This window comes from Strix uralensis, chromosome 5 (genome assembly GCF_047716275.1).
Source record: "Strix uralensis isolate ZFMK-TIS-50842 chromosome 5, bStrUra1, whole genome shotgun sequence".
NCBI lineage: Eukaryota > Metazoa > Chordata > Aves > Strigiformes > Strigidae > Strix > Strix uralensis.
The window spans coordinates 17,511,532-17,655,710 of record NC_133976.1 but is presented as its reverse complement, the minus strand read 5'-3'; the positions used below and the strand labels follow the sequence as shown (position 1 = coordinate 17,655,710).

Genomic DNA, 144,179 nt, shown 5'->3' with positions numbered 1-144,179 from the left:
ACAGAGAGCCTGCAATCTGTGACCGCTTTGACCAGGCTCTACCTGACGGATATGTGTCTCTGGCCTTGCTTTCTGTCTGGGTCTCACTGCAGCTTGAATATGGCATTCTTCAAAAACAAAACCAACAGAAGCATAACCACCAGGTATTTTAAGTTATCAGATTCACCAGAACTACGTGGCAGGATAAGACACGGGAATGTGTTTATATTCCCATAGAGTTTGCAGTGCTGGACTTTCCTGCAGGATTAGATCATCTCCCCCACCTGCCTAGGGCATGCAGGGAGCTGGGGCACGGTCACAAACACAACGATGTGTATAGGCAGGATCTGTAGGTGATGGTGTATATTGGCTTTAATGGTGAAAGTTATTTTGGGGGGAAAATAAGAAGAAAAGAGGAGAGAGAGAAAAAAATGGAAAAGTGAAAGGAAGAGTGCATAGGCACTTTGCAGTCCAGTAACAAATGACTTGGAGCCAATGATGGGTAAAATGTCTTGGGAAAAAAGAATTGGAGGAGGAAGACCAGGGTCTAGGAAAGTGCAAGGGTGGGAAAGGAACAGGCTGCAAGGGAAAAGGTAAGTGAACAGATCTGAAGATGAGTGGTCTGTGGCTGAGAAACCCATCCTGTCCTGGCTCAGTGCCTGTGAAAATTCTTGCAAGATGGACTAATACATTCACAAGCAAGAGAAGGGATAAAAGAAAAAGAAGGAAACTGGATTTTATAAATCTGGTCTTCCAAACCTACTCTAAGGAGAGCTTGATGAGACAGTGAGCAGATCCCCTGGAAGTAACACTTCCTTAGGTCTTCCACTGCTAAAACAGCATCTGTGCTTCCTGTCCCAGTGAGCTGTGCTGCAAAATAACTGGGCACAAACGCAGCTTCTCCCAGCTGCAGCTACGAGTAGGAATTTATGGTTTAGCACTTGTGTTTGTGTGTGTAGCAGGGTTTTGGTAGCAGGGGAGGGGGCTACAGCAGTGGCCCCTGTGAGAAGCTTCTTGAAGCTCCCCTGGCTCCAAGTTGGACCCGCCTCTGCACCAAGGCAGGGCCAATTAACAATGGTGGCCGTGCCTCTGTCATAGCATATTTAAGAAGGAGAACCTGGGAGGAGGAGTAGGAATTGTGAGGACGAGTTGTGAGGGAGACACCTCTGCAAACACTGAGGTCAGTGGAAGAAAGGAAGAGGAGGGGTGGAGGTGTCAAGCAGGACCTGCCTTTCATAAACCCATGCTGACTGGGCCTGATCATCTGGTTGTCCCACATGTGTTGTATGATGGTACTCAGGATGAGCTGCTCCATCAGCTTCCCGGGCACCAAAGTCAAGCTGACAGGCCTGTAATTTCCCAGATCATCCTTCCAACCCTTCTTATATATGGGCGTCACATTGGCCAATTTCCAATCTGTTGGGACCTCCCCGGTCAGCCAGGACTGCTGGTAAATGATGGAAAGCGGCTTGGTGAGCACCCCAGCCAGCTCCTTCAGCACCCTCGGGTGTATCCCATCCGGTCCCATAGACTTGTGTATGTCTATGTGATGCAGTAGGTCACTACCTCCTCCTGTATTGTGGGGGGGTCATTCTCCCAGTCTCTGTCTTCTGGCTGAGGAGGCTGGATTCCCTCAGTACAACTAGTGTTGCTATTAAATACTGAGGCAAAGAAGGCATTAAGCACCTTAACCTTTTCCTCATCACTTGTTGCCATGTTTCCTCCTACGTCTAGCAAGGGATGGAGGCTCTCTCTGGTCTTTCTTTTGCTGCTCACATACTTATATAAACATTTCTTGTTGTCCTTGATTGCTGAAGCCAGATTAATTTCTAGCTGGGCTTTAGACCTCCTGATATCCACCCTGCATAGCCTCACAGCATCTTTGTAATCATTGTGAGTGGCTAGCCCCTTCTTCCAACAGGCATAAACTCTCCTTTTCTCCCTGAGTTGCAGCCAAAGCTCCCTGTTCAGCCAGGGTGGTCTTCTCTGTCACCAGCTTCTCTTACAGCACCTGGGGACAGCCTGCTCCTGAGCCATTAACACTTCCTTCTTAAAGAGTGTCCAGCCTTCCTGGACCCCTATACCCTTCAGGACCGTCTCCCAAGGGATCCTGTCAAGCAGGTGCCTAAACAAGTCAAAGTCAGCCCTTTGGAAGTCCAGGATGGCAGTTCTGCTGCCCCCTCTCCTGGCCTTTCTCAGAATAGAGAACTCTAGTATTTCATGATCACTGTGCCCTAGTCAGCCTCCAACCACCACATCATCCAGCAGTCCTTCTCTGTTCACAAAGAGGAAGTCCAGCAGGGCACTTTCTCTGCTCAGTTCACTCACCAGCTGTGTCAGGAAGTTATCTCCCACACATTCCAGGAATCTCCAGGACTGATCCCACTCTGCTGTGTTGTATTTCCAGCAGATGCCTGGGAAGTTAAAGTCTCCCACAAGAACAAGAGCAAGCGATTGTGAGATTTCTCCTAAATGCCTATAGAATATTTCATCCACCTCTCTGTCCTGGTTGGGTGGCTCCTGAGGGGGAAGGAGCAAGTGGGTGGCTGCACAGTGCTCAGTTGCCCTGTGGGCTCAAACCACAACAGCACTCTAAAATCTGACTCCTTTGGACAGACTTTCTGCTCAGCATGGTACAAAATTCCCGTTGTTCACCTCTCCTGTACCTCACTCTCTGTAGAGTATTTAGACTGCAGATCAGGATCTGCTTCTCAGAAGGGTGTGTACAACATGTATGATACCAAGGGCTCTCAGTATTATTAGGATCCTCTGTGTAATAGTGTAGTTATATCAAGGAAGAATAATGGTATCACACTTAGACACTCCCAATCCTTTAACTTAACAAAACCAGTGACTCTCAGTTGGGCAAAAGAGCAGTATCAAATTGATGTTGCTCACTGAGGCAGACTGGCAGTGCATTCCCTCCTTTGGTGCTCCCGAGAGCCCAAAGGTTACAGAGAAGTTTCAAAGATCTGCCTGCATTCTCCACCTGCAATCAGCAATTTTATCTCAAAAACAGGTCTTGTCTCTGTGCCATTTCCTAGAGCTGTCAGGTAATCACAACTGTTTGTGCTCTCCCAACAGATTTCATGGCTACAAGGTTTCAAAATGAAACAGCCAGGCAATGAGGCGTTTCTCTGGAGAAGACATGTGTTGACTAAACAGTTTAAGATTTTTACTCACAGTAGAAGTAAAATGGATTGTGTGTACCTGCCCAGTCCAAAACCTGCTCCAGTTCAACAGAACTACAAAATCACTACCCTGTACAAAAAGGAAAGGAGACAAATCTCACAGAGTGCATGAGAGGTAAAAGGTCAGACCCACCAAAACTTTAGGGCAACAAAGATGCTGTGAAATCCTGTAGAAGATAGATTCCTACAGTGCAACCTGGAGAAAAGATTTCCCTGGTTCTTCTGTCAGAGCAAGTGGAAAATGCAGAATAGATCCTTTCAATGCCTGGTAGGGTGGATCTGGCCCTGCCTGGAAGTTGGGCGTGCTGCTCAGTAGCTGTGTGATAACAAGAAGCATGAGATGAGGTCAACCAGCAGCAATGGTTCCTGAAATCTTCTCTTAAGTCTCTAAGCGGGTCTAGGTCTTTCCTAACTGCCCTGGCAGGCCAAGCCCTGACCTGGGTCACCTGACTTGGGAAAATAAGGAGGTCTTCCCTGCCCGTTCAAGCCAGAATGTATTGGCTGAAACTATCGATCAGATAAGCAGCCAACATCATTTGATGAACTTCTGTCTAAGGTGCCACACCTTAGACATGACAGAATCTGGTTTTCAGCTTTGAGGTCATTAAAAGAAAACAATTTCCTGCATGAAGATAAATGGTAATAATGACAATCTGAGAAAAGTGAAGATGGGAAAGTCATTCATTGGACTGGAGATGCCTGCAGGGTAGAGGGCTGCATGCAAGCTAGTCACACCAAGGCTCCCTTTATATCGACTGGGAGAAAGAGGCAGGTTTAGGGCAGGGTGGCATTTGGATCTTTCCAGATCTGCCTTATATTTCTGGCCATCCAAGTGTCTGTGTGGTCAGATGATTCGTGTCTGGCATGTCTAAAGCTTTAAGCAGTGGTCTGATTTCCTGCTTTCTCCTAGGGCTGTAAATCAGGAGTTTCTCCAATGGTCTCCTGGGACTCCCTTGGCACGGTCAGAGAGGTTAATTAGACCCTGTAGACAGGATCTTACTAAATTCAGAGCAAGGTGCAAGGAAGTACAAAATCAGAGCTGTGCTCATATTTGTCTAGGCAATATTTGTCTTGACAGGGAAAAACAGGTTTAAAATACAGTAGAAACAGACCAAGTGAAAAACATTTAGGAAAAAAACCCTGATGCATTACTTGCACTTGATGTATTTTAAATGTCTGAGAGTAATGAACTGGCACCTTGCTCAAATGGAAACAAAAGAGGAAAAGGTCTCTTGGGGCGAGGGGGTGGCAGGCAGGGAGGGAGTAATCCTGATGCACATATTGTTCCCTGAATGTAAACCTACTTCACACTCCTCTAGGTTAACACAGTCTCCATGCAAACATCATTACTCTGAAAGGGTTTTATTTATGTTCATATAAAAGGAAAACTTCTGTTGCCCAGAAAAGATGAAGGAAAATTAAACCAGATCTGACACAGCCTGCTGGAAATAACAAGAATAGAAAACATAAGGCAGTCTCAGTGATAATTTTACATTTTCATTACAAGCAGTTATCCCCACATTCCCGGGATGCATGTGCTGCATACATGTCATGTTTTCTGGGAATGGCTGGGCCTGGCCATGGGTTTGAGGTTAGGATCCTAAAAGTTGGAAGAAACATTGGATAACCAATTAAAAAAAACCCAAAGCACTTGTTCATCAAAACCCTCAGCTCACTGTTTAGTAATTTTATCAGCAAAAAGAGTATGCACAGCTCATCCTTACAGTGTCTCTGTAATTTAACAGCAGTGGTAGACATTAGCAAAAAAAAAAGACTAATCTGCTAGATAAATGTTTACTGCCTTTTCTCTCTCCTAACCCCTGTGGCCCCAGGCAGCAGGGAGCCCATGCCGATGGGTAATGTAAATTGGGCGGGCTCGGCTGGCTTCTCGCTCCCTCGCCCCAGCAGCTCGGTGAGGTTCAGCGCTATCTGCTTGTGCAGGTAGCAGCCTGTTTGATATAACTGCTCCCCACTGCACAAAGTGGCCAGGTGCTGCGACAGCTCGTTAGAGCTCTCCAAGTCACTCCGGCAGGGTTTTTCTACCATTATCCTCCCACAGACCCCAGGGATATGATTAATTCATGGAGCATCACTGAAGGCATCTTTCTGTGGCATATGGAGTTAAAGTGTCCTCTTCACAGAGCTGCCTGGGGACAACTGTGGAATTTGTACAGACAATCCCACTAGGTAGTCAATCTTGTAAAAGCACTGATATTACAAAGTAAATACAAGTGATCTATTTGTTTAAGGTTATTACTGTGACCGACAGGGTATTAAAACAATCTTTCTACTGACAAAAGATATCAGGCCTGCACTCCCATTTGATGTTCCTAGGCATGCTTTTTCTTCTCTCTTTCTCAGCCACTGAGCTTTGGGGTGTTCATGAAATTTGACTGATATGGAGATTGGAGTACACTGTACAACCAGCCCATTGAAATTCAATTCAGATATGGGCTTAAATTATAAAAAGAAACCTTAGTTAGTAATAACACTTTGATGTGAAGATGCATAAAAGTTTTAACTTTTACTTTCTTGTGAAACAAATCAGCTTCCAGTCATGCTATTTGATTCATATTTTATCTTTTAATACATCCAAAGCACGAATATTAAACATTGCCCTCTGTGGTCAGGAAAATTACAGTGGGTGACATATGAAGGCTTCCATTTCATCCTTTTATCAAGGCTGTATACGGACGCTTCCCCGCAACACGAATATACTGCCCAATGTTCAGAGAAAAAAGGTCAGTCCCTTTATATCTGGCCCCTTTTCAAAAGCACACCATTTCTTTTGGAACTGGAAATTTCAACTAGAAAAGGACATCACTTTCCTAGTAGCATTTTATATTCTGGCAGCAGACAGTCCTAAGGAAGAAGTCAGTCCTGGACACAGAGAGTGCCCAGACAGGCTCCCCTCCGCTCTACACTGTGCAGCCCATGCCTTGCTGTCCTGTCTGCCTTCTATTTTGAAGCATGCTGTCCTATGCAACACCCTGCTTTGCTTATTTATCTATTTTTTCTTTTATTTATGTTCAGGCTACAGTGGGAGATCTTGCAAAGTCTAATAATGCTCTAACATCTCTGGTCTGCTGTATAAAACCCAAATCCTCAACCACCCCAGGAAGAGGCACAACCATTCATTCACCCATACCCATGCCAGCCTCATTTTCTTCCTTGGGAACTGTGAGGATCCAACAGCAGGTGCATAACTCTTGCTCTCACAATCCCCAAGCCTAGCACCAACCCTAAATTTATCAGAACAATAATTAATTATCACTTAACTATAATCCACATGTCCATGTGAGAATCAAGCTTCATTCTAACATCATGGCTCTTACAGGATCCTGTAAGTAGCATGTCAAGACTGCACTTCGCTACCTCTAGCCCTCAACCCCAGTTCTAGCTTTAAAGCCAGCCCAGCAATACCTCTGTGCCCCCAAGGATTAAACACAAGGGATTCCTTCATACTGGCACTGACCTTGTTCCTAGCATGATGACTCTTACAGGATTCAGAAATAAACACTAACCAGAAGACATTTGCCCAGGTTTCATCTCTCATTTTAGTATTTCATGTTTCCCCCCATGATGCTAACCCAACCTATGTCTTTAATCCTAAAGGTCTTGGGTTTGGTCAGAATGAATATGCCAGCATAAAGAAAGGACTGAAGAGCTAGATGTATGTTTCATGTCTTCAAGGGCTGGAGTAAAAACTTGTGCCAACAGGAGTGCTGTTTTCCTGCTTAGTAATACCATTTGCACCAGAAATAAATACACAATGGTCCATGCCAGCCCATGGGAGCCTCTTAGGGATGCCAGTGCACAAACCTCCTCAGGCCCTTAATTCCTGGCTTTTAAACTGACCTCAGCTTTAAGTCAGACACACAACCTGTGAGAAGGTGCATCCCAAGGGTACCACCCCTCACTTTGTCCCATCAGGACCTCTAGCTGTTACCCCCAGCTCTTTGGTGCTGTGCCCCAAACTGTGTGCAGGCAGTGTCTGAGACAGCTGACTCAATCTGATGCCCAGTCAAGGACTGTGCTAACAATTAAACAACATGGCCAATTACATATACTGGCTCTGGTTAGTTTACTAGTATAGATACAGCCAGAGATACGGTAATAAAGATGGCCCTGCAGGCTCCAAGATCCTAAACCACATTCTTCATCCCACTCCATCTCTGTCTTAAATGCAATGCCATAAACAATAACTTTGCTAGATAAAATACAAGTCATTCAACCCTCAGGCACCAATCTTGATTCTAGTATGGAGCATTTGGCAGAGTACAATGCAGATAAACAATAAATGATTCATTTCCCAGGTCCCTGTTGTAAATATTGCTGGGAATTAAGTTCTAGGACTAAAAAAGTAAAACCAGATAATTACAGAACAGTTTAGGTGAAAAAGGATGTCTGACCGAAGTCCTCTGGTGCTACCTCCTTCTCAGAGCAGGGCCAGTTTCAAAGCAGAGTGCATTGTCCTGAGCCTTGCCCAAGATGAGACTACAACTGATTTGGTGACCCTGTTACAGTACATAACCACCCTCTTTCAAAAATGTTCTTATGTCAAGTTGGTATTTTCCTTGCTGCAGCCTGTGAGTATCTCTTCTCATCCTTTTATTCTGTATCTTTGAGATGCAGTTGGATTTGTCACCTCTGTGACCACCCCACCCCCAGAGGCAGCAATTACATCCCCCTTAGACTTCTCTTCTCAAGGGTAAACAAACTCAGTCTCCTCAAGCTCTTCCTTGCATATCATGTGTTTGAACTTCTTAACTATCTTAGTGGCTTTTCACAGGACTCCCTTCATCTCTGTTGAAGCAGATAGGCCCAAAAGTGGATGCAGAATCCAGAAGTGGCCTCACAAAGGCTGGTACAGCCTGGGATGCCACTGATGTCCCCAGATGCAAGGGTGCAGTACTTGCTTGGGCACAACCCGTTATCCACCAACATCCCCAGGTTCTTTTCTGCCCACTCTGTTGCATGCCTGCAAGGTTTCATGGAGTTATTTTGTTCCGGGTGCAGGACTTTACACTTGTCCATGCTAAACTTGACATGAGTTTCTTGTTGGTCCACTCTTCCATCTTTTCAAGGATCCTCTGAATGACAGTCCTGCCCTCCAGTCATGAACTACACCTCCCAGTCTAGTGTCACTCATGTCTGTAGCCACCTTGGTAATGAGCCCTGAGGAATGCCAATTTTATTTAATTATCAATTAGGCTTTGAACTATTAACTGTACCTCGAGCCAGACAGGCCAGGGAGATTTTCACCCACCTTGTAGTCGATGCCTTCAATGATCAAAAAAGCCAGATGCCTGCCTGGAACTGGCCTGCTGCCTGCTGCCTTTGAAGTGTTGTGTGCATGGGCCTCTGAGGTTTGCTCTGGGCATAGCTTTAGAGCAAGAGCTAATGTTCCAGCTAAATCTAGGGCTGAGGGTCCCAGGAGATGGACAAATAGGATTCCTGGTGGCTTCTGGAGAGGCCATCAAGGCTAAGGGGAAGACTGCTATGCTCTGGAATTGATATATACTGGATTTTTTAAGGAGAAAATTACCTGACTTATTGTAATACGTATTTGAGTTAGAATTAGGATTCAGGGTTGTGGAGTTATGTGTTGGTGGACTATGCTTTAGTGTTAGCTTGTAGACTAGAATGAAGGCTAGGCTTTCAGTTCAGGCTGTGAGTGGGGACCTCGTGAGTCGGTGAATTTAGGTTTTCTCCCCTATCTCCCACGACACTTGCTGGATTTGGGCTGGGATAGGCTCCAGTGGACAATTCATTGTTTTATTTACTTATGGCCTTCACTACACCAAATGGTTAAACTTTGTGTTAGATTTTTGACAGAGGAAAAGTCTCCTCTGTAGGCAGAAGAAAACAACTAAACATGTCAGACTGACGTGGGAGCTAACAATGGTGGGACAGATGGACTCTGTTTAAAGATAAGGGAGAAGTGGTTCGCTTAGCCTGATGGAAAGCCTGCAGTGATTGAAGGCAGGACTGAAGTCTGGTATAAAATGAGGCCAATAGATGAGAGCTATTTCTAAGCTTGGTAGTAGTGCAGCATGTTGTCCAGTGATCATTAAAAAAAAATATATTATTTTTCAGTCCCTGATTTCTAAACCCTACTCCATACCTATCTATCTATCTATCTCATCCTCTAACAAATGAAGAAATGCAACCAGCCCTAAAGCAAATCAGTCACCCCAGTGAACACTGCTCCTCATCTCAGCAAACAGCCTTACAGGACACAGCAGTGGCACAGGTATTTCGCTCACATTTGTTACATGACTCACTATAATGTGCATGATGACAGTCACACCAAACTTAACCAAAGCTGCCATATTTTGCAGGACTCATTACAGTACTAGTTTTCCAGTTCTGGATTTCCCAGGCCCTAATGCAAACCTATCTGTGAACCTGGTAGCAGCATCTCTGGTTCAATAAACTGTAAGACAGAGCCTGTTGGCACCAATCCTCCTCAGACACTCTGGTGGTAGAAAGAATCCCTAATTTTTCAACACCTGGTTACCCATGCCTCACTGAACCATGTAGCTAGGTGAACTATGTGGTATATGATATGTACCTCAGGCTATGACCTTGAGCAATGTAATCTAGCTTTGAAATTGAAGTTAACTTCGCAGTTGGCCCTACTTTGATTGTAGGGTTGAGGTAGATGCCCCCAGACAACCTTACCAGCCTTAACTCTGTGAGACTGCACATGAACTCAGCTGGCACAACCCTCTCACCTGAGTTTTGTAATATCAGCCAAGAAATCAGTTTATGCAGCCTTTTCTCTACCTGACCATAATGCCGATGCTAGCCTTAGTGAGTGCTGTCTGATCAAAACCTGAAGTAGAATTAACTCATACTATTTTCCCAGGCTGATATTTGAATCCTGTGGGATTCAAAAGATGCTCAGTAGATTTCTATATCCACATGAAGAAGGAAAGACAAGTCATCTTTTGCCTTCATGTCATAACCCTCTCATTAACATTTTCTAGAGTTTTCTGAAATCCTCACCTGCATGCTTCTGGCTTCATATGGATCCTTTGGCTCTCTCTGTTCAACCTTTCCATCTGGACTCAGTCCATACTCTATATACTTTTCCACTACTCCCAGAGGCAGAGGTGCTGATCACTCTCCTTGCGTTGCCCAGCCTTGCGTTTGATGGCTCCCTGTCCCCTGCCACTGCAGATGCTGCATTCCTGAGCCACACTGCTGCTCTCTGCCTCTTCCTCATTCAAGATACAGACGCATATACTGCTGGCTTTACCCTTGTGCTTATCCTTTTTGAGAAGATCGAGGCTTTAATTTTTTTCCCAAAGTCCTCATCTTTTCTTGAGAGTGAGAGTAAGGTGAACTTTCATGGCTTTCTAAAAAAAAATATCAATTATAACATTGAGATGGCATTTGAAGAACCAGGTGAAATACTTGTAAATTAGAGGTCACCTCTAATTTAATAACCAAGTGAAACTGGGAAGCCTCTGATTTAATTTGCTCTCTTGGTTGCACCTTTTAATGGAAGAAGAGTTTCCCCTTCAGAGCTAAAACAAGCTTCTGCCTCTGCTTCTGCCTCTGCCAAAATTCAACCTGACACAGAGCTGGGTCACAACACCCTGCTGAGCTCCTGGGAACAAGGACTTGCTCAGTGCCCTTTTTGAGGACCCAGGGACATGGCATGTGGAAAAGCCCAGGAAGGGTTTGGGTCTCTCCTGCAGCCCCGGGGTGTCCTCGGGCACAGCCCATTGAAAAGCAGCAAGTGGGACAGGGAATCCCAAATGCGTCTTGGTCACAGCAGTTCACCTTCTGCAGTGTCATCCCTCATTTACATCTGAATGTACAAAATCTAGGTTGTCCAGGTGGATGGTCAGTTACAGGTACCTAACCCACCAGCCACTTGTTCCAAGTTGCAGCTGTGGCTCAGGTTAATTTTCCTGCCAAGTTTTAACTGTAATTTAAATTTCCTACACTATTTAAGCTGAGCAATCTGTACTTCAGATCTCTTGAGCATTAATAAAACTGTTATGAGAAGTTTCAGGATAAAAGGTTAAGACCATAAAAATATGCAACTCATTTATAAAAATAACTCCATCAGGTTTTTCACAGACTATAAAGACAAAGGTGTTAATTTCTGCATTTGTAATAACCTTGGAACTGCCAGTAGTAGAAGTCACAGGAGTAGCCACTCTTTGAGAATCAGCTGCCCCAAAGTTTTCAAAATCTGTAGCTAGCCCATGGGCTTCACAGCACAGTGTCAGTGTGGCATTCTCTACTTCACAGCCAGGGAAGCAGCTTGGGAGACCAAGAGACATCCTTGGCCACCTATTGGAGCCACCCCCTCCTACGAGGCTCAGCACATGACCCTCTCCCCCAACATGACCACAGAGCCCAAATCTCCCAACAAGATTGTCCCTCTTAGCAGGATGGGCCATTTCAAAAAAGTCATGTTCTCCACCACCTGGAGATGCTCTTTGCAGGGTCACAGAGACAATCTCCTCATTTCTCCTGACTGTGGCAGTGCCAGCTGTGGGAGATGCTTCAGGGCACATCAGACGTCTGAAGCACCTTCGATGTCTTCTGTTATCTGGGATGAGTCAGTTTGTGTCCCCTGTGACTGGGGGAACCACTGGGGCTAGCTTTGATCCAGCCACTTGTCACTGCAGACAGCCTCAGTAGAATTGGAGGAACCTGTTCTTGTCTCTCTCCCCTCTTCATGGGGAGAACCAAGGCTTCCAGTGTTATCAAGTAAATGCAATTGAACACAGTTAAAATATTCCACAGTCATTTATTTTAAGAGTAACTTTGTTATTAGCTGCTCCCATTTGGGGGTGAGATTGTAAAAAAGCAGAGGTATATTAGCTGCCCAGCAGATACACAAAACCAGTGGGTCTGGAGACAACTTTCAAGCTCTATTAAAAACCCATATCTTTCGCTATTGCTGTAAAATACTATGAAAAATGTTTATGAGTTCCTCAGGAGCTCAGAAATTATTTTAAAATAAATCAGCTTAAAATAAACCCAGTAATTCCTTGTTATACGTGATACCATATTCATCCTCATATAAGCAGCTTTTCTCACTAAGCATTAGCTTGTATTTGCCTATCAATTTTAGAAAGCCTGGTTTCTCTCCATCTAGCAGCCTTTAAAGCCTTTTCCTCTGCAGTGTTTGCTGGACAGTCAGGTAAATGCAAGGCAAGCATCCTCCTGGCTCGTTACTGCTGATTACCCAGCTCTGGCCTGTTTTTCTCCCTTGCTTGTGCTGCAGGCCTGGCCTTTTCTGGGAACTGCCATCATTCCACATGACAGCACAGCACAGGGAAGCTGTTTAAAAATGCTTCCTTTTGGGGAACGAAAGGATGCTGTGCTGATGTTACTTGCAGTACGTGACATTACTCCAGAAGCAGCACGCGGCAGCCCTGGGGCGGGCCTCAAACGTGCAGTCCAGGCTCTTTATTAAAAAGTATACAAATTCACATCAAAATGCAAATCTATGTTGCTATGAGCAGTGACAACCACTGCAACAAAACCCAGCATTGTATGTTTCTTGCCTGTTTGATATCTTCGTCACACACTACAACCCCACTAAGCTCCAAGCTATTTATTTAGCTTTACTCTGATACGACTAACATCTATGGCTAGTCCCATGTCTTATTCAGTCTTACTCATCACAAACTATACTTTAATAGAAAACCCCTCTCAAACCAGTAGCCTAGTGAAAGGGAAAAGCACTAGCTCCTCCCCAGTCTGCCCAGGGCTCTCCCGGTGGGGGCAGGCACCCACTGCCTGCAGCCCCATGGCTGCTGCCCTGGGGATGCAAGTGAGGAGTCTTCAGATGGGACCAAACTGTGGCTGATGCCAGTGGGAGTTTGAGCACGTCCCAGGAAAATATCGCCTTGTTCAAACAACCATAATTTCATATAACATAGCTCACCATAGGCTGGCCATCCTCTTAGATGTTTTTTTTTTCTTCCTATTTGTGTTAAAAATGAGAGCAGAAGCAGGAGAGTGCTTCAAGCATATACTGTGTGAATAGAAGTAGCAATAATAGTTCTTATCCTTTATGTACTGGCTTTTCATCTGTAGATTTCAAAGCACTTCCACAAAAGGACATTACTGTCATTCTCTGTGTTCTCCTGAAAGGCGAAGGGACATGACCAAGCTCACCAGCACATCCTACCAGCCTCCCACGGCTGCCAGCTCTCACGCTGGCCTCCCCACCACTTGTCCTGGTGTGCCTGACCTGCATGGGGTTTCTTCTCACCACCTCCCTTCCCCAGGTGCCTGCTGGGACAGGAATAAACGCTAAGTGGGTAGTACCTGCCTCCAGGTGGGAGCCGCTGCTAGGGACCTGGTGCTTGGTGGATGTTGTGGTTTAAACCTGGCCAGCAGCCAAGCACCATGCAGCCACTCACTCACACCCCCCGCCCTGGGGGATGGGCAGGAGAATTGGAGGGGTAAAGGTGAGGAGACTCGTAGGTTGAGATAAAAACAGTGCAGGGAAAGGGCTCTCTACAGGCAAAGGCATCTTCCCAGCTTCTCGAGATGGGCTGCCTGAAGAGCTGTTTCTCTACCTCCTGATTGTAAAAAAGGAAACAGTCAGTTAGCACCGTGTTGATAAAAGAGACCTCCAGGTTTGTTTGCCTTTTTTTTTTTTTTTTATAAATGCACAGTATACATACATTAAAAAAAGATCTGTACACAGGGGAAAAAGAGTAACCCAACTGCTCTTTTCTATGTGGGGAGCAATGGATGCTCTCAGAGCCCTCCTTCATTCAGCCCTTCAGCAACCGCATACACTTGCGGGGTGTGCAACACTGCCGGGAGAGGGGCAGTCATGTTGCAGTGAGTTTTGTACCTGCCTGCAGGTCTTTCACACGGACCTAGAATCTGCTGCAAAGTGTTTTGAGACAGCAAAAGGCTGGAGAGCTGACGTTTAGAAACATTTTAAGCAGAGCTGCAGTTCTGAATGAGCAAACAGCAGCGGGGAGCCCCTGGCAGCTGTAGGAGAATCTGGTCCTGTTCTATACAGGGGAAAAATGCATCTTCTGTGTTTTGTCCTCATGTGTTGCAGACGCTGTACAACACCAGGATTTCCATGGAGATGGAGGCATTGCATATTGTTGAGGCAAGGATGTGAATTTAAAACAGAAATATGATTGATCCCAAAATGCTGCTCAAGGGGCAAGGCACTGTTATGTTAAAAAGTGTGTTTTCCAGCCCTCTGCCACAGCTATGAGGAACTGCCACTGTTAACTCCTTCAGTACGAAACCCAATAGGCACCCTGACAATGAACAGCCTGCCATAGCTTAAAACCTATTCAGAGGTAGCAAGGTACTTGTCTGCCTGATCACTCAGCTCCAACTTTTCTGTGAGACATCATTTCCATGCCAGTGTGGCAGTAAGTGCTCCCCTTGCAAGGTACTGGGAAGCTTCAGTTCCCCCAAGGGAGTGAGAGTAGGGTCTCAGCATCCTGAAGTATAAAACCATCAGATTTTGGATTTGCAGAAGAGTTTAACATGCAGAGTTAACAAAAATTAGGTGGTTTTTTTATATGTCAGTCTTCTATTAACTGTCAGAAAATGCAAGGAAAACATATTATTCAAGGCAAATAAGTATCTGGTGCCAAAATTTTCTCCTTTTACATCCCCTGACTGAAACTCAACACTTAAACTGAACTTGAAACAAGGAGGAAGCAGAGAGAGAGACACACTAAGGTGACTTGGCAGGTGGTTTCAGCTACTTCTAGCTGACGGAGCTCTCTCCTCAGATGAAGGTCAGCAGCCACTGCTCCTTGCCCTGGGAAGATTGGGTCTCTGCTTTCATGGAGGGATGGCTGGGAAAAGCCCCCTCTGCTGCCAGCATCCTCCAGCCCCACAGCCCTGCCCGCCACCTGGGACAGGGTCCCTGAGCCCAGGGTTCCACCAAGGCACTGGCACTGCCATGAACAGGCTGCTGTCAGGACCAGGAAAGGCTACAGAGTCTTTCATTTATTTATAAAAAGCTGAGTACCTTGTGAATGTCATTATGAAATTATTTTATTTTATTTAGGACCAGAGGTGGAGGAAATGCAAGGGGGAATTAGCAACATACCCCCATATGCTGCATTTCTATATACACAAGTAAAGAAACTCTAGCCCGGAGATCTTTGGAGCTCAGCATCCTTTGATCCTCTCAGAGTGGCATGTCTGAAGCTCTACCAGCCTTTCCTGACCCTCAGATCACAGCGGCTTTCTCAAGCCACTGCCCCCTGCTCCCCAGGTTCCCCCGGTTACACCGGTCTGTCCCCATTTCCCCTGTCCAGTTGCAGATGTAAGATGTCACACTGTTAATTGCGTGGTGGCAGAAAAAACGCTTGTCTTTCACTGCTCTTCAGACCCCACAGAAAATGAAGCATTTTACATATTCTTGATTAGACAAATGGCCCACCAAAGGCAATCTTCATTAAAATTCCATATACATAAATATCATTAAAACACAGAGCTGCTTGTCCACACATACAAATTTCCCAGTGTTAAATCATGGAATTTTAACACTTAATGATGTTAGAAACAAAGAAGTTTAGTCTGGCAACAAACCATCAGACAAGTACTGCAGGCCTGAAATTCACTGTAAAACTATTGCTTGGTTGCTGGTTTGGTTTTTTTTTCACTCTACCCACAATGTCTGGAAACCACAGACTGAAGATTTCTTATCATCATTGTGAATAAACACAGTGTGTGGGAGGGAGAGAACGGAAAAGCACTAGGGCTGCCATTTGGCACAAGACTTTTGGGAAGGCAGGGATCAATCCAGACATGCGTCATGCCAGCAAGAAACATGAGACTGCAGGGGGCCCTCTGCTCATGGAGTTCAGCCTTTGCTGTCTCAGCAGTCAGGTAGTATGACCTTCATAAACTAATCTAGGTTCACCTTAAAATTATTTAGATAAATATATTTCCTCCTCTAGGACACTATTTCCAGATCTTATTCTTCTAATAGGTTGGGATACTTCTGATAATATCCAGCCTATGTTTATTCAAGACCGGTTTATATCCCATGCCTAAATTGTCCTTCAGATCAAATCTCCCTAAGGACCTTTCCCTGAATATTGTATTTGCAGTGAGCATATCCTCTCTCAGTCCATGTTTTACCAGGCTAAACACAGACCCTTTGCTGTCTTCTTGAATGGCAGCTTCTCCTTTCCACAGACAGCCACAGTAACAGCTGAGGTTTGCAGGCATCTCTTCTGGACACTGGTGATCAGACCTACACGTTTTCAGTCCATAGGATGGGTAAGGATTTGAAGGTGGTCTAGAAGGTCAATGCTGTCAGTGTAAAAGCAGCCTTACTGGCTTGAGGCCATCCCATTCTTTTTGGAAAAAATAGTAAAATTCTCTGGTGATATCTTCAAATACAACCAAGAGAATGCTTAAATAAGATAATGACCTTTGTGAGTGTGGAACAGTGTGGGCTGAAAGCACGAGTCCCGTCACACAGAGCTCTACCACCATCCATGGCTGTGGGCTCTTCCATTTCACACCTCCCAGACTGCTGACTAAGTTGGTCTTCATGTGAGCAAAGTCTAGGTCCATCCTTATATTCTATTTGGATGTGACAAAAAGGATTCAACATAAAACAAGTTTCAGAGCAAGTGACAGGGGGATTAAAATCCAAGCAGAGCATAAACATACAAGGTTAGCATCATCAAAATGAAATTACTTTCTCCTTATTGTTCTTTATAGACTGCATATTGACCATGAAAGTGAACTGTTTTCTGTAGCATGTTCAATTGAGTTCGGGAAACTTCCTTAAATCAAATTGGAAATGTTTTGAGATTTCTCAGGAGAATAAATGAGAAATAAATAGCAAAACAGCATTTTGCTGAAGTGTCTAGTCACCAGTCATCATTAGATCTGACAGACAGAACAGGTTGTTTAGAAAACTTATTGAATATGGTCTGTTATCTAGCTATGTACCAAGGTTTTATCTGATATATCTGGGGTTTTTTTTATATAAAAGAACTCTTGTTGTATTTGCAACAAAAGTATCTGTTTATCCTAGGGACCTTGTTGTCTACAGTATGCTGTTTCTGAGTACTATACAATTTATTTTATGACAACATAGTTCTCTCTGTTTTAATATTGCTGTGAAAAATTAGGAACATTGCAGTTTGTTTGGTGAAGGGCAGACAAAAATCTGCTCTTATTTATGCTTGAATAAATCTAAAACAACTGTTGACTTAAGTTGCTCATCTAGATACCCACTGCTGTACCAGAGGAGAAACACATCTACAGAATGCTCATTTTTTTCCATCACGGCTGCCCCTGCATGACTGAGCCCAGGGTCCTGATGGATAATGTACAAAGACTTTGAAAAAGTCATTGTCCTCCAGCCTAGATCTTCAGCCTTGTTCTGTCCCTAGCTCCCGCCTTTCTCTGCTGTGCTACAGAGATGCAGAAACATCAGAAACCTTTTCCCTGGGTAGGAACTTGCAGGCCACGATCCAGGCACTTAAGCTTCTTCTGGATAAATTATATAGAGCTCTTGGCATTCTCTAAGCTTTTCCAGACTTCAAATCATTCTTGCAGTACTTTTCTGAATCCTTTCCAATTTATCAGTGTACTCTTTAAACCGGGGATCCAAGAAGTGGTCAGTTTGTTCCAGTAATGCTCTTGCTAATGCCTCACAGAGTGATAATTTCTTTTCCTGCCTCTCATCAATATTTTCTTCCCATGCAGCCAAGGATTGCTTTAGCACTTTAGCCACTTGGCTAGACTGGGAGCCCATCAGCAGTCAGCTATCCACCGTGAAACCATTTCTTGGCCATTGCTTGCTGAAATACAGTCCCGAATCCTATCACTGGTACCTGTATAAAAATATTCCAACTACGCAGTTCTGTCTCCAGCAATTCAGTCCAACATCCAAAGGAAGCCCAGACTCTGTGCCATCAGATAGCTCTGGAGGACTGCCCTTTATCACCTGACACCCTGCCCCCTGCTTCTTACAGCCAGGTCTACTGGGGTGTATTTGCACCCCAGCTGCGGGGGATGTTGATGAGAACAGGACCATGAACAGACACTTTGTGAAATCCCAGTGAGCACACTCCACCGGGAGGCTGGTTTCTCAGATATAATTACTTTCTGAGATCTGTCCATTAGCCAATTTCTGAGACTTTTGATAGGGGTTTGTATTGCCTTGTGTACAGAAATGTGAGGGTTTTTTTAACAGAATGACATGCATTATCAAATTAAATGCCTTACAGTGCCAAGTTTGGCAATGCTGTTACTTTTATCAGTCAAACTGCATCTCAAAGAAAAAGCAATATCAAGTTCGACAGAAATACCACTCAGCACTCATTTGCCTATGCATACAAAAAAGCAATCAATCTGCAAAACCTCAGCAAATAAGAAAATATATTCAGTTATTTAAATTTTCAAAGAAAAATCTTTAGTTCATCCGCTTTGCAATATTCCTGAAAACAGAAAGGTTTTTACTCCTTCTTGATATTCAGCAACTCCCATAACATCTGAAACAGCTAATTTCACTCTCAAGCCATTTAAAGCAGATGGATTGTAGTCATGCACAAAACTCTCTAATGAATAAGTAAAACTACAGTTACTTATTATATTATATAATAGCCATTTGTAAAGAACTGATCACTGAAGCAGTTGAAGTTTTCAGTTTCTCTCTGCCTTGCTTTATTTAATTGCCTTTGTCTGTCTCAGTTTTGTTGTGCATTTACTGCCATCCAGTGTTTCTGTGAGATATGACTCCACCATCCTCTATGAAAAGCTAACCCAAAGCAAGAATATTTGGCTCTTAACAAATTCACTGACCTTATTTGCAGAAGTGCTACAGGTATTTTACAGCAATAAGCCAGCGCATGGCTCCACTGTAGCAGTGTTTTGAAAAGATGCGATATCTGACTGTGTTGACAGCTTCATAATGATGGAACTCCGATTTTCAAACCCTGCGGGAAGGGCTCTGTCTGCCCAGCATTGGAGGGGGCTGATTTGAGCTGCTGTTCTGCAGGTGTTGAAGAGAAGAGCTTTCATGATGAGTACTTTAAATAATGGTTTGCTTTGGTTTTAAGATGTTAATCTTTTCGTTGTGGGTTGTTGTTTTTTTTTTTTTTAAATTCCCTGCACATGCTTTTCTTTTGCATTCTGTAGCCTGCAAGTATTCAGCGAGTGTGCTACTTCTGCTTCCCTGAAAGATAAAGGTCTGTACTTGAAAAGCATCCATCTTACTGGGATGATTTCTTTCTTTTCTTTTTTCTTTTTGGGCAAAAATCACGCTTCATAAGATCTGCACATTTTTATACAGTGTCTAAGAAAGTTAAAGTAGTAAAGATTATCATTTCTAAAAGATCCAGAATTTTCATGTTTTCATGAAATGTCAGGTGGGGTTCATAATGAACAGTCCATGTAACAACAACAAAAAAATGGTACTCCCACATTTTACTAATTTTAATAAGCCTGAATGTTTTAATTCTGTAAGGAATAAACCATCTGGGGCTTTGGAAAGGCCAAAAAGGTTACTACAGATCTCATAAGGAGGTAGGGAGAAGATGGATCAGATAAAATGAGAAGTTAGTGCTGTGAGCTGGGAAGGCAGGCTCAATCCTGATCCTGGCCAAGTCATTCAGACCATGTTTTTTAAGCTCTGTACATACTCCTTGGTTTGGGTGGGTATGAGATACCTACATAGCTTTATGTATCCAGCTTTCAAGGTTTACCAGCTAGTAGCATTTTCCTTATTGCAACCATATAATACAGTGTGGTGAAAATGTATTTTAGGAGACGTGTATATTTGTGTATTTAAACTAATGTTTATTTTGCTTTGTATGGTGATTTAAGGAAGCCAGAACTTGTCGTGTACAGCACTTAACCACATTTTTTTAGTGTGTGGTAGGTCAAATACTGGAACAGGCTGCCCAGAGAAGTTGTAGGCTTTCCATCCGTGGATATATTCAAAGGCTGACTGGACGTGGTCCTGAGCAACATGCTGTGACTGACTCTGCTCTGAGCAGGGGATGGACTAGACAGTCTCCAGAGGTGCTTCAAGCCTCAGTGATTTGTGGTTGCATGGTACGATATATAGGTTTGTCCTGAAGCAAAATTTTGTATAGATGCGGGAAAATAGAGTACACCAATCCTAGTCAAAATCATAGCCAAACAGTTTAATTATGTTCATGAGCTAACAACTTTTCATTTTCTGTTAAGATAATGAACCTCTAATGACACAGCAACTCATAATAGCATTCATAAATATCACATAATTTAACTTCCAATATACTCAAATGTTCAAGTACATGCTTAAGTATCAGAATAACCCTACTGTGACCGATACTCAGATTTAGGCAAAGCACATATCAGATGAACACATAAACTTTAATTCTTTTAACACATTCACTGCTCTGGTATCTGTATTCCAGACCACAGAGCTGGCTAATAAAAGTCAAAATGAAAGTTATATGGATACTAGAAGTTGGTGTGTGTCCAGGTGAGATAGAAGTGAACTGGGAAACTGAGAGCCAAAAGAGGGAAAAACTGGCCCAGAAAACACTTTCTGGTACAACCATAAATTCCCCATGTAAAACTTCAAGCATATGCAGTTCAGCTGCTCCACATATCCCAGGTAAGTTTGGCCTCAGACTGGAAATATAGAGTATTTTCACTTTTACAGCTATGTTTAACCAGGAAGGCTGACATATGTGAAGCCTCTCAGCTATCCTGATCCAGTTTTCCTGATCATCTGGTCCTTGCCCAGCACAGCACCACAGAGGTCACCCCATCTCCAGGAGCACATGTCCTGGCAGGCATAGCGCTCCATGAGCACCAAAGCCTTCATCTCCCCTTACCATGAATCCACCCTACACATATACCTCCCTCAGCCTTCTCTTTCTCCTTGAGTAGAAAAAAAAAAAGCCTCCACAGCTCTCACCTGCATGATAGGACAAGAGGTAATGGTTTTAAATTAAAAGAGAGTAGATTTAGACTAGATATAAGGAAGAAATTTTTTACAATGAGGGTGATGAAACACTGGAACAGGTTGCACACAGAGATAGTAGATGATCCGTCCCTGGAAACATTCAAGGTCAGGCTGGACAGGGCTCTGAGCAGTCTGACCTAGTTGAAGATGTCTCTGCTCCTTGCAAGGGGAGTTGGACTAGATGGCCTTTAAAGTCCCTTCCAATCCAAACCATCCTATGACTCTATGGTTCTGTGATGTGAATACTCAAATCACCACATGCACCTGAGCAGTGGTGCTATACTGCCACTGAATGCTCTTTGCTTAGTTTCTGTCCCACAGCAGCAGGAAGCTAAAAGAAAATGCTGAATGCAATGTTCCAGTGTTTGATTTTGTGTTATATTTGACTTTAAAAATCATGTTAATTAAAAATCTTTGCCTCGATTAGTCTCCATGGCTTAGAGAATTTCAACTGAACCTTTAAAAAAAATTCTTTCCCCCTTTAGCATTGGTTCTAATTTTGCTTTATTTTCAGAGTGGTGATTCAAAGAGGTTTAATCTGATTCACTTTGGTTTTTAATTAGTTCCAAATTCAGATGGTTTTACATCCTTCAAATGCCTCAAACAGTGATGGTAGGGAAATGCAGATCCATTCTAATAACCAAAACCACCTGTCCTGAAGACTTCCACCCTCATCTAAAGCAAAACACCAAAAGCACAAAAATCTCAAACAGGACTTTGCTGAGAACCTGTATAGGAGACTTAAACCCTGAGGAGCAAACTGTAGTTTTTTAATCTTCAGCAGAAAACAAAACTAATTATCTCTCTCTACAGCTTAAAAAATATCACAGACACATAAAAGAAATAGCTTGAGGTTTGCGATTCGCAGGGGTAGGAGGGAGGTTGTTTGTTGGTCTCACTTTTTTTTTTTAAACAAAAGGTAGAGTCTGATCCTATGGATGGACACACCAGCAGCTTTTCCACCCACGTGGGCTCATGTATGTCTAAATGATGCTCTTCATTCTAGCCTGGCCCCAGATTGTCCTGAATGGAAGTACTGAGATCTGAATGAGCTTTTATACTGCACTGCCCACAGCTCTAAATGGAAAACTGATCATTTAAGCCTATTTAAAACTACTAAAAAGAACATGTAACACACTGCATGCTGAAATCACAGAACCACAGAAAATAAGCTTGGTTTTGAAGCAGCAGGAAAAGAATGGGTTTGGTTTTTTCTGCATGTGTCTGTAAAATTGGGCAAAGAGAGACCCCTTTGCCTTTTCTGGTCAGTGATATCTTTACAAGATGGTTTGAAATGCCATTTCTTCCAAAGTTTCATCTGACCTGTTTCCAGATGCCTGCACTATCTGTGTCTCGGCTCCATATTTCACCATGGCCTAGCCTGTTATTCATACTGTTGGATTTGTTACAGTATGTAACCTACCTGTTTTCATGCTTAGTTTCTTCTCCTGAATTCTTGAAGAACTTGACTCTGAATAATTCTTGACCTTATACATCTGCTGACATGGAAGTATTTACAGGCTATGAGGCTATCCCATCAACATTCCTTCCTGTACTGCATCACTCCAAGTTTCTTCAGGAGGTCCTCCTCATGTTACCCAGATTTTAAATTCTCTTTGGTTTGTGCTTTTCCTATTCTTTTAGAAACTCTGTGAACCACATCAATCCCTTTCTCTGCATTTTTAGTTTTCTTTCTGGATCTAAAATGAGCGTTGGCAGCTAAACATGGGATGGACACTCCATAGCCTTGGCAGACCTAGGCATTAAAACAAGAGAAGGAAAGGAAAAAAAAACTTGCTTTGACTTTAGCCATGAAGAACGTTTGCTTGCTTCCTGTGTGATTGTACTCAGAAATCTCTTTAGTCATTTCATGGTGCCTGATTAGACATAAATCCCACTAAACCTAAAAATACTAATTGGGCCCTGTCTTGTGTGAGAGTAATCTGAGAGTCAACACAGCTCCTTGAAGGTAACATAGCACAAGTAAATTCATCACACAGAAATGTGGTAGCTTGCATGAGTCTCCTATCTCAAGTTGGAATTTGGTGCCATTACCAAACAGGTTTATAAAGCTCATCAGGAGCTTTCTCTCAGAAGGATTTTTTTTGTTTTAGCATGACCGTGGGTAAATGATGGGAGATGTAGTTCTACCAAAGAGAGGATACTTGGGGCCTCAGCCCTTCATACATTCTTAGGAGGCTTACAGAGACAAATGAGAGAAAGCAAAGTAGTTTGCTGCCTAATTGGCACTCCTTCCCCGGGATTTTTGGCTATGAGGTAGAAAAGCCCAAAGACTAATGCCACAGGGGAAAATGGGAGCAAAGAGCATGTGAACTCATACCCCCATGGACTGTAGCTTCAGGGACAGGTACGTGCTATAGATCACAGCTTGAAGCAAAAGTGTCTAGATGTTTCCAAATTAGATGATCTTTTTGAACAATTTGTTCAGATTTTTATGTGTGCTCACGTGAATATTCCAGCCTGCATCAGGACAAAACAACAAATGTTGAAGAACTCATTTTTCCCCTGGGACGAAAAACCTAATTTCTACTTGGCTGTAGAAAATAAACAATCCACAGTAGCTTAGAGGCTTAATTAAAAGTAGACTATACCTGTGGTAAGAACTGGCAAACATTGACTTTTTAATGGCTTCTGTGAGCAATCAAAAAAACCAAACAAACCTGCTTAACTTCACAGTGTAAGGAGAAAAGCACTTCTGACAAACAGTTGGGCTTTGGGACCCCGACCTTTGCTGATGGTACCCTTGGAGATAAGCAAGACCAAGACAAGCACTTAAGTGATGCACAGGTTAGAAAATATTACCTTAATGAGATGTATTTTATAGAGCTGTGTGTTTTTACTACCAGGCCATGATTAAGACCTAATGAAAAACAGAAATAGAAGTGCTTTTGAGATGGTGGAAACAAAATTTATTGCCACCACTGGTTGAACAGCAAGGGGATCTAAGCCGGTTTCCCAGCACTTGCTGTGCAGGCAGGGAGCCACTGTGAAACGATGCAGCTGGCCACCTTGTGGAAAATGCAGTGACACTCAGCAGAGATTACATGGGCAGGATTTTAAAGAAATTACAGTAAAACCTGCAGAGTTTATTTTAAAGGATTGTTTATTGTGAACCTTCTAAGAAAGACCCTCACTTGCTCTAAGGACTGGCTCACAAGTAAATAGAAAGCCACCATTGTAGAGCTGAATAGGATTGTGCTGTCCTTAATACACATTCCTGTAAGAAGAAGTAATTAATAGCTTTGAACAGGATATCAGATGAGCAGAAAACAGTTCCTATCAAACTCTCATCCTTGCTGCCGCTCTAAAACACACTCTAAGACTCACTCCATTTGTGTGAATGATTTCTAAATGGCCCATTTGTTTAAAAGTCCCTTTTTGCTGCGCTGAATCTCCCTCCTAGAAAGAGCCACATTTCACATTCATAGTAGTTCTGCAGCTTGTAGACACCCTACAAGCATAGCGCTGGTTCGTGGCTGCTGCATTCACCAGCTTGCAATGAAGTTCATTCCACACTGATTCATTACTAGGGAGAAGATGCAATAGCAAATTCTTTCAGTCTTGCTGACTTGTTCATCTGTTAGTCAAATAAACAGAGGGGTAAGCTGGTTAATTAGGTAACAGGAAGGCTTTCCTCATTGAAACATCACATGCAATAAATAACCATTCAGTGGGTTTTCGTTTGTTCTCTTGATTATTCCGTCTCTGTAACAAAGAGAATTCATCTGGTCTTCTGTTTAAATGAAGAAGAAAAGATATATAGTCATTTGTACCAAAGTCATATGGTGGAAACCTAAGATGTTGAAGAAAGATTATAATGGAAAATAAACCACACACAATTTATAACTGACTTTAATCCTTTTTCTTCTTTCTTTTAGACAAGCTCATTACAGAAGGAGAACTGAATTTCTGCAGTAGCTGCCTTCACTCACAGGCCTCTGATGAGCAATCAGCACTGTGCACTGAAGCATGAAGTTTATATGTGTACAGAAATTCACAGTTCAACAAATTCCCCAGATCAACCTGGAGATGGAATAACAACAGAATTAGATGTGTTATTACAGATAGTGACCCAACACCTTCATTCTTCATCTTTCATTTACTTTTCCCTTTGCCTGCATCCAAAATGACAAGCTGAGTCTGTCTTCACTCAGTCACTTCTGTGATGAAGTGTTTGATAAAATTTCTGCAGGCCAAAAATATTATTGCTTTCTTTTTAATTTTGATGTTGTTTTTTCTTATGTTACTATTCACATAGAAGCCACATATGGATGGAAGAGATAAAGTGTCACATTGTACAGGCTTTCAATTAAAAATTGCATGAAAGATCCTTGCATTTGTTCTGCTTTTCTAAGAGGAATCACTGGGTGATTTTATCTTTGCCAGTGAAAGCAACAACAATTTCAGATGCCAACAGGTGAGATAATTTTAGTATCTCTTGACATCTACAAAGCAAATTTCTCATCCAAATATATCTACTCCCCACAAGCCTCACACTGTGTCCCTGGCCATCATGCTCTCCAAATGGCAGCTCCAGCTCCTCTATGCTGCACAAGCAACAGCGATGGGCACCTCTGTGACACTGACAAGAGGGAGCCAAAATGCTGGTGTCTCTGGGCTGACCCTGGTTTCTGTCAGGGTGATCAGCAGTCTGCTGGGGTAGGCAGATACTAGTATTAAATTACAAGGACTTATTAGGTCCAGGATTTTTAGTGTATCTTGGCTTCCCTTCTTCAAACTAGTCTGTAAGGCTTGCAAAAGCATTAACTTCTTTCTGAGGCACTGGGAGAAGGACATCAGTGCTCTTAGGGTTGTAGAAAGTGAACCTGAAATCCCTAGGAGCCTTTTTGACAAGATCCCTTCATTTAATATATGGCAAAGTATATTATATGTATACATATATTCTGAGGTAAAGTAAGGAAAGGGTATCAGTCTCAGTTTTGGATTCACTGAAAGCACTTCAAGCATCTCTCCTACAGAAGATGGATCCAAGAGCAAGCCTTGCATTAGTGAGGCATTGCTGGGCCACGATGACACTGGAGGGGTTTTCTGGAAGGTGCTGCCTGACTCCCAGCTTTGCAGAACCTCTTTTCTGGAGTGGGACATCCCACAATGCATCACATGCTGCCAACCAGGCTGTCAGAACTACATGTTCATGAATAACTAATACATTTACCCACAGGTAAAGGGAGGAAGGTCAGCAAAAAAACACCATAAAATCAATATCTAGCTTTTTTTTCTTTTTCACACCATTTACTACAGCTGGAACCAGTGGCAGACAGAGCCTAAAGCCAGGTGCTGGGACAAGAGTACTTCCAGTCATGCTTCCTGTCATACAAAGGATGCCACAGCAGCTGTAAGCAGCAGCCTGCTGCCTCTGAAATTAATTTCCTCACTTGTTGGGTGACCCAGGATATAACAAGATCTCCATTTTCAGAAGTAAAAGAGAATTTGGCCTTTTGAATAGCAGGTGATACTTCTATATTTCAGTTCAAACTTCTTTTCTTAACAGGCAAATGACAGTGGCTTTTAGATTTCAGGTGCCTCATAAAAATATTCAGAGTTTCTTTAATAACCCATATCTGTCATATCTGGGACTGCAGATTGCTCTCACCTCTTACAAGTCTTAGGCCAAAGTAATATCAGCAACACCAGTATCACAGAGTCTGCCACTTCACCTTTTTTATTTTATTTTGTTACCTTAACTCTTCCCCTTCTCCCTCCCTCCCCCCAGTTAGTCAATACTTTTAAGATTTTTGGTCACTAAAATCTCTTTTATGTAATACATATTCCATTAAACAAGAGATTTTGGAGACACATCCTTGATGTATGAGCTTAGTAAGGATGAATTTGTAATGGACGCAGTTTGTAGGGAAATGGCACCGCAGGGTGTGCACATTGCTGGGTCAGACCTGTTTTCATGTCCCACATCCCACTGGCCAAGGGGTGATGGCTGTCGCCTGCCTGTGCCAACGATGTCTCACTGGTACGTCATCCAGTATCATCTGTCCCCGTACAAGGCCTGTCAGCTAGGTGGGGGTATCCTTCCAAATGCTGGAGGGCATCACAACTTCTGCTGACATCAATAACTAAAACTGCCCTGTGCAATGATTCTTATGGATAAGAAACACAATTACTTTATTCACTAAAAGAATAAATACATTACCATATTTTGAAATAGTGCCCAAAAGACTAAAAGAAATGCAGGTGTGCCTGGACAGTGCCAGCTTCCCCCACTGGTGTTGCTTGAAGGCTCCTCTCCTGCTTCTCCCTCCCTCAGCCCAGCAGGTCATCCTCCATGCCCTCCTCCATAGCCATCAGCTCTATGGAGCTCACCAGGCACTTCATACTCCAGCATTAGTGAAGCTTTTCATTAATTTAAAGTCCTCTAGCAAAAGCATATGTCCTGACAGGCAGAGAGGTGTCCTATGGTGAGTGCTGGGGTTTTCTCCCTGTCTGCTGCCCTTTCAAGCCCTGCAGTTGAGATCTCCTTCAGGTCCCCTGATTAGCTTCCTAATTCAAAGCTACTGGCCCCCAAGCACAGCATCACCCCTGCAGTTCTTCAGATGAAGTGCTGAGGGTGGTGGCACATGGAGTTCCACCACTCAGCTTTATGGCTGTGAGGACTTGAGGGTCCAAGAAATTTGGGAACCAGGTTAATGTCTTCAGAGGTTTCCCTTCCCTGGTACTGCTGCACTGGGGCCAGATTCCTCAAAGAGCACATGTTTGATGGCACACCAGTGATGGAGGAGACCCTGAAGGTATTTTAATTAGTTCAAGCTGGCTTATTCTACCATAGGGGATCACCAAAGTCCCACAGCTTTATCATCACAGAGCTCTGAACTGATACATCTAATAGCAGTCTGTGTCAGATCTGTTTGCCATTAAATCATTAACCATTAAATCATTAGTGGTCCATAAAAATTGAATATAAACCAGGCTACTATTTACCAGACTTTGGCCATTTCCTAATCTCATGAAACACACAAAAATAGCTATGCTAATGATATTGTTATGAATCTGGTTTTCTTGCTCATGATTATAATTTTAAAGTGGCTTAAATGGACTAGTAATCACCATAGCAACAAAGCAGCAGTCAGGAGGACTACTATCAAGAGAATTTGGTGTCTTAAAAGGGAATGTGGTTTTTTTACATCTTTTCAATAAAGCCTGGGTTTCTTCTGATTTTGAACCTGGTAACACACTAGAAAGAAACAGGAAGAAAATATGAGCATTCTCACGATAAGGCCCTGAATATCCCCAAACCTACACTTCTCATTTATTGATGAAAAGTTTAAAGGGCATAAATAGAAAAATAAGTAGGAATTAGTACATCAGGATTGGGGTAAATAACACATTCCAATAGCAAAAAGGCAATGTTGCCCCTGGGAAAGCAAATAACAGGTCTAGAAGAAGACCACAGTGTCTTGCTGTACCTCAGGCTTCAGGGTTTTTTTTAATAATGACTTTTCCTGCTTCTGCCTCCTCCTCCTCCTTCCATTGGTAAACACTCACTTAAAATGACCTGTCATGGCATACATCACAGTCTAACATCGTTATCTGAGTTGTACCTTAGACATTGGCAACCACAGTTCACCTTAGAGATGAGATATAGAAATTTTTTATAAAGTGTGTTCTACTTCCTGACTTTAAAAGTTTAGATCTGTCTACAAAAAATAATGACATTGACATATCTATCATTGTCTGTTGTCTCTTTCCTACCCTTCCCTGTTTCTGGAAAGCTTGGCAGATCTCAGGAAGAAGCAAACTGAGTCAAAGAGATGTAACAAAACTGTTTACAAACTTTTTTTTTTTTTTTTTTTTTTTTAATATTGAATTATATCTGCACATATGCCTGACAAATGCTCTGGATAAAAACTCTTCCTATGAAAACTGAGCCAGCTGCAGCTGTGGACAGAGTGCTGAGAGGTTCCTCTGCCACAAGCCCTTCACCAGCGCATGGCAGCAGGGCTCGAGGCTCTGGGTCCTGAGCTGAGAAGCAGAGAGGAAGCCAGAGGCCAGTTTCTCATTGGCCAGATCCTACCCCCACTTTACATTATCTTGTCAAGCCACTGACCACAGCAGGGCTCCGGGCTTCCCAAACAGAAAGACAGCTTGTCCTCCCCAAAATGCCTGACAGCAGTTGTTCTATTTAGGCACTAAATAGGCAAAATAGACAGCGGTTACAGGCAAGATGTCTGCCTGCATGCAGACATCGTTTAGCAGCCTTAGAGGACAAGGTTTTGCAGTACACAGTCCCTTCTGACCCTATAAAAATGCAGTGGTGAGTATTTTCTGCTCTGGAGGGGCTGCCCCTTGGCATACCCCAGTGCCATGCAGCACAGGGACCGTGCCCTGACAGTCAAGGCACAAGGCAGGTGTACTCCACAGGGTTTGGAGTCCAGGAGCAAGCCACGGGCAGAGGACAGGCTGGGGGAGAGGTAGACAGCTCCCCCCAGCCATGCCTGGGTTGCTCAAGGTACTGATTAAACACAACAGACATTGCAGCCTTGATGGCAAAGACCTTTTCCCAGATATTTCCAGTCTTCTCACCTTGCTGGAGCCTGGGGAAGCTGCATACATCCTGCTGGAGATGAGGCCTCTTCATCCCTCCCCACCCTGCCTACAGCTGCCAGACTTTTACATTGGGAGGTGTGAGAAATTATATTACTTCACCCTTTAGCCTCCACCTTGGTACAAAAGCATTTCAGTATCGCAGAGCACCTGGATTAACTGCATTGCTTGTCTTCTTGGAATGAGCATAGTTTTCTCCTTATAAGGGGCTTGGCTGCATGTCAAAAACTTGCATCCCAATGGCACTATAATCACTAGGTATGGAGACCTTTTCCAAGACCTGCACGCTGATCTGTAGCCAGATGCTATTTTCACCTCACTGCTGATGATCATGTAGAAACTGCTGATGAGCAGATCCAAAGCAGTACACTTCCTCCGAGTTCCTTTCCTTCCATTATTAAATAACAGCAGATGGACTCAGCTTCAGGTTGTTTCCTGCCATGCCCAGGGCTCGGGGAGATGTGGGTCATCTTTAACCGCAAGCTGAACACAGCAGAACCCACCAGGCAAGAGCTCACAGGAGAACACATTGGTTAAAAAAAACACCCCAGAGGTCTCAGAGGTGCCCAGCTGAGCAATACTCTGGGTGATGAAGAGTTCCAGCTCCAGCACAGTGCAGCAATCCTTGTACCACGTGGGGACGAGCAGCTCTTACCCATCCTTTGCACAGGAGCACATCACCCTCACAGCTCAACAGGCTCCTGCATGTTACTCACTGCAGCAGCCAACAGTCAAGTGATGGTGACAGAGGTGCCTGATGCTCATTAAAAACATATACAATTAGACAGACTACAATGTCGCTCTTCCTAAAGAGAGCATCAAAACCAACATCTGGGAAATGCACTTCAACTTCATCCCTGCAAGGGCTTCCCTTTAAATATTTTAACAGTCTCACTCATCAGCTGTATTTCAGCAACAAATGAACAGAGGAAAAGGGCTTTTAGGTCACCTCAGCCACATCAATAGTAAAGGAAAATTGAGACCAAGAGTCCCCTCAGCCAAGACTGGCCTGGCCCAGCACAGTCTCCCTGGCTCTGCAGACTTAGCCTCCAAAAAGGAGAGACCAGGTAGTTCCTAAACTTCAGGAACTACACAAAAAAAGTATAAACTGTTAAATTAGACAGAAAGTTACCCTAATAAAAGAGTATAAATGATGCAGGACAGCCGAGACTCCCCTCTGTAATGGTGCCCCTCTCTCATCATGGCTGCTCTCACTACCTTGGCACAAAGCACAGTGTGAGCCACACAGTCCTTCCCGCGCAGAGCTGGCTGATTGAAAATATAATGGATACAGTAAAGTGTGGAACAACAGGGTGGAAATGAGGGTAATGGCCTAAAAAAGAACTCTGTTTTGCTAAGAGAAAAGTTCAGGTTTTGACTGAAACCTTTCTGGCTGTTGCCACAGGAGAGAAAAGCAGGTCCACTTCCACTTCTGCCCACCCACCAGCGGCTTGGGGTTGGCACTGGCCCAACATGCCAGTGGCCAGAGGTGCAAAGCCCAGGTGTTTCTGTCACTTGTCCCAGCTGGGACAAGCTCGAGCATGAGGGGGTGATGACTCTCCTGGCCAAGAGCAATGACTTGTGTCAAGTCAGGAGTTGCAGAGGGGCAGCACCTTGCTCTGACTGCCCTCAGTGCTGGGGTTATGTGAGGTGCCCCATCCCACATCCCCGTACAGCTGTGTAGGAGCCTGAAGCTCAGTGTGGGCACCTCCAACCAGTTGCTAAAGCCAGCAGAGCAGCACAAGCTGGGCTTGGAGGAGCCATCAAGCTTGCGGGCACTGTGAGGGTCCTCCAGGCCGAAAAACTTCGGCAGCTCTGTCCATCTGGACAACTGTCCACCACAGGAGCTATAAAACACCTATGTTTGGAATTTAATCACTCTTGGAGATCCAGCTTTGCCAGAAATCAGAAGTCTGGGTGAGTTTGTCACCACTGTGCCCTCCTCAACACAGCATGTGGCATCTCCCACCAGGCACTCAGATCTTCTCTCCCCAGCTGATCTGTTTCTGAGCAATCTGATGCGATTGATGAAATGACACTGCTGAAAGCAATGGAAAAGTGTCTTTCATCAGGCCTTTCTTAACAGTAATAAAAAAGATCTAATTCCTAGAAACAAGAACTTAGAACTAACTGAAACCTGGCACCTATATTTTGATTTTATATTCTCCAGCAAAAACGTTAGCAGCAAGGAGGACTATAACACAGTGTCATAAAGTATCTCAGCCATAGAGTAACATGAACAGCTTATAAAGCACTTTGTGTGATGTCTTTTCACATGGAGCTTACAGATCAGCTTCCCAGAGCAGTCACAGGAAACTCACAGCATCAGCAGTGCCTCAGGCCACAGGTAGTGCCAAGGGACAAGCCACAATCAAACAGTCCCCACTCCAGTCTGGTGCCGGTCAGCTCCATGACTTGAAGAGCTGATGTTTTTGAAAAGCAAAGGAGCGAAATCATAAAGACCAAGGTAAATACAGCAAATGTTGAAATTGCTGGAACCAGTGCAAGGACACAGATCTGGGTGTGTTTAACAGCAAGATAGTATTTTCTTCACAGAGTAATGGTATGGGGGCATAAGAGGAGCAGGACACACCCCATCTGAGAATGCGAGTTACTGTATCAAGTGTTAGAAACTGTGTATGCCTGAGAAAAATTCTCATGCAGGTGTTTGTCAACAGGGATCTGGGAAGCCTAAGCTTCCCCTGGTAGCTGCCGCTGCTGGGTCTGCATGCAGCTTACAAGTCAAGGATGAGATTTTTTGCAAAGATTCAAGACACCAGCACCACCAGCAACTTCCTTTTCACACAGTCTCACAACCCGATCCTGTATCTACCTGCATTTTATGCCAATCCATGTCTGAAACTCTGAAGCTAGGTCAAGTATAGGTCTACCCAAACTGCACTTTAAAGCAATGATGAGCACTGGGCACAGGGGAAAAAGGGAGAGCACTGTGTTTCTTTGGGGGAGCTGCAAGGAATGAGATAAAACCATTTCTGCCAGTTATTCTCCTCACCCCCTTTTGCTAAAGGAGGCACTGCAGCTTCCTTCTGGCAAAAACTCAGTCCAGGCTGAACTCTCTAGAAGTCAAATTTCCCAGCAGATTTAACTAAAAAGTGATTACTGAGTACCATCATACAACCCGTGCGGGACAACCAGATGATCAGGCCCAGCCAGCATGGGTTTATGAAAGGCAGGTCCTGCTTGAAAACCTGATCTCCTACAACAGGGCGACCTGCTTATTGGATAAGGGAAAGGCTGTGGATGTTGTCTGCCTTGACTTCAGTGAGGCCTTTGACACCATTTCCCACAGCATTCTCCTGGCAAAACCAGCTGCTCGTGGTTTGGATGGGCACACGCTTTGCTGGGTATAAAACTGGCTGGATGGTCAGGCCCAAAGAGTTGTGGTGAATGGAGTTAAATCCAGTTGGCGGCCGGTCACGAGTGGTGTCCCCCAGGGCTCAGTTTTGGGGCCACTCCTGTTCAACATCTTTATTGATGACCTAGACGAGGGGATCAAGTGCACCCTCAGTAAGTTTGCAGATGACACCAAGTTGGGTGGGAGTGTTGGTCTGCTCGAGGGTAGGGAGGCTCTGCAGAGAGATCTGGACAGGCTGGAGCGATGGGCTAAGGCCAACTGTAGGAGTTTCAATAAGGCCAAATGCCGGGTGGTGCATTTCGGCCAAACAACCCCCAGCAGCGCTACAGGCTTGGGGAGGAGTGGCTGGAGAGCTGCCAGTCAGAGAGGGACCTGGGGGTGTTGATTGACAGCCGGCTGAACATGAGCCAGCAGTGTGCCCAGGTGGCCAAGAAGGCCAATGGCATCCTGGCTTGTATCAGAAACAGCGTGGCCAGCAGGGACAGGGAAGTGATCCTACCCCTGTACTCGGCACTGGTGAGGCTGCACCTCGATTACTGTGTTCAGTTTTGGGCCCCTCACTACAAAAAGGACTTTGAATTACTCGAGCGTGTCCAGAGAAGGGCAAAGAAGCTGGTGAAGGGTCTGGAGCACATGTCGTACGAGGAGCGGCTGAGGGAACTGGGGTTGTTTAGTCTGGAGAAGAGGAGGCTGAGGGGAGACCTCATCGCCCTCTACAACTACCTGAAAGGAGGTTGCAGAGAGCTGGGGATGAGTCTCTTTAACCAAGTAACAAGCGATAGGACAAGAGGTAATGGCCTCAAGTTGCGCCAGGGAAGGTTTAGACTGGATATTAGGAAGCATTTATTTACAGAACAGGTTGTTAGGTGTTGGAATGGGCTGCCCAGGGAGGTGGTGGAGTCCCCATCCTTGGAGGTGTTTAAGAGTCACATTGACATAGCGCTTAGGGATATGGTGTAGTTGGGAACTGCCAGTGTTAGGTTAATGGTTGGACTGGATGATCTTCAAGGTCTTTTCCAACCTAGATGATTCTGTGATTCTGATTAACCAGCTAAAGCAGGCAGGAGCACTCACAGCCTTGCAGTATTACAGATTCCAGGTGATGCGAGAGAAGTCTTGCAGCAACAGGAGCACCCAAGTGGTGTCACCACCTCCCAAGGTGGCCCTTGGCCCTGCGCCAGCATAGGGCGGCTGGAGACAGCTTTGGGAACTGAAGTGGGGTGAGCTGCAGGAGCACCATGGCTGAGCTAACGGCCCAGCCAGGCTATCAGCATGGAAAAAGAAGGCCCTACCTTCATGCAAAGGCATCTGCTGTGGACTGAAAGGTAAGTTTTGGGCCTGTTTGTCAGTGCACACAGCTACATGTCCACAGGCACAGATGCAGAAAGAAGAAGGTAAAGCTGGAGAGTAACATGATCTAAACCAAAACAAACCCTTTGTTATTTAAATTTAACAATATCCAAGATCCTTACTCGTGATTTTTAGGATGAGAACATACTACCCCAGAGATAACAAGTCTTCTGCTTCTTCTGCACAGGGGTTCTGAGGCAGCCACCTTCACTTGCCCCTGGCTTCCAAAAGGGACAAGCCCAACTCAGCACAACCCCTGAGACAATGTTCTCAAACAGAAAGCCCATGACCTCTCCTGGTTGGGCTTCCTGGCTCCCCTCCAACCATCACTGCTCTGATTGCAACAGCCCCAAAAATAGATGAGCAACTGCCCCCCCCCCTCCTCACCTTCTTTTTGCCAGCTCTGGTTGAAGTTTTGAGAGGAGCAGGGTAAAAGTCAGTGCTTGAAAGAATCCGAGTTAGCAGATTAAACGTAGCTCTAACAACAGCATACCGACTATTAAGTATTTGCACAATCAGGTTTTGTGCAGAGTTAACTTGTACACATAGACACTTTTAGGTCAGTTTCTTTGCATTATTCTTTAATATTATAAACTCATGTCCTGGTTTAACCAGGATAGCGTTAAGTTTCCCCAGCAGTGGGGGGGGGAGCTCTAGCCGGGTTATTCAGATACCATGCGGACGTCACATCCTGGCAGGTCACATTTTTTCCTGGCGCGGAACGCGGTGCACTCGTGGTTTTGTACATCGTGCTTCAAACTGCTGTATTTGGTAGCTATTTTGCTCTGTTCATTGCTATCACTATTACTGTTATTGTTGTTGTTGGTTGTGTTGCTATTGCACTGTTGTATTAAACCTTTCCTTATTTCAGTCTTGGGGCTTTGTATTTCACTCCCTTTGTGGGGGAGGGGCAGCGGCCGCGTGGTCTCAGACCCCGGCAGGGGCTAAACCACCACACTCAGGACCACCCTTTAATGTTTATCCAATTTATATTCAGAAGTTACCTCTGAAATCTGAAGGACATAGCAAAATGGGAAAGGGGAACATAGAGGCAATTGTATGTATCAGCTCCATTACGGACACCAAAAACACACCTGCAGATGCAGATCCAAGGGCAGCTAAGCCAGCCTGTAACAGCTTGCTGTGCTGGAAAGGGAGACTGCTCCTCTCATTGCTCTCCAGTCCTCTGCTGGGCTCCTGCCATTTTAAGGAAGGTTTGGTGAGCCCTAGTGCTGGCATAAGGTAGGTGGCAGGAGGCAAGGAGCTCTTAGTTTGGCATGAAAACATTGTCAGCTTAAAATGTTTGCTTGAGCAGAGGCCAGAGTTTGGGCTTTTCAAGAAGGTGTTTACCCAGTTGGACCTGGAGCCTGGCACACCTGTAGAAGTAGGTGTTAAAGGGCTCCTGTCATCTACAAGTAAGAAGCAAGCTGTATGGTGCACAGCAAGTCTTCACTAAGCAGTCCAGCTTGTCATAAATATAAAATGATAAACCTACTCAAATAGTATGAATAAATTTTAAGCATGAGTTAGTAGAGCAGTAAGTCCAGGTTGTTTGCTGAGGCCCTATATATGATTTTTTTGTGTGTGCTTATTTTCCCTAAAAGTCACATAATACAACTGATACTTGCTATACTATGACCTTGCATGAAGACCATGGTGGTCATATTTGAAAATGGCTGTTAGGGCAATATAATAAATCCACATTCATCACATAAACATTTTTTTATACAGTATTTTTTGGTATATTTAAAAGCAGAGTCTCAACATATTTACATGTCTTGAAGACATCATCTCCCCTCCTTTTCCAAAAGTCCTTCTGAACTCTGCTCAGCCACAGATGGTGGGGGGAGCACCCACAGCCATCACAAGTCCAGTTTTGGACTCAAAGCTGCCTGTCCCCCCCATCCCATCTGTCCTCCCTTCCAGCAGACATGATTTCAGTCCTGCATCACCCAGACCAAGTCCAGGGCTTAACTCCCCTCTGCTGTGCTTTGCTTTTCTTGGAAAGTGCCCAGAGCCATTCATCTTGCAGAAGGATTTAAGCGCTGACACAGTCACCACCACTCTATGCACTATGCAGTCAGAGTTGCTTATTTTGGGAAGTTGTAGAGGTGAAGGCACCAAGAGAAACAGTGTGAAGCTCCATCTATGCACAGGAAAATGGCTTTCTGAGGCACCCCCCCTGCCAGGAGAGCACTGTGAGCAACGATGATGCCCTGTGTAGCTTTGGAAACTTTCCTAGAGCATGTCCACTAACCAACACCATTCACACGTTTACTGCAGGCATCCAGAACACAGGGTATTGCAAGGAAAACCTATTTGAATACAGAAAAGCTCTGCATTAATATACTATACCATACCCTCTGAGACTAAAGAAAGGTAAATGCTACTGTTTATATATATATACTCCACACAGAAATGTCTATTTGATCATTTCTTTTTTTTTGCAAAGAGCTTCTTTTGTTCCCAAATGTTTCTCAGACTCATCTCTGCAAATTTATAGACCTGCATGACAGTTTTAGGGATTATTTGGTTTAGAAACAGCTCGTGTGAGTCTTATTCTTTATTCCTGTTGTGTGGCTGGTTAACGTTTCTGGTCAGAGGAGACTTTTCAAAAAGCAAAAATAACACTGAATAGAGTTGTTTGATTTACAGACTTTATACTAGGAGCACTCTTTCCCAAATACTGATCTGACCTAAAAAACTAGGGAGAGGATTTTCAGAAGGTCTTACTGACTTAGCTGTGAGAAGTTAAAAGTTCAACCTTGTGCTCAAGCATAGTATGGAGATGCCTAAGCAAATATTGCCTTAGGTTCAGTTCTTCCCAAACACCATTTTGCAGCAGGCAGCTACTTCTACATTTATTTCTCTACAGATATGTTTTGTTTGATATAGGCCTGCACCAGTAAGAAAACTGGCTTTGTCAAGAAGACATTGTCCACTTTGAAGAGCTTGCTTAACGGTTTCAAGAAGCATCATCTCCCTTCAATTGTGCGGGTCATCAGGAGCAAAGACATGACACATCAGTGTGAGAAAACAGAAGCCACTGAGTAATCTAAACCAGCAGAGATAGTAATTTAGCTCCAATTTACAGACAACAGAAGATGTAACAGGTGCAAGGCAGCTTTAGCGAACTGGTGACACGTCCATCAGGACATGGTCAGTCAGTATTTCTAAATAATCAGGACTGAAAGTATGAGGGTAGTTTTGTCAGAGGAAGAAAACTGGAACAATAAAGCAAAAAAACCCAGGTAAGAGGAAACAGAGGAAAGCTCTCAATTCAAAACTTGAGTAGTCACAGAGACAGCAAACCAGAAATTTGGGCAATTTAAGAATGAAAAAAAGAGCAACTTCTCTTCAGACATAACTCAGCTTGAACTTTCAGCTAGACTGTAAGACAAAAGCCAGCCACAAATTACTAAATTAAGTGAGGATAAAGAGACATTTATGTTCTAGGCATGCAAGTGCTAGCAGGATTTTATCCATTCACATGAGATCATCCAGAGGTGAAATAAAGAGCAGGGGATAAAGAAAAGGGATGCAGTAGGCCAAATGGGCCAAGTGGTTTTGGAAGAGGGTTTGTATATGTACATGAGGAGAAGCAAGAAAAAAAACCAACAGAAAACAAATACAGAGAATTAGGGGAGGGTGAAGTGTAAGGCAGAAGCTATAAACAAATCTGGTATTTAATAGAAAAGCATAGTGAAAAAGCAAGACTGAAGGAAATCATTCTCCAAATGTGACTATTTTCCACAGAAATTGGCAAAGATAGAGCTTTAGTGGAGGATGCAAAAGCAGAGATTTTGCCTAATTCACATTTCAAATAGGCTGTGAAGCTCACAAGGTACAGAAAAGAGACAGCTATTTAAACACAGAAACAGGTATTTACTTTCCCCTCATCTTCTCTCTCTCTGTCTCCCAACCAAATCCAACCTGGCCAAATACAGCATCAGTTCAGGCAAAACACATCAAAGACATGTTCACAACAACTACATCCTTGAGGCACTGCATTAAGCCAACTTAACTTTCAGAACATCCACAGCCCAGTGACGACACTGTTGCTGCAAGGAATTGTTCCCTTTGCAATGACGACTTCCCAACACAGAACAGGAACCCCTCACATCTTTAATACCTTTTACTCATGATGTAGGAAAAATATTTGAAGGTCTGAGATGAGCTAATAATTAATGGGTAAAACATTTAGCTTATCCTAAAACTGTCTAAACAGAAATATAGTGAATCCAGGGATTCAGTAGAACTCAGACTTAAAGATTACACTTAAAAGTAACAGCAAAGAACCCCCTCCACTTCTGCAAGTTGAATGCTGTAACTGTCCTTTACCATTAATCCAGGTATTGCACAAAGCTATGCTTTTATCTGCTCTTCTGCATTAAGCCAGCGTGTGCTGGTGATACCCTGCAGACCGCCACCAGCATGTCTCCTTTCCTTGCACAGGCATTAGGGTTACACGAAGAGCATGTAAACGGCTCGTTCAATTCAATTCTATTATGTTCATGTGATACTAAAGCAAGCTTGAGAAAGCAAGTGGCATTTTCAGGATGACTGTCCCCTCCTCCTAAGTACCATACAGTCTATAGCTGAAATGAGACTCCCAGGCTCCACACTATCCCTTCCATGAGGTTTCAGGTAGGCAGGGTTGAATCCAATCTCTGAGTACTGCTGGAGATGCAACTTTTCTTGTACAAATATTTAATGAAAAATGCATTAAAGTAATAGAAGTGTGAAGTTAGGTATTGTCAGAACACATAAAATATCATCTTAAAAGCACCACTGCATTGCCAGATGCATCACTGCCATCATGAGAAAACTAAATATTGAAATAAATAGAGCAGCACACATTCAGGACCGGAGCATCTGTCACAGACTGATCTATTTCAGCTGAGCAAAACACAGAGAGGAGCATTGTAGAGGCAAACAAATAGGTCTGGATTAGATGACGAGGCAGCTCACTCCTGGTATTACATCCCTAACTGCAGACAAAGGCCTGTGTACCCAGTGAAAGCCAGCGCTGGGCAGCGAGCCTCCCTGGCATACACCACGGATAAAGAAGCCCTGCCATTTATCCCCAGCAGCGTTACAGGTTACACAGAAGCATAACCAAAGGCTCAGCAATTCGGTACATGTTGGTGTGACCAATGAGCTGAAGTGATCGCAGATGCTGCAGAAGAACAGCCATATCTGGATGTGAAACGCTTCTGCTGAGCACACCTGCATACCTCTGGAGTGGTAAAGGGCTTATCCTTACTTCCAGTGCCCACCTGCAGCACAGTCTGCAGCTATTTGTTTCACGGAGGAGCTCTGACAGATATGACTTTTATGCACAGTCTCGTGTCACCCATGCCCTCCTGCAGTAGCAGCATCTTAGAAATCACTGGTTGTTTTTTCATCCCTTAAATTAACTGTATGATTTCAAAGTGACAGATGTACTTACAAAGATCTAACCAAAAATATACATACACTCTCCAACGCATTAACAGGATTAGTTAAAATAAAAACGTTCGTTGGGCTTCAAAAGCAGGGAGAAACAAAATCCACCTACCTCCCCCCCAGTGAAGGCCTTGAGGTGGCTATGAATCTGCTGAAAAGCACCAACTCACCTCACTCCAAGAAATAAGGTGTAGTTTTGACAGCTAAGTTATTAAAGTTTGTAAGAAGCGTTAGCACAAAGCATTTTTAGGTTTATTTAAATAAAAATTATAATTTATACAAGACTTTTTAAACAAACAAGATTTTCTTAAAAAATGTACAGGGCAAATCATTTCATTATTTCAATTCTTCATACAGTATAAGTCTTTTGTCAAACAAAAGTTACACTGATAATGAATTATTTACAACTTCAAAATATAGACTCAAACTTCAGACATAAAAATTTTAACATCCATTATATTTCAATGATTAGTAGAAATTAAACATCTGCGAAAATGTACAGAATTCAATAAAAACTACCAGTGTTTTTAATACAAGTTTAAGTAGCCAAAAAAAAGTACATCCTTTCATCTCTTCACGATTGGCTAAAATCTCTTTTTCTCTTTGTCTGCAGAAACAAGGGTAGGGTTTTGCTGCTGGCGTCCTGTGTGATGTTGCTACTAATAAATAGCTTGTTTCATTCAATCTTGCCTCACAAAAGCTACAGTGCACAGAAAGGCATGATTTCATATTTCAGCTTTTTTTGCCTTTTGAATTTAAATGGTCACCGATAAAGAATTAAAAGCAGTCAGTTTTCATCTCCCTTTTTAATTCTCTTTAAAAGGGACTCAAACTAACTAATGCACTTCTAAAGAAGTTAAATCCAATTACACGTGAATGATCCAGCAATGAACCACAAACATCAACAGAATTGCAAATATAAACAGCAAACAGACAGACAGAATGACAAGAACATCACTTTCTGCTATTAGAAAGTAGCACTTTACATTAAGCGGTACGACTTAGCCTGAAGTACAACAGGCTATACTGCAAAACTATGTAGGAAGATTGGACTTTAAGGTGAGAGCTTCAGCGTAATTATACAAGTACATATTTACTCACTGTCCATTCCCTCCTGCCCTCCAAACTTGGGAGTACGTAGCAGAAGGAAAAGCATGAGTAAACATACTGAGGTTACCTTCTAGCTTCTCTGAAGTCACGTATGCCACAGGAGCAGTTATGTAGCAGGAACCTGGACAACCCAATGTAAAGTGAACTTTGCAAAATATATACACAGATGTTTGTCAGTTATATTACAACTCTATTTTTTAAAAAAAATCCAGTCTGTTTTCTATATATTAGAATGAAACAGTGTTGCATTGCAGTTTGCACTAGGTTTACTGCTTTAAGAATCGCTTTTTAAATTCACACTGTTAAAGTGCGGATTAATTTCAAACATCAACACATTTTACAAGAAGTTTCTAATTTCTTTGTCCAGAAAAAAAATTTAAGAGCATATTGTACACGAGGCATTTCAGTCTGGGAAAAGGATAACAATTTCTCTTCTCCCTCTCCGAAGCCTAGGTATAGTTAATTGCCCTGGCACCATCAGCATAGGACCTATAGCTTCTCCAGAAACCAGAATCTAGGACAACCCTATATACTAGGGTCAACCAGTGAAGGGGGGGAGGGGGAGGAGGTAATAAGTGCAAGTCAACTAATTCCCTACTGAAACTGCTGTTATGATCAGAGTGAAGGTATAAATTACACTTGAAAAATGATACAAAAATAAGAAAAAGAGCATGCTCTCTGTAAAAAATATAGTTTTCTGTTTCTTCAAAAAAAAAGGATAACCTTAAACATACCCAAGGAATTTTTTTAAGACAAAATGAATGAATCTGATTAAGATTTATATAACATTAAGCGATTTTAATGCCTATTTGTTAGCCACACTTACTATTCAAGGAAGCTTCTAGAAAGGAAAGCCAAATGATAATACAACTACAATTGCAATTACAAAAAGAGATTAATTTATTTTAAAGTAGGTTTGATGAGAAAAATTTAAGATCAAGGATTTTTACTTAAACATAAAACCTGCGTGTGTAAAGTGAATAAACCATAAACTGTCAAGCTACATCCATATTAGATGGTGGCAAAATGGATTTCCCACCAGCTTCACTTATATCTTAAGTTTTCAGGCCCTGAGTTACACCATACCTAAAGAGGTGTTAGAAAAGCACCCCTTTTTCAGGTCACATAAAGACATGTTCAAGTGCTACTCTAAAGGGAGAAACTCAAAAATAGCCTTTTAGCCATTACAGGGGATTCTGACGCATTCTTGTTCACATTTCCACTGAGGGCACAGAGTTTTACCCCATCGGTGTTTCACTTTACAATACCCAACCAAATCAGAGTATTCAACAGTATTTCTTCATATGAAGTTCATATTAAGTTCTTCATATCATACCTCTTCATGGCCAGACTGAAATAAGGTTTGTACAGTTTGACTGCCACTTTCTTCATTACTGCTGCATTTGTTGAGAGACCTTAATTAAAAACTGTACTAAGAGTTAAACACCCTTTGGTGTTTGTCTCCCCTCTCCCTTCTTCATTTTACTCCCTTCCCTATACAGAGAGACGAAAAATCCATGAAATTAAGTCCCATTTTAACATAAGAATTTGCATCTGCATTGCTTTTTTTGGAGCATTCGTATAATGTCTGGAGACATCCATACTACTCAACTCAAAAGACACAGCAAAGGAAAAGACATACTGGAAGGCTTGGCATAACTCCTACTGTGCTTTCATGAAAATGCAAATAAAAATCTAAACCTCTCAGATGGGTGCTATTACATAGAGTACAAAAGCTTTCTAATATTAAAGACAAAGGTCAGTATGTGCTTTGCTGCTAGAAAGGCCTGAGAGAGTTTAGAGGAGGAGCACAGCCTTCCTGTTTTACCTGGCAGTTGGGTTTAATTGTTACTAAAAATTAATTTCGCAAGGGGAAAGACAGCCCCTCAAATTATGCTTTGAAAAGGAACTAGTGCTTTCAGCTGCTATATTATAGTGTTATTTTATTATAAGGTAACTCAAGAGAAAAGCCAAATTAATAAAAAAAGTCGTATCTCAGTTTAGTTTAATTATTCCCACCTCCTCCAACACAAAAGCCTGCAAGTCTTTAATGCATTAACATACAAACACCTTGTACATACAACATGTGCAATAGTTGAGCCCTTCTATGACAAGTATCTACAGAAATACAAATATATGATGCCTAACATTTTAGAAACAACATTTTGGTGCCCTCTTTTATAAAAAGTATCTGCCTGCCTTTCTTCCTCTTACTTTGGTTAATTAGGAAAGGCAGATATAGTTACAAACTTTCTCCTTCAATTCACTGTACAAGCAATTTAAATGTCTATGCAGGAAAAATTGAACCTAACCAAACCGTTAAAATATCCTTCTGCAATGCAAGAATTAGCAAGGAGGAGTTAAGTGCAGTTATAAATATTGAAATACTAAGATGATAATACTTCCTTGGTGTTGCTATCAGTTTTAATAAAGAACCCAATTAAAAACTCTGAGCTGAAGAAAGAGACTTCAAGCTGCTGCAGTCATCATTCTCACATCTTGGGAAAAATAACTAAGATAAAGGGACAAATGTATCCCTAGTGATATCAGCAGAGCTAAATGGATCAATCTGTTTCACTTTGTTATTTGGTGAGTTCTCCAAGCATCTTCCCAGCTTTTAATGTCAGTAAATAAACATTAAAAGTGCTTAATGTGCAAGGCTAATAGTGATGATAGCACTTTCACTGTTTTGTTTCATTTTGGTTTTTTTTTTCTTTTTTTTACAAAAACCTTAAAAACAAACATGAAGGCATATATAAAATACACTTGATTTATGTAACAGATAGAATATAAACCACCAGACAAGAAAAATTATTGCAAAATAGATGAGGATGTTCATTTTTTTCACTACCAAGTTGTAAAATAAGAAAATTTCCTTTAGATCTTCTAAGATAAGATACTAGCTCTCGCTGCTTGATGATGCAGAGGTTATTTTTACATATTGGTTGAAAATTGTCTCAAAAGCTTCATCTCTGTGAACCATGGCACCAAACACCAAAGGCTAAATGACAGAAAAAAAGATCATGTCAGTCTGGAAATGAAAAATCCTCCTCTAGGCATAGTTTTGGCCAAATCAATGGGAACAGGAGATGAACTGTACTCAAAGTGCATTAATAAAGCCATAAGAATCTTTCTCTCCACTAAATCCTTGGATCTGTGGTAGAGTTTCTAAGATTTTTTCACTTCTCCATCTCCTTCTTAAAACAACCATGGAATAAAATGCAACTGCACAGAGTATTAGCAATGGAGAACGCTTCAACACTCTTCCCTCTCCGTCCACTCAGTACATGATGATTGCATGATTGATCTCTGCCTCCATTAAAGATTTTTAGAAATCTTTATCAATGCCTTTTCGTTTCATCTTATAGAGTATTTATTTAGGTAAATAAACATCTTCAACCTTGTAATTGAGAAGTACTTCTCATTATCAAACAACAAGTAGAAAGCCTGGTACAACAGTTGTGTGACTTGGAGAAAAGTTATTTATAGGTGATTAGTTTAAAACAAGGTTCAGTCATATGTAAGAAAAGCTTCAGTCACCTAAAGTGTATCTGAGGCTCAGAGAAGCTTAAATCTTTAGCATTGTAAGACTGAAATAGAAAAACCTCATCTGAGGGTCAGGCCCTTCCACCCCAAAGCCTCCTTAACCACAGATACTCTCAAGCCATCAGCTTTCTGTTTCAGACTGCAGAGCACAGCAGCCCCCATGTTCCTGATAAAGGATGCTGGGGAACAGTCAATGGAGGTAGTGAAATAATGAAGCAAATCTTTCTGAAGTGTTATAAAAACAGTCCAGATGCAGTAAAACAAGCTAAATGTTTAAATTAAAATTCTGAAGCCAAATATACTGAATAATAGACAATTGAATTAAAAAAAACCCAAAACCAACCCACTCACATAAGGAAAAAAGAAGTCTTTATGCTGGTGCTAGCCAGAGAAGGAAGACAAGGGCATGAAGTCAAGTAGAGCAATGCAGATACAGCCAGCTACTTACTTTCTGTGTAGATGGTGTTGATACAGCAATACCCATCCCTGATCCCGGGAGAACAGAGAGCACTTTATACTAAAAAGAAAAAAAAAAAACAACAAAACACATAGACCAAAGGTATCTTACATACTGAACAATTGCAAAAGGTGCTGAGAAGATTACACGACTCGTCACTGGTGTATCCTCCCAGCCACAACTATAAGACGTCTATTAAAAACAAGAAGAGGCCAGATGCTGTTCTTTGACCCCGGAGTCAATGGGTACAGCGAGAACCTGCCTCTCCTCTTCCTCCCACGCGTGATGGGGGCACCCAGCCTGCCTGCTGGAACCAGCCCCAAACCAAGCACTCCAGAACTGCTGTGGTGTGCGCGAGCTGGCCCAGCCACAGCGCCAGGGACCACGCTGGCAGCTGGATGGTGCATCCTGGCCCTATGTGTATATATGTACGTGACAGTGTGCTTGTGGGTATCACCTACAGGTTTCTCTAGAAGTAACATTCATCCACTGTTTAAAGGAGCAGCAAGCAGACCAGAAAAAGCTTCTTTTTTAAAATTAAACAGACAAACAGGGTATGTATAGGCTGTTTTGTTTTTGTTGTTTTGTTCTGTTTTTTTAAAGAAAGTCTGTAATGCTAAGAAGGAATACAGTTGGCTGAACTGGGGAATATCCCCAAGGTGGAAGAGACCCCTAGTCTGGCCTGTGTTTCCCACCCCCAAATAAAACCAGGCACAGTACATTTCTATGCTTGGTTGCATGATCCCTGTCTTCTCTTCATTAAAAAAACTACACAGATGCAAAAGGATCTTTATGACAGTGAAGACCTACTAAACAACAAGCCAGCATTAATTCAAGTATGACGTTTAAAATCTATCAACATGAATTATTAATTTGAATGGCAATGTTCAAGTTATGCATAAGTTGTCTGCTTTATAGACATGATATAATAGGAGAAACTTATTTGAAAATCTGGAGGTACTTAAGCAGTAAACACTGGGCTGAGGTGCTTCTTTGCACAGCATGACTGGGTCCGTGGCACTCACAGCCACAGGATGTAGCAGTAAGCAGCAGTGTCTGTGTTTAAGAGTAGGACAAGTTCAGAGAGGGTAACAAAGTAACATTAAACACAATATAGTGATGCAAGGCACCAATAAAGTCATTGGTGACTGCAGGCTAATAATACTCAACCAGAGGAGGGATCCCATCGTACTTGCCATGTTTCCAGCCATCCTCTTCTTGCCTCTGTTAGTGATGGGATTCCCAACTAGATGAAACTCCAGCCTGATCCAATTTGGCTATTCTAATGATCTACCTCTCTCCACTGACAATAATCACTCATACTTCTGAGGCATCTACTTTTAAGTTGGTGCCATCTACTGATATCAACACCCAAACTGAAGTTAGTACTACACAATTCCTGCTAACAATAAATCTTAAAGCCTGCACAGCTCTAGTCAATGCAGGAGTTAAGAAACAACACAACATTAATTTTAAAATAATTCAGGAGCATAAGGGTTTAGTAAACTACTTTGGTTTTATGTTCATATTTGAGTTTGCTTGTGCTGAGTCCAAATGGCTAAACAAGCAGTTCTGGGCAATATTCTTCATGAACGGATTACATTTTACTTATAAAAATTAACAACAGTATGCTTTTTCAAAATAAGAAAAAAAGCAAATTAGGACTATCTGAACAAAAAACCAGCTTTGTTCCCTATTTGAAACACAAATCAGACATACCTTCTGAATATCTGTTATATCCGTTAGCTTTATAACTTTATTTCTTTTAGATGAGCCGGATTTGGAGCTTTCAAAGCACAAGTAACTAAAGACAAGGAAAGAAAATGCTCATTTTGATACAGTATTCTAAAACAAAGCTCTCAATATCCCTCCTTTCACTGCTGAAGTTTGAAATCTCATAGGTTAAAATCAGCTTCAAAAAAAAGAAAGAGGTACACAATATGCAATTCAGTTATTGTTTCTAATTTGGAGCAAACATTCATAAATTCTAGCAACTGGTTAATCTGTCTGAAAGCCTGGAACATACGGTATGCACGCACACACACACACAAACTTGTATTTATATTAGTTCACTGAATGTTTAAAAGTGACAAGCATTTTAAAGACACAGGAAGCACATATATCCTTAAAACAGTTGAAATACCAAATCTCAAAAGGCTTATAAATCTTTTACCAACCTAAAAGAAGATTAATGGAAAACGCTGAGTTTGGTTTCATGTTATTGTGATGCAGACAAAAGCTCAGATTTCTAAACGCTGAAGAGTGCTCTCCATCACTAGGTGACACTGCATACAGATGAGCTTTATTTCCATTCATTACACTCCAAAGGAATTTCAGTGCAAGACCCAAACAGTAGTGACCATAGTTATTCAGCCCTGGAAGGCTGGTGGTAAGTAAGGATTAAAAAAAAAATAATAATCAAGTACTAGTTTTGAAACCAAGGCTTGAATTTCTATTTTCTTTTTGTTGACCATTGTTTCAAGGAAGCTATACATTCAATTTGCTTTAAAAAAAGAAACTAAGAGTATTTGCCAATCGATCATGGATCACAACTCTCCAAATACACTTAGTTTTTAGGTTTCCTTTTTAGTATACAGATAGTTAGTATGTTATCCACATCAAAAACTGCAACTACTAACAACTGACTATATAGAGCTACTCTCCATTCCTATGCAAGCCTTTCCAAGGCAGAATCACATTTGTTAAGCATTACCACACCCCAGATTCAGCTCTCCCTCTCCTATGGCGCTTTCCTGAGGTTTTAAAGCACCATGAAAAGGCATTTTTGTTTCAAAACACCATTAAAGGATTACTTTTAGATTCAAATTTTTTAACGTTTGTTGCATTTCCCTCCTAAGAAATGTGTGGAGTGCAGTTACTCACTTTTCTGTGACATAAAGAACTCCATTCCTGATGTAGTCTGTAGGCATCTTCCTATCTCTGTTAATCAAGCAACAGCGCCAGCCATTTTCACACACTGAAAAAGTCATAACAAGAAGTTTTACTTTAAGAAAGAGAGACACAGGCATCGCACCCAACAATTTCCTTATAAACCAGTGGAAAACACTGAAAATTCCAACTTCAGATACCTAAAACTAGAAGTCTTTACAAAGGAAAGCCTAAATAAGGTGTTTTTAGACATCATAACGTTTGTTTTAACACTGTTTTTAAAAAAATCCCCAAAACCACCTCACCCACACAATTATTCCCTTTAACTTGACTATTCCATTTGCATTAACACAAAAGGCACACTAGGCTGTGCATTCTTTCAAAGAACTGCAAGGATGTGGAATGAAGAGACTGACTTCTGTCCATTCTAATTTAAAGCGAGTCTTTTTAATCAAAAGCTTATACCTGTACATTGCACAGAAAGGGAATTCAACTTTAAAATATCCTTGGCTTTTCAGAAAATACTCTACTAATGCAGCCTTCCTCTTGTGAAATACCTGCCAAAGGACGCTCATTTTCTGACAGGTTAAAAACTTCATGGAAATTCCCCCTCTTGGTGGTATGAAAACGACTTGTGTCTTCATCTTTGCTTATTCCAGTTGGGGCACTTGAGCCCACATAACTTCTGGATGCTGCTGTTTGAAGCTGCAGAAAAATAAACACAATTCCAAAATTTAAACAGCAACATTTAAGCTGTGCTCTTAAAAAGAACTTGGCTAACTACTCTTCCTAAAATAAAATAATGTGTAACACAGTAATTTTTATTAACTACTTCAGTAAAGTTAACTCTGGACTATTGCACTACACTACTGCTAAAACTCTAATGTGCAATCTCAACATAACTTTTCAAAGTGTTGCTCTTTGATGGACACCCTTTGCAAGGGTGAAAGCACATGGTGCTAAACGCATCTATCTTAAAATACGACTTTTCTACAGTAAAGAGTATATCGGATTAGATACAGCTAAATCACTGCACACAGCTCCAATTATACTAGCGGGACTGCTAGCAGTTAATATATTATCAGTACTTGGCTTGTCTTCAAAAGACAGACCAAACACAAAATATTATTGCACAAAATAAGTTTAGAAACAAAAAAGAGCAAACAGAGAAAAAGCCACACAAAACTGCATAAGCTCATTATGAATACAAATGCTGAAATTGAAAGGAAGTTTTGCACACTAGGATCCATACCTTTTCATGCCCTGACAGCTAGCAGGAAAAGAAATAAACAACACAAATGTGACAGTGACAAAAGAAAAAAAGTGAAGTCTATTTAGCAGTATAATACACAGAATAAAACATGAACTGAGTGACACTGCAAGATCTTGTTCACAAACTAAAAGACTACACACAACTGAATGCAATTTAAAAAAGAAGTTATCAGTGGTTAGAGCACACCAATTTATTCAAGTTGTGTTAGAGCCATTGATCTTTGCTTTGAAGTTGCACTAAATTTTGAGAGTGTTGACATGTGAAATAAAATCAGACTGGTTGTCAGCATCCTTGAGAGTGGGAAAAAGGTAGCATGGAGTTCTCAAAACCAAAGTATTTGAGTAAAATCTACTTTTAAACAGAGCTCCTGAACCACTGGAGACTGCCCTAGCAAACAAGCCTTGCTTCTGGAAGGACAGCAGACAGTTTCTTTTGGAACACCTGCATTTTCTTTTTCATCTTGGTGAGGCACCACATGATTCCAAAGGTTGGCTTTTGTCATCAAAGCATTAACAGCTCCATTCTTAGACCTACCATACACATGCAGTTAAACAACTGGCAAACTGACAACATGCAAGCTCAGGACTAAGTCCTTCTGTAAAGGCCCGATGCTGTTGGAGGCCAACCAGCCTTTGCTGCTTTTTTTTTTTTTGCACATAGGTTGGCAGCACTCGACACTTCACAGGATTTAGCGATAACAAAAGAAATCCAAAGCAAATGAAAAAATGTGCACTGCATTTGCTGACTAGAAACCAGACTGACAAAACAGGCACAGCAGAGAGTATTTACCATCCAGCTTTTAGGGTAACTGTAATACAGTGATGCCTCGGGGGAAAAGAATAAAGAAAGTTGACATGGAAAGCAAACGGTTGATAACTGTACTACTGCTTCAGTTATTGCCCTTCTGTGGTGCCCTTAGCAATGACTGAGCCCCTGGAACCAAGGAAAATATTAGCTTCTCCAACATTTTGTGTGCAAGTAAAGATCAGATCAATTTTTTGAAGGCTTTCTTGGACAAGTTATTTGGCTCCATAAGCACGTAACCAGGTGAAGTTCCATGGCCCAAAACAGTAAAGAGGTCAGGGCAAGAGGTCTAATGTTTTTTGCACTGGAATAAGGATTATTCCTGCTCTCTGCCACCCCACTTCCTACCTACCTGTTATATAGAGAGATTAAAAAAAGGTGTTTAAACTTTAGTACCACATCCCATCCAGTAGCTGAAGTTGTGAGAAAGTTCTGCCCTTACTTCTAGTCCTTCCTAACACAAGCAAATGTTTCATCTACCCTTAAAAGCAGCAGCTAATTTATCCATAGCCACCCAGGCTTGAGACAACCTATGGTCGATTACTAAAAGAAAAGCATTGCATCCAATTTTGATAAGCCTTAAATCTAACTGGAAGTGATTGGATTTGGAATGATGGAAGAGTCCTGACTGTCTAAAATTGTCACCAACAACCTAGAGGTAGGAATATCTGGAGGTATTCCTTTTCACTTGATCTGTCATCAGCTTTTGACATACAACCTTTACCCATTAGATACTGTTGTTAGGATTGTTCTCTAAGGACACAGGGTCGGAGTGGTGGTATAGGCAATGAATATTGCATTCTGTCTAGGTTTACAGTGTCTTGTATGCTATTTAATGATAGGAAGACAAAGCAAATGCACATATGCTGGCACTACAAGCTTCTGGGCTCTGCCTTTTCTATGAAAAAAATGAAAAACCTATTTGCTTTTTACCTTTTTGTACAAAAATCTATTTTTTATAATATAAGGTTCCCAGAAATCTCTCAAGGAGTAAGAAAGTTTGTCTAAAATTATTGAGACCAAGTTAATGTTTTCAAAGACATTTGGAAGCAGACAATTCAGTCCTGCACATCGTTTCCAGACAGACAACCCAAGCCTGTCAAGTCAGACACCGTAGTACTAATAGCCTGGTCTACTTGTCAAAACTTAAGTCATAAGGAAAAACCAGAAGGGATAATTACTCTCTAAGTTTATGGATTCAAGTTCAGCAATTCAGAGCCTTTCCACCTCTAAGGCAGATTAGAGAGTCCAAGCAAGAAGCTACCACAACCACCACAGTATGTGAATGATAACCTGCAAGCTCAAGAGGTGCAGAAACTTTTAAGCCCATCTTCTGCAAGCAAGAGAAATACAGGCTATGGGTGCTCCGTCCATACACTCATCCACCTCTCTTGTCCCTTGGAAAATAGGAGCAAAAGACTCACTTTCTGTCAGAGATCATCCTTCTCTTCTACATCCTTCTGAAATACTCAGATCATGCTGCAGTTATTTTACCACCAATTGCTTCATCACCCTCAGAACCCTATATTTCTTCTCCTCCTTCACAGGTTAACAACTGAGGGTTCATGTGTTTATCTCTCTTGCTCTATAGTTGTGTGCCCAGGCTGAATTATTGCTAAGTGCTGCACATTTTAGCCAGGGAGTTTATGACAGTACTCAGATATTTCATGAATGCAATTAGATATTGTGACATTTTAAGCCAATGCTAAAATGGGATTAGACTGCAGTTTTATTACAACTGTTTTTATTTTTAGACTAATAAACATTAACAAATTCAGAGATATGGAAAAGCATGACTTGCTTTTTTCAGTTATTATGTCAGGCCCCAAAACAGATTACAAAGATGCACAAAACACAACACTTAAAAGATTTAACTACAAGATTTTAACAAAAGAAAAACTTACTGTTGGAGTACCAACATTGGGAAAAATCATTTATCACCACTATGTTAAAAGATCATCTAATACAAATAACCTTAAGACATAATGCCTAAATCTGTAAACTACTTTATTACCTCTGTTAATGCTTATCCCATTAGTAAGCTGCATATTCTACTCAAGCCTTTTTTTATTTATTTTTTTAACTATCTGTTCTGCCATCTACACAAGCAGCTGAATTTCCAGTGAAAAAGAATGCCTGAGAACAGAGAAGAGGAACACAAAAAGACAAAATTTCGACAATAAAATCACACAGAATGTATGTTACAGAAATTTATATGAATATGGATGGTGTTATTTTTGTGCGTTTAGCTTCATACGATTTCCTTTATATATATATATTTATATACAATTATGATAATAGATTCCATTCTTAGAAGAAACAGAATCTATATAAAAACTGTGTATCGTGAAAATAACAAAAAAGAACTAACGCTGACTGTTAGGATTTAATTAATCTTCCTTTTAATGTGCTCTAGTCACTGGGGAAAAGGGAAAGGGAGAAAGGGATCTGATTTTCAGATATTTGGAACAAGGACAAAAAGATTTATTAGCCTTACCCGTCTCGACACTGTAGCATTAGATCTTTCTTTGAGCTGAGGATCTGTTGGGAGACTTGTCCAGATGATATAAGGAGTATCATACTTAGCTCTTAGTCTGGGGCATCGTTTGAAGATAAAATCAATAAGGAAAAACTTGATTCCAGCATAGAGTCCTGAAAAAAAGGTCACTTTAGTAGATATGTTGAAGCAGCATTAAGAACATCACTGTTTTGATCATGTTTTAACAAGTTCATGAATGAAACGAAATTCTGAATCTTCAGTCACAGTACTAAACCATTCTCTTCGTTTAAATATTTTGATTCTTCTTCCAAAGGCAGGAAATTATCCTTCTTTTCCTCCACTGCCCAGATTCCTTCCTCCCATCCCCAGTTCTTTCAAACCACTTATGTAGCTTCTTATGCAGAAGAACTTTAAAATAATTGAAACATACATTCCTTACTACCAGAAGCATTCTGAAAACATTATATACTTCCAAAACAGAAAACATGCCAAAGCATTTAACTCTGCAGCTCCTTGCAAGAATTTAAATGGCAACAGAGGGCTCTCATGTACTACATTAAACTCTGTCTTCCAGTCCAATATGTCCTCTTATCTATTTCCTTGCATTCTGCCAGATTAAAAAGGTCTTGAAATACTCTCTCAAAACAGATCTCTAAGAGTCGGAGTAAAAAATAATTCCTCACACATCTAATTGAATTGCCCTGTCAAGCAAACCTATGTTTATGTTCAAGGTAACACAGTTTGAAGTTCAGTGCCACTAGAAGTAATGCTCATTTGATCATGTCATTACTTTAATGAAAAAAAATGAGAATTCTGGGTCCTTAGGATGTGGCTTCATATAGAGAAAAGACAGTCTCATGCTGTAGTGAAAACCCTCTTTTCCCAATTCCCAGTTGACAGTTTAAGATCAGCAACTTCACCCACAGTAATCTGTTCATTTTGTCCAGCGTATCCTCCAAGTTTTACAAGTAGTCCCATTAGCCCTTTATTTTTTTTCCAACCCTGTCATCTTTGTGCCTTCCATGTGGCCACACATATTTAATCTGCAAGGATGTATGAGTGGAAAAACACCCACAATACAGGAATTTCTGGAAACCTTATAGCTGACAGTCTAAAGACCTCTGCTAACAGCTCATTATAAACTTCCCCTCTTCAAGGAGCGAATGCATTATCCAGTATTTTTCTACTATATTATCTATCCAGAGATGGTTTTTGAAATGCACATGACAAACAATGCCAAGCACAATGAAAATACTTTAAAACACTGCATTATTTATTAATGCAGGGTTTTCTTTCTCAAACTCTAAAATTCTCCCTCTTAGATCACATTCAGTTTTAACACATTAAGTCTAGACTGTAACAGGTCAATTATTTATTGCATTTACCCATTGCAAGCCCAATAATCCTGTAGGGCAAAAAGCAGGATGCAATAAAAGCTGCCCATAGTGTAATGTAGAGCTTCTGTGTTATTTCTGGCTGGACCCACATGAACAAGCTGAAAACAAAAAAATAAACAAAATTTTATTACTAGTGTTCCAGACATTGGTCAAGTCTACGTTTTAGAGGAAAAAGACTCACATCAGATAACTTACTTTTTAATTTTTTCCAGTATATCTGCCATCTTGCCAAAAAGGTTCTGCATAAGAAGCAAGAAAATTAAAATGAAGTCCTGCATTATTTTGGTTTTTTGGTCCACATAATAGAAACCAGCAGAGTTATCTTACTCTGTTGGTAATAAGCACTTCCCAGAAATGATTTTTTTAACTCATTTTTAGCCATTTATGTACTTCACAATTGAATATATACAGAACAGAAGTAAACTTCATCTTCTCAATAAATTTCCAAAGGTGTTCATATAAACGTATGCTTCACCACCACCACCAGAAGGAAGGAGACGAGTGCAAGAGAAAGGTATGCTACCTTCAGCAGCGACACATCGTTAGACACAGCACAAGGCTGCAGTTCAATGGGAGGATGGAGTCACTCAGCTGCTAAGGTAGCTCACACTGACGGAGTTGGGAGAAAACCTTCCCTCACCCTCTCCCACACAAACAGCAGATTTCAGGGCTGTCGGGGGTGGTAGTGTTTAAAACAGACTATATCGGAGATGCTGTGCAAACTGTTGAATTAACACAGCTAAAGAGACAGTTGAAGGAACAGGGTCTCTTACATCAGTTTTGTGACTAGCAGGTTTGGGATATGGACCCATACTACAGCATGTTGGTAAGATTCTACACTATCAGAAGCTCATTTGCACACATGAGGGGAAAAACTGTCAAAAGCTGCTTCTGTTCCCCTTCAGACCTCACTCAGAGCCATGAATGGAGAACCTTGACCAGTTCTCTGAAGCTCCAGGCATCTTGTTGAGATCTCTATTGCTCGTAAATAAAGAACCCTATGCAAGGAAAGGATGGCTTGTTTAAACATTTGCTTTCAGATGCTGTATAACAAAATACTTTGACCACCGGGATTATGAACCAACTTGTTCTAAGGAAGCAGCCAGAAAGGTCTCAGAGCAGCACGGTACCTGCGCCTTCTGAGCCACGTCTAGTACAAGCTGAAACTTTTCAGACACCGTCAGGTCCTCTTTTGGGGGTTCCTTGGGCAAGAAAGAGACAATCCATTAATTTTCAGTTCAGCTAAAACTGGTATTTTACAAAATTCCTCATAACATCATGACCCTTCAGCATTCTTGGCAATAGTCCTCTCACTTTAAACAGTCTGTAAATTTGCCAAGTTCCTCCCTTGTTTCAGATCTACTGTTTGTGTCTTTCATTGCTGGTTATCTTTAGTTACCGCTGTTTTTCCTCCATGGTATATGCAAACATAGTCATATGAGGCTGTGAAAGACACAGTAAGTCTTTGGAGCAGCACAGTTGCAATGGCTTTCAGTCTATGACCTACTTCTGGTCTAGCACAGAAATACAGAAATGTCTTTTTTTTTTTTTTTTTTTTTTTAAAACTGTACATCTATAACTTTATTTAAAAATTATCCTGGAAGCAAGGCCTCACTAGGCTTAGTAAAAGGTTTGAAATTCAAAGAACTCCATCTTATATTAATACTTACAATACTTCCTGCTTAAAGCAGGATATGCAAATATTTATTTCAAAAATCTTACAGAGAAAACAGAATGCAAGGCTTCTTGAAGATCCCACAAGATCTAATGTGCCAAGCTGGCTTATTAACATTTATTCCAGAAATGTCATTCAAGTTTGGGATATTTTATGGTGAAACACCCAAACCTAGTGCTGTTAGTGAAGATTTCTAAACTTAAAGAGAAAGAAAAAAAAGCTGTAATGTCTTTATTTGCACCTCACTCTTCCTTCCTTTTACAGCTACCCACATAAACAGAGGAAAGTTTTGAAGGTGCAACTTTTAACATAGGTGTACAGGTCAAACCAATCGAAGGCCTACCATGGGTTCAGAAACTTCAGGCACAATGCTCCACTGTATTCTCCAACCCCTAGAAGTTATGGAAATAGTTAAAGAGAGCAAGTACTTCTTCTCCACCTGCCAACATGGATTATTTTTATGAGGTTGAAAAGTAGTTTTCTGCAACAAGCACTTATGGGTTAAAAAATAAAATAAAATAAAATCCCCAAATCAACAAAGAACCCAAGTAAACACAAGTGGCCAACCACAGACAGCTTTAAAGGTATATACATTTTAAAAAAATTATATTAGCTAGGTAGATACTACACAGAATCACTGCTTGCAGGTTTTACAACAAAAGGGAACTGTGTGCACAGAGTCAATAATTAGGAATATTTTTTCTTGTTTTTTTATGTGAACACAATTATATCAACTTACTCTGGAGCCTATTTGCTACTGGTAATTTTCAAATAGAGTGCCAGACAGTAAGTATGTATTAAGAAATCAGAAATGTATTTTAAAATATGCACATTAAGATCCTCCCCATCATTTTCACCATTTTAAGGGGGAAAACACTATCAGCCTAAACCAGCATTTTTAAAAGAGCCTCTCAGTAGAGAAAAAGTAATTTTTTTTATTAAAAAAAGACTTAATTTTTAATAGAAACCAAATATACAAATGGAAGATACTTTAGATAAAGTATGTCAAGGGCCACTGAAAAAGGCAAAACTGCAATTTTAGACCTAGGTGAAAATTAGTCTCCAGAGAAAAGGAGCAGGCTTTAATATTTAAGGTGATGTTTTCCAACTACCCTGACTACTGCAAAATATTTTTATTTTTGAATTTTAAAGTGTTGAGGAATTTGTCTGAGAACGTACAGCATTATTTATGATGATCCAAGTCACAGGAAATGAAGATAATTCCTTAGAATAGTAAAAAATTATAGAAACTGAGCAACGAAATTAATAAGAGTTTGAATTTTATTTTGTTAAACTTAACTCACAATGTTAGAAAAGGTAACAGTTTACGACTCAGTGCAAGAATAATAAAACATCTTTCAAACAAAGCATTACAAGAGAATAATCTAGTATTTAAGCAAATACCTGGCTATGAGGTAATTTAGGGACAACCTCAAAATTGCTAAAAATAAGAACATAGGAATGGCCCAGCCATGCCATACAGCATTCATGTAAATCTGCAGATTAAGAAGAAAAAAAAAAAAAAAAAAAAAAAAGAAAAAAAGAGAGATGTGGATTACAAACTGGGGTACAGTGAGTTGTATGAAACACTATTTCTCATTGTACTGTTGGGTTCAGAATCACACAACTCAGATCACAAAAGTTAATAAATTTTAGCCATCCCATGACAGACAATACCATTGCATTCATGTATGTAAAGTCAAAACTATAAGACTGAACTAAAACTCCAGAGATGACACTTAAATAGTGCTCAGTTGCTTGAGAGAATGAATATTTCCAACACTGCAATTACATGAAGGTATAGAAAAAAATAGTAAACGTTAAAGTCTATGAATCTGCTAACTGACCATGATATGTTCTGACCTCACCTAGATCAGTTGAGGCAATGGTATAATAGAAGAGTTATAACAATTAGCCCCTTACAGGTCAACGGGATAAACTCTCGCTGTGTTATTTCAGGTCAACTAAATCCCAAATTTTTACCAAGCTTAAAAAGATTGTAGGAAAACAGGTCTTATTTTACCTAACAAATACAGACACAAAGTGCTTCAAAAGGTATTCTGTCCCCTTCCCAGTTTCTGAAAATACAGAGACTACTGCCTCCATGCCAAGACACATTAGGCTTTTTACTAATAACCGCAAAATGAAGCCTTGCTCCAGCTCCGAGGTCCCAGAGGTTTCTGAAAAACAGCTGAAATTCCTTCTCTCAGCTTTTATCTGAAGAATGGGTTTGTCAGGAGAGGTGAGAGACAAATCAGATTAGGAGAAGGGACAGACACAGGGCACTGGGAAGGGGAAGTCCCCTCCTCAACACTCCTTCAGCTGTGCCATGCAAAACAGCATTAAATGAGGCTCTATAACTTACAGGGAGGGATCATTTAATGAAAAGGTGTGCGACATTTTCATCAAACAGGTTCATTCAGCTACAACTATAGATAATATATAGATAACTATAGATAACCAAAAGAATTTAGATCATTTAATTAACAATTAGAAGGAAAACAAATCAAAACTTCGCTAAATAGTTATGTCACTTTGTGGCATGCAAGCCTCCTCCCATAGTATGGGAATGCTTGAATTTAGCTCACAGACCTGATGTTTACGCATTAAATTATACTCAAGGTGTTTTGTCTCTCATCAGTAAGTATGATCCTAACGAATGGTAAAGAGCACTGACAGTAAACGATAGCTTCTTATCAAACACAGCTGCTATCAGCATTTCAGCCGTAGACAACAAGAGATTTTGCAGAGGCTGAAGTAACCATCAAATTACAGGACTGGGAGACAGGAAACAAGGAATGAGAGAACAATGCCTAGATTGTTACAAGTTATTTTAACAGTTACAAAACTATGCTACAATAAACCCAGAATACACATTTCAAGTGGCTTTCAAATATAACTGAAGTGACAACTACTGGTATTTTGTGTTAAATGAAATGACATTATTTGATTTGACTTAAACTGCAGCATAAGCCCTACTCAGATATGGCAATTTCAATGAATTTCAGTAAATAATACATTTTAGAAGTTCTTACTACTTCTGGAGGAATAGAATAACTTACAATAAAGGCAATAGCAGAAGTGTAGATAGAATACCAGTCTGATAAGGCAGAAAGATTCTTCACAAAATTAGTAACAGGTTTGGCACCTCTCTCTAAACAGAAGCAGAGAAAAAACACAACTGTTAGAATTAGCTGGCAGTTAAACCACTTGCAAATGACAAACAAACAAATTAGAAAATTAATAGGAATATTCAAGACATGTAAAGATAAAAAGGCTTATCCAGATTAAGAAAAATGAAACCCATCAATGTAACTGAACAACTAGCCAAGTAATGCATTGACAAAAACTGCTATTCAAGACAAAGGTTATGTCTGAAATATAGACAAAAACCATCAACACCTTCTATAAGGTTACCCTGGATGGTGATAGCAGTTTGTTCTGAGCCCTGTTCATAATACCCCGAAGACCTCGCACAGGTCAGCTCATCCCACTGTAAAGCAAGATAAATTAGTCTGACTGGACTCCAAGCCACTGAGGAACAACTTGCAGCTACCTGGTCAAGCTAGTTTAAAACAAGGTTAGATCTCTCTTGGCTACATTTCTGCAGGAGTCTATCCATTTGTAGCACTTTGCTGCTTCCTATTCCTAGCCAAGAGACACAGGACCTTGCTGCCTGAAGAACTTTGTCTCCCACCACTGCAGGCCTTTGCTCTTGCAGTCACTGCATGGGAGACAAACCTGTGCTGGGAGAGGTGTCACGCCCATGCTCAGATGCCCAGAGCCAGCGAGTGACAGCAAGAGGAGCAATTCCTCAGCTCCCTGAAAAAGACTTGTCCTTTACTCTTCCTACTCCTCTAAGCTCTTTTACCACTTGGGCAAACTAGCTGGGGGACACAAGAACACAGGAGAGGACTGCTGCAAGACGACCTTTGCTCTCTCTGTTGGAACACATGGGTTTTGCCTTCCCTGCCAAGAAGAGTGATATCTCCTCTTGCACAGGGGACCCCAGAAGGACCCATTCTCATTTGCAGTATAGCTCACAGTTTTCAAAGACTTTCCTCAAGAGAGCCTGCGACTTGCTGTCCTAGTTTGTTTGGCTTGAAATTCATCTATTCTTGATACATTCCCTATGGGAAGTAATTAAACAACTAGGTCTAGATTTTCCTTGAGCATCAGCAGCAGCACAACCAAAGCAGTGGATGAACTAAGTGGAAGGGCATGCCTGAGGCACTGGAGGAGGTCACAGATTTGGGCACTACTCCACCATCCTACAGCAAACCTACTAGGAAGGTCAACACCTGGAAACCACTGATGACAACAGGGGTCCTGAGAGTTCTGGGTGGTTGTCAGGCACCCCTGGACAACAGGGATCTAGATTTTGTGGCTCACCAAGTGGAAATTAAAAAACACTCAAAGCTTAAGCTTAATACCTCTTTTTTTAAACCTATTCTGAAGGCAATGCACATCCACCATGGAGAACAGGTCATAAGTCTTCTCTCAAATGAAACTAGAATGAATACCAGTATTAGAACAAGGAGAACAAAACTGACCTTACATGGAGATTACAGACCCTTATTTCAACTTCACCTTCCCCCCTACAATAATTTAACAATTTGGAGCACAAATCAGCCTTTTTTTTTTCCCCGATTAGCAATTCTTTGCTGCACAGAACTTTTGGACGGCTTGACTACTTTGTTTAACCCACCATCTTGCATCCTCTACCTTCCAAAATAGTTTATCAGCTATCCAGGAGAAAGAAATGCAAGACACACTCAGGGTATGCATCATCCAAGCCCTCCTTCTTTGAAAGCATATGCTAACAGACTAGCAAGCAAATTACAAGCAGCTCAGACGTAAGCGTATGAACACTGTTACTTTTGCCACTGAACAAATATCCTGTCCTCATTCATTACATGTTTACACATTTTAATTAACATTACACTTTTAGTTCAGAGATACCCTATATAATTCAAGATTCTACCACTGCTCCTCTAAGTTACTTTGCACTCCAAACACTAATTCAGGATTTCAGAATCATTTCTGCTTATGAATTGGCAGAAGTTTTTCAAAACACTGTATTTTAAGATGCAGCACTCCTCCCAACAGGGTTGCTAAGAACTATTTTTACTTCCAGAAGATAAAATACTGCTAAGTACTTACTTAATCTTCTCATATTTTCAGTCAACCTGAAAAATAATGGATAAAACCAACTTGTTAAATAGACAAGTAGTGCGCAGTTGTGTACATCTGGTCCCTAAAATACTGCTCACAGTTATAAACTAGATGTTTATGCACAAAGCTTCACCTTTGCCTATTATGAAATGTGTTTCTAGTAACTAATACAGCCTACCTTGCATCAGACTAAAAATTGAGATGTAAAAGCTCTCCAGCATAAGATTGTCCACAGTTTTCAAGAGGCATATGATGGAACCTTGTAAATAACATAACTCTTATTCTACCTCAGACACCACATAAAACTTCAAATTTCAAGTTTTGGCCAAAGCATTCACAAACCTTCTGAGATGGTTCTGTGCTTTCACTTTTATTACTTGTTATGCAAACACTTGCTCAAGCCATGTAAAAAGTTGTAAAAAGATAAAAAAAGCAACTTGTAAAGAAGCCAACAATTTCTCACAATCTCGTTAGAGATTTACCTTCTAGCACTAAGTGGCTCTTCTGTTTCCACTGTATTCTCTTCTGGCTGAAATCTGAAGTCCTCAACATACTCCCCAAATTTGTCACAAAACCACTTCTGAAGTCTTGAGCAGACTGTGTGACTACGCTTATCTATAAAAAAGAAACACTAAGTATCAGGATAATACATCTTCACACAAAGCCTGTCCCTGTTCCCACACACCACGCTTCATTGGGAAGCAGACTTTGTCCAGCTTTCCTCTCCTTCACCAACACTCTTTGTGGAAACTCATTATAAAATTTACTTCTGCCATTGCACAGAAACCCTGACTGCACTAAGCTGGTAAAATAAGAATAAAGGTGACTCATGCTTTGCTCTAAGTATGGTACATGGGAGGACCTTATTACCAGAAGTACAGAGATGACTTAAGCATCCTAACAAACAGGAATTTTTAGTAAACACTGTAAAAACATTTTCTGATTAAGAGGTTCCTGTAAACAAGAGACTGACATAAATCTCAGTGCTCCTACTGTGCTGAAGGGTCAACCTTGAGAAAAGTAAGTGCAAAGCAAAATACTCCTGAGCGAGAGCAGGACAACCACCTTGCAGCATACAAATTTGACAGCGGAGGGAGGTGGAAACTTAAGGAAGATCATAGAATCATAGAATACCAGGTTGGAAGGGACCTTAAGGATCATCTAGTACAACGTTTCTTGGTAAAAGCATGGTCTGGACAAGATAGTCCAGTACCCTGTCTAGCTGAATCTTAAAAGTGTCCAATGTTGGGAAAGATCCTGCAAGAGACATTTTTACTACCACTTACCAGCCATCTATAGGCCATAGAGATTGTGCGTGTGTGTGCATATATATATAAATGTGTGTATATATATACACAATAAAGAATGTGCGCCTTCTTTTTTCTAAAGCCAGGCTACAGAAATTATGCTGTATATGCCAATTTCTATATATGGAATATATAGTCATAATACTGCCTGGAAAGTCTTATATGGCAAAGGAATGAAGCAATGCACACTTTCTGTATGTCAGCTGCAGTGGAAAAATGTAACATAAATATATAGGTATATGGAAATAATATAAGAGTAAAAGCCTTTAGGTAGCACAAGTGAGAACAAAATAATCACCTTTTGCTTTACCTGACTCAGAAAATCACTGTCTAGAAGGAACAGACAGATTATTCTTTGGAAAGGTTGTAGTTCACGTAACAGAAAGTATTGACATCACAGGAGTACAGGAGGAGCAACTTCAAATTTTATCTATAGATTTAAAAGCCTAAGTCTCAAACAAGAGGTGTGGGGAAGAAAGCTTAAGAAATGCAGACAACAGTTTAGGTGTCCAAAAAAATGAGTAAGTCTTAAGCTTATTCCTTCTCCATGATGTCTTTTCTTTTAGAAAAAGGAAGAAGTAATATGGTTAATGGCATAAAAGAGCTTTTGCAGTTAACAACAAAATAGAACATCTTTTCTACGTATAATATCGGTTTTCTGGTAAGTCAAGGATCAGCAAGGCACCCAAGAATGATGAAGTCAGTCAACAGGTTTCATTACATTCCTAAAAGCTTTACAACACACAATAAATTCCTTGCTCAGGTGTGCAAAGTCAACTATAAAAAGTAAATGCAGAATCATGTACAGAGAGGTAAGAAACTGCTCAAATAGTCTTTCATATTGGGCTTCTTCAGAAGCCTGCTTAAGGATCCAGCAAGGTTTGATCTTCTAAGGATCAAAAGAAGGGGGTGAAAAAAAATCCAACTGAATCAAACTGCTGGTAGAGATCTGACCAAGATTACCTGTTCCATTGGCTTGCATCTGTGGCTTTGCAGGTTGCTGAGTTGCAGGCACCTCTTCCGTCCTACAAAGAAAACCAAAACAGTGTGAAATGCTACAGATGATTAATTTTTTCCCTTTTTGTTAAAGGGAGCACTGGAACCTGCACAGTTTCCATAGCTGAGATAATACAAGATGACAAGGGAAAAACAAACTTACACCCTTTTGCAAGATTCAAAATATTCATTGCACATTGCACTTAGGATCCAGGGAAATACCACCCACTGGAAGGAGAGGTGTGGTTTAGCCATTTCCTGTTACTGACAGCTCAGTTTCATCTTACAACTACTAAATAATTTAGTATCAGATTTGTTGCTTTATTTATGCCTTTTTGTTTTATATTCATCACAATGCCTACCAGGAAAACTCTTCAGAGCCCTGACTATTCCCACAGTAATAAATGAAAAAGGATTCCATATCGCAAGTTGATAACCACAATACCAGAACAAAACCACAGTTTAATGTACGAACCTTGACTTCTGTCATTGTTACTACAGCCAAACACCACTCATCTTCACAATGAGAGCAACGGGTGTCAAGAATTATGTAAAATGTTATGTCGGCAAGCTCTTGAAACACACAGATACCAACGAATTTTAAAAATATCTTTTTAAAAACTTGCAAAATTTAAATAATGGTCTGAAAAGCTGAGACAAATGTTCTAAAAATGGTCTAAAAATATATGGCAAGTAGCAGGCATCATTGGTCTCATCTTTCAAAATGAGTCAAGAATAATATCATCCATTAAAAATGAACAGATTTTAGAAAACACAAATGCTTTTGCCATTCTGCACATGTGCAAGGCTTTAAATTACATTTGCACTATCCACAGCCTCCAACTGCCAACCTGTCTTGAGAATACTTCAGGCTTCAGTCCAAAAAGTCTTCAGCTATCCATGTAGATATCCTACAGAAAGATTTATTAACAAAGAAGCAGCTTTGACAACATAACACCAGCCACAGCAAGCTTTACTTAACAAGGAGTTGTATGATTGAAAAGATTACTGTTTGAAACAAAAACACGTTGGTCGTGCAATTTTATTAGCACTCATTTATCAGACAATACAGGTACTTTCAAATGTTCCCTTCATCTTTTGGTCCTCAGGAAGGGAACAAAGTGGGATGCTGGTCAGCAAATGGGAGAGTGAGAAGAGGGATCCCAGCAGATTGCAGCAGTACAGACAGGTATATAGTTCTGTCTCCTGCTGTTCCTCTAGAAAGAACATTAGGGAAAGATCTCACTTTACTGTCTGCACATGGAAAAGGCCATTACTAATGTGTGCTGTCTCAATATCAGCATACATCAACGAGTATGATGGAGAAACTACAGAACTAATTACCTTCTTTCCTTCCTAAGCACTCCCCACTTTTAATGAGCTTTCCACATCCTTGTTCAGTTCTAAAAGGAACATTTAGAAATAATTTACTGATTTATAAATTATAACTGGACATCTATCAGTGTGGAAAAGATGAATTCAATTGTTTCTGCTTTCAAAGCCACTTGCTTTCACACCTCTTCAGGACTTTTCCACATGGCTTCTGTATTTGCAACAACTCTTCTTTCAAAAGTCACCTGATATTTCCACCAGTTTATTTTTTCTAGCTAAACTGAACTTTGGTTTCTGTGCCCTTTTTCCACAGTTTCTACACAAACCATGGGTTCCTCACTTAAAAACTCTTCCTTTCCTTGCTCTTTCCCCCACACCCTTGCATCTCCTCCATTTCTAGCTCTGTCTCTCTAAGACCGCAATTAACGTGATCAAATTTGCACGAACTATTACACAGCAGTGTCTTTTTTTTCTTCTATCAGCACATCAGATGGCTCACCACACAGGTGAGCATTTTCATCTGCAATCTGTCACTGCCACCATGTCTCACTGAAGCCGAAGACACATTTAAGTAGAAATGAGGTAGTCATTCACAAGCAGGTTCACACTGGCAGGAGCCAGTTACTCAATCCACTCCAGTCGTGTGAAGGCACTGGGGGAGTGTCACACCTGAACAGCTCCAGTGACAGAGCCAAGATGGGATCCCACCACCACCAGCCATCTGAGTTTTCAGGCTGGATCTTCCTTTCACATGCTGGAATATATTTTCAGAAGCAGCACAGCATCATTACTACATACGTTTCTTGGGGAAAACATCAAAAAAAATTTCATCAAGAAGCAGTTCTGGATAGCAGCCTCAGTGGGCTCCATCAGGAGCACATGATGGTTTGGCTTTGGCCCTTCTTGTTGCTTTTTTGTTACATTTTTTTGGCAATGTCTTACTTGCCATCTGCCTGTTACTCCTTTCCTGTGAAGAACCTGACCTTTACAAATCATCAGGTTAATGACAGCTCATTATTGCACCTGTGAATCAGGTTATAATTAGCCACTTCAGACAGATTTGGGCCAGGAAGATCAAAATTCATTGTTTAGGCTCGCACACCCGCTGGGAAGCTCAGTCCCAAAACCAGGTCATGTTGAACCAGCCAGTACATCAAGACCACTGACATAGGGGAGGAATTATCTTTCCTACAGTTTCTAAACCACGCTTCAGGCCAGAGGTCAGTTAAAAGGCTTGAAAACATAAATGGACCCTAGAACTATGCAAAAGGTTGTGTTCCTATGCGGGCTTCCTAACTGCAACCTGCACCAAAGAAAACAAGCTGCGCGAATTCCTCTGGGACCACGCTTTCCACCCAGAAAAAGTGTCGATTGGTAACTCCAACAGATCCCCAACTTGAGGCTAGGATGTGTTTATGCAACTAGAGATTGCACCCATTTAAAAGCACAGGCTGATTAAAACAGATAAAAGCAACCTCAGCCAATGAAGAAGACAAACACAAATGTGCCTTTTTTTTTTCTTCCTTTTTTTTTAAACTAAAGTCAAGGAAGCATGAATGTTAGAGCTGTTCATGACCAGCACACACTGATGCAGCATCCCCTCAATGCTGCCCCACAGAATTGCACCAAAGCGTTATTTTTGTAGCTGCAAGTATGACACAAGTTAAGGGAGCCTTCACACTGAAAGCCATTTATCTTAAATAAACATTTTTGGGTTTTGCATATTAGGCCTTGAATACAGTTGCAAGTTGAGGTGTATGTGAACCAACAGACTGCCCCCAACAACTGCGTGAAGACCAGACTTGCTGCACACAACAGGTCTAGTTGCTGCCAGGATGTTCTCAGACATATTAAAAGCAATTTTCCTACAGGCTAACTCCAAGTTCACAAGCAACCCATCACCATTCTTTCGACAGCTGTTGTGGAAGCCAGTCAAGGCTGTTACGTCTTTCTTACTGCTCAAAGCAACAAGAACGCATGTGCACTTCCATCAAAAACACCTTCCAACCTCAGAAATGCAAAAATAAGCATAAACAAGGTATTTTCACAGCCTAGTTTAAAGACATATCATTCAGGTATGCATGGCTTCTTAACCTGAGGAGCTGTCACAAAACTGACTTAAACCATTTTCGTATGTTTTGCATTTCCTTCCCATTAAAATGTATCAAACACTTCAGAAGCCTTTGCCCTTCTCATCTACATTTTACATGGCTAGTGTCCTAATTTGTAGTTTCTGAAACAAAAGAAAAGATTTCTGAAGAAATGCCATCAACCCAAACTTATACAAGATCTAAATGTTCATGGGCAGAAAAAAATATTAAACTCTTGACAGAAGCTACTTTACAAGCAGCCTGTCACCAAATCTATTAAGTTAAAAATAAAGACATACACGAAGTTCATCCAACTGGGTATGTCAGTCATCATGTATGTATGTCAGCAAGCCCAGTGCAGCATGGCAGCCGGGCAAGGAGCTTTTGACCCAAGTCTCAGGTTCCTCCTACCTGTGCAGAGTCCTAGCCTGACAGGGATCCCTCCAGGAGGGAATGTTTCCAGCCTCCAGAGCAATCTTCTCTGGAAGCAGAGGCACCTTCTCAACAGACACAGTCAGACATGCTCAAAACATCACCCATGTGGAACAGAATGTAATTTAACAAGAGGCCAGGGAAAGTTAACCAAGATAAATGGCACAGAAGGAACAGTGGCTTATGCAGAAGCATTGTCTATTTGCTCCTCTTAAAAACAGTTCACAATGATACTAATAAAAAGGTTTGTGTAAGTCACAGCTTGCTGGTAGGTGGTGTTGAAAAACTTTTTTTGTTAGGTTTTTTTTTTGTGTCTCATGGAGCTAGCTCACAATTTGTAAAATAAGGCAGCAACAGCCCACAATTTACACTAAGCAAGCATTACTCACACAGACTATTCCAAATTATTTATGCATTGTTTCACTAGCAAAATGTCATAAGCTTCAGCTGTCGTGCCAAACGCTGGGATGTCCCGAAGTGTGTCTGTGGAAAACTTCAGCTGAGGCCACGATGTTTCTGAATACTCAGACATACCAACAACGAACACCACGACAAACAAAAGCACTAAAAATCCTCTTCTTTCCACTCTCCCTGTGCACAACTCAATGACACAAGCCCATGTTCTTCACAAAAAAAAAAATCTAGATTGTTAGCTCATTGTTTTCTCCTTGCTGAGCACTTTGCAGTATGTATTTATATAACTACATGCATTGATTGACTTCACAAATACTTTTGAATACTGCAACTATTGAAAGAATTTCTTCCTTCTTACACCACAGCATGGTTTGGTTTTCATTAGTAGCTCAGTTCTGTAAGCAAAAAGAAGAGTACATGCAAACGTATTTATATGCACACCTGTTTAAAGAGTGCAAGAAAAATTACCTAACCGAGAAGCAGGGCATATTTAGTTTTGCTGATATAAGCAGAGATGACCTTCTGCAGTTACTTTGCTTAATAAAGTTAAGTTTCCATCAGGCGTAAATTTGTCCTATATGTATTTGATTGTGTCAGCCAACACTTTGTCTGCAGTCCTAATAAAAGTATTTTAAAATATCTACAGTGAAGTGCAAAAAGATAAAAAGCAGTGAAGAATTTCACACAATGGAGCACAACTTAAGGAAAAACTGTAGGCAACCAGATTTTTCTTCTTCTGAGTAGAAATTGGAAATTTTTCAGTCTTATTTTGTTGTCATCTTACATATACCTGCCTGTCCCAAAAAGACTGAAATACTAGTTAAGACTAGTTAGAAAAAGATAAAGGCGATAACTGGTTTAATGTAATCCCCAAGTGCAATACCCAAGCTAACAGGGCTAGTGTAATCCTTAGCACATCAAAATGGGAATACAGCGTTTAGGTGGACAAGTGATCCTACCTTAATTTAGCAGTGGCATGACTGCTAAAGATTTGCTGTTGTCCACAATCCAAGAAGGCACAGATGTTGACGCTAAGATTGATAAACAAAGACCTTCAAAATCTTTTCTCTGCAAAACACATGTATTCACAAGCTGCAGTAAGCCGTATCAGACTCTGGGCCACCCTCATTACTCTGAAATAGGGCAGGATGAGGGGTACCTTCCTGCAGAGGAAGATGGCTCCTCATCTTTCTCCAGAACTCCCAGCAACGATGGGATCACTCTCCCTCTTCTCTGTGCATGACCTAGAGCCCAAGCATACCCGCTCTCAGGAGAAAACCTAAAGGCCTATGCCAGTGCTAAAGCATATGGAATTTGCATCTCAAGCAACTCCTTCAAGGCGGCAAGTCACAGACAAGAAGGTATCCTGAAGTATCATTTTTATCTATCAATAGCAGAAAACAATACTCATGAATTTGTACTGCTGTTACTGAGCTAACAGATACTTTCAGCACAGGGACAGGTCCAAGTGTGTCCTCTTCCACTGTCCCCAGGGGCCCACTCAACCACACAACATCAGTCTAGACAAAAAATGGTAGTTATATATGCATACAGTCAGGCCAACCAGCATAGGCAATAAAAATGCACTCCCACTTCCCAGCTACAAGAGCAACTGTCAATGTCACCAAAAAACCACCCAGATCAGAGCAGTCCAGATTACCTTCCCAGTGCATGGTCACAGGGCTGGTTTGAGAACAAGACTCCTCGACAAGAACCCCACAGAAACACTTCTAAGTGTGCAACTTGGCAACTCACGTAAAGACTGCACACAGACCAACCTTGCATGGAACCAATGATTTTGGAAAACCTTCAGTGCAAAACATCAGCTAAAAAAAACCACGGTACCATGTACTGAGGATAAGAGGGAAGGCCTAATTTATCTTCAGTCTAAAGCTTTGGCGAACCCACACTCTGAATGCTGCATGAACTCAGTCTCCACATCTTAAAACAGTTAAAGAATGGCAAAGTACTCTTCAGGAGACAGTGAAAAAGCTGGTAGTCTTCAGTCTGGAGAGGAGAAGAGTAAGAGAGGAAAGGACTGATCAAGGGTGGCAAATAAGCTGAATGTGAAATATCACAATTCTGTAACTATGGGGCATTTCTTGAAACCACTAAGAAATCTGTTAAAAAGGAAAGAAAATAAATCACTTCTTTAGAGTCAAGAGTGGACTTCTGTATTGTATTGCCTCCATAGCTTCCAGTGGTAGAGAGCATCAGCATTTTCAAGATGGAGTTAAATAAATTCATGGATAACAGGTCTGCAAACAAATACTGAAGTGAAAAGGCAGCAACATACCTTTTGATACTCCTAAATAGAGAGTTTGTGGATGCTTATGAGGAGCAGCTGAGGAAACTGGGTTGTTTAGTCTGGAAAAAAGGAGGCTGCAGGGAGACCTTATCGCTTTCTCCAACTACCTGAAAGGAGGCTGTAGCAAGGTGGGTGTTGGTCTCTTCTCCCAAGTAACAAGTGGTAGGACGAGAGGAAACAGCCTCAAGTTGTTCCAGGGGAGGTTTAGATTGGATATTAGGAAAAATTTCTTCACCTAAAGGGTTATCAAACATTGGAACAGGCTGCCCAGGGAAATGGTTGAGTCACCATCCCTGGAGGTATTTAAAAGACGTGTAGTGACGCTTAGGGACATGGTTTAGTGGTGGACTTGGTGGTGTTAGGTTTATGGTTGGTCTCAATGATCTTAAACGTCTTTTCCAACCTAAACGATTCTATTATTCCATAGGAATAGGAGGTAAACAGACCACAGAAAGCAACTAGGCTCGCATGTTTCCTATAAACAGTTCCTACTTCCATTGCTACAGAATACCAGCAGACACCGACTGCTGGCATTTTTACACACAGGATGAGTACAGAAGGAAGCAGGAGACTGGGAAGAGTTTGTATGGCATCAAGAAACCTCATATTCAAGCAAAAAGTTTTGCCCGTTTGTTTTTGCTTGTCACCTCTAAGTAACTGGAAGTGCTTATGTGATTACCAACTCAGCCTGCACTATCTATTACAAGCATAACTGAACATAAGCCAGCACTGTGCCCAGGTGGCCAAGAAAGCCAACGGCATCCTGGCTTGTATTAGAAATAGTGTGACCGGCAGAAGTAGGGAGGTGATAGTCCCCCTGTACTCTGCACTGGTGAGGCCACACCTGGAGTACTGTGTCCAGTTTTGGGCACCTCAATATGAGAGAGATATTGAGCTGCTGGAGTGAGTGCAGAGGAGGGCAATGAAGCTGGTGAAGGGCCTGGAGAACAAATCCTATGAGGAGCGATTGAAGGAGCTGGGACTGTTCAGTTTGAGAAAGAGAAGGCTGAGGGGAGACCTCATCACTCTCTACAACTACCTGAAAGGACATTGCAGAGAGGTTGGTGCTGGTCTCTTCTCACAGGTAATTAGTGACAGAACAAGAGGGAATGGCTTTAAACTGCAACAGGGGAGGTTCAGACTGGACATTAGGAAAAAATTTTCACAGAAAGAGTGGTCAGACAGTGGAATGGAGTCACCATCCCTGGAAGTGTTTAAGGGTCATTTAGATGAGATGCTGGGGGATATGGTGTAGGGGAGAACTTTGTAGCGTAGGGCTGATGGTTGGACTTGATGATCCCAAGGGTCTTTTCCAACCTGAATGATTCTGTGATTCTGTGATCTCCTGATGACAGTAGTTGATGGTGAACCACAGATCCTACTGCCCATCCAAGTAATATTAGCTACTGCTGAGGAAGATAACACAGGCAGCTATGTACGCAAGTGGTCTTGACCAGCAAGGCCACCAAGCACCTACTATGGTCTTAAGATCTAGCTAGGCAGACTAAGGAGAGAGAACATCAAATGTGATGCTTTGCATCAAGGTGGGTGTCCTCAAGGCTAGAAGGGCTTCGGGGTATAGGGAGGCATGTTTCCATTTATCATTGCAGTGGCAAGGAAGGCTCAAACTCCAGTCACTCTCACACATTTAGAGTTGTGCTGTGGTACTGGGATGTCTTTGCTGCTACTAGAACAGGAGTAACAAGGACTGGGCGGTCTGGAGATGAGACAGGTTTTGAAGAGGCAAAGGATATGCAATGGCACGGCAAAAGCTCTGGCATTCAGTAGCACACAGTGCACACTGATAACTCCAAGTAGATGAGATCCCAGAGGGAGGGCACCAGAGAAGGTGAAATGAAGAATATCCCAACTAGACAAGCTTCAGGACACCTCTGTAGCTAGTGCAGTATGTACAAGTCGAGTAATTCAGCTGTATGTGTGTGTACAAGATGTACTTTTACGGGAAAATATAGACAGCTTCTCTCTGTGAGCTAATAATTTATTTTAAGAGAGTCTAGGCTGGAAACAGATGCTGTCACCAGAACTCCTCAGCGAAAGTCAGAGATCAAAGGTGGCTTTCAGCTTTATAGTGAAGATACTTCTCTTACCTTGCTTTAGGTATTTCTCTTACCTTGCTTTAAGTACTTCATTGACTTTTTGTTCTAGTTCTAATCTCCTCTGCCGTTCCTTTTCTAGCTCCTGCCTTAACGTTTCAGCGTTTGTTTCTTCTCTCAGCTTCCTGAGCTCCTCCTCTGTTAATTAAGGGAGAAGAAAAAGATTTAGTTACCCTGAAGCATTTCTGTAAGAACATTAAAACCTAATTATGACAGATTAGGTGGGGTTTTTTTATCTGTGCTATACCAAATATGTTTACCAGAAAAAAACAAGTAATCGAGGGCTAGAAAGACTTCATAAAAAGCACACAGCTGTATCACATACAAGATGTTTAGTTATACTTGTTAAAGCAAGGAGAAAAACAACTTTAAAGTTTTCTTTTCAAGATGCAATCTATCAAACATAAGCCCTTGGTACAAGCTACCTTTATCTAAATAAAACATGACATACCCTTCATTCCTCAAAGAAATAATCAGCAGGAAAGGCTGTCTATTGCCAAATCCAGTGGTCATAACAACAGGTTAAAAAAAAGTATGTTTTCCTCCTCTATGTCTATGGGTAGGGAAAAAACTCCCCACATACTCACATAAAGTTACATGACCCTCTACCCACCAATTTCTGGTACCCCTGTATTTTTATGCAAGTCAGATGGCCCCGTTATGGACCTGGCTATCTTACAGTTTTAAGAAGGGGTTATAAGACAAGAAACTAAGTTCAGATTTTTACCCTTTTCCGAGGTTAGAGTGTGTCCTACTAACTTCCATGTAATAATTTATATAAAAATATATATACACACACATATTTACTTATACAAAGACATATACACACTTCCATAATTTTTTTCATGACAAATTAGTATCAACTATGCATAAGACTTTTTTGTGGCTAATTAGCTTTGCTTTTTTGTCACTGACAGTATCCTTGTTCATGACCTTATCTTACTCTAGAGATACAATGGGGTCACTATCACTGATCACTTTTCCCACAAGAGAAATGACAAAGAGAAGATCGGAAATCTCTCTCTTTTTTTGCCCCTCTCCTTTTTAAACAAAAAAATGACTCTACATTTTGGTCTCTGGGCTTGTTTTTAAGCTCAATGTCAACAACAAATAGTAGAACAGCAGGTGTATTTCAAGCTTAAAGCAAACCAGAACAGAAAATACTTGCTAATTCCACTATCAACAGACACAGGGGTTCGGGCTTTATGTCATTTTACAAGATTCATATACTATGCTCTACCCTCCAGCAACCTCTTCTGTTTCTTTTCACATACTGCCTTGTAAATCAGATAATTTTGATATCTGAGCCTCTCTGACTCTAATCAGTATGTGTTTTGAGAAGGTCTAAAGCCCTAGTGCAAATATTCAGAAGAACTGATAAACTCTCCCTCCTCTGCAGGAGGCCCTTGTGCAGTATCTCTGATCATTTTATCTGCTGTGCAAGTTAGGTGGTGGTAGATTATCTGTATTCCTGCAGCACTAAGAGGTTTAGAGCACAGAATTAGGAGAGACGGGAAAAAGATACATGAATCGAGAGGACCACATGATGGCTTCCACCATGAGGCTACAAGCTGAATTCCACCAAACAGAAAGGAGTGCTGTCATCTTCCCACCGCTGCTTTGTTAGTGACGCTAGAAAGAAGAGTTGGAGCACAGAAACCAAGTTATCCTTCAGCAACTAAAACTGAAATTTATTCCCAAGGGTAGGGTAGGGAACTTTTCACTGTTGCAGCAGGTATTGTGTCTCCTGTAAATAAATGGAAAGATATGGAGGTAAGGGCATACCTATACATGGAGCTGTTCCTAATTATGTGTCCGCAAGGAATTTTAAACCCAAAAAGAAAACTATGTTTATGATTAGTTAACCCTACTTTCAAGGGCTTGCCTTGTTCCAGAACAAGAGCAGGCACACAGCTGAGGGGAAACATCTGTTGCACTCCAAATGCACTGGAGCTTGTGCAATACCATGAAGATACCACAAAGAGTTCCAAAGCTTGATAGGGATGTTATCTTCTCAATACCATTAAAGGGAAGAAGTTCTCCATTAAGCACTGTTGTTTTTTTTTTAAGAGGAAGTGACTATGCATTGTGTGTACATAAGAAAACCACAAGTAGTGTAAATTAACCTCAATGCCCTTGAAAGTCTGTTCAGATCTTCCAGCTTCCTTAATTCCAGTTGTTCAGATTGCACTACATCTTGTTCTATTAAAAACAAAACCCCAGAAACTTGACCGCTAGGACAAGCAGTGCCAGAGATGCAGAATTTCTTTACGCAAAGAGGCAGAGTTAAAGGGTACACAACGAACGATGTAGAACTCCTATAAAACAAACCAAAAAATACAGCATCTCATCATTAAGGATTGCCACAGCTTCACATTCCATGGCATTTCCTAACTTCCATGTACATGACTGCAATTCAAATCCACCCCACTACAACTGCTCTGGCCACTCCAACTCTTTAAAGCAGTATTTGTTGCTCCTTTGGCAGAGTGTGATCTGGCAGTATAAAACCTCCGTGTTTGGTTAGTTAAATACTCTAAAGTTTGCTAAGCAACAGAAACCACAGAGAGACAGGAAAAAAAAAAAAGGGGGAAAAAGAAAAAGAAAGAAAGAGAGAAAAAAAAAGTACTTCTTCGCTCTCTCCCCTGCAATAATCTACAATATGGCCAAACTGAACTGAACTTACAGAGGACACTTCTCTAGCCCTGAGGGTTCCTCCTGTAGAACAAGTGAAGTTGACTAGAAAGAGCAGAGGTCACAGACCCTTGAGAAGAACGCATAAGAACATTTCACGGTGGTATCTATCTACTGAGCTTTACAGATGAGTATCCTCCTTGACAATGAGAACAGAGTGCTCCTTGGATTTCACCTTCAGACCATCAAAATTCAAACATCCTCCCACCTCCACACACACAAAAAAGGGTAAAACATAAAAGGTCAAGCTTCAGCTCCAAGATTAACCAGCTTCCATAATCTCCCTCCCAGGCATATCAATCACAGCTCTGTACCTCCTACTGGGCAAGGAACGTTAAAATATTACAAGAGGCTCAGTGCACGTCTTAACTGGACATGCAGGTGATGTGACCAGCCATAAAGGTGACCTGGTTAGAATGGGGAAAATTACAGAAGAAAATGTCTGCTGAAATACTGACAGAGAAAATGTCAGCCTGGGAACTAGGCCTGGGAAGTAGAAACATGCCTCTTTGAAGTACACAGCTTGATAATTAGAAACCAGAGACATCCTGAGATACCATTGATAAGCATAAAACCAAGGAACTGTAACAGCAACTTATCATCTGAAAAGGTGAAAAACAGTCAGGGAAAAAGGTGGAAACATCCTGAGAAAGTAAGAACTGGTAACTGCCATTGGCTGTTCTATCTGCAAGAACAGGAAAACAGTCTGGAAAAATAAAAATTGGCCTGAGACAACAGAAAACATCAACATCTATTGCTATTCCAGGTGAAAAATAGAAATTAACAGCATCTATTGGCTGCTGAAGTGGTGGTGTCCTACATCTCCTTATTTCTCTATGATACAAAAATGACTTAATTTTTATCCAAAATGAAGCTTCTCTCTCTGAGAACTTCCTGTGCTACACGTACTTTTCTAAATAGGTTGAACTCTCCACAGAAACTTTCTAAGAGATCTTGCACCCTTGCCAGGGAGGGTTTGGTTTGTCCTCTCACTTCTGGGATGGTTGGGATCCCTTCTGGGATGATTTGTCACTTTCCGAGATCTAATAAGCTTGATACTGGTATTATTGTGAACAAACATATATATGTGCATATAAGCAATCTATCATAAGTATTTCTGCTGCTATATTACTAAGTTCACTTCACTAGTGATAAATTTCTAGTAACCTGTAACAGTATACACCTACTTGGTTACTGCCATACTATTGATTGCTGCCAATAATTTATAACAGCTTTTTATATATATACACACATATGTGCATATATATGTTTCCATTCATATATATATATTCACTTTATCAATCACAGGCATAGTTGCTAGTGCTGATTTTTGTAGTATTCATGAAAATCCGTAATAAAGTAGAGAAATTTAGAGTAAAAAAACCTCCATGTCCTTGTATGTTACAGAATCCTACCAACCTACAGTCACAATCTCTACATACCTGCAGGCTGGGTAACCCTTTAGGTCATGACAGCAGGTGTAACCCTGAAAAAATGCTTTAAAATCTCTCTGACAAAGTCAACTTGTGTAGAAAAGCAGGACAATATGTGGATAATACTGCACTTTTACCAATGAGAGAAAAATGTGAGAAAAGGCAACACTAGTGTTTCAACTACATTAACTTGCATACTACTGCACTGTAAACCCTAGGAGAGTTGACACTGTAGGAAAGACCACCACCAGTAATGCATCTCAAATTATCAAAAAACTGTATCCATTTCAGATTTAACACAGCATTTTATCCTCTATTATGTAACACAACTGATGCACCCGCACTCTAAGGATTTGATCATTGAAATTTAAAGATTTAACAATGCAAAAAGTTTAGTTGATACCATGTAATTGTTAAAAGACAAGCTACCCAGCATTTCATTGGATCATATGTCATCAGCCACTAGACCAACTGAATAATCTGTTTGCTCCTCAGAATACACAAGCTTGTAAGAAATGTTTTGATAAAAAGCTCTTAAATACTGAAGTATTTAGTTCAGGTGAAACTGTACAATGAGTAATATTTAGAAAAGAAGGATGATACATCAGTCTGGGAAGGCATGGCAGCAGGTTGGATTTCTAACTCAATACTGCATGTGCAGTAAAGTGGTTGTTTCCTTTAACGCAGGGATTGGAGGTGGATTAGGGAGTCTCCTAGTAGCTGTTTTTCATAATAGCATTTCTTCGTAGGCCTGCAGGTATGCTGCAAAATCCCTCCCTGGGACAAAGTGACAAAAAAAACCCCCAACAACCTATAGCTAAAGACTATAGACCACTGTTTCTAGATACCAAATCAATTTAGCATTAAATCTAAGCAGATAAAGTTAAAAACTAGAAATGCAAAAAAGTGTACATGCACCCTGTCCTATTTACATGAGAAAACCAGTACTTAACAAGACAGAAATCACCCTTCTACATCTAAGTTAATTATGGCAAATCCCCCTACCCATTGAATATTACCAGAGTTCAAATATGTCGTTTACTTGGTACTAAATGCACTAAATCCCAACCATACACCGTCAAACTGAATCTCGCCAGCCACACTGGGGGAGCCAGACATTGGGAGTTTTCTCCAGCGCAGGCAGCTTCCACCCCTGCCAGACTCACAACTCCTACAGAAAGCTAATATTTTAACTTTGTCCCAACTAAACCAACTGTATGACATCACTAAAAAGATGTTAGGAGTCTGAAAACATGTCTATTTTCATCATCATAGACACTGAAGAGCTTTTAGTCTTTGTCTTAAAACACCAGCAGCAAATGGCAGTGCTGTGAAAGACATGGAACGGCTCCGCCCCTTGTGACAACAAACACTGTCTGACCAACAAGCAGTGATGGGGGAAGGACCCACAATAGAAATCCCTAAAGTGTTTTTTTTTCTGTTTACAGTTATTTTGTAATTCATACACTCCTCTGTAGACAAGTTCACAATTCATAGCTATAACTGGATACAACTTAATTGGGTACTCTTTGTTACCTTCCCCAGGACTTATGTCCTTTCCACCAGTGACCTGAGAACCACATAGGGTGCCAAAGACTTACCACAAATCTACCCAGAAGACTTCAGATAAAACATTAGCCTTTGATCCCAGACATTGCGAGACATCTATTTCTTTACATGCCAGATACTTGGGAAGAACCTAAAGACCTCTTTTCTCAAGCCCCAAACTCCAGGTTGACTGTCTAACCCTTCCTTTGTCTTGTGTGGTTAGGTGGTTGCTTCCAAAACTGGTATCAGCTTTCTTGTTCTTCATAGACCTTCCAGAGCTGGACAACAACTGGTCTGGAGAGTCATCTCAGCTGACAGACAGCAGCAACAGCAGAAAGAGAGTGGGAGATGCAGCCCAAATGTGGCGTTATCTGATCACAGTTTTAGAAATTCCTTCCTACTGTAACAATACCAGATTCTACTACCAAGATGATTCAGTACAACAATGTAAACTGACCGCATGTTAAGCAAGAGTTCTTCATGCTGGTTTTTTTAGGACACTGTCCTCACATTCTTTGCTGGAAAAGTAGGAATCCACATTATTTTGACTTTATGTCCAGCAACCCTTTTACACCAACAGACTAAAGCCAGCCTATGTTCCTTCCATAGATTTTTATTTTTCTATTCCCTTTAATTCAGAAAAGCCACAAGTGAACTTGGCAAGGCATCATGATGGGTTTCAGCATCAGTGATCCCTTTTTTGCCAAGTGCTTCTTCAGAATTTGTTTTGGTAACTGTGTTTTATGTGGACTTCATACTACACCGTTTAGTTTTTTTAAAAAAAGCAGATTAAGGGGAGGTCCTGTTAAACTGAAGGCAGAAGCTCTCAGACTTGTCTAACTCAGAGGTGGTTCTTTATGACAACTCAGGCACAAAGATGAGAATATTTCTTTTTCTCTTTATCTTGCAACAGGTATTTTGTGAAGCAACACTGAGGAGCCTAAGTGTCGTATACAAACATTTAGCAGCTACATCAAGCGAAGTGGAAGAGTTAGTGAGCTCAGTATCCCATTTGGTGATGGTCAGGAAGAAGTTCTCTTCCACCGGCACAAGAAGAGGAACTAGTGGCAGTACCCCCTGAACCACCACCTACCTGCAGTGCAGGGATTTCCCTCTGGCAGGCGTGCTGCACGGTGCTAAGGAGTGGAACAAGCAGCCAGTGGTTACAGCATCACAGAGAGCATTACACAAAAACTATTCCCAACACATTGCACTTACAGTTTCCTCTTTCTAAGAGCTCAGTTGAAGGTGCCAGTGAAAGCACTGACTACTTAGCAGGAACAGAGCCACCTAGGAGCCCTGATTCACCTCCCTAACCTTTAGCAGTTAGTGTCGTAGTGACATTCCCCACAACAGGAGTGAACTTCTGTCCTATTTTTTGTATCATTCAACAACTTTTTTTATTCAGTGGTGAGGACTCCCAGGTGAGCAAAAAATCCCTGTATGGAAAAAGTAAAATCAAGAATAAAGTGGAAAAAAACCCCAAACCAAACCACCACCTGATCTACTACTGTACAGGGATCAAAACGCATTGTCCACACATTCAGCTACACAACTAATCCTCAATGAACTCTCATTCCTCCTTCCTCCAAAACTTCTTTTCCTATTGTTCCAAAAGACTCATCCTGAACTACTTTATTTTCAGCTGATCTTTGCTCAGCTACACTGTGTAGAAAAAAAAATAATGCTAAAAACATATGAAGGTTTTTTTTTAACCCAGCCAGTCTATGAATGGGGACAAAAAGTAAGGCATCCAAATGCTAATCAGATAAGGGAAAGAAAAACCAAACAAAATCAAGTCAGCAAAGAAGGAAAACTGAAGGAAGAATTATTCAGGGTTTTTTGCATTTGAGAACACCTTTCTTTGGCAATTGAATAGTTTTCCTTTGTGGTTGGGCCTCTTGCATTCTTTGCATGAGTCTTTCACACGGAAAACAGGGGAAAAACAGATTTTCTAATAGCAATATTGATGTCATAAAAAGCCAAAAACCAGATAGAAACATCAAAGATAAGCTACATTTATTGAGTGCATATCCCTTCCTCCTCCCTACCCTGTTTTATATAGGCGTTTTGGTAGAGTGCAGAAATGAAACAGTTAAAATATAAACTCCACATTTTCACTATAAACTTTCTCCAGCTCAGTCTGGTTTACCTGCACACATCAAAATTAAGAAGTGACCTGTCATATTTGGAAACAGTCATGCCAATTTGCCTTAAAAACCCCTAACACAGGTTTGGCAGTTAAACAATCCTTCTTTTTTCTTTTTTTGTTTCCATCATCCTGCCGTGCCTCTCTGCTCTTCCGAAGGCAGAGCTCTTGCTCCTGTACTTACAGTAAAAGCACAGCTTTTGAGGACCAATTTTTGAGTCTCTTTCCATATGTCTACAGGGAGGGGAGCATCATGGGCTTTCTCTACATTGGTAAGAAATAAGCCAACTCTGATCCAGAAGCAGTGGAAGGAATGCTAAGTCTGAACTATCATCCTGCTTTGCAGTTCAATTAACATTCCCCTGGTACTATCTTCCTCACCCCAATAGCAGAATTTCATGTGAAGTGTTCTTCTATTTCATGTGATGAAGGAGACTGATTTACAAAGCACAAAGTATTTGACAAGATCTCTTCCTCTGGCAAACTGGTCTAGTCTCCTCTCAATTTAAGTGGGTGAGGTTAGAAAGAATTAAGATGTCATTACTATGGTATGTACAAAACAGTTATGCTAGCAACCAATTAGTAACTTTACATTTACATATAGTGTTTTCAGTGGAGCTTTACTGTATTATAACAGACACAGGATGATTTCCCCTTCATTACAGAAGGATTTTAAATTAAGCTTCCTGAAAATATCTGAACTACCTTAAAAATCAATAGCTTACTGAGACAGATCCCCTTCTCAAAATACCAAGTGGGAAGTTTTCTATTGCTAGATACACTTTTGCCAGCTTAAAAGTCATGAAAAGTACTGCTGATCTATGAATTTTCAGAAATTTCAAAGTCTAAAAATGCCAGCAGAGTTGCAAAATCCATCTAAAATGAAGGGAACTGCAAAAATTTTGCTATTATTGCAGGAACTGTGTTCACTCCCTGTTTTTGGCAGAAGTGAAACAGGCTATAAACATTTCAATCTCTGGCTCAGGAATAGCAGCAGACTCTTTCAAGGCTTTTATGTTACTAAGCTGAGCAGGGAAGGGTAGATTCCACATGGGGCTCCCGAAATCTCCAGCCCAGTTATACAAAAGGGACAGGCACAGCAGTGCTGACTGCTGCTCTGTGTGAGCTTTCACACTGACTCCACAATTCATGAAGTGAAGTTGGGCACCCAAGAAAAGGCAGAAGCAAGAGCACACCACACCTACATAATGCAATGTGTAGGTGGCATCTGTTTGAGTTGGTGGAGGAGCTAACACCATATATCTCTGTCAGGGCCATGCTGCAGTTTGGTTAACCAGCCTCATGAAAAGGTGGTGTGACTGCACATGATCCTCCTGGGTTGGGCCCTCCAGCATTCTGGCATCTTCACGCTGTCACCGTTCACATGCCTCGCCCAATGATGAGGACAGATTGCACAAGCTGGGCCTGGAACAAGGACCAGCCCAAGACTCCAGCTTGCTGCTGTGCTGGGCTGGAGTCACATTGGAACCTTGTGCTCTTGGAAGCCAAGTTGAGAGTGAGCAAGTGCACAACCCATCCTCCATCAGTCAGAGAAGAGTCCCTGTAGATGAGAAATGGAGGTCTGAATCCTCCTTCATCTGTACTGAGGCCTCTTAAACATCAGGCAAGTGCTCTAACCTGCTCACAACTGCCTCTTCCAACAACGTTTTCAGGAAAATGAAGCCAGAGTTTTGGAGAGTGTTTTGTCCAAGAAGGGTAGACATGAACTCAATATACATGGTGCATCATGTAAGCATCTCTGGGTGTAAGTAAAACCTTTCCTACACCTCTTAAGAAACTTTCTGTCATTTTTGAGAAGTCTCCCAGTCAGAAGTCAGACCTAGAAAAACTTTAAAAATCTGTCAGTACAAAAGCAAGCAAGATCTGGTGAACAGACAGCTCTGCAGAGAAGCCTGGACTCACGTCTTTTTACCGTGGCTTCTCTGGGTGCCCAGGGAAAACATTCAAGAAGATTCCCCACCAGTCACCATATGCAAACCACACTCCTCATCAGAGGAACTCCACAAGCTCAAGGGATGCATGCAGATCTCCCAATAATACCCTATTAGCATCTGGGAGTCCAGGATTTTAAGCTGAAAGAAAGAAGGGCTTATGAGAAGGAGTAAAGGGTAGGAGAAGCCCAGGGTAAGTTCCACTACCACAGCAGCCTCGGTGCTCACTAGTGTCAGCATGCTTTATTTAGGAGCCCATGCTGCAGCGTCAGGATCCCTTGCCCAGGGTTAACCACCTAGCAAGGAATGGCTACTATGGCCCACAGCCAGCATCTGGGTGGCTCAGATATACACAGCAGCTACTTACTCTCTTTACCAGGGTCTTCACCTGCTACTTAAATTAACTCTATTCTGCTTCAAGATTTCTGAACCAAAGATGACTATAGGCTGCTAGGTCAGTAAGAAGAGAGCAAAACCAATGCAATAAAACTATTCTTCTGCCATTCTCTAGCTCTGCTAGTGCAGCAGGTGTTTGACCCAGGAGAAATTACACTAAGGGTGTTCCGACACAATTGGTAATTGGACTCTGACTCAGCTTCGTAGTCAACTTTTTGCATACAATTACTGCAGCTGTTTGAGGAGGTATTAGAATTTCTGTACGGAACAGGACTTTGTAGTACAGGTCTTTTGTTGGTTACAACCACTACCACACACCTCACCTCTAAGGTTTATCACTTCCTAACACCCCAGAACCACCCGAGGACCACATATGGTTTTCTAGAGCTCTGCTTTCATGAAGTCTATATTGTGCTAGGTCACTCTTCTTACAAAGAATCACTGGGCCATTTACACCAAAAAACAGAAGCCAGAGAAACCACTGTGAAGCTAGTCACATACAAGGTTTAAAAGGGGAATGAAAAGGGTGGGGAAGCAGAAATTTCAGTGGGAAAGAAGCATAATCCCAGCTTCTTTTATAATGTTGGTGTAAAAATCATAACCAAAACCAGCATTTTGTAAGTCCCTAGAGACTCCTACCACGGCCTGCTGTACAGAGCAGAATGCAAAACCCTTGGGGGAGAGAACTTTATTTCCTCCTAAAGCTTTTCATCCTCACGTGCCATTTCTTCAATTTACCAGTTTATGAGTAACCCTCTTCTCTAACAGTCACCCAGTTTGTTTACTCTTAGCCACTGCAACCACCACCTCCTCCTCCCTGAGCTGCTAAAATTAGCACTGCAAAAGGCTTGAATATCCTTGAATTAGAATTAGCTAATACTTTTTGTAAACCATAGGATGCATTGCATGCCTACAAAGCACCTTGTAGCACATGGACCAGAGTGCTGCTGTCAGCAAAACTGCCTTCCATAACCAGGCACAAACAGTAATGGGAAGGTGCAAACACAAAAAGATATTTCCTATTGTTCTGTCTTTCAAATGCAAGAGCAACAAGCAAGTTTTTATTTCTTGTTTAGATACAACTAGATTTTGAAATGGAAGCACTAAAACCACTACTAACCTTAGCATATTAACCTAGATCCCCAGTTCAGTAGTTACCTTCCCTACCTGACCACTTAGCCAGCACCAAGGCAGTGTTCACATGCATTAAAAACAAGTTATATTAATACAGAAAGTCCTTTAGAAATGGTTGATTCTGATGGTGACAGCTCCAAGACAAAGCTTTTTCCATCCATGTGTATTCAGAGGTCCAGCAGACTAAGCCCTCTGCACTTTTTGTTCAGCAGGTGTTCAAGCCTTGTTCTGCAGGAACTCACCCTGATACCACTGTCTCACCAGACCCAACATGCACCTTTTCAGCACTCCTGTCCTACAACTCAGAAGGAGCCATCAGATTACAGAGATTAAGACCATTCCTGCAGACAGGAAAAGCAACTGCAGCCCTCTGGACTGGAAGAGTCAGATGATCCCTCCCTTGCTTAAGACATCATTATCCAAGATCCTTTCCTCCACATGCCTCATCCTCCTGTCAGTTTGCAGCTTAAACCCCCCGCGTTCCCAGTCACGTACTCTTTGCATTTACAGCTATGCAACATGCTAAACAATTCCTCTCCATCTTCGTTTCTCTGGATGTTTAGATTATCTCTTTGCTAAGGAAGAGATTCATCTGGCATCTTAGATGAAGATATTTTCCCTTTACAGACAACTGTTTGTCTCCAGTAACTACTTGCTCCAGATTTCCACTGCAGCTTGTGGAGGCTACAGTTAGGTTTGGGATGTGTTTCACTGGAAACACTACTCAGCCAAACTGCATCTTAAACTTGTGACTACTAATGACTGAAAGTAGTTTAGAGAAGACTAGCAGTTCACTCTTCCTCTAGCCAGGCACCTGCAACTACAGATCCACACTGACTTGTAGCTGTGTTCATTATACATAGCATATAGCTGGGAGGAAATCTCTCCTTAAACCTCCTGGATAATTACACACCGATACAAGTAAGAGGTATAGAACAGGCAAAAATAAAATCAGGATCAGGCTGATAATGATTAGAAACTCAACACATAAAAAACAAATCCATGGAACTCTAAATATTTCCCCCAAATATTAGCAGTCGCTTTGATTTCTGCACACCTAGCTGGAGGAAATGGAGTAAGAGGAAGTGGCAAACGATTTATGTAAAAATACAATTATAGCAAGGTGTTGTTAGGGAATTTCATAATTAAAAATAGTATGCAAATACAGCTGAGTGACTAGCCTTCTTAAAAACACCTATTGCAGCAATAGGATTTAAAAAAATAAATAAATAAAAATCAAGCTTTCTTCCAAGGGCAAATTGAAGTAAACAAACTGCACATTTCAAGAATGTTTTTCTTCTCACTATCAGTTCACTTCTGGGAAGAAAAAAAAAATAATGAAGCATTTCTAGTACAAAACCACCCAAAACATTAACTCAAAGAGAAGAAAGAATAAAACAAAAAAGTAGAAGAACCGTATCCAAAAAGTGAGCTCCTACTTCACTCCAACTGATATAGTTATGTATTTCTGCCGAAAATCTTGAAGGGGGTAGGTGTGTAAGGGATGAGTTTCATTGTGCTTATTTCTCTACCAGTTCATTATTCTTTCTCTTGTTTTGCTGTACAGAGTTGTAATCAACTTTCCAGAACAACACTATAAATAGAGCTAAAGCAAACCTCAGGCTTTGGTAAAGAGCTCTTGACCTAGTGGTAAGGGCTGGAGTCACCCAGGACTGACTCATGCCACCCAGCTGAACTGCCCTGTTGGCCTGAACCTCCAACCATCTGCTCAAAGCTTATGTGAAAGGATGGGCTTTATTATCCTTTACCTTGGAGTTTGCTGCAAAGGTCTCTGCAAAGGAAAAAGATTCAGCTGAAAGTGGTAAAGTGGTTGATCAGAAGGTTTTCAAACTGTACCATGAACCTGAGCAGTAAAAATATTCACAAAAATATGTGTCCCACATGGTTACTGTAACCACATACTAAGGACTGAGAATGAATTCGCTAGCCATGTAAGTGTTTGGGAACCATATAATGTTTTTGTAGCAAAAAGTATGTCCTAGTTCAAACCAGAAAACAGTTCTGGGAAGTCCTACTGTTTCTGTTACACATATTACATCAGGAAATCACAAATGTCCCATCTAGTTTAAAAAACAATTTGGTAACAGGAGCTTAAGCAATATGTCACTGGGAATGGAAAGAATACGTGGTAACTCTGTACTGCACAGTTAAATAAGAATTCAAATAAACCACTGAAACCAACAAGGCAAGTCAAACAGAGCTTTCCGTTATTGCTTCATATTCCAATCATGATACATCTTCCAGGTATCAGTGGAAGCTGATAGCAGCTCACCATAAATTCTTGCCCAGTATCCTTTATCAGACCTCCCTCTCATACGCACGTAAGAAAAAATAGCAAAGAAATATTGCCAAATGATTAAGTCACAGAAAACTAATTCCAAATCCTTGAGAATATGAAGATAAAACACAAGTTTTGTAGTTAGATTGTAAACTAGAAACTGAATAGAATCTATAACCCTGTTATTTTTACCCCTTCAAAAATATCTGACAAGCTTTGAACACATAAAAACAACCCTCATTCTTAAATTCAAAAATAATCCATTAAAATTACCATTTGGGGAAGCAACTGAGCAAGAATTCTCCTTGATTTATTACAGAGATCTCTACTTCTATCAAGTTAAAGGAATGCTTGTCTTCAATTTTTCTGGTTTTAACTATCCTGTCTTACAAGTCAGCAGTTCAGATCTGCTGAGATAAAATCCCAAAAGTCTCATGGGTGCCTCTAGCCATGAATGACAATCTTGTCTTATATAGACACGCATATACATACACATAAACCCAAACAAATAACACTTGAAATCTACAGATACTCTTATCTGTATTTCTTACACCACTTACCAGTAATTTATATACTTTTAAGAGGCATGTGTTTTAAGATGTATTACTTGCTGAAACAGCTGCCAAGGAAATGCATTGGTTGCCCCTTCAGAAATCTCTTTACAATTACTACTAGACAAACAACACCTACTGCAACCACATTAAGGTTGAGTTAATTCTAAAATAACCTGCAGATGTCAACATCAAGACTTCAGCTAAGCAGCTTTTTCATGTAGTGAGGTATGCTGTGAGCAATGCAATGAGGAAAAAAACAACCAAGTGACCCAGAAACCCTGGGAATGCTTTTAACTTCCTCCTAGGGAGGTGTCAGCCCACATGCTATCCACACATCAGCACACCTCAAAATTCTGATGGCAACTTTTGCAGTTTAGAAAAGTTTCGGCAGACTTAAGCCATTCCTCTCCACAGAGCATTGATTTTATACTTACGTAAAAAGTGTTTTTCCAGTAAGGCTATTTCCAGGTGACCTTTAATCTCATTCAGTCTGTCAGACTCCGTTCTGTTGAAATCCTGGACTCCTGAAGCCATGATGATGGTCCCTGGACCAGCCTATAAGAAAGCCAGAACACACTGACAGCTCAGAGGCAGACTTTTTTTTGTCATTTAAATAAATCAACTTACTTCTGGGGCAGTAAAGAAACAGCCACGTGAGAAACATGCAAGTATCAACAACTCTGCATGCCTCTTATTCAGCATTAAATTACCAAAATAAATGAGTGAAAGCTAATCAAATGCACAGCATCTCTCCCATGTGAGTTTACAGAATGCACTTCTACAGACCTCAGGGAGTTAGAGAAAACAAAGATATTTCTTTCCTCCCTCCCTCCCTCACCAATTCTGCTGCATCACCATTTAGCCTTTCTTCTGCTGATTTAAGAGGCATATTTATACTATCTGACTCCTCTTCGCATTAAATGAATGGTCAATGCAACATACTTTACATATAAAATTGTGAACCTAGCAAAAGTAATACTAGCAAAAGTAATACTTTTCTAGATATATACTGAGCTATGTGAGAAAACACATATTGTCTATTTTAATATCGATTTATGGAATGTGTAATTCTGAAGACCACGGACTCTCTGCAAAGAAGGGGTCCCCCTCTCTTCCACCTCCAGCACAGCCCAGTTACTGCTGAAGGATGTTGTTTGTGCCCAGAAGCTCATCCTGGAAGGCCAGGAGAGGGAGGAGTCAGGAGATTGTGTGTCTTGACAGATTCACCAGCACTCCTCAAACGAACTCGGCACTGGAAATACTGCAGAATGCAGGAATTAAAGAGCAATTTGACGAGTTAGGAGGAGCAGTGACAACCACCACCTCCACAAAGTGAGCACAGCAAAGCCTCAAGCCCACACAGCAGAAGGCAGGTGATGCTGTCTTTCTCTCATAAACTGGGCATTTTCAGACAGCAGGGTAAAGAGTGGGTGAGGGCATCTCCTGTTCAGGCACTGTGTGCAGTCCTCACAGAAGCCAACATCTAAGAAATGATCTCAAGACAAAGAGGGATTTATTCCCCTATCCTAACCATTCCCCTACCCCTTGTTTGTGCAGGAACTGTATTGCTTTCAAAAGTCAGCTTGCATACATTTAACCGTGACAGCTTAAATTACATACATATATAAACTCAACTAATCTACAAGAGAGTTAATGAAAAGACATTTTCTGTGTTTCAGGAAAGATGTACAGAGAGCTCACTAACAACAAAGTACTTTCACTGCTGGGAATGATTTGAACTTTTAAGATAAAATAATGTGGAGATACCTATAAAACATCTGTTTTCTTACTTGAGCTGAACGGATGCTGACTTGAAGCCTCGGAATTGTCTATAGAGACAAATTAGCACTCTGTAAGCATTTACTGCACAGCATTTACCTGGCACCAACTCCCCACCTGGGCTTGCTCAATACAGTGCCGAGCAGAGATGCTATTTCCAGTCCCAAAAGCAACACACACCCACACAGCACTCTGCCAACACTGCTGGCCCTGATGAGGAGCAGAAACCGTTAGCTTAACAGCAGCCCTGTGCTGCTTCCCATTTTGGAGCTGGCACAAACCATGTCATAGCAGAGACAGACAGACCCCAGGGCAGTCCTCACATGGGGAGGTGCAGCACAGCATCCCCCTCCCCATGCTCTACATTTCCCGTTCACACCTGCCTTTGGCCAGAGGTGCAGTAGGACATGTCATTTGCACCCGCTCCAGCCACTGCTGAAGAGTAACAGCTGCTTTCAGATGAGCATGGGATGGCAATTAACCTCTGTGTCCATTTCTTATCTATAGAGCTGGGTCGTATTTGTTCACACTACAAGATTTAATGTTATCACTTGCCAAACACTTGGAGAGGCCCAAGAAGGATGGTGGTGCTGAAGTCAAACAGCAGCACCCTTACAACACAGTCTACAGGGAGGCACAAGGAAACCATTATTAAAATACAGATTGCTGCCAAGGCGGTAAAGCATGGCTTTCTATATTGTATATCTGTTTTGCTGATTAAGGATACCAATTAAACTCGGACACCAGAGTGAAAAGAGTAGGCATATTTTACTAGTGATATCAAATAATGTAACAGTGTAATACAGAAAACATGCAGTAAGAAAAGGCAGAATAATGCACCTAAAGCAACAAATAGGAAAATACAGGGTAATGCATCAAATCATTACTACATGAGAGAGACAATAGTGACTAAGAAAGATCCATCACCACTTGCATACGTTACCATCATCCAGATCCGCAGATGCTGGGGAGCCCCGGTTACAGCGAGGATTTGGAGAGCCTGTCCCGGCAAATGGAAAATCCTACGCGGTGTGTCCATCCGTAGGTGAGGCATCCAAAGTCGCTGTGAGCGGGTCCAGCCTTATGTATTAGAGGTCGGCAAGCCAGAATAGCTGGCACCTTTGTTTTGAGTGGAAAATTTCTGGTTTAATTCTCTTGTTGGATTCCACCCAAAGCCTGGCCAGGGCTCGGGGGGGGGGCGGGGGGGCAGACCAAGGGAGTTTCTAACAAGGCCAAATACGTGGGTTCTCAGCCTTGAACAAGGCTGAGAAAGGAAAGTTGGATACGTTCTCTCAGCATTTCACCCTCACTACTGATTATATTCTAAGCTGCATCTTTCACTAGTGAGCTTACATACTTTGTTAATGATTACATACTAAATTAGCAGCTTTGGCTTGGGGCCTGTTGTTCAGGCTGCAGTATTTCAATGCTTTAGCACTTTTTACATCAGCATAAGAGGGTTGTTATAACTTAGTACAATACCTACTAGCACAATGGTTATCAGTTATAAAATATACAGGATTCATCTATAGGTCAACTCTGGCTTGGGCCTGTTGTCCAAGCCTTAGCACTTCAATATCCACATCTGGTACAATGGGAAAATCTCTGCTCCCAGCACACAGAAGTTAATATGGAGCTGTCTAAAGAAACAGTGCCACTGCTTACTAAATAAATAAAATCACATACCGGTCGAAGAGCAAGATGCTCTACTTATCAGGAATGTGCCCAGGCTCTGCACATCGGCCCAGTGCTTAGACAGCACCTGGCTCCTGCCCAACCAGTCCCCAGCCCCACGTGCTGTGGCAGGGACACAAGCACAGAGACTGAGGTGAGGGAGGAGAGGAAGAAGAAAGGGGCTAGCAAATATCTTAAGTATATTGAAGTTTTCAACCTCACTGAAGATACTCAAGATATTTCACCCAGAGATGAGCTACATTTCAGAAATTCATCTAGAGAACCAGCTCCACTTTTGCTGCTTCAGAGATGTTAAGTCATTAATTAAAACCCAGGATGCCTTGACTGTGCCTCTTAAAAAGAAGGAAAAAGCAAGAGGTGCATAGCACTGGGGACAGTGATATGAGTTAATAGGACTCATTCTGAAAGTTTCCAAATGTGTGTATCTGCTAAAGCAGTGGATCCAAGAAGTCTGGCATCAGTTGACTGGTTAAAAATCAGGCAGTACACATCATTGAACCAACCACAAAAGGTTACAATGACCTTCTAAGTCAGAGAAAAAAGGGGAAAAAAAACTGCGCTAAGTTAAAACATAAGGCTGGTTGCTAAGAATACTAGGAGCAAGATCATGTAATTCTCATGTAATAATAAAATGGTTTAACCAGAGCAGTAAGATACACAGTGATATGAGTTTGGTGGAAAATAAAGCACCCAATTTCTAAAATTAGTAGCATCATAATGTATTAATAAATACAATTTAGAAGCATTCAGAAAACTCAGCATGTCCAAGGCAGCGATGTGGGAGACATTTAAGCAGATGGTTCTTTGGTCACAGAAGTTTTTTCCCCACACCAACACACCTCTTTCTGTCAAGAGGTGTTAACGGGCTAAAAAGATAAGAAATAAGGTCTACATATTTGCTGCAGGTCAACTGCCTGCCTCTGAATGCAAAAAGCATAACTTAGCATAACTGACTTAACTCACAAGTTAACAAAAAATTATCTTGCATTAATTCCAGTGTTAACTGGGTAAAGGTTTCTCCTTTCTGCTCCCTCTGTAGGCTAGTACTGGGACTCAGGCTGGATCAACTACACTGTACTGTACAGATGCCCTTTCTTGCTTCTGACCCTTGAAGGCTTCCACAGATTTCTGCTTTTTCTTCTGCCTCTCTAGCTTTGACAGGATTTGACACAGGAGCCCTCTTAAAATGTTGGCAATCACTATTACTTAGCAAAGACCATGCACAAAGCTTGGCGGTGCCTAGGAAGCCAACAAAATGCCAGAGTTGAGTGTGGAGTCAGAGACAGAGGGGTTAAAGGAAGATTTCTGGTGATGACAGATTGCCTCTAACCTACTATCAGAGTTCAGCGTTGCTGCTCCAAGCCACATACAGCTCCAGATCTGATAAACCACATCTCCCCACAAATGTGTTTTTCAAGCCCTCTGCAGTTTAGGCTTTTCTTAACAGCACCTCCCAACCTGGAAGTTGTCTGCCCTCCCTCCCCAAACCTCCCTCCATCCTGTGAGCCCTGGGATTTTGTTCTGTGCACTGAGCACCAATGCCACTGTCACTGTACGGCCGCAAAAAAGGTCTCAGTCACTTCTTAACCGAACAGATGTGGATCTGTCCTTTCCATCTGCAGCACAGCACATTTTCAGCATCACACAGAAACGTAACTGGCCAACACTCTCCTTTTTATTTCACAGCATTGTACACGGGTGATTCTTCTCTAGGAATATCTAAAAAAAATGCTGGTCTCATTTCCAAGCTTGTAATTAACTTAGAGAGGAGCAGTTCTCAAACACAGATGATGGGGATCAGCGAGGACACAGCATGTCAAGCCCAGGGACATAACCATCCACCCGAGTCACTCCTCAGCGTCCAGCAGTGGCCAGGATACAACACCGGGAAGCAGTAGTTTAAAATACAGAATTTTAACCTGCATTAATTTGAGCAGCAAAGGGCGGGGGGGCGGGGACGACGGGGACACAGGGGAAGCTTTCACTAATACAACAAACTACAGAGCTTGTCCAGAGAGGTCATAGCCTCCCGAGTTTCTCTGCTGACAGTTCATGTGCATTTTCTTACTTCAAATTACAAAAGGGTTCCCCCTGGCTGCTGCATCTACCTGCTGTGAGAAAAGGGAAAACCCAACAACACCGCTCAAGAACGAAAGCATCTGCATGAATAGTTTAATCCTTAGTACCCATTCTTGGAAGCATACCCGTATTGGCAAGCTACTAAAACACAGCTACATTTTACATAAATTTGAAAAAGTCTAGTGCTAGACAGGTTTAGAGACTTTAATATCTTGATTGCAATGTTTGCATCATGTTTTATACCTTCCAAGCATAATGCTTTATACCTTCCAATCATTGTAAATGAGGTGACTAGTACAGAAGCGTTTAAGGTTTTAATTGGCATGTTTCAGGAAAAGCCAAACTGTACTGGAACAGCAATTAAATTAATGTTTTCTGTACCACAATAACTCAGATTTAATCCTAGCGCACTGGCAGTGAACTTGCATAAGTAGATTAGATTGCTTTTGTACAATACACCAGGTATGACAGTGCTTCAACTTGTAATTCTCACCACCAGCTTAGTGCAAAACCTCCAAGGGTGGTTGAAAAACACAAATTTGTTCTTTACTCCTCTCTGCCAAAGAGGACATGATCCTCTTCTGCGCCAAGTTCATTTATATACCTGTACATAGAACTGAAAGTTTTCTCCCCTTTTATAAAAATGGGACATTTGTCACATTAAGAGTACATAAATTCATCTATAGCACAAAACAAGGAGACATAAGTTAAAATGAGACAAATGAAGCCACAACTGGCAAATACAAAGGCAGGCTATGATTTTCAGTGCACAGTCCCCCTCCCTGAACATTTGCGTCTTAGCAAATCAAGTCACTGGAGCGTTTTAAAGCTTTTTTAGGTGCAGAATTGTCATCTAGCAGGAAGGAACCCATGCTGCATCTACAGAATAGGAAACCATGATGGCACCGTATAAAGGGACTTAAATTACCAAGCAAGTAACACTACCCGAATTGCCAATGTCACAAGACAAATGCTAATACATTCACTACTAGGAAGTAGGAATGGACCAGGTTACCCCCCTCTACCTATTTCATGATTGTATTGTTTTTATAAAGCAATGTAGAAATAACAGTGCTACATACAGTGCTGAATGTCCTTGTGTTAAAAAAAAAAAAACAACCAACCACCTATGGTGAAGAGGGAAGGAAGAAATCTGGGAAACCATTCAGGAACTGAAAGAGACACTTAGCAAAAAGTTAATTTGTTAACCATCACAGCTGTCTCAGCAATGATCTGATCACAATGTCCAAGTACCCTCAGAGACCTAAGAAAGTACCTGCTATCCAAGACATACCTTGGCAGTCAGGGCACTTAAATGAGAGGGGGGAAAAGCACCCACACAAGCAAACAGCCAGTTTGTATAAGTTGAGACCAAACTAGTTCAAATTAAGACATCTATTGAACAAAAAGTCTCAGAAACCACTGAGGAGAATTCAGAGGAAAAGAACAAATCTTTTCAATCCCAGGGTCCTCCTACTAGGACCTAGCTGTGTTCTTTACCCAAACACAGGTTAGGATATTTATTATTGAACTAAATAGATAAAGCTCATAGTTTTAAGATAAAGAACATAAGATGACCTCATTTGGCCATTCTTTCTGTCCTTCCATGGGGTGTAAATTTTGCACATGCTACTTCAGTAAGACATGTGAAGTGTTGGGACTAAGTCCCACCGCTGTATCTGTGGCCTAGGACTGAACGTTCTCTTCACTTGTTAGGTGTGCAACAGAGGATGCTCTTCTTTGCAGATGGTCAGGGCTCTGCAATCACAAGCTTTTATGACAAGGCTTTTTACTCTAAAACCTCCATTTGTGGCAAGATTTTGCATAAGCTTGTCAAGTTCAGACACATACAAAAAGAAGAGGCACCTAATGTGCACATTTCTAAGTACACTATGTACCCCTGAGGCACAGCACAGAAGGGCCTTTCATTCATATGACTGTGCTGTACTGTTCTAATAGACAGAGATCTTTCTTTAATGGCTCCGTAATGATTACTACACCAGACTGAAAAAAAAAGTAGAAGAGAGGGGTAGTGACAGAGCTTTTGTCAAGGGAACTGCTGACAAGGGAGTCAGAGACATCTATGACTGAAGATGCAGATAAGGGGACCAGGACTCAGATTTTGCACGCCTATGCTCAGTCCCAAACCATTAATCTTGCTCTCTCAAGCCCATGAGTTCTGTACTCAGATTTTAATAGGAACAGTGAAGCAACAGAAGTGGAAGCACACTACAGCTCACATCTATCTGAAAAGACATGCAGTCTAACTTCAATTTATGCACAAGACTTGCATTGACTTTTGTATGCTTTCAGCAGTTTCCCAAAGGTATTAAATAGGAAGAAACCAACAAGTCTTGGTCTTCTCATAATCAGTATAATATAAATATAATACTAAGTTGCTTATAGAGCTTATAAAAGAAAACCATCCTGTATAAGCAATTTGAGTTTTAATCACTGAATTAAAAACAATTCAGGCACAATTCAACCACATGATCTCAGTAAGAAACAGAGACATAATTCAGAATCGTCCTTTTCACACAATCTCAGCCACTAATTTAATATTGACTTAAATATACAACATTCCTTTCTTTACTCCCAGCACCTCTGTGGCACAGGGGATTATTTTTTCTCCCTTCATTTTATGGATAGGCAGCAGCACTTAGTGGGCAGATGTCTGTGAGGGTCAAATCCTAATCCCCCAGACTTCCCATCTGAAATTTATCCTTTGTACGTCAGACCTCTTTCCTCATACAAGGTTGCTTATTTTGCTCGTATCTGTAACACAGCTGTTGGTCTTAGCAGCAGTTCCTGCTGTTGCAGCATCACACTGGGTTTGGAGCTCCCAAACATCAGGAGCAGGGCAAAACAAGAAGTCTGATGCTGTTGCTGCTTTCCCCTCTCCCATTATCCCTGTTTTTAAAGAACTATACTCAACTGTACTCCAAGGACTTAGATCACGACAGCCTACTTAACACTATGTAATCAGCCAAAAAGCAAAGTGTTTCTCTTCACATTACCTTCTCAGCACACAGAGCTCAACAGAAAACAGAGACCATCACTACAGATGTGTAGCTGTAAGGCTTTATAACTAGTCAAAACTGTAGGTTTACCTCACTGTTCCCTCAGCCATACCATCCTGAAGCTACTATCCTCCTAAAGAACTACAGAAAATAGTATCTAGGGTTTAAGACAGATCTTTCTTAGCCTCTAGCCCCGCCATTCAGATCCTTCTGATTAGACAGAAAGGGTATCTAAGTTTAATGAAAATAAGCCAGTATTTACCTACAAAAAACTCAGAAAATACCATGTTGGAAGGGCAGCAGCACAGATTAGTCCCAGTATACACAATATGCGCATCTTAACAAATGACACATGTCTTCAGTAGAATAAGAGCAAAGGAAAAGCATTCAGCAGACTTCCTTGCCTGAGGAGCTTGAGGATTTGCATACAATAGACTTTTTGTGACCAAAAAATGCTCTGTCATTAACACTTGTTTGTTCCATGATCATAGGACAAGAATTCTGGCAAAAGAGCTCCATATAAGCAGGATTATATGTGATACTATACAAGCCCACTTAAATTAAAAAAACCTCATAGCTACGAAACAGGATACAAACTGACAACCCCAAAGGAGATGCTTAAGCATATACAGTTTGAAGTCTTTTAGTTTAATACTTGTGGTGAGCAAGCCCTGTGCTTTTAGAAAAGAGCTTTCAGACAAGAGCCTGACCACATTTTGGGGATAAAAACTGCATGGTGAGTTTCTATATGAGGTGGTAGAAATTATGACTTCCAAGTCACATTGCAGAATACAGTTAAATGGACAAATCTTAATTTAGATTGTAGCACTCCAAGATCAAGGACCCATTTTTTAAACAGTTAGAGCAGGATTTATTTTTTTTTTTAACCAGTATTTAACTTGTCCTGAAACAGTGTCTTTTAAAAAGGTAGATCTGTTTGGATGTTTCTGCTTACAAGCACCAAAAAGTTTTAGCACCTGAAGAGTCTTGCTCATCTCCTAAACAGGCTTAAACCAGCTCTATAGCATGGAAGCACTGGATACAACACTGCAGTGAAGAACAAGGTGGTGTGACCCTCTAACTCTAATGAAGCCACCAGAAGTCTTATCCCTACAGTCCTGGCCAGTGCCATTTGAGCAGATCTGAGCTCCTCAGACTGAAAAGAAGTCATTCCTTCAGATGTGTTCATTAGTAATTCAACAAAACAAGTAAAAAACAGACAACATTTAGAAGCACATCCAACAAACCTGTCAATCCACAGATCTAAAATCAAATACTAGGGACAGGGAACCCTAATACTAATAAATTAATTGAGGCTTCCATTTTGTGGAAAGATTTACTGGAAGCTTACTTGTAGTCCACAAATCTTCAAGTGTTAAATCTAAAATATAGGGACAAAGAATTATTAATTTCTGTTATTTTTTCTGCCTGACAACTATATAACATAATATGAAGATATTTTAACAAAGTACTTACAGGGTCTCTCAGCTCTTCATTGTCTCGAGTTGATGTTCGAGGTATTTTCACCGGGATTTCATCTCCACATTCAGTGTCTGAAGCATTTGGAGACTCTGCTAAATCAAGGAACTCATCTCTCTTGTGACCTCTGAACCTTATTTTGTCCAACTTCTTTAGCATGTTCAGCACTGCACTTTTCTGCTTTACCTTAACATGACGGTTGGAGTCTCTGCAAGAAACAAAACATGAAGAACACTTTAGAAAACTTGCAATAAGCCTAAATGCACACATTCTAATCACTATTTCTAACCATCTTTAAAGGGCCTTCTTGCCACTGGACGAAAGCCATGCTGCAACTTAGCTTTTTAACAGACATTTTTTTCCACAGTGTAACAGATGCACGGTTTGTTTTTCAGTAGTTGATGATTTACCATCTTCCCACACTATTATGGCCTCCTTCTCATGGCTATTTTTAAAGCAAGTCAGAATGGGTGCAAGCTAACAACCTGCACTCCAAAGAAAGATTAGGAAGTCAGTTCCTAACAGATTACTGGAAACGAAAAAAGTTTAGCTGAGAAGTCCACATTCTTCAACTTGCAGATGCTTCTAATCAAAGACATGAAATTCCACTAAGATTCACAACCAATCTTTAAATTCCCAGAAAAACTGGAGCAAAAGAGTAAGGAGGCTATCATATCTCCCTACTGCTTCAGGCTAAGGTAACAGAAAGTACCAAGGATTTATTGAAGAAAGCTACTGGACATATCCATGCAGAAGATCCCACCAAAAACTAGAGACTGTTTAAATCCAACGTAAACCACATTCAAATGCACTGCCAAAATCCTTAAAATTACCACTACTGACAATCTTGTATACCCTTTGCTAGATTTCTATCACTCTTTGAGATGAAAAGGAGAATCACTTTATTTGTGATGCTTCCACTTTTTTTTTTTTTTAAACTAGCATGACCAAAACTCTACTGTAAGAGTAACAGCACAGCCAGTATTTTTGCAGAACGTGCAGGTGCCATGGCATCTGGAGGAATGAGAAATGCCCAGAACATTTCACTTCCAGAGGCAGTATTTGACATGAGCAATACTTAAATTCTAAATCATAAATCACCTTGAGAAAAGCATTTTGCTTTTTAAAATACAACAAAAGAAAGCTTAATTAATGTATGGAAAGATACCATTACAATGGGTTTACAAGACACTGCACTGTATAATTTCTGATTTAAACCAGACCTGCCAAATCATTCAGATTCAATGTTCTACATGGATCACACTCTGTACTAAAGGTCCCCAGCTCCATCTTTTTTATTAAAAAAAAAAAAAAGTTAGTTCCTTGATCCTACCACTCCAGCAAGCTACCACTCTGGCAGTTTATAAAAAAACAGCCACAATTTTCTCTCCTACAAACTCTGTTCCTCAGCTCAGAGCATTTCATTTGGAGGGTGCTGCAGTGCTCTCCCAAATTGACTTTTGCAGTGGTAAAAATTTAAGACACTTGTTCCTGTTACTATCCTTTTTTCCCTATGGTCAACACTGCCCTCCTCTTCATTAAAAAAACCACACTTAACTTCATGGCACATCATCCCAGGCGCTGGTGTGAGAAGAAGAAGCAAAAGCAGATCTAGACACGTGTCACTTCCAGAGTATAAATAAAGAGCAAGAAAGAGAGCCTTTAGCTACTGGCTCCCATGGCCTTTGCACTTGAGGCAATTCTCACTTCCTAACACAAGCTTCTCTTCAACAGAGCTCCTCATCTTTCCCAGCGAATTCTCCACTTTCCCTAACACTTTGGCAGGGACTATTCACCCCAAGTTCAAACCAGATCGTTCCCTTCAAAATCTGCCAAGGTTTATTAGCATCCTCCACTTAAACACAGAAATTTGAAATGAATACAAATCCCCTATAGCGCAGCTGGGAAAACAACCCACAAAACACCTCCTTTATCAGAGATGCTTAAAGTTGCAGCCCTGTGTTTAAACTTTCACTTAAAGAGACTCACTTGCGGTAACTCACACCAAGGTTATTTTCTATGAACAGCTTTTCTTTGAAGTTCTATTACTTGTCAAAGCTAAGTTTAAAATAGAAACACTTCTTGCTATTCATTGACTATTTGATGAAGAAACTTGTCAGCTCTCACATCCAGAAATATCTCTAGGCCCTACTATTAGTAGCGACTAGAGAACAAATGCTATCAGAGAAGTTTAAACTTCTGATAAGCACAGGCACAATTGTATCAAGCTCCCTCCCATCAAAAAGATCTCCATCTATGTTCAACCAGTTTTACATGCCATGTTTTACATGCCAAGTCAGAGCTACAGCAAAGCAGTTGTAAACCTGTGGTGGTTTGACCTTGGCTAAATGCCAGGTATCCACCAAGTCACTCTATCACTCCCCCCCCGCCCTTTTCTCAACAGGGCAAAAAGGGGGAAAGAAAATAAGATAGGAAAAAAACAACCCTTGTGGGTAAAACAAAAGCAGTTTTAATGTAAGGAAAGCAAAGCAAAGCAAAGCAAAGCAAAGTCCGTGCGCGGAAGCAAAAAGAAAACAGATTTATTCTCTACTTCCCATGAACAGGCGATGTTGGGCCTTCTCAGGAAGCAGGGCTCCAATACATGTAGTGGTTGCCTCGGAGGACCAAGGGTGACTCCCCCCCTCCTCCTTTTTCCCAGTTTTATACTCAAGCAGACATCAAATGGTATGGAATATCCCTTTGGTCAGTTCGGGTCAGCTGTCCTGGTTGTGTCCCCTCCCAAGATCTTGCCCACCCTGTCCCACTGAGGGGGGGGGAAATGTCGGAAAGAGCCTTGGTGCTGTGTAAGCACTACTCAGCAGTAGCCACACCACCAGTGTGCTATCAACACCCTGCCAGCTCCCAACATAAAACACAGCACCATGAAGGCTGCTATAGGGGAAAACCAATTCCGCCTCAGCTAGACCCAGTACAAAACCAAACCCCATTTGTTTGTCACCCATGCTGTCACTGCTACGTGATACAGCTATGTGAAGAAATAATAAGGATGGTAGAGTGCTACCCCTTTTCAGGTCAGGAGTCATCAGCCCGTACCAACAGAAGACAAGCAGGCATCCCAAGCCTTCTCCATCCATCTTACAAGTGGAGCAGTTAAGTCAAGGCTGCAGATAAGCATTGCTGTCCTGAGCAGAATCAGGAGTCCCCAGCATTCTCCTGTTAAAGCTACATTTATCCACCCCTCCCCAAAAACCAGGGCTGGTTCTGGACCTCTTTTTATAGCCTAGCATATACAACACTTCAATGGACATTGCAAGATCTGAATTCAGTTTTCCCCTTAGAGTGGATTCACATTCACTTATCACACAAAAGAAGTGAGAGGCAACAAAAAAATCTTGAGACAGAGCAATCTTCAACTCTCCTCTTCAAGCTTTGCCTTCAGGCAATGAAGAATGAAAGACAAGGCCAGTGAAAAGGCCCAGGGTGTAACTGCTGGGGTGGTTCGCCATTTGGGAAGAGGAAGTCCTAAACTCCAGCCTCCTCCTAGCATGGTTCATGCATTCCAGCCCTAGGTCACAGAACAACCTGGCCAACAGATGTACCCATGAACACATTTACAGTATTTTTTACTAGTAAAACTTATGTGCCTACCCTTAAGTGTGTTAACACCGGGTCTTTTAAAAATTAAAACCTTTCTTTAAAGCACTAACAGGTCACTCCACTGAACAGTCATCTTAAATTCTGCAACACTGAGGCTAGCAAAATGAGATGTCATCAGTGTCAGTATTTTTAAAGTATTATTCAGTAGGTTGACCATTAAAAGAGGAAATAGGAGAGAATTGTGTTCCCAGGCATTTTTAAGTGCTTTAAGTACAAGAAGCTGTTATATAAAAATATCTGCTCAGTTATAATTTAAAAATAAGATAATTTTGGCTAAAAACTGTTGAGTGTACCAGGCTCCCAGATGACTTACAGTTACATTAGATTAACCTAAGCAAAAACCTAAGCTTGCCAACAAGCTCCTATAGAAACTCATTATCTGGCCTCCAGCCAAATGCACGATCTAAGACAGGCTTTTTATGTCAGCAGTCTGTTTCTTGCAACTAGCAACTTTTTTTTTTAGATAAAGATCAATAAATATGGTGACATTTCAGCAGTTTCAGGCTCACTAGGAAAAAAGCTTCTGGGAGATTTTGTATTGCAGGTGACTTGGGTCAAATTTAGATAAGCTTGAGGAAGCTTTTGTAAATTGTAAAACCAGAATCAGATCTGGCATTAGATTTATTGTAAAATATAGTAACTAAATATCAAAACACTTGTGTCACCATCATAGTTACTCATCCCCTCTCCCAACTACTCATCCACATCCTGGACTCAGCTGGCTGAGCTATAGGCTTCAGGCTGTTTCTAGTAACTCCCAATACCAGCAACATCAAAACCAACACGGAGTTTTGCACATGCAGAGCTCAGAGTGCAAATGCAGACCCACATCTCCTGCTTTGAAACTAACCATAAACAAGTATTATGAAATTATAACAAAAACACAAATATTTTAAGTCCCTGCATCATAAACACTCTCACTTCGTCATACATGTGATAATTTTTCTCACTATCATACAACAAACAACCTATAAGAAATAAGACTGGTATCATGCTTGCAAAATATTAACTTGAACAAAATAAAATCAAGTCCATCCTCCCCTATCAAGTTTATTTCTGCATATAAGCACCCTACTATTAATGTAAGCAACAGGAGATCTTTCCCACATTCAGTGCTGTAACAGAAAGTTCTGCAGAGCACAGTAAGGCTGACTCTGCAGGACTGATGCAGGTCCAACTTTGTTGCACCTCAACCAGATCTAGTAATACCAGCAGGTCCTCTGTCACAATATAGTACAGATATCTTACATTAACATGCTTACAAACATGGCTATTCAGGCACCCAGGTTTTTAAGAAGGTAGCTTTTATTTCTCTTGTTGCAGTAGCAGAGGTCAAACCAGCAAAATTAAACAGCAGCCTGTAAAAATTATCCTCAAGTCCAAAATCATCTAGTAAAAAACTAGGCAACAGTTTATGTATACAGGGCTTGATTAGTGAAAAAGGTCTGTATTTTCCACACTTAAAAAAATGAACTAAAATAATCTTGAGATGCTTTTTTAAATTGCAATTAATATCTAGTTGCTAAAGCAAATCCTTCAAGGCTGAGGGTTTACTCCTTTTACAGAGGGCCAGAGATGACATGACTTTCTTTGGACCTAATATTTAGGGGTTAATTGATGGTTTTCATAACCATCAGACGTCGTTTAAACTAATGTATCAAGACCCAAAACCCCAAAACAATATATGCAGACATTCCAAACTTATGCTAAGTAAAGAAAAATGATGTTTTCCCAAACTTCCACATAAAAACCATAAGGAGACCTAGCACAGCTTTTCCTGCCTACATTTACAGAGAGGCTTCAGCAAGGAGACAACCAGCTGCTGGGAAACAAAAGCCAGACTGCTTGATACAGTCTGGCAGGACTTGGTTAGAGGGCTCACTCCTATGGACATCCCCCTTTGTGCCACTGCTCCCCCCATGCTCTGCTCTTGCACAAAGGTGGAAGAGGTTGTGATGCAGAAGGGAGGAGGGAACTTGCGGAAAGGCAGCACCCAGTGCACTGCTGCTGTCCAAAATCCGCCATAACTTGCCCCAGAGTCTCCTACAAGTGGCTTATAGGTTTTGGTCTTCTGTTGTTGCATTTAGTTTTTACACAAGAACACGCTGAATCAGAGTACATGGCCTGGTAGACTGGTCAGAGACTGAACGCTAAATTTTCATGTGCCCTTTGTTGGAGAAAGGACTCTGCTTTGCAACATGGCGATTCAGTTTTCCCTAGCTGTTAACAAAACACAAACCTGCTACACAAAGTCAAACAGCATCACCTCAGCAAGTGTTCATCTGGAGCCTGGGAGAAAAAAAAAACAACAAAAAAACCACTAAAACATCATGGATGAACTTGATCTCAGGTGAAAAAGGCCATACAAGACTGACACAGCAAAGTAACCTTCAAAGCACCTGTGTTCCTTTTGCTAGAAAAATGGCATTTCAGAAAGCTGAAGATGACATTGAAGCAAACGAAGCATACCCCTAGTTCTCATCTTTACATTCCATCTCCTTCACATTCTCCTTTCAATCTCAAATTGTCTTTCTGTAGAAGTCCAAGGTAAGAGCTCTTGTATCCAAGAAAAGCCAGGCTGTGTGCGGATGAGCAAATCAGACACAGCGTCAACACCAGGATGTTTCGGTCTTATCGTGATGGAGGGACGTGAAATTGAGGGAGTGGAAAGTATCAGGATTACATTAGGTATTCATTACTTCTTCACTGAAATGCTCCTGTGTATTATCCTAAAAGAGTTGACAGGAGCACAGGAACACAAGATACACTGCGGCCATCCACATTCCAACTGATATTGAAAACAAAGCTTGGTGTGTTTTTTTCTGGACATGTCTAACTAAAACTGCAAACCTCAGTGAGTACTTCTAAGCCTGCAACAGATTCACAGTCCAGCTCTATATACTGTTCTGTGCAAAAAGTTCCCTCCTGCTACATGATTTTTCCCCCAATTTCTCATTTTAATGGACAGAATCTCAAGTCACTGTCTGAACATTTTGTACTTATTAATATTTAAGAAACTAACCAGAGAAAGATCAACTGATTGCACTTGAGAGCTCCTTGTATGCTCAGCTTTTCTTCTCCCTCTGCACACACTTCTCCCGAATTGCTCTGCAGAAGGCTCACATCTGTGAAGAAAGCTAAACCTTATTGACAGCATCTCTTCTTGAGCAACAGGGAGTGGTTTTGTATAGATGAAGTTGGCACCTTTCGAGAAAACTTTACATTAAGCTCAACTCAACAAGACTCTTAAGAACACAGAAGGGGCACAAACCTCACTCAATGCAGCCCTTTCATGAACAGTGCCCCATGTGAGACTTGTATCACCCAGGACTAAGCAATACGTTAAATTCTCTGTAGAGAATGGCCGTAATTTCTCACTGGAAAACAAGAAATGGCAATACGTTGAGCCAAAAATCCAGCTGGAATGGCCAAAAGCAGCTTACAAACATTCTTCAAAAGTTACAAGCGCTGCGCAAGTGCCCTCAATTTCTGACATCAGCAAACACGCAGGACTTGACCTTCAGAGTTGAGCTCTCCCCATGCTCAACCCCTCACAGGTTCATCCTGAAATTAGTCACTGCCTTAGCATCACAGTCTGGTAAACCCTTCCTCCAATTATGTTACTCTTGGCCCCAGGGTCACAATATGATGTAATGCATATACAGAGCAAACTGCTTTCTGGTTTTGAGTAACACCTACTAAAAAGCTCCCAACCCCTTCAGGGTCAGGAGTCCTTAAAACTCTAGGGATAGACTAGACTAGATAGGGATAAGACTAGGGGGATAGACTTTGTTGGGGTTTTTTGCATCAGAGATGAAGTGATCAGTTAGGCTACCTATGGTGTGGAGAAATACTATGCTTAGTAATTCAGGTTTACTTTTCCCTTGAGTTTAAAAGGAGATGAACAAAGAAAATCCCACCAGAATCATCTCTGTGCTACGGAGTGCTGGCAGAAGCAACACTCGATTAACACGGGTCAGAAACGAGGAGGAAGTTGTGCTTTAGTGCTACAGGCTTAATTAGATGCAGCTATTAATTAAGCATCAACTCTGAAACAATTTAAGTTGTCCACTGTCTGGAGGGAGGAGGGGAGGAAAAAAAATGTGGAAAGCTGTGTAACATGCGCTATGGTACAACACGGGGACTGGAGACAGAAGTTCAGCATACCAATCCTGACTGCCAGTGGTGAGGTTGTCACAGCAACCATAATGCACCTTCATGAATATGCATTATGTTAAAATCTATTTTTTCCCCAGAAAGAGACTAACATGTCATTCAGCTCACAACATGAAGCTGCCTGAGAGACAAATCAGGGTTGTACAATAGAAGTGACTTGTCTTCAAAACCTTCAGCTTGACTGCTGCAGACAGGAGGGGTTGGAGGAAACGGGGAGACACAGACCATGGCGGCATGGGGCTATAGGACTCTCTTCTAAAGAATTTTAAGGCAGAGATTCCCAAGACAAGCTGCAAAATTTCAGATCTGTGCAAGGCATCAGCCTTCATCCCTCCACCACGTGGTAACAGGCCCTTCAGCAAGCCCAAGGAGAGGGCACCTCCAGTGACCCTTCACAGAAGGATGGAGAAGGGGGAGCTGCTGCTCCCACTGCTAGGGACAGTGCCCAAGCCAGCTGAAACTGGGGGGCCTTGGCTTGACCATCACTGGAAAATAGTGGGTGGAGAAGCTCACAGAAAAAAAAAAAAAAAAACAAAACCAAGCCACACACATGTACCTATACAGGTCACACACCAGCGTGTCAAGAAAGAGACCTAGGTCAGTGACTATTTCAGCTGAGTAGCTCTGGGAATTGTACTTTGTACTTAATCCCCACTTAACATTGCACTGGAAACATCACATCTCCAAAACCACACCCCTTCTGCAAACACGTTGAGAACCTACATACCTCTGTGTCTCTTTCATCATGAAACCTAAAATTAGCAAGCTTTGTTAAATTAATTCCTGTGTAAACTGGTAAACTGGAAATTTTAACTCCCAAAACAGGAAGATAGAGCTCATTTTTTCCTCAAGACACCTGTGTGGGGAAAAACAAGTGAAATGTTTACTATACCATCAGAAGAGCAGTACCAAAAATCCTGCACGAAAATGACTTTGCCTGCAGAGAGGAGCTCAAACAGCACTCATGGGCTAGAGGAGCCACCAGTTCAAGCCATGGTCAGCAAGTAGTTGCTCAGCTACTCTGCCTGGCAGATATCCTGTGAAAGGAGCAGCATGTTGTGATAGTAATAAAAGCCTATCACTCTCCAGGTGAGGCCTTGCCTTGCCAGTCACCCCCTGGGTCCTCCCTCACCACCCCTGTCCCCTCTCCTGCATATCCATCCCAATCCCAGCCAAGCCTGAGGCCCACTTGATCACACCCTGACAGCAAAGGGAGCAACTCCATTCATTTCTGCCATGGCCTTTATGTCACTTGACCACTCATGCAGTTTATCAGGTCATTGCTGATACAACTAATTTTTGGGTTTGCTTTCTGGCAAGGTCAGTCTAATCAAAGCAGACAGCTATGCAGCCTCACTCATGGTTGCACAAGCTATTAGAGCTGTCATGCCTCCCACACAGAAAATGTTTCTGGTTGTGGGCAGAGGGAGAAAACATTCTTTTACAGCAGCCACCTGCACTTAAATCAGGTTGAACGACTGCAAAGCCTCACCCTAAAAACAGTGTTTATGAAGCTGCCATGAGGCACATTTCAGAAATCAGTCCCACGCCAGAACTTCAGTCCCTCCTCTGAAGGATGGGGGAAGAGCTTGTCACAGCTCAGCATTGACAAAAGGCTTTTTTCTGCTTCCTCACTCTGAATTTTGTCTACTAGTCAGAGGAGCTGATGGCAAAAACAGGAAGATGAACATCACCAGCTCAGCAAGAGCCTCCGCATACAAGAAGGCTCAGGCAGCTCAGGTCTGGCTGGGCTTCAAACAAGAAGCTAGGGCCCAGGGGAAGTACTGCTGTAAGCAAGCACTACAACTTCTGCCCATAAAGTCGAAGAGACGTGGGGGTCACGGATGGGGGAAGGAGGGGACACAACTAACACAGGGTAAGATTAGGCTATCACTGCATATATCTCCTCTTCCACTGTTCAGATGTAAGTGTAAGAAGCCTAGCTTGACATAGCACTTAGAATAAAGTTGGCCATTTACAATCTGCTTTAAAATAAATATTTAAAGTCAGAAGTACACATACTAGCATGGAACATCTTATTCAGACTGATAAGTTTATTATGGTAGATGATCACTAACTGTTTAGAAAGTTTGAGCCGTGCCAGGCTTGAAGGAGAATTTTAATTCTACCCCTTCAAGTAAAAAAAGTGCCAGTTACTGAGACCAATGCAGTTATACTTGTTTGACACTGACTGCATTTTTCATAATCACAACTGCATGTTCATCATCTTTGGATGACAAACACAGATAAATAGAGAATGGGGATACTGCTAAAAATAGAATAAGTGTGGAAATGAACCATAACCCAGACTTAGAGAAAGAACAGCCTTCCAAGGTCTATGCAGAATGGCTTAGAACTAGCAGGTATTTCTTTGAGAGGACTCTCAGCAGCAGTCAAGTACTTCACCTGCTCAGGGTGACTGCTCATAGCTCACCCAGCAACCTTCAGAAACAGAACACAGGTATATAACACCATCTAGTTTTAAAGAATGACTACATAATCCTTTTTTTTTTTTTTGATAAACAAAGATTTCAACTTGCTATTCATTTAAAAAAGATAACTAAGAGGTACACATTTGAAGCAGGACACAGCTCAGCTAACGTCTGTAGCCTGACTAATCTCTGCTGACCTCCATGCAGTGCAGGTACCTCCACTGAGCACAGCTGAGAGCATGCACTCCATTGCTAAAGAGAATCCTGCCCCAGCCCTTTACCAACAAACACCTGCAGCAGCACGCACTGGCAACTTGAACATTTGAGCAACACTTCACATGCACCACAGTGCCAAGCTACCTAATGCATTAGTTTCACTTACAGCAAGGCCATACAGAAGGAATTACTAAAACTATCAGGCAAAAGACCACAGACCTACAACTGCTGTGTTACATATGCAATGACAAAATGCACTCCCCTACCTTTCTGTTCACAAAGCAACCACAGGGCCACATTCACACTCCCCAAATCATTCAGCTATCAGGGCACCTCACTGAGAACAAGGTTAAGAGCCAGAGCACATACAGCAAAATGGCCTATTTTGAGGGGCTTCCCTCAATTTAGGGAGACAATTCAGCAGAAGCCAACATTAACATCTTTATAAGTGAGTAACAAGTTATCGTGAAACCATCTAGATGCAAGTTTTCAGCAGAAGATTCCCAGGGTGCAGTGATTTTTGCGTACAACACTTAGCAACTTGCTTCTGCAAGCTTTAACTATTCTGCTGCTGATCTGAGAATTCATTAAGCTGCTGAAATACCTATGTTGCAAAACACACCAAAACCACATTTCAGATGTGCTGACTACAGAAATCAATGACGGACACAGCCAAGGGAAGGAATTAAGTATTTTACCAAACACTAGCAGCTCTCCAACTGCCATAGAGTCATAAAAATAATTTTAACGAATTGAAGTTTTTTAACTTTTCCCTTCATGGATAAATAAGTTCAAAATTGCTGGTACCTGAAGAACTACAAAGATACAGCTAGCACATGCCAATTACAATCACCACTGTTAATTAAGAACCTTTCATTTCCTTCCTATATACTGGCCTTGATCTTACAAAGAAAATGTATAATCCCCAAATCCCACCCATTTCCACACAAGAAGCAATGCTGCTGCTCATTATGCTCCTTCTCCCTTTCTCCCAACGAAAACCTAAAAATGCTCCTGAAGTTGGTGCTATGGGCACAGAAGGAACCTAAAGGTATACAAGTCCATGGCACCAGATGAGTGCATCCGCGAGTCCTGAGGGAACTGGTGGATGAAGTGGCTAAGCCACCACCCATTATATTTGAGAAGTCATGGCAGCCCAGTGAAGTTCCCGTTGACTGGAAAAGGGGAAACATAACCCCCATTTTTAAAAAGGGAAAAAAGGAAGACCCAGGGAACTACAGGCCAGTCACTCTCACCTCTGTGCGCAGCAAGATCATGAAGTGGATCCTCCTGGAAACTGTGCTAGAGCACATGGAACATGGCTTCACTAAAGGCAAATCATGCCTGATGAATTTGGTGGCCTTCTACAACAGGGTTACAGCATCAGTGGATAAGGGAAGAGCAACTGATGCCATCTACCTGGACTTGTGCAAAGCAGTTGACACTGTCCTGCACGACATCATTGTCTCTAAATTGGAGAGACATGGATTTGATGGATGGACCACTCAGTGGATAAGGAATTGGCTGGATGGTCACACTCAAAGAGTTGTGATCAACAGCTCGATGTCCAAGTGGAGACCAGTGACAAGAGACATTCCTCAGGGGTCGGTATTGGGACCGGTGCTGTTTAACACCTTTGTCAACAACATGGACGGTGGGATTGAGTGCACCCTCAGCAAGTCTGCCAATGACACCAAGGTGTCTGGTGTGGTCAACACACTAGAGAGAAGAGATGTGCCACCCAGAGGGACCTGGACAGGCTGGAGAGGTGGGCCCGTGCAAGCCTCATGAAGTTCAGCAAGGACGAGTGCAAGGTCCTGCATATAGGTTAGGGCAATCCCAAGCACAAATACAGGCTGGGCGATGAGTGGATTGGGAGCAGCTCTGCAGAGGACTTTGGGACGTTGGTTGATGAGAAGCTCAACATGACCCAGCAATGTGCGCTCACAGCCCAGAAAGCCAACCACATTATGTGTTGCATCAAAAGAAGTGTGACCAACACATCAAGGGAGGCGATTCTCCCTCTCTACTCTGCTCTCATGAGACCCCACCTGGAGTACTGAATCCAGCTCTGCAGCCCCCAGCATAAGAAGGACGTGGACTTGCTCAAGTGAGTCCAGAGGAGGGCCACGAGGATGATCAGGGGGCTGGAGTACCTCCCCCCTATGAGGACAGGCTGAGAGAGTTGGGGTTGTTCAGCCGAGAGAAGAGAAGGCTCCAGGGAGACCTTAGAGTGGCCTTCCAGTACTTAAAGGGGGCTACAGGAAAGATGGGGAGGGACTCTTTATCAGGGAGTGTAGTGATAGGACCAGGGGTAAAGGTTCTAAACTGAAAGGGTAGATTTAGGTTAGATATAAGGAAGAAATTCTTCACTGTGAGGGTGGTGAGACACTGGAACGGGTTGCCCAGAGAATTTGTGGCTGCCCCCTCCCTGGAAGTGTTCAAGGCCAGGTTGGACGGGGCTTTGAGCAACCTGCTCTAGTGGAAGGTGTCCCTGCCCATGGCAGGGGGGTTGGAACTAGGTGATCTTTAAGGTCCCTTCCAACACAAAGTATTCTACGATTCTGCGATTCTACAAGATAGGGCAGGGGGGGGAAAAAAAAAAAAAAACCACACCACCACTCTGTGTGGATTATGCAACTTTGTAGTGTTGTAATTCCTCATCATGTCAACTTTTAAATGATGGGGCATGAAGTACTATGTAAAAACTTGCATAAATAATACGTAAAGGGACACTGTGTGAAAGACTGCTATGCTGCATGACACACAAAGGAGGAATTAAATGAAGTAGTAACAGAGAAAGAACAAGTTTCATACAGTAAATCTGGCTTCAGCCATCAGCTTCATTTCTGGCACTGTCTGTACTACACAGCTGCTTGTAAAAGCCATGTAAACTATTCCTTGAAATCTTATCACAGGGTAAAAAACTCAAGGTCAAGCTCCCACCAGACCGACAGAAATGTGAACAGCAGCTCTGCTGGAAAGCAGCACTCTGCAAAAGAGCCTCCTTCATCTCACCCACACAGCTTGTCAAAAGACAAGAGGGATATTTTTCTCCACGTAGCAGAGTTTGGAAATAGCAGAGGAAGTTGTGTGACACAGGAAAGCACCAAATTTGTCCTCTAGGTATCACAGACCCCTCCTCCATGTCTTCACAGCGCAGCAGCCCTTTGCATAAGTCTGTCTGCCATGTCGGCACATTTGCTATAAACAGAACTGAAACACTACCTGAAAGACAGTTTTGATTTCTAAACTGCAATTGCTTATTTAAATAATTTGGCTAATAAATTACTTCTCTCAGCATAGTGAAATGTCAGGCTTAATGATGTTAACCTAGGTTGTTGCCCTGCTGTTCAAGTTAATGTCCCCTTACAGGAGCAAACCTCTATTCCCTCACATTTCAAACTGCATCATTCCCTCAGTAGGCAGAATATCTGCTCTTTGTTGCCAAGCTTACAGTAGTAATCTTGAATTAAAAAAACAAAACAAAACAAAAAAACCCCACCAAGCTCATATAGCCACACCAGGCAGCAGAGTATCCAACCCTATGGGAAACTAGAGGGGCCATAAGGAATATAATCACAATCCAGCAAGTTAACTCTTTTGTTTAGCAAACTGCTTGGGTATTCTGACATAACTGCAGATCTCTTGTTTCACAGGATGATTTTAACATGCTTTGGACAACAAAAGTAAGTGGAAATCTTTGCTATTAAACCTGATTCTTCCAAGAAGCACATGTAGTCTGGGCATCTCCTCCATGCTCTTTCCCAATAACCTCTGTACATCACTCACGACACTCAACACTGCTGCAAATTAACTCCAGCCTGCAATCGTAAGCCACTCATCTTCAGACACACACATACAGCTTGGCATACATGGCTGCATGCACGACTGAAGGAGGAATGGGGAGGAAAGATGGAGATACGCAGCCATGTTGTATGAGCAATTTTGAGGCTTCCTTAAAGCATGCATACATTGAGGAAAACTAAACAAAAAATTCCATAATTTCAAGAAAATACAGAAATGATGCATTACATAAGTCTGTAAGGAAGGTACAAAGCCTCCTCCTGACAAGTAAACCAGAGAGCTGAGGCTATTACCATAAACTAGCCCAGTTCTTACTAACTTGGCCATATTTGTAGGAAATGAACATTTTAATGGTGTTTGTTATATCCCATTGCCTCATAACTGCAGATGACAAAAAAAATTATACACAGGAGTTAAAAACTACATTTTTGAAGCTTCCTGAAACAACTGGAGCAAGATGTCTTAGAGCATGTCTTTAAATAAACCTAGGCACATCAACATACCCAGCTCTCCTCCTCTACCGAGGGGGAGCCTGCTGTTCGCAGCATCACTGAAGTAGAGTTACATGCTAAGTGGCATTTCTCCCAAAAGAAGACAGCTCCTCTCTTGATAGAGCCATATTAGTCAGGTTTCTACCATGTTTCAACATGAGATGTACTGGACACAAGGAAGAGGCAGAAAAAAATCTCTGCCAGTTTGGTTTTTTGATCCCAAGCATGGGGTAACCTAATGAATCCAATGGTGTTTGCACTTAATTTATCAGCTCTTCAGTTTATTAACCAAGCCTGTACAAGAACTCTACCATACTTTTTGGATGCTCTATTTCAAAACAAAGTATTTTCTCGTCTCCAAATGTCACAAATACACCAAAGCCTGTCAGGCTGCTAAGATGTTACAAACCCAATGACAGTAAATAGCAACCTGGCACATCACTAAGCCTTCACACTTGAAATAGATTTAAATTAACACAAAGATAGCAGGATGGATTGTTTGGTAACAAAGTGAAGAAACCAAGGAAGAAGAAGTAAGATTTCAGTCATCATTTCAATCAGACCAAGCAACTTAAAAGCCAGCTACAGGATGGCATTTATGGCTGCCTCTAAGACTGGGATGAGGGCCAGAATTACACTACTTGAGCTGACAGGTTTATTTATGCCATGATGACACTTCAGTTAGCAATGATAAAGATCCAAAGGTCAAACACTTTAAGAAAAAGAGCCATATACACACAGTATACTCTGAGCAGTTATGGTTGGGGTGAGGAAGGAAGGGGCAGGGAGCATTATTCCTTGCACACACCCACCTGCCCCACAAGCCACCATAAAACCACTTCAGCTGTGCCCACTTCAAAGCGCCCTAAGTTCACAAAGGAGATTTCTGTAAAGAACCCACCTTTCTTCATCCAAACACCTAAGAAATCATTTGTTTTTCCAAGTCAAAGACAGAAATAAGCCAGTGGTGCCTCACGGCAAAACTGAGAGGCCCTGTCACCAGCTGAAGCCCAGAGACTGCCCACAGACCTCCAAAAGACCTCCTGAAAACTCCCTAAAAAAAAATCTGTGGGAAGGAGTAGAAATGAAGGCAGAGAGTGACAGTTTTGACACTCTATCACTCTTTTAACCAGGATTTCTTCCAGCTCTAACTTATTCCCAATTGTTTCATTAATATTCACATATTTAAATCTTGGAATTTTAAAAACTAAACTATGGATTTCACTTTTCAAGAAGGATCCTAAAAGCTTCCCAATCAGGCTCAAATTCTGGTTTGGGGATATCAAGCCTCCTGTTTACACTACACAAATGTTTTAACAGATACAGTTTCTCAAAGTCCTGGAAACTTGGAATTCCAAGACTTTTTGCATTAATGACAGAAGCATGCTGAAGACTGCAGGACATGATCAAACCACCACCTATCACTGAACTCCCACTAACCTCTGATTTGCTTATATAATTGCCATTGGTGTTAAAAAAAAATCATTATACCACATTATTCTTGAATATTTTAGGGATTCCAAAAGGCTCCTATCTATACCCAAAAACAAACTACAGAGGACCAAACTTGCTGAAGGGAAAAAAAAAAAAGACAACAATAAGAAAAAGAAAGATGACATCTTTGGCTTTCTTTGTGGTAAGCATCTGGGGGCCTTCATACAGCTGCAGGATCTAGGCAGGCTGACTAAACTTGAGCAGGGACTTTGATGGCTGTAAATGGGAGTCTGTTCTAAGCAAGACCTAAATCATGAAAGATGAGAGCAGGTACCGGCTGTCTTTAGGGTGAATACATATCCTAGCAATACCCCTGCCAAACTCTTCTATTTATTGGATAGTACAAAATCTTCAGAAACTCAACAGCAGTTTTAATCAAGGACTGACCACTGCTGCACTCAACTTTGATGCCCACAGCATACCAGAGGCGTCAGGCCTCCAACAGCTGTATTGCAACAAACAGACTAAAAAACACACTCTGCTACAACCTCTCCTTAGAAGAGGGAGCCACACAACCCAGAAGACATGAAAGCAAGTTTTTCTCAACTAGAAGACTGTTGTCCAGTAAGTGGAAAGGTTTCTGGGTGCCCAGAAATCATGACAAACAGTAAGATTGGAAAGCTGGGTCCGATTTGTGTATAATCAGCCTCAAGACCTTTGACTACGAGCTTTGCACATGTATGGAAAAAGGTTATATATATATATGGTATATAAGTCAACAAGACTACATAAGAGGTCAGACCACCCACACGAGGGTGTGTACAAGAGCACTTGGGGGACGAAGAAGCTGTCTCCCTTCAAGAATGACAGGACTACTGAACCTCACGCAATTGCATATGTTTAAATAAAGGTGTTTTCTTTAGCTGACTGGATTCCAGGCAAGCTTTCCTTTCCACCTTGCCAGGAAGAGTGCTTTGCTCTCCCCCACAACCCAGTGACAATACTCACATTGCTAGTATGACTACATTTTGCAAAAAAGTTTTACTTTAAGCGTTGAATCTACTGGTTAATCTTCATTTTCAAAGAAAAATAAGTTATTTCAAATTATTATCAACTTGTAAGAAATAAAATCTGCATGCCTGTAACTAATCTACTTCAAGAGTTGGCGTCTGGCATTTCCTCCACAGTTCAGAAACACCAGCAATGCATCTGCTTCCTAAACATGGTTTCTCACCTCCCATTTCAGATAATGAGCAATCTATGATCAGTTATCTTCAAGGTCCAACCCCTTCTTAGCATTTCCAGTAAGTATATCTGTCTTTACCTACTTTTCTTACTTTTACAAGTATGTAGTATTAACTCTACAGCAATTAAATCGCTGAATTAAAAAAAAGCTCTGGCGCCAGTCTATGTACTATCAACACTTGGTTCAGCTGAAGCTTTTGAAAACGGAAGATAAAGTAAAAAAAGCAAATCACCACCTTTAAATCAAACACTCTTTTTTGTGTTGGTCCACATAGTGTTTCCAAAACTCATCTAATACAATTGTTCAGCAGTTAAATACGCACATGAAACTTTTTGTGCAATGAGTGAGGTCTGCTGTACTTTCATATTAGCTCTCAGATATTATGATGAACTTTTAGCCAGCTGAGAAGAAAGCCACCTTCAGGGTAAAATAAACAGATGTAGTTTGCTTCAGACAATAAGGAATACAAACTGCATGGAAAGATTTTCCATGATTTAACAAAGACAATAAATTGTCACCAACAGTAGACTAATGAGTCACAGACAACAGCTTAATACTTAAAGCTTATCTCTAAAGAAAAAATTATTTATACAATTTTAAAATATTAACAAGAAAACAGAAAATTAGTTTTGAATAGATCCAATAGTCTCCAGCTAGGATAGCTGTATGCATCCAAGTGAAATCCAGGAAGGACACTGCACACAGCTAGGCTTGCATTCCACCAGGAAAACTGGACTGAAAAAGCTGGTCAGTGTTTCTCACTCAAATGCATATGCTGTTCCTGCTCTGCTTTAACAGAGGGCTATGGAGGGCCAGCCAGCCTCACCAGGCAAATTCAAACTGCTAAGCAAAGTTAGCTCCACATTCCTCCTGTAAAATATTCCAAGAAATGGTATTTGTGCCTCACTTGTTTTCAATGTGTTGTTGTAGAGGGATAAATGGTCTAGCGTTAGAGGAAATGGTTGTTGGCAGAGCCCTCAAACTGGGGAAAGGTTGCTACTGGAAGAAACAGGAAAGAAGCAGAAGTAACTTTAGAGAAAGTGTATTTGCTGTAAAAACGTTTCCTAATACAGTTTTCTGGGGAAGTGAGAACTATCGTACTTTGGCTGGTTATTCCCAGAACTGAAAGTTAAGAGCTGTTGAATGTGTCATCATTCATCAGTCCCATAAGCAAGTCTGTTGGGGAGGGAAGACAAAATCCTTCAAAATAGGCCCAGACCCTTTTATAAGCATCAAAAGCTTCATCAGATTGTTTCTCTGAGACAAAACATATAATACACATAGTAACAGATAATCTGGAAGACACCACAGTCCTCATTTCTGCAGTGTTTTGCAAACTCTTGACATCAGTTTTAATTACTGCAAGTTTCCAGGAAGCTCTTACAGCTGAAGAAAATCTTGGGAGCACAGCACCCTGCAGCAGCTGGTAGTTCTCTTAAAGGATCAGTGTGTCCAGCCAGATGCTCCATGGCTTGTTGGGAAGGTCACTCCTCATTGCATGATCCCAGGGGATCCCATAGAGCTGCTGAGACTGTGCAGGGTTTTACACAAAACCAAGTCACACTACATTTTCATACAAAAGGTGATCTCAGACACTCGGCAATCTCTTCTGGATTGCTTTGTAGATTAGCCTTTAAAAGGAATGTGAAGGTCTTGGATAAAAACACTGCAGAAGTGCAAAGAATTATAAAGTTAATCAAACTGGGATAATGCCTAGAAGCAGTTTAATACTTTGAAAAATCAGACTACATAAAGAACATAGTTATACAGACTCCACTTCTTCCTACTCCTTCCAATGATGTGATCCTTGCAAACTGATGCAAGATCTAGTAATCCACAGAGCTGTTTTTTACTATTAACTGATGATTACAGTTCAAAGTCACCCTAATATTAGTCACACGAGGATGCTTTGGATGTTTTGCTGCTCTCAGGTCCCATGCTTCACAGCTACTTCTTCCCCGCACATAAAGGATGGCAACTGCTCGGAGTCAAACCTCTCTGCTACACGCACCAGGAGGAAGCAGCCAGGATCTTCAAGGATGGTACGTGCAGGCAACTCCCTCAGCATTACTCTCTGTCTTACAAGGGGGAAGATGAGCAAGAGGAAAGATGAAGAAAGCCCCAAACCCAAAAGTGAGATAGGACCTGGACTACAGATCATCTTGCAGCTTGATTTTGCATCAGGTAGCCGAAGTCGTGTTCATCGAGGGCCATGTAAGTGCAAGGAACATCACACCGAAGGTACACAGCATTTAATCTTTGGGTACTGAACATGCTATTTTTTTCCTGTTGCAATATTTGCTCATTTTACAAAATTCTCAGAGCCCTGGCTACTGTTCCCTTCGTGCCCAGAATGGGATCATGGATATTTTCAGACTGGTTTCTTCTCTGCTGGTCTGATCTCCAAGGCTCAAACTGAGCATGCCACTCTCTTTGACCAACCCAGAAAGCATAAAATCACCCAGTTTCTGGCAGCATATTGCCCCTGGAACAAAACCTACTACTGGTAGTGGTCCCACTACTACAGGAGGGTCTGGGGAAGCAGCTTGTGACCAAAGCACACAACTGTACAACTCCCTAGACTCAGATCTGGAGTAAATTACATAGGGTTTAGATGCCCATGTCAGTCCTAACATAACTAGGAGGGACGCTGAAGCTGTACAGCTACAGACATCACCTGGCTCTACCAAAAGCAAGATGGAAAAAAAGATACCCTTGTCAGGCTCATAACACAGCATCATGGACTATGCACGGCCCTCAAACTATGTTTTAAGAGATCCTTCTCTAGACGCTTCTTCACATTTCCCCATCCTTATGGCTGTGACACTGCTTAAATATTGCTGATGGTTATAAATCCACATGCCTCTCTATAGCCCTGCTACATTTCCCCAGGAATTACAACATGCTGTTAACCTTGAAAAGTGCAGCAAGTTATTTTAAAATGCAGCTACAGTGCACATCTGGGAATCCAGAGAGAAGGGAAGAAAAACATGCAAACCATTTCCTGAACACAGACAGAATGTGGAGCCTCAGGTGGTAAAATCCACGGTGAGAGGCTGGATGACTTTTTTCTGAAGGTAGCTCTAGAAGTTTTCTAACTTGAAGCAGTCACTTTTCAAAATTTAAGCTAATGATAAATTTCAGGTTATGAAATAAACCCTGATTTGAGCATCTAAAGATGCTTGTGTATCCTTTGTTGAAAAACCCGGCACTAATTTTCAGACTGTAAGAACTGGTCGGTTTCCAAACCAGTGAATTTGAAGTTTTCTGTATATAAGTAACCTGATACCTGAAACGAATATTGAAGGAACAGGTGGCTTTTACAACACAGTAAAAAATGACAAGCATTATTTGTCATCTAGCATTTAAAACATCTACACTTCAAAGTTTATCTAGACTAAGATTAAAATCATATACTAGAAAAAATTTCTTCACCGAAAGGGTTGTCAAGTATTGGAACAGGCTGCCCAGGGAAGTGGTTGAGTCACCAACCCTGGAGGTATGCAAAAGATGTGTAGATGTGGTGCTTAGGGACATGGTTTAGTGGTGGATTTGGCAGTGCTAGGTTAATGGTTGGACTCGATGATCTTAAAGGTCTTTCCAACCTAAACGATTCTATGAATCTATGCCTAGTAATGCCAGATACTAATACAAACTGCTGACAGAGAGCTCTGAAAAGACAGTTTTAGCAGTTGGAAACTAATTGCACTCAGTCACTAATAGCATACATCAGGCCTGCATGGAGTGCATGGCTTTGTTCTCTTTAATTAAGATTAGAATAGACCTCTCATATTGTGCAGTTACTTTCAGGGGAGTACTATGGAAATTTAAAATGCGCCTATTAACCATTGTACTTGGACACAGAGAAGGCAAACAACTACTAACTGCTTTTTCCACATAATTTGCCATATTCTTTAAGAACCTTAAAAAAAACATTCTAACTAACTACACACATCTAGATATACAGGAGGGGACATGCTCGTTTCTTGACCATTGAGTGTCCCCTCCCACAGAGCTTGACAAGAATCCCAAGGAAAAAGTGATATTTTGTGCTCTATGCCTTTTTCTTGTTCTCCTCTCTCCCTCCTGTCCATGAGCAGTGTTACCACCAGCATCACACTAACAGTTTTATTCTGCACCTGAAGTGTTGACCTAAAAATAAAAACCCTGTTTACAAATTCTGTATTTAACATTGACTACAGAGTTGCCCATATAAGCATACTAAACAGATGTGGTAGAATAAGGAAGCATCCAAACTTCATTTGCTTTAGTTTATAGACAGATGCTCACCTTCAGGCACATCACAAGGGAAACGCAGTAATCTAGAAAGTGCCCACAGAGCAGACAGGTCAGCCTCGATGGAGTACAACACAGCATGGGATGGCTGCTGAAGAACCAAACCAACCCAGAGTAAGGATGCACCCTCACAAACATAAGCAAGCATTCACTCAAAACTGAAACGAGCTGTTTCAGACAGCAGGCCGTATGAACACCCCAAGAAACACACATACCCATGTGACTCAGCATCTAATGATTACACTTACTAGGCACGTGTAGCCAGCAAACCTAGTCATAAATCCCTTAATCACAGCTCAAAAGAGTTGTCAAAGCCTGCATTGATGGGATCAGGAAAACACTGAAGTGTTTGGGATTTTTTTAACAAGTAACATCAGCTCCTGTGGAAGAGCAGAAGTATTCAGAGAAGCAGCATCAGTGACTTACAGCAACGTAACCTCTCGGACCCGCATCCTAAAAAAACACGCTCAGAATTTACTTTAGAAGTTTCTTATTTTTACAGCATACTGGGAAATGTGAGGCCACAGCTGGAGTACTGTGTCCAGTTCTGGGGACCCAGTACAAGAGCCTCCATGGACATACTGGAGACAGTCCAACAAAGGGCCATGAAGGAACTGGAGCATCGGTCCTGTGAGTTCAGAAGAGAAGGCTCAAGGGGGGAGATCTTATAAATGTATATAAACACCTGAAGGGAGGATGTAAAGAGGACAGAGCCAGGCTCTTCTCAGTGGTGCCCAGTGACAGGAACGGAGGCAATGGGCACAAACTGAAACATAGGAGGTGCCCTCTGAACATCAAGAAACACTTCTTACACTGTGAGGGTGACTGAGCACTGGCACAGGTTGCCCAGAGAGGTTGTGGAGGCTCCATCCTTGGAGATATTCAAAAGCTGTCTGGACTTGGCCCTGGACAACCTGCCGTAGGTGGCCCTGCCTGAGCAGGGGGTTGGACCAGATGACCTCCAGAGAACCCTTCCAACCTTGCCCACTCTGTGATTCTGGGAAATGAAAAGGCTAGTTCTCTTCAGTCACTGATAAGACACCTAGAATAAGTTTTACAGTAAGTTTAATGCATTCTTGTTAACATGTGCCTCTGGAACAGGTGATGTGTTCTTCACATACCATCACAAAGAACTTGATGCATTAACTTGGTATTTATAAGAAGCTGCAGAATTTCAGTTTCCATTAAGATGCAGACGTAGCTTTTAATCTCTATGCGACAATTTTAAGTATTTTCAAGACATGTTTAGAAAATACTGCCAGTGGTTTTTTTCCTCATTAACAAATGCAAGTATTAAACACATATGGTGGCCAAAGATGCAAATAGAAAGGATTTTTCAAACACAACTGAACACATTGGGAATCTTTACCTTCCACTATTCTCAGAATCAAAAAACTGCATCTTCAATCATTTAAGCACCTCTGAAGATCTGGTCCTCTAAATCATGGAATTAAATTTACTGCTACCAGAGCGTGCACCAGGAGAAAGGACTGGGTGTTAAAGAAAGGAGGGGAAAACCAGCAAGAGTGCTTCTAACCACAAATACAGTATTTCTGGTTTGCAGTGGATAACTGCTCTTTCAGTTTAGTCAAAGCAAGAGGATTTACTGTGTAAAAGAAACTGTAGTATTAAGGTGAAGAAAAAACATCCAGAACTTACTCTCTGTGAAGACTGCAGAGCCTGTTAATATTTATGAAGTCTGAAGTGGCTTCAAAGACTCCTTACTTCATTTTCTTATGTCATAACAAAAAGCAGCACTAACTCATTAAATTTTAAGGTGAGTTCACCACTAAACTATAACTGTTTTAATAAATTCTGACCTCCTAGAAAAGGGCCTAACCTTTTTGTGTGTGTGTGTATGTGTACCATATCAATGACAATGAACACAAAATGAAAAGAGAAGACTTGCATTTGTTCAGAAACTTGAAAAAATCAAAACAAATAAACCCTGGAAGCACCCAATATTATGACCCAAAAGCTACATTTGACAGCTGTATTTCTGTGCACGGATTATTTCATGGATTAACCTGCCACCGTGCAAGGCCAGGGCAGTGGGCAGAGAGAGAACCTCTTTTGAAAAACCCTGATTAAGCACTTACTGTCAAAAGCTTTCCCTCTGATCAAACTCTGCATCATAAAAATAACACATCAGGGGAAGACATCTCTCCTCCTAGCATGGGTGCTGCCATGCAGATATTATAGCTGAGAAAAATCTATGTAGGAAAGAAAAGGAAACGGTGTTACAGGATAAAGCTAGAAAATTGTGTACTTTATTTATGTGGGCCTGACACAGCCAGGTTTGGACAAGAGAGCCTCCAATTCGGGATAGCAGATTTTTCTGCACATAGTACTGGAGTATTTTGGGAATAGCCAGGGCTTTGGGGACTTCAAAGTTAGAGAGTATCACTGCTAAGCCTGAAAAATACTGGGGATAAGGAGAAGGAGGAAGAGACCAAGACAAGCCACTGAATAGCTACATAGCTTTAACCCCAAAAATTCAGCAAGGCACATGTTGCCCTTGACTCAAACATTCCTGAATAGCATTTATTTTCCAGACCTATAAGAAACAAAACATCAGGAAATGTGATCTATTACTCCTTAAATAAAAAGATATTAATCATAAAACCATTAATGGGACCATATGTCACACAAAACAGAGCCTCATAATGTCAAGAATCCCTGTGGATTTGGTGGGGACTGAGTCAAAAAACAAAGCATGACTTTTCAGCAGACAAAATGAGGTGAAATGGGGCCTTTGTTAATTTTCCAACATATTTGTCATCGCTTTGGGAGTTAAACAGTTAATGCTCCTCCTTAGCTTCCAAGCTTCTGTAATAAGGAGCAAATAAGTATCAAAATGATGCTGAAGAGACACAACACACACACCTAGTATCACAGGTATGTAGGTCATATGTATCCACAATGTTCCATACCCTGTAAGTGTATCAGACCTTTAACAGCAGCACTAATCACTTCTCAGATACTGCAGAAGTTCCCTTGCCAAAATAAAATATTAAAGTTGTGGGGTTTTTTCCCAGGTCTCAAACAATATTGAATCTCTCTGGCATTCGATATTGTCCCAGCCATACACTCTTATAATGAACTTCAGTTCCTACAAGCTTTGAATATCAAAGGGTAGAGAAAGGGTAGGGCCAGGGAACAGCTTCTGCATTGGCTACCTGCTGTAAATCACCAGGAATTAGTTTCCAGCCAGGAAAACAGCACGGCTATGTATCAGCCTCCAGATTTTGCCTCCTCAATTGGGATCTCCCTTCTGCCAGTCTCTCCAAAACCGGGTCCCACCGAAGAGGGAAGAGCAGAGCCAGGACAGGCTTTTCCCAGCTGCTGCCCTTAATTCCTCCCTCCCCCACAGGCACTGACGTCAGGTGGCCGGGACACAGTGATGCTGGCAAGGGGGGCAGGCGGGCCAGGAGGGAGGTCAAAGCCTGGGTGATGCCTTCACCCAGAGCAGAAACTGTACCGTGCCAAGAGGCAGCACACATACGTTCAAGCAGCAGCAGCTTCTACTGCACCACTCGACAGTCACGTCCTGACCCAGGACATGCCGAGCAGACCAGGTCTCAGTAGTGCCACAGTTAAAAGAGAAAAAAATCCAAACCCATCAGCCTGACACTTTAAGCTCAAGTTAGTCCCACCTGCCACCAGCCAAAACCGTCTCCAAGAGCTTACCTGCAGAGCTGGAAACATGACATGGCTCATCTTCAAATTCAGTCTGGCACCTCAGCCCAAAACCACCTTTATTATGGCAGAGGGATGAGCCAAACATACTTGTGGCCTCCATATGAAAGACAGTGAAACATAACTCAGGCTTTCAGGGATTTTTGCACAATTTTGTATCATAACACCATCAATTTTTATATTTTATCAGTTTCACAGCTAGTAGCTTTAAATGTCAGCTACAGAAGAACACAGACTAGGACTAAAAAAAGCCCCCTCTTTTTGAATAACTAGATAACTAGATATGGCATTTGATAACTAGATACGGCATTTTAAATAAAAGGTTGAAGACAGCTCACACCTCTAATTCTGAGGAATGAAACTACTTATCACATGTTAAAAACCAAGGCAGGATACTGTCAGATAATGCAGAGCACAGGCACCTGGGATCCCTACTTTATTAAATATTTCCCCTCCACAACTCAACCACCACTGGAAACGCGATACCCGAGAACTTGTCCATCATTCATCCCACATTCACACAAGGTTAACAGTACCACATCTACTCAATCTATAACTCTGCAGCTGCAGTAACAAAGCACAACACGAAAACATGAGAAAGAGCTGTCATGTTCCCATTTGCCCCACACGTGCATTTAAGCCCAGGGATGACCCACAGAAGCACACAGGAGGCCCACAAAATACGTGCACACCTATTAGACCTTTTCTGAAGGAGACTAGGTTGACAGCATGGACTGTAGAACAGCCATCCTCTGCCATCCTCTCAGTCTCCTTGAAAGTAAGCTCTCCAGCAGCATTTCTCTGCTCCTACTACTCCAACACTCCCATGCTTCAGTGCTCCACATCAAGATGAATACAGATGCTGCATGCTTTGAGGGGTCGGTACATTGCTGCCTACTATTTAATATGAATGTGTAACCAGCCCCTAATTCAGCCAGGGTCAGCTAAAGCTCAAGAAGCAACCTTCACAACACAAACAATGTTCCCAGGTCTTATTTCCAAATTAGATGGCACCCAGGTGCCTCCTCGGCCCGGGGGTGGGAAGACGTAAAGGAGGGGTGCGGCGCAGCTCACTCTGCTCCCCCCTCGCCACGGGAGATCCCTGCAAGCAGCGGTAGGAAATGCCACCACGATCACAGCCAACGGCAGGGCAGCGTGAAGACGAGCAGGTCTGGCAGGGACAGACTACCAGCAGCCGCAACACAGACCCCAACAACAACGCGGGAGACCAGCTAGGACGAGCTGCGTTTGTACATAAAGATGTGACCTCTACCAGGTTCACCGCCACCCTACGTACTCTGCCTTTACTACAGCCGGCGACTCCTGTCTCCGCGTCTCACCTGGATGGCGGCGGTGATTCACGCCTGTCCCCGCAGCCCGGGACGGCTCCTCCGTGCAGGAGGGGCGCGGGGAGGAGAGCAGAGCTGCTCCCCCGACCCGGGAGAGGGGCAGGCGGACACCCCCGGCGTCCAAGGGGACGAGCTCCCCTTTCCCGCAAACGGACGAAAGCGGCCCAGAAAGGCTGAGCCACCGGCCGAGCTTCCCGGTGGCCTCCCCCGCATCCCCCCGTCCGCCCCCCGCTGCCCCCTTCCCCCCAGTCCCGGGAGAGCCGAACAAAAGGCGACCGAGGGAACGGGGGCAGCCAGCCCCCCGCAGTGTTCCCGTCCCGGGGGGCGGCGGGCTCGGCCCTGCCCGGCGGGAGACACCGCGCCCCGCACGCAGCCTTGCCCAGGGGCGAGGGGGAGCGTCTGTACCCGCCGCCCCGGCCCGGGGAGATCAGCGCCGGGCTGGGGGCGGAAGGGTTCGGACAAGAAAAAAAAAAAAAAAAAAAAAAAATTAAAAAAAAAAATTATTTCCCCCCCCAGAGGGGGCCCGGCGGGGCACCTACCCTGCTCGTAAATCGGAGCAAACTCTCATCCACGCTCCCCGCCGTGCCCAGGCCGCCGGAGCCAGGCGACGCCCCGAAGGCCGCCGGTCGCTGGGCTGCGCTGGGCCGGGCCGGGCGCCGCCGGGGCCGGGCGCGGCCGCTCAGCCCCGCACAAAGCGCGGCGCCCCTGCCCGCTGCGGGCGAGAGCGGCAGCAGGTGCCCGTCCGCCGCCGAGGCCGAGCCGAGCGCCCTGCGCAGCCGCCGCCGCCGCCGCCACCGCAGCGCCCGAGCCGCTCGCCGGGGCCGCGCCGCGCTCCCGCCCCGCCCCCGGCGGCCCCGCGGCGGGAGCCCGCAGAGGCGGGGGCGGGCGGGGCCGGCGGGGCGGCCTATGGGCGGCCTATGGGCGGCCGCACGGGCGGCGCGGCCCGCAGGAGCGCGGCGGCGCAGAGTGAGGCGCCCCACCGGCCGCAGCCCGGCCCGGCCCCAGCGCCCGCGGCCGAGGAGGCGGGTCCCGCGGTGCCGGGTCCGCGGTGCCGCCCGGCGCGGCGTCCGCAGGCTCTGCGCGGAGCGGCGACGAGCAGCCCCGGCGCGCACCTGCCCTGCGCCGCGCCGGCGCCTGGAGCTCGCCTGCGGAGGAGTCCCGCGCCTAGCAGGCAAGATCCTCCGTGCTGTGCCGGCTGCCGGTGCTGCGGCCCCCGCCGCCCCCTGCTCCGTGCGGCGCGCACCGGCCTGGTCCGCAGCGGAGGTCGCTGAGCGCGCTCTTCGCCGCTGGTGCTGCGCACGGGTGGCGGCGTCGTGGCGCCCGGCGGGGCCAGGGCGTCCCGGTGCTCCGGGCCCGGCGAACGCGCGGGCACGGCGGCGGCCTCGGCGGTGCCGGGCGGCGGCCGCCAGCAGCCGCGTCGCCGGAGCGAGCTGCGCCCGGTTCACCGGGGGCTGGCGGCGAAGCACGTGGCCGGGCCCGGGCAGGGCGGCGGCGGGCTGGGGGCCGCAGCCCAGCCCCGGGCCGCGCCTCCGGGCCGCGCTGCGGCCCCGCCGGCCGCGGGTGGGCCGGGCCGGCCGCCGGCACCCCCCGCGCACACGCGGGGAGCCCAGGCCCGCAGGGAGGGGCCGGTCCTGTGCGTAGACACCGGCGCCGACACCGTGTGTGCCTGTGCGGTAGTGCCCGCGCGGGGCTGTGCCCGCTGCCCGCGCGCCCTGTGCTGCCTCTTGCGCTGCTGCCCGCCAGCCCCGATCTCGTTTTCGTAGCTTAAGCAATACAGGGAGCCTGTGCCGTGAGAAGCCCCGCCGTGCCTCAGTCCTCTCGCGTCCCACCCTCTGCGCTGGGCGGTGCAGGCCCGCCCGGCGGAGCGGCTGCCGGGCAGCGGGAGCAGGAGGAGGCAGTTTTGTGACAGATCTGTGCCCCTGGCGCGGGGGCGCCGAGCCGCGGTTCGCTGCGCGGCTCCCTCCGCTCAGCCTCCGCGCGGGTGGCCCCGGCTCCGCGGCTGTTCTCCGGCGGGTTTGGCCCCTGGCAGGGCGGTGACTGATGGCATGTTCTGCGCTCGCCAGCGTCCTCGTATCTCACGTCATCTCGTGCCCTTTGCGCGCTGCCTTTGTAACTTTTTTATTTTTTGAGATCAAGAATTTATGAATCAAAAGGTGGGGGAGTGGAGCCGTGTGGAGGCTGAGTCAGATCGTGAAAAAGGAAAGCCAAGCAGGAGTGTGCAATTGCATATCACATTTACAAACACGGTTTCATTCATCTCCGTATGTTGCTCCTGTTACTACTAATACAGCTCTGGTTTCTCAGACTGGTGCTGCCCCTGGGAACACAGTTTGATCTTCCTGGGGTTTTTCCTCTATAGCCTCCATAGTATTGGTGTTACAGTGTGTTATTTTCCCGATTATGTTTTTATTACACTGAACACATGGTAATAACAGAAAGAATTTGATAATATGAATGTACTCCCCACACCCTCCTCTTTTGTTCCTATTATTCGATGTGCAAAGGAGTGACAGATTATTTACCAGAAGCAATTTTTTCCCTCCATACTGGTAAGATTTCCTAATTATAAATACAAAAAAAGCTTTTTCCCTGCGCGTGTGCCCCTGTTTCCCTTCTCTTTCTTTCCTCATCCTGCTAATGATACCCAACTCCATCATGGTAATTTTGGAGCCACAGGAAATCTAGCTTTGACTACTGAAAGATTTCTGCGGAAGCCTCTATAGGCAAAGGGAGCCAGAGAGCAAGGTCTGCTTTAGGCGTAAAGGTGTCTGGGGTTTTCTTCCCTGGCAGGGAGGTATAACTGTGGAGTATACAGTAATTAATTTAATCCACCGTTGGGAGAGAAGGAGGAAGAATGATTGTATTGAAAAAAATAAGGAGTTTTTTTAAGTTTCAGATATAAGATCTAAGTGGCAATTTCAATGACCTTCATGATTTCTGTTTTAAACAAAAGGCAGCAACCTAGTACAAGAGCATCGTTTGTCTTCTCCTGGCCTCATCCTTTGTTCTCCTTGGGTTTAGCCTGTCACTGCCCAGGGCTTGACTCTCCCTTAATGGGGCAGCAACACCTCTCACCATGACTCTCCAAAGTACTGTTCTGGCAAGTGGTTTTTTTTCTCCAACTGCTTATTTCATATCATCTCTGCTGTGCAAGGTCTGTCTTTCTTCTTGCGACCCTCTGAGTCTTTCTTCTCTGTGTCTATGCTTCAGTATTTCTGTCTTGCCAAGCACTGTGCCAGTTACTTTACCTTTCCCCTTCTCTCTGCTTTTTTGCCTACTCATGCCTTTTCTCTTATTTTTGTCCCCTTTTGTATATCTTCTTCCTTTTTTTTTTTTTTCTCTTTTTCTGTCCTAGTTTTTATACCCTGTCTTTCTCTCTCCTGTCTGACATCTCATTTCAGTCCACTGCCTTACCCTCCTTTCCTCTTGACATCTTTTCTCCACGCTGTTCCTTTGGTCACTGTCCTCCTCCATCCTTTCTCCTGATTTATATTTACATGTGTATATATATGTGTATACATATATCTCTACTTCACTCCATTCTCTTCCATTCTCCAGCTGAAACAAAGAAATGACTCATGCTGATAGTCTGATCCTATTGCATTCCTTTCTCTTGCACCTGAAATATGCTGCTGCTGCCCAGCCTCAAACAGATGTATTGGGTAGACTGAAGAATTAAGTATGTGTGAAATGTTCCTAAATTCAGAAGTGGGCTTGAGATAGCATCTCTGCTCAGGCTGCGCTATGAACAGAGCAGTTACTGCGCTCCCACTGACAGTACCAGAGTAGGATTGTAAGCCCCCTGAACCCAAGGAACTACTGGCATTTTCTCCACTTTTCTAAATTTCTGATTTTTGGTAATGAAAAGTCTATAATTTTAGATAAGGGACACTGCCATCCATTTGAATTAGCCCTTGAATCCTGGACAGATCCAAAATAAGACCACACAAAATGCTTTTCTTTTTTGCCAATCGTTTTGTTTTATACATTTGTTAAACCACTTTTGTGCAGCTCTTGGGAGAGAAATGCTTTTCTCTTAGTCAGAGCTAAGCTCTGCCTCTGAAAAGGGGGCTCTGTGTGAAGCGAGACTGGGATCTCAGCTTGTCATCTTCCCTTTTTTTCTGGAGCCAGAGGGAGAGGAGAGAGCTGTGACTGCAGGATCATATGCACTGGGTGGGAGATGGAAGAATAGATGCATAACCCAAAAACGCTACATTAACCTCAGGGGGTGGGAGTGGAGTTGTTTAATAATATTTCCCCTTGACAATCACTGACTACAAACAGCATCATTGGGGATCAAGGGCAAATGTTATATTTTGCTATTTAAATAAGACTCCTAGTTTTAAAAAAAAATCTGATTTAATAATTAAACTTTTTTTGTGTGTGTTTCAAAAAGCATACTACTAACTGGCTGGAATGAAAACAGCTCCATCCCACGGATTCCACCCCCTCTTTCTGGCAGCTTACCTGACTCATAAAGAGAGTGGGGGATTTTATGTGCCACCTACATCAACTCAACATTTTCCTTTGCGGTGAGAGTTAATCACCACCCTTGTCATATTATTTCACCGACCCTCTTGAAGATACGATCTATCAGCAGGGATTGTTTAGCTTTCAAACCAGCCTTAAAACTTCTTATGGAGTAGAGTTATTTTTTTAATCGGTGAAAGTACACAGGCTGTCCACTGCAATAAGGTTTTCTGTGTTATTTGTTAAAAACTTGCATTTACCCCAGGATCAGGGAAGAGAGGGTTTGTTTGCAGAGGACTCATCTCTGACATGAGATGTGCCACCTGGAGAGTTGAGACAGGTAATCATTGCAGGAGGTGTGTGCTGAGAAAGAAACTGGGAGGGGGGGGTTATAGTCATGATGATCAAGGATTTAAGGGGGCAGAGTTTTTTCAGCAGAGGCCACTTTTATATTAGACCAACAGTCAGGAAAAGTGGACATGCTTTTGGGCACATAAAATCTCTCCTTATAACCTGTTTGTGTAACCTGTGTGACCCTGCCTCTTGTGAGGAGAGATTATATGTAGTAGACTGATAATTGTCAAGCAGAAAATACTACACGAAAGAAGACAGGAAGATAGGAATGAGAACAAAACACAAAGGTGGCAGTACAATAAATACAGTGTGCACAGGAGGCAATGAAAAAAAGTATAGGAGGATCTGAAAGTGCACCTCCAGGAAGGTTATTGGGAGTTACGGAAAGGACATGAGTTACCCTGGAAAGTGAGAGGAAGGTTGAGCAGAAAAGCATGTGATATTTTTGCAGAAGAAATTCTTGACATGAGGTACAGAGAGGGCAGAGGAAAGAACATCTGAGACCACTCTGGAGCTCAGCACTTAAATTTTAATGTGAAGGAGGGCCAGGGAAAGCATTTGGTAAGACACTCCTCATCTCTGTCACAAGGGCAGACAGAATTAAGGAATGGGAAGGAAAGTAGAAACCCAAAAGAACTGAAGTGAACCGTTGACAAATGTGGATGATGGAAAGGTAGGGAAGCTGCTGCCATGTTGACAGAAAGTCCCCTTTGGGTCCTCTGTGGGACCTGCAAAATGATTGAGTAACAAGTGGGGTGCTACAAGACAGGAGGCAGGGAGCATCCCATCAGAAATGAACTGTCTAACCATACCCAATATAAATATGGGTTATTTCCATTTTGATGTCTATAAGCCTTAAAATGCATTGCAGATACAGCAGCTCTGCCCTGAAGATACGGGTGCTGTAGTTGTCTCGTCATTCCTGTCACACCTTCCTCTTTCTCCCATGCCAGAATTAATCCCATATTCTCTCCTCTCCTGCACTGTGGGTCCTCAGCCCAGCTCTGATCATCCTTACTATTGTTTGTGCCTGTCAGATAACTGGGGCACAACTCAAGATAAGGACACGGTCTCCCACAAAGATGTGCTTCTTGAACAGAGGCACTAATGAGCTCTGCGGAGGGTGCGTGCTGAGAGGCACCAGCACGGAGGAAGAAGAGAAAAGGGTGAGCACTTCATCTGAGGAAGAAACAGGTTGGGAGACCATAGCAGTGGGGAAACTAAAGGTGTGGAAGCCTCAGGAGGAAAGTGAGTGTGGGAGGATAGAGCCACAGATGGTTAAAAATAACAGTATGGTACAGATAATGTGGCACTCCACTGGCGTTTTAAACCTGCTGCCTTTGAAAACCATTCTGTGTTTTGAAAAGCGAGCCTTACATTTAATTGTTCTAATTGCTACTGACCAGCCAGGACCGCTGGCATTTTGGGGCTGGCCTTTTGTCCAGCAACCTCCATTTTCTTCCCTGCTGCTCTAGTGGTTGCAACCAAGTCTTCAGCAGAGAACTCTGCACCCTGCCTGATGTAATATTAATGTATCTCTAATAAAGCTTTGATTTCTCTGGAAGGGAGATGGCCTTTTTTAGCTTGTATCAGTATAGTGACTAGCACACTAAGTCCATGTGATAATGATGTTAACACAAATTAGAGATGAATTAAAATGTCATTCGCAGACAATTTGTACAATGTGGAATTTGGGCATGGGCTAACCTGGCCTGAAGGAGAACTGCGAGCTTTTCAACCCCATGGCTGTTGTAGTGTGTTAGTTTCTGTACAAATATCACATGTTGGATGGGACCAAGTGGCAGCAAACCTGCTGGGGCTTTAAACCTCCTGGCACTTGTAATGGATGTGAGAGAAAGAAGGAAGGAAGGAACAATAAAGAAAAGAATAAATGAAAGAGAAGTGCAAAGTGAGGGACCTCCGTGCATTTTGGTAAGAATTCTTCAGTAGCACAGTAACATAGAACAGAAAGACATTGCTTAATGTAGAGCAGTTACTTGCTATTGCCAGAGCCATATCATAGAATTTTATTTTTTTTTTTGAAAAAAACCAGGTTTTGTCTTTGAACTGTGGAAGGTATGGGTTTATTCATCTTTCTCCCCTCCTCTGTTGCCCTCATCCTTCCACTTCCAAGTAAGGATGTAAGTGAGGTTCCTTTCTCTCATCTCTAGCATGAGTTTATCCGTGAACATTCAAAAATGGTTTATTGTCAGTTCTTGTGCCGGAGTATGCTTTTACCTTCAACAACATTTATGTCCTTAGTGTTCACCCCTATCTATTTCTGGAGAGTAGCCAGAGCTCCCCTCTTCGTTGGAGCTTTGCTGTACTGTCCCAGCCATGCTTTTCTTCTCTCCTTCCATCTAACAGGCTCTCCATTTTCCTGCTTTGTACAGAAGATGACCTCTAACGCTCAGAGGACTCTCTGCCTGTGGTAATGTGATCCAGTGGCTGCAGCAGCGAAAGGTGTCAGCAGTCCTGGATCGTATTCCCGATCCGGTTATTGGAAGGCGTGAGATCTGGGGAAGGACATTTATCTTTGTTTCCCCGCAGGCTCCAGTAATAGTCACACATCTCCATTTACAGTAAAATTGCTATTACCATGCCAAATTAATTATTAATACACACATTACAATATTTTCAGTATCCCATAGCAATGAAATCTGTGCCACTCGCTGCCCTTTAACTTGTGGCATGGCATGCAGTCCTTTTGGATGTACCTGTGTGGTACCCACGGCTCCTCCATTTACACTCCATGTTCCCAGGCACCCATGCTTTAGAGCCATGATAAAGCTGCTTCCACGTATTCCTGACTTTTTCATTAATTGCATGCTTTCCACTAATTTTTTTTAATCATTTTCAGGACTTGCTGAAATGTGAGTAATGTAACTGGGAAAGGACGATTGAAGGTAGAGACTCTCATTTAGAAGGAATGTCGGTCATGATTGGTTACAGTTGCACATGTCATACCCTCACCTGGCTCTTTCTCCCCACATAGGGACAGGATTGGTGATGCTGCCCAGGTGTGTTGAGCATACCTGCTCAACAGACCCACGTACATTTTGTGAAGGTTGTTGACAAGTTTTGCTAGGCTTATTTCACTCGTGCCACTGAGGGTATGTGGTAATACTTACGTTGTGAAGTACCCATCACATCACTCTTAAAAGCCTTAATGACCTTGGTCTGATCTTCAGTCTAATTTGGGAACATAGCTTTCCACTGTGGCATGGTTTTACATCCATATGTATTATTCCCAGTCAGTGTGGTATGGCCAGAGTTAAAATTTTGGGGTATGATCCCTGCTTTTGTTTCTTTTTGCTACACAAATTGTCTGTAGCACTGGAAAAGGTCACAGAAACCTACTGAAACGTGGGGATGGCGCGTGCGGGAGGAAGAGGTGCCACGTGTGTCTGCATTGGTTCCCACGTAACTTCTGCCTTAACTCAGAAGCAGCTCTCATCTCCTGGGTCGGCCTCTTCTCCTTCTCCCACCCTCTCCCCTTATGGCCTGCAGGTGTTGGGCTGTAGCTTCTCTCACATTTTTGGCCATGGCTGAATTAGCACATTTTTATGGGATGTCTTTTTCAGCAGTGATGAAAATAGTCTAGAATTTTGATAATTCTGTTACTCTGTAAAATCCATAAAAATACTTTGCTTAAATGTCATAGGAGTTCTTTAGGCTTATTATCATTACTAGTTTAGAGACCATGGCTCTATTGTAGAGGGAGTTATTTAGATATAGCAGACTCAGTGAGTTTATGGTCTTCTGCTTTTCCAGTGAAATTGAAATGAGATCAAAGATGAGATGATTTTCATTTTTGATATGGCACAGAGCAATTTATTTTGAATCTGCACTTCTTACTTTCAATAGCATAGGGCGCCATGGAATAAGTAAAGCACCTTTTTGACGTGTGCAGGTCATTAGTATTACAGACTCCAGTCACCTATGGTTTTTGTTCTCACATCCATCTCCAATAGCCTGTACTCTGCAAATCACCAAGAAGATATGTAAAGCTTGTGATGCTGCCGAGTAGCTTAGCTGCTGTGATGTCTTGCTTCTCTTGCCCAGCAGGATTGGTGCAGGTCAATTGGAGATCATCTGCCTGTACGTGGTCAGCAAGGCTCTGACCTCTCCCTGCCTTCAGAGCAACTTTGCTGAGTTAGTCTAAGGACAAGAACTAAACCCTGCACTGAGACACAGAGCTGCTGCTGACAGGTTGACCCCCAGTGGGTCCAGTTGAGTTGTAGTGCGATATGAAGGCCACAGAAGACTGTTGCTTGAGGAGAGGATTCATGGCAGAAGCAGCAAATCCTGAGGACTGTGAAACTTAGGAGAGGACGCTTGTGCTGAAATTTGTTGTGTTAAGATTTTGACTTACTGATAAAACCCCACGAAGGGAGTGAGCCTGGTTGTGTTCTCTGTTGGACTGTGTTAGTACTGAGGGCTTTCTGAGGATGGCTGCAATAATACAAGTTTCTCTTAAACCCTGGGACTTTGTGGGAAAGCTGACTGAAGTGTAGTTGTAGCAGATGCTGGTACTGGGTGTACTCCTGTAAACATTTTAACGGGTATCGATCTATGGAAAACATCATTTCTCCTTTTTGCATTTATTAGATGCAGCCGGTCAAGTGTGTAGATCCGAAATATTCCAAAGCAGGTACATAAGGAGTGCCCTTATAAAGAGCAGATAAAAGTCATGCTAAAGCTTTTTCAAGTACTCATTTATTCACGGTAGCAAAACCTTGATAAAATGCAGAGTCTGATTTTTATAAAGTACTGAGCCTCCTGGATTCCAGTGGAAATCAATGTCGGCTGTTGATGCTAAGCATCTCTAAACATCGTATTTGTTGTTTCAGACCCAGGTTAAACCCCTATTGACTTCAGGCACTCATTTAATCAGAGCAAGGACAGGAGCCTTCTGACAGTCATTCTCACAGCACCATGTCTCTCCGTTGCTCTGCTTGACTCATGGATAAGATTTTCTTTTCTTTAAAAATTCAATATATGTTCTCTGCAGAGAGCTCTGATCTAGGGTCCTGCTTCTTACTAAGCATCTCTGACTGATACCCCCACAACCCAGAGAAGTACTTGCAGCTTGGGCAGAAGTAACACAAGAAATTACAGCTGTTGCTGGTGATTAAAAGTGTGTTTTCTAAAATCATAAATGGAAATGCTAGGAAAGAAAAGATTACTGTAGGGAGTATCCTGTACTGAACTCACAGGCAATGCGTTAACACAAGCAATGGTAAGGATCAAAGAGCTAGGACGCCAGTGTATATCTTAGGGCTCTGTTCTGCTTGTATTTCTTCTAAAGAAATCTAAAGATCACTTTGAACATAGTGTATCTGTGTCAGGGAGTGAGTTTGTAGCATTTCTTTCTATGTTAAGGAGGAGGGGATATCTTCAATTTTAACATTTTCACAGTCCAATATGCAAGCGTGAATCTCTTCACTAGCAGAACTGCATGTGTGTATCCATGGTTAGAAGTTAGCCATTTAAACAATAACTTTACAGAAGCAGTCATATAAAATACAGCAGAGCATGTGGGATTGAGGATGGGGCATTGTTACTGATACTGGATTACCTGGGAGGAGACCTGGGATCCCAAAACTGATCTCTGTGCCCCTCCACCATTAGAAGAAATGAGACATTTCAGACTAGTTTACCTTATTCTAGGAAATTCTCCTCCTCATTACTTCAAAGCAAATCTTACCTCATCATCACATGCTAGACAACATACCAAGAGAAGAATTCTTTCCAGTCCAAAATATGACTATCAGTTTTTGCACATGAGGCAGCATCACCGATGTCTCATGGTGATTCATCACGCTTCTCATCTGCTTTACTACAGAAGGCAGAGCTTGCTACCAAATAACCATAAAATATCTGCTTGTTTTCTCAGCTATTACTATTTAATAGCATGTGTTGGATGAGCAAATTCTTGTTTAATAAATTCCAGGTAGATCACCGTACATTATAAAAGGGAGGGGATTTGCAGTTTGCGGAAATAATGCTGTTCCAACAACAGTCATTTGATGACATCTGGTAATTTGTAAACTGTATTTACCAGATCTGCTGTCTGTGCTGTTACAAGCATTTCAGAGCAAATGAAGCCATTAGAAAGCCTTTTCCTTTTGGTGGAAACATTCCCTAATTTCTTGCCCTTCTTTGTGTTTCAGAGTAAAACAAAAGGCATCAGCATATTTCACTTTACATTTCTTTACATATCGGATTAAAGCCAAGTTTTCTTTAGTTTATACAGCAAGAGAAAGTAAGGTAAGGGACAGTAATTGGACAGAACTACCAGGACATTCCTATTTAAGGGGCAGAATAAACAGCAAGTGCCCGTTGGCTCTCGTTTATTCTAGCAATGATTAAAATAGATCATCAGAAGATTAGCAAACATCAGATGTCCAGAAGGTGAGAGCTTGAGGTTTTCCTACAAGTGTTTAATTTTTCACCAAAACCCCCTAAAAACAATGTGCTGACCCTAGAAATGTAACTTTTATGGTTGATTAGGAAATTAGAGCAAAGGAGCAGTGAGGTGGGCATGGGAATTTACAGTGGCTGCTGCAGAGCTCATCGCAGCAAGGACAGCTTTTAGTAGGAAAAGGAAGGAAAAAATCCAAGTGCTGTTTCCACCCCTGCATGAGGAGAGGTCCAAAAGGCTAGCTAACAGCCCACCCGTGGTCACCCGTGCACACCACTTGGCACTGCTCCTACAGAGTCAGCAGCAAGGCCAAAAATGAACACAAATGCTGCAGGAGCTTCCCTGCCTGTCTCTGCATCACTATATCGGGCCTGGGGAAAACAGAGACAGCATCAGGCTTCGTGTGGGATTTCTCAGCGGGGCTCCTCTCCCATCTCAGATCTGAGAGACTGCAGTGATTTGTATCTTTGAATATGTTTTCAGTTCATTTTCCTTTAATAATGATGAAGAAAGGGGTGTCAACATAAAGGAAGATGTATCTGTCGCTCCACACCACTCAGGTTTCTAGCAGCAGGCACGCTGCTGCTTGGAGCTGGCTAGAAAAAATACTGTGGTTGATTTTGTGGTTGGTTTTCTGAGGAAGGAAAAAAATGCCAACACTGATAACTGATTCTCAGAGCATACAAAACCATAAAGAAAAAAATGTGACCAAAGATTTTCCTCAAAAACCTGAAACCTTTCAAATGTTACCATGATGCCTTAGAGTGCCTCTTCCTGCATGGCCATACTCTGTGTCCCCAGGACCTTAGTGACTTGGACCTGGAGATGAGCACCATCTCCCCTCCTTAGGGGTCCTTGTGGGAGTCTCTGGCTGCAGTATCCCGTGGGAAATGTCTGTCGGGGGAACACAGCTCATAAAGCATGTTCTAGGGGAGAGGTACCCAGCTTCAGTCTCCAAGAGTCACAGAATGGCTGAGGCTGAAGGTGCCTCTGGAGAACATCTAGTCCAGCCCGTGCTCAGAGCTACGTCCAGTTGGGTTTTGAGTATCTCCAAGGATAGAGACCCTGCATCCTCTGAGCAACCTGTGCTAGTGCTTGGTCACCCTCACAGTAGAGAAGTCAGTGGTGATGGCAACACTTCCAAACACAAAAGCTAATAATTATCAACCTCTGTTTTCTTCTTCTTCTTCTTCTTTTTTCTTTTTTTTTTTTTTTTTAAGGAAAAGAAAGAAAGGCAACTATTTTCATAAAAAGAAACCATTTTTTTTTAAGGTCACCTAGTTTTCCCTCAACAAACTCTCCACATGGACACTTTGGGAATAATCCCACTACTTCTGTCTTCATACCAGAGCACCACCTGCCTGTGGATTGCATTGCACTGTTGACGTAAGGGTTGGTGATACTGTTGACAATTATTAACATTATTTATTTAGCACCTGGCAAAGGCAGTCAGGCTCTTTGCACTAGGCACTGCCCAAAGAAACTGAAAGGAAGACAACCTGTTCCCAGATAAAAGTGTTATTTACCTCTTAAACAGTAGGCTGCAAAGAAATGGGTGGAGGCAAGTAAGGACACTTTAGGGCACCAGGATTAACTTTTGTGCTAATTTTTTGTGCTTTTTAGCATCGTTGCTTCCCTCATCATGGCCATACATGGGAGAAGAGCAAGATCCTGGCTGTGCTACCCCAGGGCACTAGCCAGTCAGATGGACGGAGATGTCCTGTAGGTGTGACCTTTTCTGGAGACATATGAAATCACTCTGGTGCCTGTTGCGCACTATATTAATTTTTTAAAAGCTGCACTCCAAGTGCACTTAACAATTAATACATATTTTAGAAGGGCACACTTTTTTAAAAGCCTAAGAAATAGTCATTTACATTTTTCAGTGGTGATGTTTTTCAGTCAGGAAATTATCTCAAGAGGAAAAGAAGCAAATGCACAGTTATTTCTTCTCTTGGAAAAATGCCTTTCCATTGAAAACACATATTTTCAAGTCTGCAAACAAGAGCAGTAGGGGATTTCTTTTCCTGATACTGCTTCCCAAGTAGAGAAAGAAATGAAAAAAAATCATGGTTTCATCAGAGGAAGAAAATGTGTTTAAGGGGGCAGATGTCAGAGTTTTGAAGGGTGTCGAGGACTTTTGGGGCAGTCTAGCACTTGCCCTTCCAAATGACTCCACTGAGAAGAACGCCTGGGAAAATTAAGAAAGGAAATGAGGTGGCAGAGTCAAGCACATAGCACGTGAAAATCATCTCTGTGGAGATTCTGAAGAAAATGTAAGAAATTAATCTAGGAGGACATGCCTGGGTACCCCATCCTCAAAGCAAAGTGTGGAGGTCTGGAGGCTTCTTCCAGCTGCACATTTTTGGCATTTCTTGTGACACTGTTTATTCATATGCTCAAACTGAGCATTTTGCTATGCCAAGTCTGAGAGTCCACTTCGTCAGAACCATCCTGCGTGTCTCTGGGCATGGTCTTTGTCCATGGTTTTCCACCTACCTCAGCTCACTTGGCTGTGAAGCTTTGCCAGGGGGTGAGTTCACCTGAAGGAGGACTACTCTCATAATGTTCCCATTTCCTTACTGTTTCTGTGAAACTGCTTTTCCTTTAACTTCAAAGAGTCGGCAAAATATGTTCATTTATGATTGCCAGGTGGTATAACCACATATGTTACAACTACAGGTTTCCTGAAACTAGGAAAATATATTAATGTTCATAAACTGAAGTCAACTAGAAGAAAGCATCAACAGCTTTCAATACATTTCTTTGGGTTTTTCTTTTTTTTTTCTTCCTGTCCTCCGTACCTGATGTTAGGTTGCTAGTTACTCCAGGGATTTGAGAGGTATTTATATGTATTACTTACGCAGTTTTGGTGGGGTTTTTTTTTTCGTATTTGTATGCTTTAGTTGTGAGCAGTTTGAGGTTCTGGTGCAGTGAGAAGTTGGTGGTGTGTTTGCCGCCTGTTATATGAAGCTTTCCTCTACGCCAGCCTTTTCCCACCTAGTTAGACAATATCCCATTTTGGAGTGACAAAGTACTTCTTTTTGCAAGATGAAGCAAAGGAAACTTGAACAGGTTTCTCAGGCCTCACAAAGGCAAAACTCCCATTAATGGCAAGGAAGAAACTGCTTTGCTTGAGCAAAAACTCAGTGCTAAGGACACCGGTGCCGGCTTTTGCTTCTAGCCAGGTGGGCTTTTTGGAGGGCTGTGGTGGAGATGTTGCCTCCCAGCTCCCTAGAATGCCGAGCAGTGCCAGCCTGCCCTTGCAGCTGGGAGTATCCCGACTTGAAATGCTCAGCATTGCCCTTTGCTCAACACCTGCCAAACCACACAGCTGCCAGAGCCCAGTGTTGGCACCTGGTTTGGTAAAGCAGCCAGCAGCTGCTGGTGCTTGCTGCAGGCAGAAGGCAGCATCTCAGCGTTCTGAGGATATGGAGCTGTGGAGGTTTCTTGCATGGTTTGGAAGCAGGAGCTTGTATCCATCAAGATGTGGCATGTAAATCCAGCCTCAACATCGAAGACATGTGCTCCCACAGGGAATAACAGAGAACTTCTTACAGACTCGGTTGCAACACAGATGCTGTTTCTGGCTTTGACTGCAGATGCAGTCAACAGTGGAGAAATCAGGCCAGTATGGAGGGCAACATCTCGTTCCTTCCCAAGGAGGAGAGGCAGGGCTAAGCATGCAGCCATTGCTTTGACACAGGCAGAGGTCCCTCTCTGATGCTCTGTGTTTGCAGACCATATGTTACATCCCAGCTTTCTCTCTCCTGTTTACTTCTATCCATTTTCCCATGTGCCATCAGCTCTGAAGCTCTTTTTTCTCTTCTACTCTCTCTTGACCAGCAGACTGTAATTCCTAGGTCATCTTCAGAGGAGACGCAGAGTAGTAAAATCCCAAGCCTTGGGGTGATGCTGGAAGCTGATCTTCCAGCAAAGCCCAGAGAAGCCTTGCTTTTCGAGGAAGCACTCTAAGTGCCCTCTGAAACACAAAACCATTTAGCAGGTTATTTGACAGAGTTATTCCCTTGGCCCGCATAGTAAAACACATGTAAATTTGTAGTCTAGGGGAGGCACCCAGTTTTATGATGAGTTTACATACTGTGTTTGTTACTGCACTTCTGGATGTCAGATGCCGATCAGGGCTCTGCAGGTTGTGGCCTAATGAAGAAAAACTCAGAGAGAGGATCAGACATCTTTGATGTAAACCGGCCCACAGAGGCTCGCTCTTTCAAAAGCAGAAAGCACCAAATAGCAGGAAACAATTTCAGTCCATGTAGCTTCTCTCCATCAACACATAGCCCAAAAGCACTTTGATTTTCTCCTATCCACATTCTTGTTTCTCTGCAAGGTGATTCCTGCCACCTCCTCTGAGCTTTTTTACTGTCTGGTGTATTTGCTAGCTAACATGAATACTTAGAGATTCTCATAGCTCAGCTAGCTAGCTTAAAACTATATGATTTTTATATTCCAGTGGAATACATGGTGTAAAACAATAGCCACAGAAATGCAAGCACTCTCAAAATAAACTTCTACCTACAGGCAAAGAAAAAAGGGTCTACTGGAGATTGTAATAACGATATAAAATTATTTTGATCAATGATATTTTGCAACAGTCTCCAGCCCATTCCAGCAAGATTTAATTTGCATGCTGCAGTTAGTGTTTTCTTTGGAACTGAAATGTTCTTCTCAGAAATATGTTGACCCTCCAGCCCATATTTACTAAGTAGATGCCAACTAGGCCTAGGTTCGGTGATGTTTACAAGGCTGGTGTTACAGGGATTTAAACAGAAAAGGACAAAAAACAATACACAAACCAGAGCAGTTCTTGCTGGCAGTTCAAAAATGCTTGCACGGGGTCATGGGTGTTTGTCTCAGATTCAGAGATTGTTGCCGACTCAGACTCCCTCATCTTTCAGTAAAACTATACTGTAGAAGAACAAAAATTAATTATTTTCTTTTTGTGCTCTTTCCAAGCAGCTCCAAGACCCAGAGAAAGAGCTTTCAGGATGCCAGAGCCAGCAAAGTCCACCTCTGCCCCCAAAAAGGGCTCCAAGAAAGCCGTGACAAAGACCCAGAAGAAGGGCGATAAGAAGCGGCACAAGAGCAGGAAAGAGAGCTACTCCATCTACGTCTACAAGGTGCTGAAGCAGGTCCACCCCGACACCGGCATCTCCTCCAAGGCCATGGGCATCATGAACTCCTTTGTCAATGACATCTTTGAGCGCATCGCTGGAGAAGCCTCCCGTCTGGCCCATTACAACAAGCGCTCCACCATCACCTCCCGGGAGATTCAGACGGCCGTGCGCCTGCTGCTCCCGGGAGAGCTGGCCAAGCACGCCGTCTCAGAGGGCACCAAGGCTGTCACCAAGTACACGAGCTCCAAGTAGCTGGACGTCACCTCTCCAATGGGATCATCGAGCATTGGACCCTCCACGCAAGCACAGGTAGGCAGCCACGGTCTGGATAAACATCACAGCTATTATCCACAGCAATTTACAGCCTCGGGATGGGCATGAGAAGCTGCCTGGTGGAAGAGGAGATGGTGATCTGGATGTCGTCTGACTTTCATAGTCTGTTCAGGATGTGCAGCGGGTGCAGCAAGGCTGGTGGAGGAGGCCCCTGCTTTCACATCTCATCCGAAGGACTGACCGACTGTAGAATATCCAAACTCTCCTCTGTGCTTGGCAAACATGCATGTTTGGCACTGGTGGGGGAGACTGGCAACAGCAACACAAAGACACTGTCTCTGAAGTCTTCCTGTTTGGCTGCTTTCTCACAGTCATCCAAGATGGGCACCAAGAAGTCAGCACTGGTATCCTCTCCCTCATAGGCCAGATTTGTCCTGGGGTACAGCAGCACAGTGCTGGCAGAAGTGACATTGACAGCTACCGTGCACGGGCTGTAGAACAAAAACCATATTGATTCAACAGCTATCTGTGCTTGACAGCCTGTGTTAAAGAGCAAGCCTGGCAGGCAGGCAGATGCCTGGGATACCAAGCGCAGTTCCTCCTCATTGCTCTGCATGGATGAGCCATCGAGCAGACTGAGGGTGCTGGCGCTGGAGCTGCCCGCTGACTCCCCTCTCATGCCAAGGCAGACGGATGGACAAGGGGGGATGTTGGGGCTGGGTCGCTACCTTCCCCAGCTGCTGCTTTGCCTGCTTTAGGACTTGCTTTGTTGTGCAAGACGTTGCTAATTGTGCTGCTTTTCAAAGACTTTTCCAGCCTCGACGCTGCCTGGGCTTTCCCTTCCACCATAAGAGTGGGCAAGATGGGGTGGTGCCCATAGGGGTTCCCTCTCCTGCAAGCGCTAGGGTGGTGCAGGACAAACAGCACAGAGGTGTTGGGAGGGGACTGAGGATTTGGGAAGGCACCTGGAGTGGGAGCAGAGGTGGTTAATGCAGTCCGGGAAACAGGCAGGCTCCCCACAGAGATCACTTCGGGTAGCTCACCTGGCCCTGCCTTCCCTGCTTTATTCACTGGCTAGAAAGCAAAAGCAAAAGCCGGAGCTAGGTGGATATAGAGACACTCGCCTGCATCCCAGTGATGTTTTAAAGATTAAATATATTTAAACTATTTCAGATACTCCCCATGTCTTCTCAAGGTCCACACTAAGGTGAGCAATAACAAAATCCTAATAAAAGCCATAGAAATTAGTGGAGTCTTGGTTACGGGTTTATCTTCCCGAACTGCTGGATAGCAGAAGAGCATGTGTAGAACTGGTGTGAAATTGAAGCTTCCTACTCAAAACACAAAATTAGCCAACATTTAAAAAAAATATCAAAATCTCTGGTAGGCAGTAGTGCTCAGATAAAAAATATTCATGTGTAAAATAACAACTGCTTTCTGCAGCTTATTCTGTAAATAGAAAGGGCAGCAAAGACACAGGATCCAGAACTAAGTGCAGGTTCTCCCCAAACTCCAAGACCTTGCTTTTAATTGAAAGGTAAATTCATACCCCAAAATAGCAACCTTGCAGTACATCTCTCACTTTCCCCTACGTTCATCTCTATCCTGTTTCTTTACACTTTGAGAATGATGGGGACCCTTGACAAATTTATGTTGCTTTTGGAGCTGTAGGACTTGTCTTGGTTGTGTAAGTAAGTGTTGCAGTCATTTTCCAGTTGGTCTGAGGGAAGGACTGCATAGACCTGCTCAACCAAGAGCACCTCAGAAACCCGACAGCAGCTCCGGGTCTCATGTGGTCTCTGAGCAAGAGTGAAGGTCAAGTTGCTTATGGGCTGCTCCCATCCCCTGCTTTGAGTTTAAACACCTCACACCCAAAAAGGGGCTTTCCTCCCACACTTTGCTCAGTGATAGCACACAGCCAAGTTTCATACCCTAATGCCAGCAGGAATCCCTAGTGGTATCTTTCAGAAGGAGCACAGACTAGCACTTCCTTTTGTTTTCCAATCGAATAGTCAAAATCAGATACTAAAGATGAAAATGTACCTGCAGTGGGCCTAGAGCCACCATCCTTGGTCTCTTTCCCACTAGAAATCAGACAGTGAATGATGCAGAAGGGAATATAAGGAATGAAGGGCTGGCTGGCAGCACGGGAACATTTTCCTCCTGTCCCTATGAGCCGCAGATTGGAAGTCTTCCTGAAGGGAGGAATTCAGAGTGGAGTAGATCTGCTCCAGTCCAAGTGGTGTGTGTGAGCCAGGCCACACATCTCCCAGGAGTACCCGGCACAGCCTCTGAATCCTCAGTTTTTCGAGCAGAGCAGAGTCCTGCTCCAGTCTCATCAGGCTGCAAGAAGTCACAAAAATAAAATGAGGCATTGTCCCTCCAGGGTCTCCTGGACAGCTCAGGCAGATGGGGACAAGGCTGGGCGCTCAGACAAGGGCTGCTGGCCCTGTACACATATTCGCAGAGTACTGATCTCATTTATTTTCTGCCACTGTTGCCACTCTCAATTTTTGGAGATTGTTTCAGAAAGAGGAGAAATGGCAATTTAAAGCTATAAAGATATTTGAAGGCTTAAAGAGGATTTTTATATTGTCTAAAGCTGAGTGACTGAGAGTGGTCATGTCCATCAGTTTATAGTTTAGACTGTCATTTCACACATCGTTTGCTCGTCATCTCCCTTTGTATTGTTTCTTTACTTGCCCGTGATAATGTGAAGCACAGGATTGAGGAACTGACCCAGATTAAAATGAACCTTCTCTTTTCTTGCAAGTTTTGTTTTAACCCAGTTCTGGTGGCTGATCTGTCACTATTGTAGAGACACTTGTGCCAGCGAAGGAAAGGGCTGATCCAGGAAGGGCAAGGCTCGCATAAGCTAGGACTGACGCAGAAAGCAGTTGGGAAATTAATGGCCTTAGGGTCAAGGAAAAATGAAGAAAGGAAATCTCTGTCTCCTGCAGTGGTCCAGTTAGCAGCAAAGATGTGTCTTATAAATACAGTGCTATGGGTGTTACCCTTGCAGTGTCCCGTAAGCAGTTTCTAAGAGTCCTGATGCTGGAAATCAGACACATCCCATTTCTGCAGATCCCAGAGGACACAAGTGTTACACAAGGGAAAGGGAGCAGATTGGAAAGGGAACTCTGCTCCCATGCAGCCACTCAGCTGAGGTGGTACAGCAAGTAAACAGCATGCAAGTCAGCCTGTCCTTCCTACAGCTGCCTGCTGCTATACTGCCCTTCCCACAGCTGCCTGCCACTGTACAGGAGCACACTCACAGCAGTTTAATGGGAATTATTTTGACTGTGATGAGTTTGGACTGAGCCTTAGTAGTAGAGGCAATAGAAAATGGTCTAAAAGTTCAAGCAATGATTGTCCACTCAGTAATCTGAGGTGTGACATATTCCCTGGTAAGGGGATTTGCTGCAGAAGAGGAGTTCTGCACTTCAGGATCTGTGCTTTTGAAAAATATGTATTTCCAGCTCTGGAATTGGTAAAATGTTTTAAAACTGAAGATAATACACCAAGCCCCACTGTCCTTACCTGATTCCTACTGCAATCCCAGAAGAATCTCTGGGTCATTCCTGTGTTTTGTCAATTAAAAAAAAAAAATCAACTGCAGATTGAAAATTGGAAAAGGAAGCTGAAAAAGAGTAATACAGCCTTGATGTTAACCTCAAAGTAACCCCATGGACACTACTGCACTGAGTTACTTGTTTTCATGTACAATTTAAGAGAGAAAATTAGCTGCTATAGATCTACTCCTGATTTTCCACCCTGTTTCCCTAGAAGGGCTTGAAGTCCATCCGCCCTTCACAGCAGAGCTCAACCTACAGAACTGAGTGGCCACGTGCACAGAGGTTTGCCCCTGCTCAGGACAGGTCTTTTAGTCAAGCTCAGGGAAAATAAGTAAAAACAAGTGTGGAGGATGAGTGCCTGTCCTGGAATGCTGCTGCATGTCCTAGGAAGGCATGCCTGAGCTGAGACCCCTGAAGAGCCCTGCCCAGAGGAGCCACGTGGCTGTATGCCCTTCTGCCCTGGTGACAGGCAGCCATGAGGAGGTAGCCCCAAGTCCTGGCCACCCCTGAAGTCAAGCTTGGCATGGCCTCTGCACAGCCCTGAGCATTTGTCCCATCATAGCATTTCCTGGTGGTTTACATCCAGACCAAATTGTTTACAAGGAAAGGAGGAATGTGAACTAAATCATAAAAATCACTTGCTGCCAGAATTTCAAGAGTTCCCTGGGACCAGCACCCAGGGAGCACTCTCTCATGCTTACTCTCCATGCATGGTATCTTGTGGGTTTATGTACACAGAGTTTTTCTGACAGTAAGTGTTACATCAGGTATGATCTATGTTATATTACTGCTGGTTTATGACCTATCTTACTGTTAATTACCTGTTTTCTGTTAAATGTATAAATAAAATGTAAATGCCAACCCGTTGAAAGTCAGATGAGACACAGCTGTCAGGATGTCTTTGCTTCTTCTGTATCACCAGGGCTCCCCCAAGCCCTACATTTCTCTCTCCATCATATTTCCTCCAGACCCAGAGTGTCAGCAGCCACCCTTCCAGCAGAGATGAAGCCTGTCTGGTCCTGGCAGAGGGTCAGTCAAAAAACAGAGCAGCCCTGCACCAAGGGGATGTCACACACTGCCACTGTGAGTCCTCATGGCATGTCAGTCACCCCAAAGATGGGTGCAACATGAGCATGTGTGTGTTTTCAAGCCCTTCCAGCGAGCTTGTCCCTAGCAGAGCCAAGCCTGCAACCTGTCCTTGTCACACTCCTGCTTGGGGTGTGCTCTGCCTGGCACCTATC

General features: G+C 42.4%; 2 protein-coding genes across 3 annotated transcripts; one reads left to right on the top strand and one right to left on the bottom strand.

Annotated features, from left to right (window-relative positions):
* Window positions 1–40,137: 40,137 nt before the first annotated feature.
* Window positions 40,138–123,843, bottom strand: GRAMD4 (GRAM domain containing 4). 2 transcript variants are annotated; one of them, XM_074870047.1, is made up of 19 exons: window positions 123,814–123,843; window positions 95,935–96,145; window positions 86,320–86,440; window positions 71,744–71,864; window positions 63,004–63,065; window positions 61,216–61,348; window positions 60,722–60,747; window positions 58,621–58,712; window positions 56,963–57,054; window positions 55,902–55,950; window positions 55,014–55,085; window positions 54,079–54,122; window positions 53,872–53,981; window positions 52,484–52,638; window positions 48,467–48,614; window positions 47,904–47,997; window positions 46,740–46,824; window positions 45,012–45,080; window positions 40,138–44,018 (listed from the first exon to the last, which is right to left on the bottom strand). In XM_074870047.1, exons 2-19 carry the CDS (start codon window positions 96,094–96,096, stop codon window positions 43,917–43,919), a joined length of 1,737 nt encoding a protein of 578 aa, XP_074726148.1. In that variant the 5' UTR covers window positions 96,097–96,145; window positions 123,814–123,843; the 3' UTR covers window positions 40,138–43,916. The 2 variants fall into 2 exon arrangements, with proteins under 2 accessions (XP_074726148.1, XP_074726147.1); XM_074870046.1 differs by lacking the exon at window positions 123,814–123,843 and adding an exon at window positions 123,241–123,471.
* LOC141944062 (histone H2B 5-like) lies at window positions 123,706–143,813 on the top strand. Its single transcript, XM_074870052.1, has 2 exons — window positions 123,706–123,872; window positions 138,933–143,813. The coding sequence occupies exon 2, from the start codon at window positions 138,962–138,964 to the stop codon at window positions 139,340–139,342; it is 381 nt and encodes a 126-aa protein (XP_074726153.1). The 5' UTR covers window positions 123,706–123,872; window positions 138,933–138,961; the 3' UTR covers window positions 139,343–143,813.
* Window positions 143,814–144,179: the final 366 nt, after the last annotated feature.

What these genes read in the sequence shown, in the direction of transcription:
- GRAMD4 (XM_074870046.1), bottom strand. Translation starts at nt 123,269, where the DNA reads ATGAGAGTTTGCTCCGATTTACGAGCAGG. An exon ending in TGCTCCGATTTACGAGCAGG is followed by an intron (nt 96,146 to 123,240) that starts GTAGGTGCCCCG and finishes TGTTTCTTGCAG; the next exon opens with AGACTCCAACCGTCATGTTA. An exon ending in CTTCTGCTATTGCCTTTATT is followed by an intron (nt 57,055 to 58,620) that starts GTAAGTTATTCT and finishes CTTAATCTGCAG; the next exon opens with ATTTACATGAATGCTGTATG.
- LOC141944062 (XM_074870052.1), top strand. Translation starts at nt 138,962, where the DNA reads ATGCCAGAGCCAGCAAAGTCCACCTCTGCCCCCAAAAAGGGCTCCAAG.